The sequence below is a fragment of the Tenrec ecaudatus genome, chromosome 13 (assembly GCF_050624435.1).
Source record: "Tenrec ecaudatus isolate mTenEca1 chromosome 13, mTenEca1.hap1, whole genome shotgun sequence".
Classification (NCBI taxonomy): domain Eukaryota; kingdom Metazoa; phylum Chordata; class Mammalia; order Afrosoricida; family Tenrecidae; genus Tenrec; species Tenrec ecaudatus.
In genome coordinates, this window is record NC_134542.1 from 123,107,795 (window position 1) to 123,251,973 (window position 144,179).

Consider the following 144,179-nt stretch of genomic DNA (forward strand, 5'->3'; position numbering starts at 1 on the left):
TGTGATCATGAGGTGTCAAGGGGATCAGGTATCTGACATCAAAGTACACAAAAATAATATTGTGAATGAGGGGGAGTCTAGCGTGGGGACCCCAAGACCATCTGTAGACAACTGGACATCCCCTTATAGGTGGGTTAAGGGGAGGAGACAAGCCAGACAGGGTGCAGTGTAGCAATGATGAAACCTATAGCTTTCCTCTAGTTCTTCTTTTAAATTTTTAAATCATTTTGTTGGGGGCTCATAAAACTCATCACAATCCATATATGCATCCATTGAGTTAAGCACACTTATACATTTGTTGCCATCATCATTCTCAAAATGTTTGCTTTCCATTTCAGCTCATCATTTTCTCCCTCCCTCCCTGTTCCCCTTTCCCTCATGAAACCTTGATAATTTACAAATTATTATTTTGTTATAACATACACTGTACAACATCGCTCTTCGCCCACTTTTCTGTTGACTGTCCCCAGGGAAGGGGTTATATGTAGATCCTTTTAATCGGTTCCCACTATCTCCCCTACCTTCCCTTCATCCTCCTGGTATTGCTACTCTCAGCATTGGTTCTGAAGGGATCATCTGTTTAAAAATAAAAAACAAAAACAAAATACAGTTAGCCTAAGGTGCTTTACTGAATGAAGTCTCTATGGAATCATCACAACTGTCCACATACTCAAAAGCAGACAGATTGGATGTGGATTTCTTCTAAAGGGGCCAGATAATGCTGAGAGTCTTCACTTCTTTTTTTTTTTTTAACAGTTTATTAGGGGCTCATACAACTCTTATCACAATCCATGCATATACATACATCAATTGTATAAAGCACATCTGTACATTCTTTGCGCTAATCATTTTCTTTTTTTACATTTTATTAGGGGCTCATACAACTCATAACACAATTCACACATATACATACATCAATTGTATAAAGCACATCCGTACATTCTTTGCCCTAATCACTCCCAAAGCATTTGCTCTCCATTTAAGCCCTCTGTATCAGGTCCTCTTTTTTCCCCCTCCCTCCCTGCTCCCTCATGAGCCCTTGATAATCCACAGATTGTTATTTTGTCATATTTTGCCCTATCCAGAGTCTCCCTCCCCCCCCCCCTTCTCTGCCATCCATCTCCCAGGGAGGAGGTCTCATGTGAATCCTTGTAATCAGTTCCCTCTTTCCAACCCACTCACCCTCCACTCTCCCAGCATCGCCCCTCACACCCCTGGTCCTGAAGGTATCGTCCACCCTGAATTCCCTGTGCCTCCAGCTCCCGTATGCACCAGTGTACAACCTCTGCAAGGTAAAATTCGGATCATGGTAGTTGGGGGAAGGAAGAATCCAGGATCTGGGGAAAGCTGTGTTCTTCATCGGTACTACATCACACCCTGACTGACCCATCTCCTCTCCTAAACCCCTCTATGGGGGATCTCCAGTGGTCGACACTTGGGCTTCGGGTCTCCACTCTGCACTTCTCCCTTCATTCACTATGGTGTATACACACACTCACACACACACACACACACACACACATATATATATATATTCTTTTTTTTTTTACATGATGCCTTATACCTGGTCCCTTTGGCACCTCGTGATCGCACCAGCTGGTGTGCTTCTTCCATGTGGGCTTTATTGCTTCTGAGCTAGATGGCCGCTTGTTCACCTTCAAGCTTTTAAGACCACAGACACTATCTCTTTTGATAGCCGGGCACCATCAGCTTTCTTCACCACATTTGTTAATGCACCCGTTTGTGTTTGGCGATCGTATCATGGCAGTGTACAGCCAATGATATGATTTTTTGTTCTTTGATGCCTGATAACTGATCCCTTTGGGACCACGCGATCACACAGGTTGGTGTGTTCTTCCATGTGGACTTTGTTGCTTCTGAGCTAGATGGCCGCTTGTTTATCTTCAAGCTTTAAGACCCCAGCCACTATCTCTTTTGATAGCCGGGCACCATCAGCTTTCTTCACCACATTTACTTGTTCACCCACTTTGGCTTCAGCAGTTGTGTCGGGAGAGTGAGCATCATAGAGTTCCAATTTAATAAAAGAAAGTATTCATGCATTGAGGGAGTGCTTGAGTAGAGGTCCAAGGTCCTTCCGCCACCTTAATACTAAACCTATAAATATAGACATATAGATCTATTTCCCATCCTCATATATATATTTGCATGTACATGTCTTTGTTTAGACCTCCATAAATGCCCTTTGACTCCCAGCTCCTTCCTCCATCTTCCTTGACTTTCCTCCTGCCCCACTAGCATACTCCGTCCCCACCTGGGCTACAGTTATACCTCCTCTCTACGCAAACTTACCCTTGATCATTTCCCACCAGGTCTGCCACTCCCCCCTCACTACTATTTTGGGTCCCATGTTGTTCCCTTTTCCCTGTGTTTGTTAACACCACTTCCTTACCACCCTAGCCCACCCCCACCCCAAGTCCCCCCGGAACTGTTGGTCCCGTTGTTTTTCCTCCAGATAGTTCATCCAGCCTGTCCTATTCAGACAGACCTGTGGAAACACTAACATGCACGAAAACAAGACAGAGGAACACAAAGCAACAATATACAATCAGACAACAAGAAAAACCACTGACAAAGGACAAAACAGAACACTTCACAAGAGAAAAGCTTGTAGTTAGTTGAAGGATCGTTTGCTGGCCCTTAGGAGCATTTTCCAGTCCAGTCTGTTGGGGCATCACGCCCTGGCCCCAAAGTCCACTTTCAGCATTCCCTGGGGACCTTGCCACTCCATTCCCTTGCTGTACCGCTGCTCTCCCCCAGTACTTCGCCTCGGTGTGGTGGGATCAGGTCTGGTGCAATTCCCACACTGTGTCTCCGGTGCTGTCCCCTGTATCGCCCTTAGTCACTGAGTGGCATCATTTCTCATAGTGGGGCCAGCCATGTTGTTCTCTCTGTGGACTGGCTACTCTACTCAGGAACATCCTCCTCACGGCCTAGTGGGCCAGGCTGTGTTCCACTCTCTCCTCCTGCCCCTTCATCTGCTCCCGTGTGCTCTGATCAGATATGTCCATCTCCCAGAGCTGCAGAGTCAATGTAGTCCTTTGGAACAAATTCTTTTCGGGGGAGGGGCAGGAATCCACTTCATTTATGGTGCTGGGGCCAGCCTCCCAGACGTCTCCACTGGTTCCCTACTCCACGCCGGGATATTGCATTCACACCTTGCGGCACTGGGTTGAAGTCTGGTCCCACTTCCCCTGTGGAGATATAAATACCCTCTCCTTGGGTGGATTAGTACCCCATGCCCCCACTACCTTTTTCTTCCTTATATTCATCCTTTTGTTTTCCTTCCCCCCCCCTCCTTCACCATTGTCTACCATGTGCATCCCTGGTTTTGGTCTGGTCTCTGCCATACTACACAGTCTTCACCCCAAAAATGTTTGTATACAGTAGCTTTTTCCCCTATGCCACTTTTTCTTTTTTTAAAAAAAATTTTAATTCTTACCTCAGCGGGCTCATGTTGTACTTGTCCCTTTGTGACTGACTTACTTCGCTTAGCATGATTTCCTCCAGTTCTTCCCATGCCACTATGTGCATCATACATTCGTCACTGCTTTTTAGTGATGCGTAGTACTCCATTGTATGTATATACCACAGTTTTTTAATCCAATCGTCAGTTGATGGAAATTTCAGTTGCTTCCAACTCCTTGCAATTGTGAACTGTGCCGCAATGAACATTGGAGCACAGATGTCTGGTCTTGGTTTGTTTCTTGCCGCTTCTGGGTATATGCCCAGTAGGGGGATTGCTGGGTCATATGGTAACTCTATTTCCATCTGTTTTAGATATCGCCAGATTGATTTCCATAGTGGCTGTACATACTTACAGTCCCACCAGCAGTGGATGAGAGTTCCTCTCTCCCCACAGCCCCTCCAACACTTGTTGCTTTCTGATTTTTTGAATTGGGCTACCTTTGAGGGTGTCAGGTGGTACCTCATTGTTGTTTTAATTTGCATTTCTCTTATGGCTAAAGATTGGGAACATTTTCTCATATGTTTGTTGGCCATTCAGATTTCTGTCCCTGTAAAATTTCTGTTCAAGTCCTTTGCCCACCTTTCAAGTGGGCTATTGTTTTTTTTCTTTTTGGACTCTAGCAGAGTATTGTAAATTTTAGTAATAAGGCCTTTGTCTGATGTGTCATTGCTAAAGATGTTTTCCCAGTCTGTGGACTCTCTTATTACTCTCTGGGTGAATTCTTTTGATGTACACAGGTGTTTTATCTTCAGTATATCCCATTTGTCAATTTGTGTCTCCTCTGTGTTTGTGTCTTTCCCTATTTCTGACAGCCTGTGTATGTTGAACCATCCCTGCATCCCTGGTATGAATCCCACTTGGTCATGGTGAATTATTTGTTTTATATACTTTTGTATTCTGTTGGCTAGTATTTTGTTAAGGATTTGTGCATCAATGTTCATTAGGGTTATTGGTCTGTAGTTCTCGATTCTTGTGGGATCCTTGCCCGGTTTGGGTATCAGAGTTATACTAGCTTCATAGAAGGAGTTCGGGAGTTTGCCATCTTTTACTATGTTCTGGAAAAGTTTGTGTAGGATTGGTATTAGTTCTTCCCTGAATGCTTGGTAGCCATCTGGTCTAGGGGATTTTTTTGTTGGTAATCCCTTGATATCCTTTTCTATTTCTTCTATTGCTATGGGTCTGTTGAGATTCTTGATGTCCACCGAGGATAGTCTAGGGAGGGATTGTTTTTCCAGGAATTTGTCCATGGCTTCCAAATTGTTGAATTCATTGGAGTACAATCCTTCATAGTACTGTGTAACTATCCTTTTGATTTCATTAGGGTCTGTTGTAATGACCCCTCTTTTATCCATTATTCTTGCTATTGAGATTTGTTCCCTCCTTTCTTTGGTTAGGTTTGCCAATGGTCTATCGATTCTGGTTATCCTTTCAAAGAACCAACTTTTAGCGATATTAATTTTTCCATATTTTTCTTACTTTCCCTCTCCTGAATCTCAGCCCTGATTTTTAATAATTTCTTTTCTTTTGCTATTAGTAGGATTGTCCTGCTGACTCTGTAAATTTTGTGTCAGCGTATCCATCATGAGTCACTCTTCATTTCTTAGGTGTGCTTGTATTGCTATGAACCTTCCTCTGATGACTGCCTTTGCTGTGTCCCATAAGTTTTGGTACGTCGTGTGCTCATTTTCGTTGGTTTCTAGAAATTTCCTGATTTCATCTCTGATCTGCACCAGTATGCACTCCTTTTGCAGTAGAGAGTTATTCATCCTCCAATTATTTGCTCTTATTTTCTTTGTCTTCCTTTTGTTGATTTCCAGTCTTATGACACAGTGGTCAGAGAGAGAGGTCTGTATTATTTCAATGTGCTTAAATTTATGTAGATTTGCCTTATGCCCCAGCATATGGTCTATCTTCGAATATGTGCCATGGGGAGTTGAAAAGTATTTGAATGTTTTTATATTTGGATGAAAAGCTCTGTAAATATCTATCAGGTCAAACTGTCTAATTGTGGAGTTTAGCTCTCTAGTCTCCTTGTTGAGTTTCTTTCCCTGTGATCTATCTTTCTCAGTGAGTGGTGTGTTGAAGTCACGCACTATAATTGTCAAGTCTGTGATTTCTTTCTTAATCTTTTGGAGTGTTTGCTTGACATATTGAGCTGGTCACTCATTCGGAGAATATATGTTTACAATGCTTAGTGGTTCATTGTCTATGATTCCCTTGAGCATTATATAGTGTCCGTCCTTATCTCTTTTTATGGTTTGCACTTTGAGGTCAATTTTATCCGAGATTAGAATTGCAACCCCTGCTTTTTTTGTATTGCTGTTTGCTTGGTAGGTCCTTCTCCAGCCTTTGATTCTCAGTCTATTTTTTTCTGTAGCCTTGAGATGTGTCTCCTGTAGGCAACAAATTGATGGGTTGTGTTTTCTAAGCCATTCTGCTAGTCTCAGTCTTTTAATGCCTGAGTTCAGGCCATTGATATTCAGGGTTATTATCTCCATGTGTGGACTCTGTGATGCCATTTTATACCTTTTGTGTTGGGAATTTTCTTACTTTCCTTGCTCATTAGTGTGTGTTTTGTGTGTGTATCTTTCTTGACTTCTTTCCATCCTTAAGCCATTGCTATCTTGGGGTCTGTTTTCTTTGTTGTGCTCTGGGTGACGTTGTTCTATGTGTTGGTCTCTTTTTTGTGCTTGATGAGTGTTGTTCTTCTGCCCATACTGAGTCGGCAAGGATCTTTTGTAAGGCTGGGTTTGTTGTAATGTATTTTTTGAGTTTTCCTTCTCTGGGAAAACTTTTACTTCTCCATCGATCTTGATCGATAATTTGGCTGGGTAGAGTATTCTTGGATTTGCGTTGTTTTCCTTCAATTTTTGGAATATGTTACTCCACTCTCTCCTTTTTTTCATAGTTTCTGCTGATAGGTCTGTGCATATCCTTATTTGAAAACCTTTATATGTGATTGTTTGTTTTTCCCTAGCTGCCCTCATGATTTTCTCCTTTTCCTCAAAGTTGGATAGTTTATCTATTATGTTCCTTGGTGATTTCTTCTTGGGGCCCCATCGTGCTAGTGTTCTTTCAGCCTCCTGGATGGTTGCCTGGTTTTCATTCATTAGGCTGGGGAAGTTTTCCTCCAAGAATTCTCTCGCTACTGTTGCAGATGACTTCTTTGTTGTGTCTTCCTCCGGTAGGCCAATAATTCTAATGTTGTTCCTCTTCATAGCATCAGACATAGCTCTTAGGTTTTCTTCGGCTTCTCTGATGCTCTTATTAGATTTTTGTTCACGTTTATTAAAGTCTGCTTGGCTGTCCACCAAGACATTGATAAGGTTCTCTGATTCCTCCAATCGATTCTTAAGGAACATGATTCTGCTATTGTTTTTCGTTATCTCCTTGCTAAGCTCCTGTATTTCCCTTTGGTGTATGGCTATTATCTCCTCTATGGGTTCATCCTTTTTCTGTATTGTTTCCCTCATATCCTGCATGGCTTCAAGCATCATTCTGAGAGTTTCTTTGTATGGCATCTCAATGTCTGCTTCTTCTATGTATGTTGCTATGTTCAGGACATCTTCTGCCTTTGTCTTTTGATTCTACTGTTTTTTCGTTGAGGTCGTTGTTGGGGCTGATGGCTGTTTGCATTGAATTGTTTTAGAGGGACCAGGTGCCATTTTCTAGTCTCTCTCTGGAAGACTTATAGGAATGCTTCTTCGAACTGCCTACAGCTGATTTTGCTACGGGATTAACCTTCCACTTTATCTTCCTGTGGCTTCCCTATCAGGTGAGTGCCCCAGATGGCAGGTGGACTGCCTGCTCAAGTGTTGCAGAGGCTGGCCTGAAGTTCCTGCTATTGGTTTGAATATTGATAAGTTTTGGCTGAGCTGCCTTATGTCCCCAGGTATACAGGCAGGAACTCCCTGGTGAGAAGTCTGAGGAGTATCCCCTGGAGAGCAAGCAGGCCTTTCCCTAGCCTTGGACTGTCTATGCAGGGTGGAGCTCACCTAGCTGGGTGTGGCCCAGGCACAAATGTCCTTGGGCAATGGGAGTGCCCCGTAAGTCAGCAATGGAGTGTGAGAGAGCAAGGTAGGAATAAGAAGGACTGGAAAACGCTCCTAAGGGCCAGCAAATGATCCCTGACCTAACTACAAGCTTTTCTCTTGTGAACTGTTTTGTTCTGTTCTTTGTCAGTGGTTTGTTTTTGTTGTTTTGTTGTCTGGTTGTATACTGTTGCTTTGTTTTCCTCTGTCTAGTTTTCGTGCATGTTAGTGACTCCACAGGTCTGTCTGAATAGGACAGGCTGGATGAACTATCTGGAGGAAAAACAACGGGACCGACAGTTCTGGGGGGACTTGGGGTGGGGGGGTAGGGGGGGTAAGGAAGTGGTGTTAACAAACCCAGGGACAAGGGAAAAACATGGGACCCCAAATGGTAGAGAAGGGGGAGTGGCAGGCCTGGTGGGAAATGATCAAGGGTAAGGTTGCTTAGAGAAGAGGTATACTCTAGCCCAGGTGGCGATGAAGCATGGTAGTAGGGCAGGAGGAAAGTCAAGGGAGATGGAGGAAAGAGCTAGGAGTCAAAGGGCATTCATGGAGGTCTAGACAAAGACATGTACATGCAAATATATATAGTAGGATGGGGAAATAGATCTATGTGTCTATATTTATAGGTCAAGTATTAAGGTGGCGGACGGACCTTGGGCCTCTACTCAAACACTCCCTCAATGCATGAATACCTTCTTTTATTAAATTGGAACTCTATGATGCTCACTCTCCCGACACAACGGCTGGAGCCAAAGTGGGTGAACAAGTAAATGTGGTGAAGAAAGCTGATGGTGCCCGGCTATCAAAAGAGATAGTGACTGGGGTCTTAAAGGCTTGAAGATAAACAAGCGGCCATCTAGCTCAGAAGCAACAAAGTCCACATGGAAGAACACACCAGCCTGTGTGATCGAGTGGTCCCAAAGGGATCAGTTACCAGGCATCAAAGAACAAAAATCATATCATTGACTGCACACCTCCATGATAGGATCGATGAAGACAAATGGGTGCATAAGCAAATGTGGTGAAGAAAGCTGATGGTGCCCGACTATCAAAAGAGATAGTGTCTGGGTTCTTAAAGGCTTGAAGGTGAACAAGCAGCCATCTAGCTCAGAAGCAAATAAGCCCACATGGAAGAAGCACACTGGCCAGTGCGATCACGAGGTGCCCAAGGGACCAGGTATAAGGCATCATGCAAAAAAAAAAAGATATAAGTGTGTGTATGTATGTGTATATATGTATGTATGTGTATGTATATATATCATATTAAATGAAGGGGGAAGTGCAGAGTGGAGACCCAAGGCCCAAGTGTCGACCAATGGAGATCCCCTCATAGAGGGGTTTAGGAGAGGAGATGGGTTAATTAGGGTGTGAGGTAGTATCGATGAAGAACACAGCTTTCCCCCGGATCCTGGATGTTTCCTTCCCCCAACTACCATGATCCGAATTCTACCTTGCAGGGCTGGATAGAACAGAGGCTGTACACTGGTGCATATGAGGGTTGGAGGTACAGGGAATCCAGGGCGGATGATACCTTCAGGACCAAGGGTGTGAGGGACGATGCTGGGAGAGTGGAGGGTGAGTGGGTTGGAAAGGGGGAACTGATTACAAGGATCCACATGTGACCTCTTCCCTGGGAAAGGGAGAGCAGAGAAGGGGGGAAGGGAGACTCCGGATAGGGCAAGATATGACAAAACAACGATGTATAAATTACCAAGGGCATATGAGGGAGGGGGGAATGGGGAGGGAGGGGAAAAAAAAAAGAGGACCTGATGCAAGGGGCTTAAGTGGAGAGCAAATGCCTTGAGAATGATTGGGGCAGGGAATGTATGGATGTGCTTTATACAATTGATGTATGTATATGTATGGATTGTGGTAAGAGTTGTATGAGTCCCTAATAAAATGTAAAAGAAGAAAAGAGAAAAAAATGATTAGGGCAAAGACTGTACAGATGTGCTTTATACAATTGATGTATGTATATGTATGAACTGTGAAAAGAATTGTATGAGCCCCAATAAATTGTTAAAAAAAAATCTTACCATAGTGAATGAAGGGGGAAGTGCAGAGTGGAGACCCAAAGCCCATTTGTAGGCCACTGGAGACCCCCTCACAGAGGGGTCTAGGGGAGGAGATGAGTCAGTCAAGGTGCGATGTAGCACCAATGAAGAATACAGCTTTACCCCAGTTCCTAAATGCTTCCTCACCCCCAACTACCATGATCTGAATTCTATCTTGCAAGTCTGGATAGAGCAGAGGTTGTACATATAGGAGTTGGAGGCACAGGGAATCCAGGGTGGATGATACCTTCAGAACCAGGGGGTGAGGGGCGATACTAGGAGAGTAGAGGGTGAGTGGTTTGGAAAGGGGGAACCGATTACAAGGATCTACATGTGACCTCCTCCCTGGGAGATGGACAGCAGAGAAGGGGGTGAAGGGAGATACTGGATAGGGAAAGATATGACAAAATAATAATCTATAAATTATCAAGGGCTCATAAGGGAGAGGGGAGCGGGGAGGGAGGGGAACAAAAAGACGACCTGATGCAAAGGACTTAAGTGGAGAGTAAATGCTTTGAAAATGATTAGGGCAAAGAATGTACAGATGTCCTTTATACAATTGATGTATGTATACGTATGGATTGTGATCAGAGTTGTATGAGCCCCTAATAAAATGTTTAAAAAAAATTAAAAATTGAGACTAGACTGTGCAGGGGTATAGGGACGTGAGGGAAGGAAAAGCAACTATGTAGCTGTGTTCCAATCCCTGCCTGTGGACCTGCAAGGGCTTACTCCCTGCCCCAAGCCCCAGCGGCTGTCCACAGCTGAGCCCCAAGAAGAGTCGCAAGAAAGCTGCTGAGCAGCTCCCAGAGATATGCGGGGACAGAGAGCCGAGATGTTAACAGACGCCGCAGTGTAGCTGAACCTTGATCCCTGCCTGTGGAGCTGTGGGGGTTTGGGTTTAGTCCCTGTTCAGACCACGCGGCGCGGCAAGCTGTGGCTGTGCCTTGAAAAAGCCCCTGCGCAGCCCTCTAAGGCTGTGTGGGAATATAGAACAGAGATGCAAATAGAAGCAACAAAGTAGCTGTACCCCATCCCTGCCAGTGGAGCCACAAGGGTCCTGTCCCTGCCCTGAGGCAGGCAGGGGAAAACTGTGACTGTGCTGAGACCAAGCCCTGCTACAGGCTCCAAATGGTCCAGGCTCCGGTAGATACAGCGTCTGGTCTAGGGTCAAGCCCCAGCCGGCTTCCACTGAGGTAAGCCAAAAGTCCCCAACCCCTCAAAACCCCGTGGATCTGTGCCTACTTATCTTTATGATGCGCCTCCTGCGATCCAGCAAAGTTGAATTTCCCTCTAGGCAACTCCTGAGCTGGATTCTGCGGAGTCCCTCTGGTATGTGTCGCAATCTTCCTCTTTACCATATGAGTCTTCACTTCTTTATGCAACTTTTAGTGATTAAAATCTAGTTGTTAAACAAAGACCTCCAAAGGCTGGCCTAAGGCTTGAAAAATGCTATTCTGGATATTTACTGATGGGCAACAGATGTTTCCCATGGTTACCCTGAGTCCTGAGTTAATGTAAAATAGGTATAAATGACTTCTCAGAGTGTACATTTAAAATCAATAATATGAAATTTATATGCATTTTGATTTCAGACATGACATAACAGACATTCTATTTTGCAATATTATGGTCGCCTCACTGGGATACCTTCTAAATCAAAACTTCTTTCTTCCCATGACTTGAAGAGGCTGAATTGGCTGTACCACTGCATGGGGTGGGGGAGGAACCTTATATTTTGGGTGGCATTCATTTTACTAAAACTAATCTCAAATTTGGCAAAAGAAAAAGAAATTGGTTTCTGAGTATCGTCAAAGGTGAGAGCTTATTGCAGCATATTTCACACACCTGCTCTCCACCATCCCCTTCCCCGCAAAACAAAACAAAGAAAAAATTGTAGGGTGGGCACCAAGAGGGCTGGGCCATCATTGCCAGATAACAGAAAAAAGTCTTTAAGAGATGGCGAGTAATCTGTACCACTTTGAGCTGTAGTAGTAGGTCCTTGCCATCCATTCAAGACCTCTCCCAGGGCACTGCCTGATCCAGTTCCAACCAGAACTGGTGCTGCAGACTGAGTCACCACTGATGGTGCTGGTGACAGTCAGTGTCTGTGAAGGTCTCACCACCCGAGGGGCTGACTCTTGCAGCTGCAAATGGGACAGGCCACCTGGAGACAAAAACAAGTACATTAAATACTCCACCTGACTGTGAATATATTGTGACCCACTTCATCTTCCTGGCTCTGACCTTATGGGAGACCTAGCACCATGAGGAGGAGGAAGAAGGAGACAGACATTTCTGAAGTAAGGTCGCCGTGGCTAAGTAGGCTATGGATCTCCTGGTGGAGAAGTTGCATTAAACATTAAACCATGACTAATATTTGCCTGTGAGTGTCCCTGACTGGTATGAAATCTGAGGACCATGAACAGCTTGTGAGTCACAGCTACACAAGAAGGTTTCTCCAGAGCTGGTTCCTGAAGCCACTTGGAGACAGGCAGGTGGAAGAGCTAGAAGCAAAGGTGCTCACAGTCATGGTTGAGTTTGCAGCTTCCACCGATCCAAATGCCTGTAATCTTCAATTAACGAGAATTTCATTGTACTGTACTTTGTGGGTTGAATACATTCAAGGCCTCATTCACCCACTGATTTGCTCATTGCCAGATATGAGAGCCACACGCACACCAGGAAATCTTCTGCACTAAAGAACAATCGCTAAATCAATCATACAAACAAGCAAGCAAGCAAGTAAACACACAATCTCTTCCTCAAAACCTAAATCTACCGCCATTGGGTCAATTCAGACTCATTGAAAACCCCCGTGACTGAATACAACTGCTCTTTAGGGTTTCCAGGGCTTTTAATATTTATAGGCGCACATAACTTCATCTTTCTCCCAAGGATTGGCTGCTGGATTTGAAATCCTAGTGCTGTGGCTAGCAACTCAATACTTAGCCCACAGCACCACGAGGACTATTTATAGACCTGCCTCAGGGAACCTATATTACCAGCTAGTATGATCTTACTGTCCCTCACATGCCCATGGAAGTTGGACAATGAGTATGGAAGACTACAGGAAAATTGACGACCTGAAAATTATGCTTTTGGGAAAGGATATTTAAAAGCACCATTGAGTGCAAGAAGAACATATAGATCTGTCTTGGAGGAAGAACAGCCAGAATGTTTCCTGGAAGCAAGAGGAGTCAGAAGAAACACCATGTCACCTAGCAACAACAAAGATTAATATGCATTTAAAATTGTTAGTTTTTAAAAAATATTTGGCTGGTCGTGAACATATGTAAGGAAACCTTACCTCATCCACTCTGTATCCATGATGTTCTACTTCAGGCTTATTTTTGTTCCCCAAATGCAAAGGACATTTTAAAAATGTGATTTGAGGCTCTCAGAAAATGTTAGAAAAAGGAAAAACTTTGGTTTCAGACTTACATAGATATCAGTGTACACTGTAAGGAAAGAATAGCTTTATAATTTGTGGGTTTTATTAAAGATTTCTATGTTTTGTATCAATAATATTTTCTAACATTCGGGTATATCTACAAGGGGCCCTCAAAGAAGTGCCATACATACATGGAAAAGACCCGGTATCCTGTGCCTGTGCTGTTTGTGTCCCAGGATCCCCTGCCGGTCGGAATGCCCCTTCAGTCCAGGAATTCACTCTGAATTCCCCTCACTGTGTCTCCTGCACAGTAATTCACAGCATGTCTTCTGTGGTCATGGAGTTCAGCTGCAGGGAGAGCTGGTTCTTGGATGTGCCTGGGCTGATGACTACACGATGTTTGCCTGGTGGCATGTAATCTCTGTCCCACTTTGACTTGTAGTGGGTTCTTCTTGTCCCCTAGAGGCATTTCTTATGGAGATGCCTGATTCAATTCCAAGTAGCACTTGTGCTGGACACGGAGTCCCCAGTGATGGTGAAGATGAGAGTGAGAGTCTGTGAATGTCTCACCACCTGAGGGCCTGGCTCTTGTAGCGGCAGCTGGCACCGGACACTTGGAGTCTCAGAGAACAAACATTAAATGCCCCATCTGTCTTTGAATCTGCTGTGACCCACTGCATCTCCCTGACACTGACCTAGGTGAGTTACAGCACCATCAGAAGGAGAAAGAACAAGGAGGCACACGTTTTTGTATCAGAGTCTTCCTGACTCAGCAGGATCTGGAATCTGCTGATTGGGGTGGGGTGGTTGTCTCATTTAAATAAAAAAACCACACCACGCATTCGCCTTTGAGTGTTACTGGCTATTATAAAAGGTGGGGACTATGAACACCAGATTAATGGACAGGCCTCACAGCTCTACAAGGAAGTGTCACCTGAAACAAGTTGGATGCGGTCAGATGTCAGAGATTGGAGTGATGTGACCCATAGGCCTACATTGAATTTGGCAATCATAAAATTATCAGATTTCAGAGTAACTGTCTTATTTGACTGAAACACATGCATCCACTAATTCATGCTTTAATTTATTCACAGTTATATGAGGAAGGGGAAATAGATCTATCTATGTGCATATAATTTTAGGTTTAGTATTAAGGGAACAGATGGACATTGGGCCTCCACTCAAGTACTCACTCAATGCAAGAATACTTTGTTCTATTAAATTGACATTCCATGATGCTCACCTTCCTGACATGATTGCTGAAGACAAAGCGGTGCATAAGTAAATGTGGTGAAGAAAGCTGATGGAGCCCAGCTGTCAAAAAATATAATGTCTAGAATCTTAAAGGCTTGAAGGTAAAGAAGCGGCCATCTAGCGCAGAAGCAACAAAGCCCGCATGGAAGAACACACCAGCCTGTGCGATCACGAGGTGCCGAAGGGATTAGTTATCAGGAATCAATGAAAAAAAATCATATCATTGTGATAGAGGGGGAGTGTGGAGTGGGAACCTAAAGCTTATCTGTAGGTCACTGGACATCCCTTTCACAAGGGTTGCAGGGAGTAGATGAGCCAGTCAGGGTGCAGTGTAGCAACGATGAAACATAAAACTTTCCTCTAGTTCTTAAATGCTTCCTCTCTCCCCATCCCACATTCATGATCCCAATTCTACCTTAAAAATCTGGCTAGACCAGAGGATGTACACTGGTACATATAGGAACTGGAAACACAGGGAATTCAGGACAGATGATCCCTTAAGGGTCAGTGGTGAAAGTGTCGATACTGGGAGAGTGGAGGGAAGGTAGGGTAGAAAGGCGGAACCGATTACAAGGATCTACATATAACCTCCTCCCTGGGGACAGACAACAGAAAAGTGGGTGAAGAGAGATGCCAGACAGTGTAAGTAAGATATGACAAAATAATAAGTTATGAATTATCAAGGGTTCATGAGGGAGGGAGGAAGAGAGAAAAATGAGGCACTGATGCCAAGGGCTTAAGTGGAGAGCAACTATTTTGAGAAAAAGGGCAATGAATGCACAAATTTGTTTTACACCATTCATGTATGAGTGGATTGTGATAAGAGTTGTATGAGCCCCAATAAAATGATTAAAATATTTATTCATAGTAAGATCTAAGAGCTACGAATATTCCAGATATTCTTCAGCACTGAGGAAAAATCAGTAAATCAAGCAACAGTTAGCAAATGAACAATCTCTTCCACAAAAACCAAACCCACTGTGATTACATTTATTCTGACTCACATGAACCCTATAAGACTGATTAGAACTGCTTCTGGCTGTAAATATTTACAGGAATAGACCACCTCATCTTACTCAGAAGGAGCAGTTGGCTTGTTTGAATCCCTGACCTTGCGGTGAGCAACCCCATACTAATCCCACAGTACCACCATGTCTCTTTCTATCACTGTACCAAGAGCCCCACATGACAGGGTTTTTAAATGTCACTTTGAGAATCCAAGTCATAGTATTTTCAATACTGTTTTATGAATAGGTACTCTGCACTATGAATGAGAAGGGCCCATAGAAAATGGTGGTTTTTGACATATGGTGTTGAAAAAGGATGTTGAAAGTACCATAGGATGGGCTGACAAAACAAAAAGATGTGTTTTGAAGGAAGTATAGCCAGAGAGTTCCTTAGAATCAAGGACAGTGAGAATTCCTTTCAAGTACTTTAGATAACTTATTCTGATACCAGTCCCTTGAGAAAGCCATCATCCGTGATAAAGTGGGAGACCAATAAATAATAAGTCACATCATGAGATGAATTGACACAGTGGCTTTAACAAGAGCTCAACAATATTAATTGAGATTATGGTATAGAACTAGGCATTATTTAGCCCTGTTGTACACTGGATCACTGAGAACTGGAACTGATTCTGTGGTGCTTAACATCATGACAGATAAATAAAAACACATCTTCTCAGGGGGAATAGCAGTGCTGGGGGGGCAAAGGGTATATATATATATATATACCCTTTGCCCCCCCAGCACTGCTATTATATATATATATAATCTTTAAAATTCTTTACTTTGAAACAATTTTAAATTTATAGAAGTGTTACAGATTTATTTAAAAACACCAATTGTTACCAGTTTGCCTGTTTGACTTCTCCTTTTATAGATATTTAAAATTTTTCCTCTCACATAAGAGTGGGTGTATGTATTATATTCTCATATACATTTGTTGGGTGAATATATGCACATATTATTTTTTCTTGCTCAACTGTGAGTCAATTGATGTAAATATTTTTAAGACACATGGGCTTACATTGCATTCAAGAAATTGTACTTCTAGCAGGAGTGTTGGAAATTTGTATTTCTATGATTTTAATTTTACCAATGATTTTAATTAAAATTATAAATTAAAAAATCATTTTATTGGGGTTCATACAACTCTTAACACAATCCATACATACATCAATTGAGTAAAGTATCCTTATACATTCGTTGCCCTCATCATTCTCAAAATTCACCTTTCGTTTGGATTCCTGGAATCAGCTCATTTTCATTTTTTGAAAGGGTATATATTTTATGTGGGTAAACACCTGGCCAAAGAAATACATAGCAGCCTACATTGTCATTATAATTGTTCTTATGCTGAAGTTCACTGTATCTTGTATAATTATTTGGCAGCAAATATCTACATATTTATAGAACTTTAAACATCCAAAGTTATTTGGGTGCAGGTTGGTTGTTACAGACTCAGTGACCCTGCATGAGAAAGAACTGTAGGAACAGGATTTTCTTTTCTTTAAAAATGACTGGAGCCCCACTGGCTGCTCTGAAAAGCCATCTCTGCATTGTTCCCGGGTTCCGCGCTTTGCAGCCACCTCTGCCAAGCGCCTGCTCCGCCACCGAACTCGTCTTTCCTTGTCGTCCGAAGCACCAGATCACCAGCGTGAGTGTGCCCCAGCACGCCAGACGCGGCAGTGGACACCTGCGCCGAGATCACCACCAACGACTTAGAGGAGGAGGAGGAGGTTGTGGAGGAGTCGGAGAATGGAAGAGAGGCCCTCGCCTGCTAAGGAGTAAAATGGGGAACAGGAAGCTGACAATGAGGTAGAAGAAGAAGAGGAAGAAGGTGGGGAAGAGGAGAAAGGTGATGGTGAAGAGGAGGCTGAGGCAGCTACAGGCAAACGGGCAGCTGAAGATGCTGAGGATGACGATGTGGACACCAAGAAGCAGAGGACTGACGAGGATGACTAGACAGCAAACGGAAAAGTTCAACTTAAAACAGCAAAACAAAATCACCAAGGCCACCGTGGCCTAGTCACCCTCCACTTGCAGTCTCAGAATCTAAACACGGTCACCTTCAAGTAAGAGTCTCGCCTGGCCACCTCAGGCTCACCACCCCACCAAAACCACACCGTGAATTTGCAACAGGGGAGGCAAAAAGAACCTAAACTTCCCATGCCCTGCTTTTTTTCTAAAAAGTTCTTTAAAAAGGAAAATTTGTATTTTTTATTTACATTTTATATTTTTGTACATATTAGGGGTCAGCCATTTTGAAGGATCTCATATAATCAAACCAGCCTTTGGGGCGTTCTCTGTCCTACTTCTGACTTTACTTGTGGTATGACCATGTTCGTTATAATCTCAAAAGAGGAAAAAAAAACCTTGTGGGAAAAAAAAGCAGAAATGACAACAAAAAATGCAATCTTATTCCGAGCATTCCAGTAACCGTTTTTGTGTATGTACTTAGCTGTACTTTCAGTAGTTAGTTTGTATGAGATGGTTTAAAAGGCCAAAGATAAAGGTTTCTTCTTTTTTTATGAAGTTGCTGTTTATTTATTTATTTGCCTGTTTAACATATGTGTGAAGCAATATTGTCAAACAATAAACCTGAATTTTATTTTGCTGAGTTCTAACCAAAAAAAAGAGAGAGAGAGAGATAAAGACCAGAGAAGGTTTATCAGGTCCTTAACCAACTGAGTCACTGGGTGGTTTTGAACTTCCAACCTTCTGGCTATCATTTGAGCATTTAATTGCTGTACCACATAGTTTTGTACTCCAAGTTCACCTAAGTATGACATACATGAATCGGCCTTTACATTCTGCAAGAGAACATTTCCCTTCAGGTTGGCCAGTGTTAAAACATTATATAGAGTTCTTCAATGACTGCATTATTGCTAATTTTTTGCTCCCTGGGTATTTATTGTGTGGTGCTGCCCTATGCATTGTGTGATTTTAGTTTTAATGCTGGACACTAACTGTAGTGCCAAAAAACCTGCCAGAGTTATGTAAACGAATCGTGAGTCCACGAATGGCCAAATATCCTACAGGACGAATTTATGCATTTGAGTTACAGTGTTAGAGTCTAATAGTAAATACATCATGGGATGCCTAAAGGACTAGCAACTCTGTCTTGGAATAAGCACATCCTGGATGTTACTTGGAAGGATTCAAGTAAGATTTTATCTCACTGATTTTGGCATGTCATTAGGAGGTACCAGACCTGGGGAATGGTGTGTGCTTGGTAAAGTGGAATGTCAGTGAACAAGAGAGACTTTCTAAGGATAGATTGTCACAAAGGCTGCAATGATGAATCCAAACAGAGAAGTGATTGTGAGGATACTGCACTTCGGGCAATATTTCATCTGGTTGTACATAGGATCTCTGGGAGGTGGAGACAACTCGGTACCTAACAATATAAACATATACTATACATTCCAGGTCATTTGAAGTTAAAATTATTATATACATGTACATTGTGAGCACTCACTGGAATGAAAATATTTGACATACATCTGATGACTTGGGGAAAATTTGGGATTCACATGATAATTTCTCCTGCATTAATATTTTTATAAGGAGCCCCTTTGACATACTGATTATGCTTTGTGCTGAGATCTACATTGAGATCTACATGTCAGCAGTTTGAAGTTTCTAATGGCTAATTTTTTCAATTTCCATAAACCACATTATTTAATAACAAATAATTATTTTGATCTCCACAAATGCAAAGGTGGTTATAAAGTATAAAAACCAGGGTTATTGGGTAAAAGGGACTGCAGGACACAGGGTACTAGGAACTTCAGAAGCCAAGGGATTTGGGTGGAAACATTCATTCAGGCACACTAAGACACTGCTTGAGGTGGAATAGCCCTCATGCAGACCTAGGAAGTGTGATATCTAGGCAGTGAGTCCTTCTACTCACTCACAATCACCGACTCCTCAGAACTTTTCTGGAGTCTGGGGAGACTGTATGTAAAGACCCCACAAAGGATCAATGTTCAGCCTGGATTCTGGAGGGATCAAAGTATTAAAGATACTTGCTTGTGTTTGCATCACTTTTATCCCTATCATTCGTCTCCTGCAACCAAATCTCAGCCCCAGGGAGGATGGCAACTACAGTGAACAGTCCCTTCTGTATGACATATCCAGTTGGACAAATAGACCATTTGAAAGGGCTCTTCGATTCTGTTGCCCTCTCCCTCCCTTAGACAAAACTGCAGCCAGCACCAGACACCAAACCCTCAGGCTAAGAGTTTGTCACAAGTCCTGAAAGAGCTATCAATATCCTGAAAATCTAGCCTGCAGAAGAGAAGACATAGAATCAATAGCGACAGGTGAAAAAGATTTTAAAAAGCTACAGCTGAGTATAATTCAGACAACCGACATCAATGAAAACAAGAGAGCTTCTCACAGTGTAAAATTACTTTTACTTTTGTTCTATTGTAATTCAAACACTTTCACATATCTCATCTCCAAAGATAACTCCAGCAGTTGGTCATAATACAGCTCATTATAACTTTAATACAGCACAACTCAGAGATTGTGTGTTCTGGGTCTTTGAACTGATATGAGCCAATTCAGTTGTGGGCTGATGAAGTGAATGTGAAATTGACCTGTTTTTTTAAAAGCTTGAATGATCTGGAAGGCTAAATGGAATGCGGGAAAATATGGTTTAAATTCTTGGAATAGTGATTTGGGAACCTTTCAGGAACCTGTTTTATGACGCCAATTCACTTCCAACACTGTGGATGGTGACACATATTCAATGAAGCAAGTGCTTGGCTGCCAACTTTGAGCCGGCTCTATTATTTTACACTCAGCTTACCCAGACATTTCCTTGCAAACAGGCATTATTTTTTTTAAGCCAAATAAGTTTCTAATGGCTTAATTTTTCAATTTCCATAAACCACATTATCTAATAACAAATATATATTTTTTAATCTCCACAAATGAAAAGGTGGTTACAAATTATAAACACCAGGGTTATTGGGTAAAAGGGAGTGCAGGACACAGGGTACTAGGAACTTCAGAAGCCTAGGGATTTGGGTGGAAACACTGATTGAGATGCACTAAGATACCGCTTGAGATGGAATAGCCAACATGCAGACCAAGGAAGTGTGATAACTAGGCAGTGAGCCCTCCAACTCAGTCACAATGACCGACTACTCAGAACTGTTTTGGAGTCAGGGTAGACTGTATGTAAAGTCCCCAGAAAGGATCAGTGTCCAGGCTGGAGTCTGAAGGCATCAATATATTAAAGAAACTTGCTTGTGTTTACATCATTTTTATCCCTATCATTCTTCTCATGCAACCAAAATTCAGTCCCAGGGGGATGGTAATTACAGTAACCAGACTGTTCTGTCTGACTTCTACAGTAGGACACATAGAACATCTGAATAGACCCTTTGATTCTGTGCCCCTCTCCCTCCCATAGACAAAACTGCAGCCAGCACCAGACCTGAAACATGCAGATTAAGACTTTGTCAAAAGTCTAGAAAGAGCTTTCAATACCCTGAAAAACTAGCCTGCAGAGAAGAAGACACAGAATCAAAAGCTACAAGTGAAAGAAAAAAAAAAAGCTCCAGATGAGTGGAATTCAGACAACAGAGACCAATGAAAACACTAGAGCTTCTCACAGTGGTTCACGCTGGTTTACTGGTAGCCAGGTTGAAGTCACATTGACCTGAATCACTGTCTCCACCCAAATCCCTAGGCTTCTGAAATTCCTAGTACCCTGTGTACTGCAGTCCCTATTACCCAATAACCCTGCTGATTCTATCTTATAGCCACCTTCTCATTCATTGAGGCTTCTGATTCAGAGTGACTCTGCAGGACACAGAAGGAACTCTGGGATTTCCAAGGAAGCGGGTCTTTATGGGAGCAGCCAGCTTCATCTTTGTCCCGGGGAGTTGTCTGGTGCTTTTCTAACACCAAACTTGCAGTTAGCATCCAGATGTTAAACCCCTGCACCAATAGGTTTTCTGTTTGAGTTTTGTAATCATCCACTGCTATTAAATCTGTTCCGATATATAGTGAGCAAGTGGACAGAGCAGAACTGATCCCTAGAGTTTCTGTTTGGTGGAAAGCCTCACCTTGGTCCTGGTGGTTTCAAAGTGCTGACCATGCAGTTAGCAAGCACAACACACTCTACCCCCTGTGCTTCTCAGTGTGAGGGCTCAACTAAAAAATCATTGCTACTGATTCAGGTCTGAGGTTAGTGTCTCTATGGGTCACAGTAGAGCTGTCTCTGTGGGTTTCTGAGATTGCAGATCTTTGTGGAAATAGAAAGCATCCTCTTTTTCCATAGAAGCATCCGGTGGTTTGAACTGTTGACCTTACAGTTAGCAGCCTGTCATGTTATCCACTTTCACAAGTGTGCTGTGTGAGGACTCAAAACCAAACCAAACACACTACTTTCGAGTCCATGTTGACTCCTAGTGACCCTCTTGGATAGAGTAGAACGGCTCCTGTGGGGTGCTGAGGCTGTAACTCAATGAGTGTAGACATCCTCAACCATCTCCCAGGTGAGGGCTTGTGGAGGAAAAATATTACCTAAGGGGCTTAATGGAAGGGTGACTAGAGTCTGTCCCCTGAGGAGCAAGCCCTACTGGCCATCGAGGCAATGCTCATAAAATTCTTTCCTAGGTGGCAGCAGCAGCAGCAGCAGCAACCTGGTTGGTGGAGACCATCTATGTAATCTAGAGCCTGCATAGTGTCACAGCACTAACAGCAGAAAATGAAAAGCTTGAGTTACATTCCTTTCCCTTGGTTTCAATCCACATGAAAATAGTGAGTCATGCTTCAGGAGTGAGCAAAGAACTATAGGTGAGGTGAGACCTGGCCACTGGTCACGTCTCCATGAAGACAATGGTGTTGTTTTAAGCCCAGCAGTTGCCTGAATGTTGCCCCAAACATCTGAGCAGGGTGGATCCAGGTTGCATGTAGTCTTGCTGCCTAACCCAGATGAAAGTGCATCTCTAAAACACTCACTGCCATCGAGTTGAGGGTGACTTATAGTGCCACCATGGGACAGGGTATAATTGACCCTGTGTATGTTTTGGTGGCTGGAACACTTTTCTGGGAGTAGCAGAACTCTTCTTTCTCCTGAGAAAGGGGCCAATGGTATATATTTTTGACCATTTTGTTAGCAGCCCCGTTTTACACACATTCCTCCACCAGGCATCCTGAATTGTGTTAAAATAGGGGGAGTGAAAGTGGCAATCTAGCTGCGCGCACTCTTGGCGACCCCCTGTCTGTCATAGAACTCTGCTCCATTGGTTTCCCAGGGCTGAGAGTTTGGAAGTATAACACCAGGTCTTTCTTCTGAGTGACCTCTGGATGGATTCAAATAGCCAGTCTTTTGCTTAGTAGCCAAGCCCCTTCACTTTAAATAACCCATAGGTGTGATTAGTTATTTAATTGACTAACCACAAAGTGGAAGATGTGGGGAGAATTATCAATCACATTTTCCAAACAAGGAAACTGAGGCACACTAAGACACCGCTCGAGTTGGAAGAGCGTTCATGCAGAACTAGGAAGTTTAACATCTAGGCAGTGAGCCCTCCTACTCAGTGATAATCGCCGACTACTCAGAACTGTTTTGGAGTCAGGAGAGACTGTATGTAAAGACCCCACAAAGGATCAATGTTCAGCCTGGATTCTGGAGGGATCAAAGTATTAAAGATACTTGCTTGTGTTTACATCACTTTTATCTCTATCATTCGTCTCCTGCAACCAAATCTCAGTCCCAGGGAGGATGGCAACTACAGTGAACAGTCCGTTCTGTCTGACATCTCCAGTAACAAAAATAGACCATTTGAAAAGGCTCTTTGATTCTGTTGCCCTCTCCCTCCCTTAGACAAAACTGCAGCCAAAACCAGACCCCAAACCTGCAGGCAAAGAGTTTGTCACAAGTCCAGAAAGAGCTGACAATATCTAGAAAAACTAGCCTGCAGAAGAGAAGACATAGAATCAAAAGCGACAGGTGAAAAAAAAAAAAAGCTCAAGGTGAATGTAATTCAGACAACCGAGATCAATGAAAACAATAGAGCTTCTCACAGTGTAAAATTACTTTTACTTCCGTACTATTGTAATTCAAACAGTTTCACATATCTCACCTGTAAAGATAACTCCAGGAGATGGTCATAATGCAGCTCATCATTACTTTAATACAACACAACTAAGAGATTGTGTTTTCTGGGTCTTTGAACGGATATGAGCCAATTCAGTTGTGGGCTGATGAAATGAATGTGAAATTGACCTGTTTTTTAAAAGCTAGAATGATCTGGAAGGCTAAATGGAATGCGGGAAAATATGGTTTCAATCCTTGGAATAGTGATTTGGGAACCTTTCAGGAACCTGTTTTATAATGCAAATATACTTCCAACACAGTGGATAGTGACACACATTCAATGAAGCAAGTGCTTGGCTGCCAACTTTGAACCGGCTCTATTATTTTCCACTCAGCCTATCCAGACATTTCCTTGCAAACAGGCATTATTTTTTTTTTAGCCAAATAAGTTTCTAATGGCTTAATTTTTCAATTTCCATAAACCGCATTATTTAATAACAAATAATTTTTTTAATCTCCACAAATGAAAAGGTCGTTATAAAGTATAAACACAAGGGTTATTGGGTAAAAGGGAGTGCAGGACACAGGGTACTAGGAACTTCAGGTGCCTAGGGATTTTGGTGGAAACACTGATTCAGGCACACTAAGACACCGCTTGAGGTGGAATAGCCCTCATGCAGACCAAGGAAGTGTGATATCTAGGCAGTGAGCCCTCCAACTCAGTCACAATAACCGACTACTCAGAACTGTTTTGGAGTCAGGGGAGACTATATGTGAAGTCCCCAGAAAGGATCATTGTCCAGGCTGGAGTCTGGAGGCATCAATATATTAAAAATACTTGCTTGTGTTTGCATCACTTTTATCCCTATCGTTCTTCTAATGCAACCAAAAGTCAGTCCCAGTGGATGGCAACTACAGTAGCCAGATTGTTCTGTCTGACTTCTACAGTAGGACACATAGAACATCTGAATAGACCCTGTGATTCTGTGCCCCTCTCCCTCCCATAGACAAAACTGCAGCCAGCACCAGACCTGAAACATGCAGATTAAGACTTTGTCAAAAGTCTAGAAAGAGCTGTCAATACCCAGAAACACTATCCTACAGAACAGAAGACACAGAATCCAAAGCTAAAACTGAAGGAAAAAAAAAAAAGCTCCAGGTGAGTGGAATTCAGGCAACCGAGACCAATGAAAACACTAGAGCTTCTCACAGTGGTTCCCCCTGCATAACTGGTAGCCAGGTTGAAGTCACATTGGCCTGACTCAGTGTCTCCACCCAAATCCCCAGGCTTCTGAAATTCCTAGTACCCTGTGTCCTGCAGTCCCTATTACCCAATAACCCTGCTGATTCTACTTTATAGCCACCTTCTTGTTCTTTGAGACTTCTGATTCAGAGTGAATCTGCAGGACAGATTTGGAAACCCCACTCTTTATGGGAGCAGCCAGCTTCATCTTTGTCCTGGGGAGTTGTCTGGTGCTTTTCTAACACCAAACTTGCAGTTAGCATCCAGATGTTAAACCCCTGCACCAATAGGTTTTCTGTTTGAGTTTTATAATCATCCATTGCTATTAAATCTATTATTATATATAGTGAGTAAGTGGACAGGGCAGAACTGATCCCTAGAGTTTGTGTTTAGTGGAAAACCTCACCTTGGTCCTGCTGGTTTCAAAGTGCTGACCATGCAGTTAGCAAGCACAACACACTCTACCCCCTGTGCTCCTCAGTGTGATGGCCCAACTAAAAAATCACTGCTATCGATGGCCCAACTAAAAAATCACTGCTATTGAGGTTAGTATCTCTATGGGTCACAGTAGAGCTGTCTCTGTGGGTTTCTGAGATTGCAGATCTTTGTGGAAATAGAAAGCCTCCTCTTTTTCCATAGAAGCATCCGGTGGTTGAACTGTTGACCTTACAGTTAGCAGCCTGTCATGTTATCCACTTACACAAGTGTGCTGTGTAAGGACTCAAAACAAAACCAAACTCACTATCTTTGAGTCCATGTTGACTCCTAGTGACCCTCTTGGATAGAGTAGAACGGCTCCTGTGGGGTGCTGAGGCTGTAACTCAATGAGTGTAGACATCCTCAACCATCTCCCAGGTGAGGGCTTGTGGAGGAAAAATATTACCTAAGGGGCTTAATGGAAGGGTGACTAGAGTCTGTCCCCTGAGGAGCAAGCCCTACTGGCCATCGAGGCAATGCTCATAAAATTCTTTCCTAAGTGGCAGCAGCAGCAGCAGCAACCTGGTTGGTGGAGACCATCTATGTAATCTAGAGCCTGCATAGTGTCACAGCATTAACAGCAGAAAATGGAAAGCTTGAGTTACATTCCTTTCCCTTGGTTTCAATCCACATGAAAATAGTGAGTCATGCTTCAGGAGTGAGCAAAGAACTATAGGTGAGGTGAGAGCTAGCTACCTGGCCACTGGTCATGTCTCCATGAAGTCAGTGGTGTTCATTTGAGCCTAGCAGTTGCCTCAATGTTGTCCCAAACATCTGAGCAGGGTGGATCCAGGTTGCATGTAGTCTTTCTGCCTAACCCAGATGGAAGTGCATCTCTAAAACACTCCCTGCCATCGAGTTGAGGGTGACTTATAGTGCCACCATTGGACAGGGTAGAATTCCCTTGTGTATGTTTTTGTGGCTGGAATACTTTTATGGGAGTTGCAGACCTCTCCTTTCTCCTGAGATAGCGGCCAATGGTTATATATTTTTGACCATTTTGTTAGCAGCCTCATTTAAGACCCATTCCTCCACCAGGACTCCTGAATTGTGTTAAAATAGGGGGTAAAAGTGGCAATCTAGCTGCGCGCACTCTTGGCGACCCCCTCTCTGTCATAGAACACTGCTCCATTGGTTTCCCAGGGCTGAGAGTTTGGAAGTATAACACCAGGCCTTTCTTCTGAGTGACCTCTGGATGGATTCAAATAGCCAGTGTTTCAAAATTCCATCCATGTTTTTCAGAAATGCGTGGTATCCACTGTGTGTATTTACCAGAGGGTCTTTATCCAGATTCCTAATAATGGATATTTGGACAGTTTCCAGCCTCAACCAACATGGCAGAATCTCTTACAATAAAATGTCTTAGGACAACCTTCGCTGCTCTCAAAGCATTATCAATTTACTCTGTGTTGTTATGTAAAGTCAATCGTCCTTGAAATTTTACTCACCAATGCAATTTTCAGTTTTCTTACAAGGATTAATCCTTATCACCCATGATAACCATATGCCCACCCAGAAATAACACAATATAAACTCTGTGCAATAATAAGGAAATAAATAAACAAACAAAAATAAAACCAGTCACTCCAGTGTCCATAAACTTCTGATGTGACGTCTCCACTTTTAATTCTTCTTTGAGATCTTGCAGACCTTCCATAAAATACTGGATTCATCTAAAAGCCACAATTTTATATTGAGCATCCAAAGTTCCAGTGACATGGGATATCCCCTTGAATTTTTAAAATACATGATAATAGCTTTCAGTTCAAAATGCTTTTCCTCCACACCCTACAAAACACATACCTTACTTTTCTTTCTTTTTTTAAGGCTCTCTAAGGAAACTAAGACAACTGTATTGCTGAGACAACTTGTTTGCAACAATCCACCGATTCACCAAACATATGTACGTACATTTTACTTGGAATAAACCCTTGCATATAGGAACTGCTTTGCTCCCTAGCTCATTGGCTCCAACTGGATCCTAGGCTCTTCTTCCCACTGGGAAAATCAATAAATCAGTATGGGATCATTGTGCCTCTTCCACATCCCTAAATTTTGCTTTTGGGGAACATGCATGAGGGACCGCCTCAAACACCTTGAGTGAATACATGCTCTTTTCTTTTTGTCCCCTTGTTTACCCAACTGAAAATCTGGCAGCCTGTATACCTTGGTTGACTCTGTCTCCTGTGAGCCCAGCACTGCTTTCTCACTGAGTAATATCATTGGGTTATCTCACTGGGTTTCCCTCATACAGCAATACATGGTCGTGTCCTCAGACCTCAGACCATTCAGCTCCATGTAGGCTGTACTTTTGGATGTTTCCCTGGTCATGGTGACTCTGCCTTGGAACTTTGGTGGGTACCTTGTTCCTACTTTCCCATGCTAATACATAAATATATTTACATATGTACACATCTTTATCAAGACCTCTATAAATGCCTTTTAACCCCCAGCTCTTTCCTCTATTTCCTTTGACTTTCCTCCTGTCTCACTATCATGCGCACTCCCTACCAGTGTTTCAGCAATTCTTCTTGGTTACATTACCCTTGATCATGCCCTACTAGGCCTCCCACACCCTCCTCACCACTGATTTGGATCACTAGTTGTTCCCTTGTCCCTGGGTTTGTTAACATCACTACATTTCCCCCACCTCCTCCTCTACCATGTCCCCCCAGAACTGTCGGTCCTGTTGTTTTCTCCTCCAGATTGTTCATCCAGCCTATCTTATTTAGACAAACCTGAGGAGAAAATAACATGTACAAAAACAAGACAGAACAAAAGCAAGCAACAATATACAACAAAACAACAAACCAATGACAACAAAACAAAGCACAAGAAGAAAGAAAAGCTTGCAGCAATGAATGTACAAATGTGCTTTACACAATTGATGTATGTATAGATTGTGATAAGTGTTGTATGAGTCCCTAATAAAAAGGTTAAAGAAACCAAAAAATTAGGAGCTTTTCCCAGTCCAGTCTGTTGGGGCAACATTCCCTGACCCGTCTGCATTATTTCTCACTGAGCTACATGCCACACCCCTGTTCTGGTTCCAGAAGAGATCAGGCAAGATTTTGCATGATAGTATTGCTCCAACTCAAGTGAGCTCACCTCAACATGTTTAGTAACAAACATGGCCCAGTCCATATGGGCTTCATAAGGGTAAACATCACCTGCTCCCCATTATGACCCCATGAGTAGAAGAATATGGCATTGGTATTACAGGAAAACTTACTAGTACATTGCAATATGCAGGTGACTCAACCTTGCATGCTGAAAATGAGGAAGACTTGAAGCATGTGCTTATGAAGATCACGTATTGTGGGCTTAAGTATGGTTACCATTCACCGTAAAGAAGCCTAAAATCCCCACAACTAGTCCAATTGGTAACATCAGGACAAATGGAGAGAAGACTTAAGTAAAGAATTTTGACTTACTTTGATCCATATTCAATGCCCATGCAAGCAATGGTCAAGAACTCAAAAGATTAGTTCCAATAGGGAAATCTGCTGCACACTCCCTCTTTAGAGTATTGAAAAGCAGAGATGCTACTTTGAAGAATAAGGTACAAATGGCCAAAACCTTGGTATTTTCAGTTGTCTCATACACAAGTGAATGTTGGACATTGAATAAGGAAGACCGAAGAAGAACTGAGACATTTGAATTGTGTAAGAGGAAGTCTCACCATCATTGCCTTTAAGGAGCTCTCTGCCTGTACTTCTTAACTGCTCTTGGAATGACCCTGTCATAAGTCATGCAACTTCATATATATGACAATATAGGAATGGACCTGTGTTAGAAGAAACCAGCCTCTAACAACCGAAGGGTCAATAGGCCCAACGGTGTGGTTATAGTATAAGAAGATCATTGTAAATATGAAGATCGGAGAGAGAGTACAATAAAGGAGTCAGACACATTTTGTCCCATCCCGCGGGACATTCAACGTGAATCCTGGAGGAGAGAGTGGGAATTGGGGGGCTACAAGAGGCACAGAGAATGAGGACAAGACAATATCCTGATCAAGTCCTGTTTTAATGAACAAAGAGTCACAGCTTATAACGGCCAGCAAAGGGGGGAAGCCTCAGCCGCACATGCAAACTAGGCTACCTTGGCAACAGGCCAATCAGGGAGTTCAGGGGAGCGTGCCCTGCCCGTGAGTCAGTAAGGGCTTACAGTCTTCAATTAGGTACACAGAGGAGTGGCATGTACATGCAAATCAAGCATAGGGGAAGACGATCTTTTGCCCAATCAAGGGGATGCCGGGCATGGGTGCTTATCTAAAGAGCATCACCCCTTGTTTGCTCAAGCTTTACAGCTGCAGTGCTCTGTCACGTAGGCTGGGGTAGAAGAATGCCCAGAGTTCGGGCTAATAAATTCCAAGTAATGGCCAAGCCTCATGGCTCCAAGCAGGTCCTAATAAATTCCAAGCAATGGCCGGGCCTCATGGCTCCGGACAGCATTTCATGGTAGCATGCTCTCCTCAGCCCCTCTTGATGGTCCACGTGGAACTGGAAGATGAGAAGAGAGCATTTTATACTATCGTGGGATACTTACAGGTAGCCATAATACATGCATATTCCGTAGTACATATGTCACAAGGTGTATGGAAGCTATAGTAAGGTCCCTGAGCTCACAGTTGAGGAAAGCTAATACCTGCATCGGGGGAAAGGTATGATTGGGGCTCTGTGACAAGGTGGAAGGGATAACAACAGGATGTCTCCTGCTGTATGTAGGGAGATAAAATCAACCATGGGCTCACTCTAAGACAATATAGCTGTTAGGGGAGAATCTGTGGGAAAGATATTTAAAGCAGGATAATGTACTTGGATTTTATATCTAACTTAACCAAAGAGGTGGCTTTCCTACTGTGGAATAGTAGCTTTCCAGATTCCCAACATGCAAATAATTCCCTCCCTCTGCTGATGACAACCAGTGCAGCCCAAACTTACTGCTCTGCGAGAGGCACCCCAGTGCTAGAATCCCAAAATGTCTCCATTAAGTGATCAGAAAAGAACACAGACAAAAACCATGGAGTCTTTGCTGAGCTAGGTTTTCCCTGTGGGATTTTAACAGGTCATTTTGTGGACAGCAAGTATGTGTGAGTGGGCACTAGTAGATGTGTGTGATGGTTTTCTTGAACAGAACATCTCTGAGTTTTCAGGTGTGCAGTGTAAGGTGCAACTGTTGGAGTCTGGGGAAGACTTGAGGCAGCCTGTGGGGTCTCTAAGACACTCCTATGAAGCCTCTAGATTGACCTTCAGTAGGTATAGCATGGATTGAATCCAACAGGCTCCAGGGAAGAGCCCAGGTTGTTCTCAAACAGTAGTGGGGATGGTAGTACTTACATGTACTACACAAACTCCATAAAGGGTTGATTCACCACCTCCTAGTGACAACTCCAGGAACACAGAGTTTCTTCAGGTGGACAGCCTAAAAACCGAGGACACATCATGTATTATTGTTCAAGAGACATAGTGAAGGGAAGTCAGGATGAGTCCAGACACAAACCTCCCCTGCAGAAAGGAGATTGAGCTCCAGGGGTCCTCAAGACCCTGAAAGCACCATAACCCAGGGCCAGGTGGAAATGGCATTTCAGGACTAATTTCTTGTTGTATTTGGGAATATTTGTCAGTCCCTATTTTCCGCAGGAAAAGGATGGGTCTCAGATTTATTTTTTCAGTATTACTCTCCAAAACTATCCTGATAATATGATGGTTTATAACTTCGTTAGTTTTGTTTGTTTGTTTCCTTTAGTAGTTGTGAGTATTTATAAAAGAGTGGGACGAGAGAGACAACAGACCTTCTATTCTTAGGCTCAAATTGCATCCACAGAAATCACAGATAACTGATCACAGATTTCTACCCTGTGCCTCTTTGCTACTGGGGTATACATTTCCTCTTCTGTTTTGGGAAGACCTTGGGCAGCACGAGTTGCCCAGGACCCACTGACTATGGGGACACAGCCCTGTGCAGGCACAGATGAATGACAGGGAGAATTTCCTGTTGGAATTAGGGCTTCTACTCATAGCTCTCAGCATCGCCAGGAACAGTTTTTCTTTTTCTCTAAATTTTCTCCTCACTGTAGGCTTGCAAGAAGAAACTAATATTATCTGTTTGTAGTACAAATATCAAAAGTGACTGTGATCCTCATTGTCATCTACATAATCCAGTTTCTTTCTTGAAAATAGATTTAAGCAAAGAAAAGAAAAACAGATTACCATGGGAATTCTCACCCTATTCTCAAATATATTGAGTTCCTACTAAGTTCTTTCTGATCATCAACCACGAATATTTCCATCCTAAACAGATCTCATAGATATGAGAAAATGAAGATTAAGACTGGGGGATGAAAGAGGGAGAACTCCAAGAGTCAAGCCCTCATTATTTTAAAAATAATTTTAATTATAATTCCTATAAACCTGTTTAAACCCAATATTTCAGTATCTGGATTGCAATATATATATATAGAAAGAAAGATGTGGCTCCCCAAAGACCCCATTGTTATGGAATCTATTCCAAATCATAGCAGCCCTATAGAACAGAATAAAACCCCCCTTTAGGGCCCCCTTATTTAATGATGGAAATATAATGAAGTTGGGATCATTATATATTTTTATTTCATGTAACTTAGAGTGGTAGTTACATGATTTCCTGTCAACTTGTTAAATAGTTTATAGGGGTGAAGTCTAACCTGTCAATCAGGTTGCAGCTTGATGACCTCATTTAGAGATGCAACAAGAGATAAGTAGCTCACTAGAGGCCTGATACACTCTCTGCTTCCACTATCTGCTTCATCTTCCTGCAGACAAGCCTCAGGGAGATACACTGATGGAGTCAGAGCTTGGAGCTTGAGAAGTCACTGGGAGATCCACACCCATGCTGAGATTCTTCCACCGCCACTGCATCCACAAGAATTTCAACCCGCTGGCCTGTGATCTACCTTTGCATGTGTTGCATGTGTCTGAAGAAGAACTTATGAACTGGTATCGGACATATGGACTAATATCGGACTTATGGACATGATCTGGACAAGGCTGGGGTGTTTCCTTTAGATACAATTACTCTTTGCTCTATAAGTGTCTCTGGATTTGATTCTCTAGTCCACCTAGACTAACACATTTAGCTAGAAATTCTCTTTAGCAGTGACCCTGAGATAAACCCCTCTATCTTGTCTCACAGTGAATCCGGTGATACTGCCCAGGCACGAATTCTTGTTGGTACTGTAAGAACCTCTCCAAGGTTTCACTCGTGTGGTCCCATTTTAAAACCTTCAAGGCTGTCCAGGCATCTCTCATTCCTAAAGCATGTAACCTCTCTCTCCCCACTTCCCCAAGATGTGTTTCACAGTATATTATTACCCAAATGTCAACATCCCCCTGTTCTCCAAATGTTCCCTTTTGTGTCTCACAAAGTTAGGCAAAGATTAACACTCTTCTTAGCTTCTCTAAAGACCTTTCCGGAAGCAATGTTAACCCCTCAACACCCTCCACACCCCCACTCACCCACTGTCCTGCTACCAAACCAGCTGTGGTTTTGTCCTTATAAGCCCCACCTGAATATTGTTCGGGTCCTCGGGGAATTTTTGAGATAGATACGAGTCCTCCCAGTGGTCCTGGGTATAAAAAGGACTCCCAATTTGGACATCTGTGGCATTATAGTGGTTATTAATTTCTCCCAATATGCAACATTTTGGATGCCCAGTGAGGAAATCCTGTGTTGCTTGGAATATAGTCTCAGCCAGAAAGCTGTTCCCGGCAAGGAGAATACCAGGAAACGCCCAGGAGACGCTCATCCAAAATCTTTGTTTGGAGTCTACCTGGTTCAACTCCGATGTAAAGACCTATTTTCTTTCTGTTTTGGAACTAGTCAATCGGGACTTGGGAACAGGGGGAGGGTGATGGAGGACAACCTGCAGTCTTAACTCTCTAAGGTATACTCTTTAATGAGAGTTCCCTTGAAGAGTCTGGCTGTTATGATGTGGTTTTGGTGTTTTCTAATGGTCCCATCGTGATTGTCCTGTCTCCTTCCTTGTCCCGTTGTTGTTTTCCCTTGTATTGTTCTTAGCCCTTGGATTGGCAGTGGCTGCCCTGGTGGAGTGGACTCCTTTCCAGAACCTCCTGCTGGCTCTCCTTCATGTTTTGGGGTCACATTATTTTGGGTCCCATAGTGCTAGTCCTCTCAACCACTCAGTTGCTCCCACTCACGGCCTTTTTAAAACACTTCCTGAGGAGTCTGACATTCCCCTACCTTATGTTGAACCCTTGTAAGGAGGGATCACCCCATGGACTCCTTTGGAATCAAAAGACCAGGCTTTGTCTCCTCTACACACCCATAGTGGGCCTCTCACAATGTCCCCATTCTGCCCGGGACAGAGGACCCAAAAGAATAGGAAAAACCATCATCTGCCATTTTCAGATAAACCACAGGTTCTCATTAGTGTCTTAGAGTCTGTGTTCAACCCTGCTGTCCACTTGGGACGATGAATTTCAATTACTAATTGTCTTCTTTACAGTGGAAGAATGAAGTCGCATTTGTCAGGAATCTCAGAATGGAATTATAGGCCCCAATGGGGGTGGGGGTGAGGGTGGGATCTTAGCGAAAAATCAGGACCAACTGGAGGATGTATTTCCACAGAATAGAGCCAGATGGGACCCAAATACCTCAGAGGGCACCAATGCTCTGGACACTTGACACCGGTATCTGCTAGCAGGGTTTAATGAGCCACTAGATGCCCTACAGTTTTGTCTAAAGTTAGAAATGTTTTTTCAGTGTCTGCAGGAAACCCTGGCTACCCTTTTATAACGGCTCCGGGAGGTTTATGGTACTTACACTCCTATAGACCCCGAGGGCCCTGAATATAACAGAAGTATAACATTGGCCTTTGTTACTCAATCTGCACCAACTACCAAGAGAAATCTCCAAAAGTTAGATGGGTTTAAAAGAATGATTTTTCCCAGCTATTAGAAGTAGCCCAAGTCGTACAGTATAACATATGACAAAATAATAATAATTTATGAATTATGAAAGGTTTATGAGGTAGCGGGGAGTGGGAAGGGAGGGGGAAAATTATCAGCCAATATTAAGGGGTCAATAGAAGGCAAATGCTTTGAGAATGATGATGGCAACAAATGTACATATGTGCTTGACACAATGTATGTATGTATGGATTGTGATAAGAATTGTATGAGCCCCCAATAAAATGATTTAAAAGAAAAAAAAAAGAAGTGCCCAAAAGGTATTTTGTCAACAGAGATGACCCAAAGAGTAAAACCAGAACAAAGGCAGTTGTAGCAGCCTAACAAGAGAGACAAGCCTATCATGGTTGACACCCCATCAAAGGGGAGAAACGTTTATTGCCATGGGCAAAAACCATGGTGCCTATCATAAAAATGAAGGACTTTGGAGAAATGAACACCCTCAGAAAACAAAGAAAGTCTCCACCCATACATCCTGAGCTCTCCTTAGCTTAGAAGAAGATTGATGCGGTCAGGGCTCTTCTAAACTTAGGCCCTAGAAGCCCAGCTTAACCTTACAGGTGAGGGAAAATCTGTCAGATTTTAGCCAGCAATGGAGGTACATATTCAATTTTAACAAAAACAATGTTCAACGACAAGATTACCATCCAAGGGACTGCAAGAAACACTTCTACCTGCTCCTGGGCTACAAATAGGTCAGTCAACCTGGGGAACAACATAACTACTCTCTCCTTTATAAAACCCCCTGACTGGAGATGGAGGAAAGAGCTAGGATTCAAAGGGCATTTATGAAGGCCTAGACAAAGACATGTACATGCAAATATATGTAGGAGGATGGGGAAATAGATCTATGTGTCTATATTTATAGGTTAAGCATTAAGGTGGTGGAAGGACCTTGGGCCTCTACTCAAACACTCACTAAATGCATGAATACTTTCTTTTATTAAATTGGAACTCTATGATGCTCACTCTCCCGACACAACGGCTGGAGCCAAAGTGAGTGAACAAGTAAATGTGGTGAAGAAAGCTGATGGTGCCTGGCTATCAAAAGAGATAGTGACTGGGGTCTTAAAGGCTTGAAGATAAACAAGCGGCCATCTAGCTCAGAAGCAACAAAGTCCACATGGAAGAACACACCAGCCTGTGTGATCGAGTGGTCCCGAAGGAATCAGTTACCAGGCATCAAAGAACAAAAAATCATATCATTGACTGCACACCTCCATGACAGGATCGCTGAAGACAAATGGGTGCATAAGCAAATGTGGTGAAGAAAGCTGATGGTGCCCGGCTATCAAAAGAGATAGTGGCTGGGGTCTTAAAGGCTTGAAGGTGAACAAGCGGCCATCTAGCTTAGAAGCAAAGAAGCCCACGTGGAAGAAGCACACCGGCCAGTGCGATCACGAGGTGCCAAGGGACCAGGTGTAAGGCATCATGCAAAAAAAAAAAAAGAAGAAGTGTGTTTGTGTGTGTATGAATGTGTATATGTATATATATGTATATGTGTATATATATACCATATTAAATGAAGGGGGGAAGTGCAGAGTGGAGACCCAAGGCCCAAGTGTCGGCCAATGGAGATCCCCTCATAGAGGGGTTTAGGAGAGGAGATGGGTTAACTAGGGTGCGAGGTAGTAATGATGAAGAACACAGCTTTCCCCCAGATCCTGGATGCTTCTCCCCCCAACTACCATGATCCGAATTCTACCTTGCAGGGCTGGATAGGGCAGAGGCTGTACACTGGTACATATGAGGGCTGGAGACACAGGGAATCTAGGGTGGATGATACCTTCAGGACCAAGGGTGTGAGGGGCGATGCTGGGAGAGTGGAGGGTGAGTGGGTTGGAAAGGGGAAACTGATTACAAGGATCCACATGTGACCTCTTCCCTGGGAGAGGGACAGCAGAGAAGGGGGGGAGGGGAGACTCCGGATAGGGCAAGATATGACAAAATAACGATGTATAAATTACCATGGGCACATGAGGGAGGGGGGAGAGGGGAGGGAAGGGGAGAAAAAGAGGACCTGATGCAAAGGGCTTAAGTGGAGAGCAAATGCTTTGAGAATGATTGGGGCAGGGAATGTATGGATGTGCTTTATACAATTGATGTATGTATATGTATGGATTGTGATAAGAGTTCTGAGTCCCTAATAAAATGTAAAAAAAGAAAAGAGGAGAAAAAAATGATTAGGGAAAAGAATGTACAGATGTGCTTTATACAATTGATGTATGTATTTGTACGGACTGTGATAAGAGTTGTATGAGCCCCTAATAAATTGTTAAAAAAAAAAAAAGTAAATGTTCTGAAACTAAAAAAAAAAACAAACCCTGACTGTCCCTAGCCCCTCTTCCGGGGAGACAGCATCCAAAAACTCCATTATATAATATCCCTTGAAGGGTCACACCTCAAAATGTCCCTGCCTGTGGCCCTTGCATGCATCTTACTAACCTGTCCCCTGTCAGAAGAACATCTATTACAGGACAGCTTGCAGCAGCCAGAGACTGCCCCTGCCAGTGAGGAAATGGTGTACTTGCACCATCTGCAGGCAGCCTATTTAATTGTTTAGGCAGAAACAAATCCATCTTGATTAGCCAAGTACCACTTGCCCATTGGTGTGCAACTAATTGTCCAGATGCAGACCTAGAAAAACCTCTGCATGGAAGACACTGTTCAGATAATCTGACCAGACCTCACTGTTGTCCCCTTGAAGGTGCTAGATAAGGTATTGTACAACTACTGTGAAGCAGTTTTGTCCTCAATGGAACCAGGTATGCAGGTCATTTAGTCTGAGGCTTTCCCTCACAGGAGCTCTACTCAAAAAGCTGACATAGTTGCCCTAATAAGGGCTAGTAAAAAAGGACAGTGTGTTAGGCAGGGTTCTTTAGAGAAACAAAACCAGGAGACGTATGTGTGTGTATATACATACATATACATACATATATACAGATTTATACAGCACAATGAATATAACAGCTAATTAGCCCTCACAGCAGTACAGAAGGCTCAGATAAACTCACTTCCTTGGAACAGTTAATATACTAAAAGTCCTTCAACTCACAAGAGCTGCTGGTTCCAAGGTCAAGGAGGCGGTCAGCTGAGTCTTCCCTCAAACAATGCAGGCAGAATCCTCCCATAGGCAGCAAACAACAGGGTAGGCACCAACAGTCAGCAGCTGAGGAGTATAGGAAAACAGGCCCAGATGGGATATTGAACTTAAGCAAGACAAAAAGATCCACCAGCCTCAAGCTCAAGCAATGTACAAAACAGCAGTGTTGCAAAGCAGATCTCAAAGGAATTGCAATCCCTAGCAACATGATCCATGGGTTGGCTGTCCCTCAAGCACTCTAGCTTACAAGTTGTGGCAGAGAACTAGCTAAAGCAGATGAACACTGGTCAAATCACCAGAGAGCAAGAGAGCGAGGAGTGGGCCTTGCTGAAACATTTTTCTCTTTCTCCTCCAATCAAACTGCAACCCAATTAATCTGACATGGGTTTTTTAAAAATCATTTTATTGAGGGCTTATAAAGCTCTATCACAATCCATTTATCCATCCATTGTGTCAAGCACATTTGTACATTTGTTGCCTCATCACTTTCAAAACATTTTCTTTCTACTTGAGCCCTTGGTATCAGCTCTTCATTTTTTCCCTTCCCTTCCCTCCCCTCCCCATGAACCCTTGATAATTTATAAATTACCACATATAGTCGTGTATAAATAGAATTTTTCAGCATATTTTAATGCAGTCTTGTGGTAAAATTAGGTGCCACAGCTGATAATTGGGTCAGCTTATACTCGAGTATATACGGTATTCTTCTTCTTCTATATCTTACACTGACCAATGTCTCCCTTCACCCATTTTTCTGTTCTCCATACCCCTGGGAGGGGGTTATATGTAGAACATTGTGATCAATTCCCCCTTTCTCTCCCCACCTTCCCCTATCCTCCTGGTATCGCTACTCTCATTCTTGGTTCTGAGGGGTTTATCTGTCCTGGATTCCCTGTGTTTCCAGCTCTTATCTGTACCCTTGTACATCCTCTGGTCTAGCCAGATTTGTAAGGTAGGATTGGGGTCCTTGGCAGGAAACATTAAATAACTAGATGAAAGTTGAATGTTTCATCTGTGCTATCCTGCACCCTGATTGGCTCATCTCTTCCTTGTGACTCTTCTGTGAGGGCATGTCCAATTGTCTATAGGTGGTCTTTGTGTCTCCACTCCTCACTCTCCCTCATTCACATTGATATAACTTTTTGTTCTGGGTCTTTGATGTCTGATATCTCCTCCCTTTGACACATCATGATCACACAGGCTAGTGTGCTTCTTCCATGTGGACATTGTTCCTTCTCAGCTAGATGGCTGCTTGTTTACCTTCAAGCCTTTAAGACCCCAGACGCTATATCTTTTTATAGCTGGGCACCATCAGCTTTCTTCAGCACATTTGCTTATTGATCACCCATTTTCTCTGTCCTTATTTTCCAGAAATTCATATTTATCTGATGCTGAATTAGACTTTTCATATATATATTTTTCTATTTCTTGGAAGATTCTCTTTATTTCATTCCCAGTTCTTATAAACTATATATCTATATTGTCCTAATCCTTCTATCATTTTATAAATACTATCCATTTTAAAATTTCTAAATATATTAAGTAGAAGGGGTTTTGTTGTTGTTAGGTCTTTTCTTTTTTTTTCCTTAACATTTTATTAGGGACTCATACAATTCTTATCACAATCCATACATATATCAATAATATAATGCACATCTGTACATGCTTTGTCCTAATCATTTTCAAAGCATTTTCTCTCCACTCAAGCCCTTTGCGTCAGGGCCTCTTTTTTCCCCTCCCTCCCCGTTCCCCCTCCTTCATGAGCCCTTGATAATTTATAAATTATTATTTTGTCATATCTTGCCCTATCTGGCGTCTCCCTTCACCCCCTTTTCTGCTGTCCGTCCACCAGGGAGGAGGTCACATGTAGATCCTTGTAATTGGTTGCTTCTTTCCAACCCACTCACCCTCTACCCTCCCAGTATATCCCCTCACAGCCCTGGTCCTGAAGGTATCATCCAGTGCCTTCAGCTCCTACCTGCACCAGTGCACAACCTCTGCTCTATCCAGACTTGCAAGGTAGAATTCGGATCTTGGTAGTGTGTGTGTGTGGGGGGCGGGGGGGGGGGAAGCATTTAGGACCTGAAGGAAAGCTGTATTCTTCATCGGTGCTACATGATGCCCTTCACTGACCCATGGGGACAGCACTGGAGACACAGTGTCAGAATTGTGCCAGACCTGATGCCACCACACCGAGGCAAAGCACTGGGGGAGTGCAGCAGAACAGCAAGGGAATGGAGCAGCAAAGTCCCCAGGGAATGCTGAAAGTGGAATTGTGGCCAGGGCTTGGTGCCCCAACAGACGGGACTGGAAAATACTCCTAAAGGCTAACAAATGATCCTTGAACTAACTACAACCTTTTCTTTCATGAAGTGTTTTGCTTTGTTCTTTGTCAGTGGTTTGTTTTTGTTGTTTTGTTGTATACTATTGTTTTGTTTTCCTCTGTCTTGTTTTTGTGCATGTTATTATCTCCACAGGTCTGTCGAAATAAGACAGGCTGCATGAACTAACTATAGCAAAAACAACGGGACTGACAATTCTGGGGTTATTTGGGATACGGGGAGGTGGGGGTGGGTAAAGAAGTGGTGTTAACAAACCCAGGGACAAGGGAACAACATGAGATTCAAATTGGTGGTGAGGTGGGAGTGGCAGGCCTGGTAGGGAATGATCCAAGGTAAGGTAACGTAACGAAGAGGTATAGCTGTAACCCAGGTGGGGACTGAGCATGATAGTGGGGCCGGAGGAAAGTCAAGGGAAATAGAGGAAAGAGCTAGGAGGCAAAGGCCATTTATAGAGGTTTAGATAAAGACATGTACATGCAAATATATATATGGGGATAGGGAAATAGGTCTATGTGCCAATATTTATAGGTTTAGTACTAAGGTGGCGGAAGGACCTTGGGCCTCTACTCAAGCACTCCCTCAATGCATGAATACTTTCTTTTATTAAATTGGAACTCTGTGATGTTCACTCTCCCGACACAACGGCTGGATCCAAAGCGGGTGAACAAGTAAATGTGATGAAGAAAGCTGATGGTGCCAGGCTATCAAAAGAGATAGCATCTGGGGTCTTAAAAGGCTTGAAGATAAACAAGCGGCCATCTAGCTCAGAAGCAACAAAGCCCACATAGAAGAACACACCAGCCTGTGTGATCACGTGGTTCTGAAGGGATCAGTTATCAGGCATAAAAGAACAAAAATCATATCATTGGGTGCACAGCTCCATGATACGATCTCTGAGGACAAACGGGTGCATAAGCAAATGTGGCTAAGGAAGTTGATGGTGCCCAGCTATCAAATGAGATAGTGTCTGGAGTCTTATAGGCTTGAAGGTGAACAAGTGTCCATCGAGGTCAGAAACAACAAAGCCCATATGGAAGAAGCACACCAGCCTATGCGATCACGAGGCATAGAAAGGATCAGGTATCAGACATCATCACACACCAAAAAAAAATCTTACAATAGTGAATGAAAGGGGAAGCACAGAATGGAGACCCAAAGCCCATTTCTCGGCCACTGGAGATCCCCTCACAGAGGGATCTAGAGGAGGAGATGACTCAGACATGTTTTTTTTGTGTGTGTATGGCACAATAAACCTACCTACCACTGTCTACAACTTGTCAACCTGGCACCTGTATGTAATTCTTTAGCCGTATATAATTTGCAGACATTAATAGACTTACACCTAACATCATATATCTATCATAAATATTGAGATAATTAAGGTTTATTGTGTCAACCTGGCCAATAAACACATGTGGAATTAATTGAAGGGTGTAGAGATAAACGGCTCAGTGTGCCTTGCCTCTTGAGTTCTTGGGTCTCTTGCTTTCTGAAGGTCGGACCAGGGTGCAGCTGCCTTAGCTAGTTCCCTGCTTTAGCTGGCAAGGCTTACTTCCTGAAAGACATCCGTGAGGAGAAGCCACATGGACCTACCCCGATACAGTCCTGGGTGTTGGAGCAGCCACGCAGAGACCCCTATTAGTGCTGAGATGCTTACACGCTCACTGATTTCTGCTTTCCTCCTGCAGTCAGCGTCATTGCATGTGTTTTGTGAGATTGAGGAAGATTTTGTAGATTGGTGTCGGACATATGGGCTAATGTTGGACTTACAGGTTTGGACAGCACTGGGTTGGGATGTTTTCTTAATACACACTTACCCTTTATTTAAAACTCTCTTAAACATATGAGTTTCTGTGGATTTGTTTCTCTAGTTTACCCACTTACACACATATACATGAAAATACACTGAGCCCTTTGTACTGCTGTGTGGACTAATAAGTTGCTATATTCCTTAGTGCTGTATAAATCTATCTATATATATGGATTTTATATGTATATATAAAATCTTAAGTGGCCTGGCTTTGTTTCTCTAGAGAATCCTGCCTAACACAGTTGGTATCAGGTGTGGTTGTAGAGAAACAAAATCAAAAATTGGTTCTCCAGCCTGACTAGGCTTTATAGCACTGATATTGCTGTCTCTACCCTGAAAGGCATAGATAAGTCTGCCACTATCACTAGAGAGGGCGGTGCTAACCTATGGTGTGAAGTCGAAAAGCTAACATCAACAATAGCAGCACCAATAGACGGAGTGCTGATGAGAAGAGAGGCTCTGGGTTATTGTGTGTTTGATATTTTCCAGCAGTTTTGTCAGGATGGGAAGTATAGACAAGAGTGGAGGTGTGTGGAACCTGAGCCTATGGTATGACCTAGCCCAAGGGGACTGGGATTGTTTAGAATTTGTGATGGGTCCATTGTCTAAAGGCAAGGCGAACAATGGGTACCCTGTTAAGGACAAGTGAGGCAGTCCACATTGAATTGACCCAACCCAACCAGATGAAAAGGAGATATTTGAGACTATGAACTCGTGCATATTGCTGCTGACTGTATAGGCGGCCTGTCCTGATTTGACTTTGCTTATGGATGTGGATGTCACAGGGTCCCACTGAAATGAAGATGCTTCATATCAAAGAATATGGTTGTCTCCTCAGAGCACTGGGTTGATGTAAGTGGACAGCAGATATTGGATATCCAAAATAGGAGATAAAGGCTTACAAACTTTCATAGGTGGGGTAATATATTTATAGGATGATAGGATTGATGTGTGTTGCTTAATTGCAATTGTTAGGCATAGAATCTTGTGTTGTTCACTGATATAATATTATGTTTAAAGGAGGCTTTGGAGCATATTGAGTTGTATACTTTTTAGTTTCATCCTCTCAGGTACAGATATGAGATTATTGTTTTGTTAAGAATTATGTGTGGCTAAAGAGTTGTGTAAAAGTGTCAAGTTGAGAAGGTTGGTCTGTGGTAGCTACATAATCTGGTGTCAATTTACAAAGGGGTGGAATCTAGCTTGTCAATCAGGTCACAGGTTGATGAACTTATTCGGAGGTGACGCAGAGATAAATAGCTCATGGAGGCCAGATACAGACACACACTCTGTCTTGTGTTTTTAGTGACAAGACACATGGAGCCATTCTAGAGCCCTGGAGCTAGAGGAGCCACGTGGAGACCTATGCCAGATCTGAAATGCTTACTCCACCATTGAATCCACAAAACTTTCCACCAATGGCCTGTGATCTTCCTGCATTTGCCATCATTGCATGTGTTTCATGAGTCTGAAGAGGAATTTATAGACTGGTATCAGACTTCTAGGCTAATATCGGACTTATGAACTTGATCTGGATTGGGCTGGGATGTTTTCTCAATATTTAATTACTCTAGTATATAAAACTCTTTCTTACACACAACTATTTCTAAATTTGTTTCTCTATTTTACCTAGTCTAACACAAACAGTAAAACTGTTTAAAATGTACTCCTCCTAACTAACAGCCATCTGGCTGCCAAAAGCATTGGCTTCAGTACATTGCAAAGGGCTCCAAACAGGTGATTCCCCTGGACCCAAGGGAAACAAGCTGCTGACAAAGAGGCCCAGGGAACAGCGTCCAAACCAGTGGGGCTCCTATGGCCATGGTGACTCTCCCATCTCCAGTGCTTCCTCCCTCACCATTTTACACCCAGAAAGTGTTGCTTTTGCAGAACAATCAAAAGCCAAAAAGGAGTCCACAGGTGCTCAATGCTCGCTGACCGATGAGCAGATCTAGTTCCCAGAGGCTTTAGGCCACTCCTTGGTAAGAGTACCAGTCCACTCATGGAGGTCAGACTAAGTTAGCTGAGATGGTATTAAGTCCCATACCTCAACTAAATTGTTTCTCAATAACTTCCCAGGTGCCTAACGTGTGCTAAGTCAGTGGTTCTCAACCTGTGGGTTGCAACTCCTTTCACAGGGTCTCCTAAGACCATCAGAAAGCACGTATTTCTGATAGTCTTAGGAACAGAGACACTTCTCCTCTATCCGTCTTCAGGCGGATCCACCCACATGCAGATATGCCCACATACGAGTACCCGGCATGAAGACATCATCGCGCCAAACCCATCACATACAGCCCATACAAATACATGCGTATGTGACTGGGTTGGCACCATAATGTACTATGCAAACCAGTCACATGCGTAGAAGGCAGTTACTTTGTAGAGAGCAGCTACTGGGCAGAAAGCAGCTGCTGTGTTGAAAGCAGCTACTCTGGTAAAAGCAGCTGTGTTGAAAGCAACAGCACTGGAGGTAAAACAACACTTCATGAATTATAAATACTGGATAATGTAAAATAATGTACTGTAAAGCCATCAACTACTGCAAAAATAAAAATATCTGTACCATGGGAACTTAATCTGGATGCTGATTAGTCTTCTGATATTCCGTTGTGGTTAATATGAATACTACCCCCTTGTGTTAGTAACAGGTATGTAAAAATAACAACATAAAAATGGTAAATCATAGGAAATTTTAATGAACTATATTGACTGAATTATGCCATGTATTATCATTTGTATTATTAAAGCTATTATTATGCATTATTTTTATTAGCAAATCATTCCATGACAATAGATCATGTAGGGAAGAACGTTAAGAAAAGAAAATAGGAGAGAGGGGGAAGATGGCCGACAGGGACACCCGCATACTCTGAGAGCTCCTCCAAACAAAGCGGGATTGGCGACCAGGTTGCTGAATAGTAAGAGTCTGGTGAGTGAAATATCCCCCCTGGGACAGCACCCCAGTCCTACCCCACGTATTTGTCCGGAGCAGGGGTCTAGGTGAAAGAGGACCGGACTCGTGGGACGTCTCTGGCCACTAAGCTGCCGTGAGCTCACTGGCGACCGGCTTAGGCTCCATCCCCAAACCGGACGCCAGCCCAGAGCCGCTTGCCTGCCCTGCCTACTCCAGCGGCCCACTCCCCACTCCCTATCGCGGATCCCCACTGGGAGAGAAGCTTTCCTCTCCCGCGATTCCCCTCTCCCCGCAGGGCAGCGATCTGCCCTCGGGCCCACGTCCCTCCCTCCATTCATCCAAGCTCAGGGGAGCGGACCCGCGGGTTGTCCCCCACGGGGACCATCCACCCGCTCCGCTGCCGCGGACCTCTCCACCTGCCCTCCGTGCGCCGGCCTCCCACCCCCGCCCGCCCCCGCCAGCCCCTGGCAGCCTAGCACCAGCTCCACTCCTGGTGGGGACCCTGCGCTGAGCACTTCCCGCCAAAAGGAGCCATAGCCCAACCCGCGCCTGTCCCGGACCCTGAGCTTCCGCGGAGCGCCGCGCCCCGCGCTGCTGAGTCTGCCCACCAAGGGCCCCCCCTGCGCAAGGCACAAGAGTAGGTGCCCTCCCCAGGGTGCTGCGGGGACCCCGGCGGCGGCGACTCTGAGCCTGAGCAGAGGAAGGGCGCCATTGCCCCCTGCGGTTTCGCGCCAAGCCTCCTTTGCCGGCGCCATTACCCCCTGCGGTTTCGCGCCAAAAGGGCGGAGAGCGAACACCATTGTTCCCCGCAGTGTCCCGCAGCTGCCGGCACAGCTATCCAAGGGGCCTCCCCGCTCACAGCCCGGGCAGATCAAACACTCCACCTGCAGTGGAGCCTGGGTCTCGGCTTTGCAGTCCCTGAGGAACCGTCAGTGAGCTCCAGCCAGCTCTCACCACCTGGGGCCCTGTTGGGTCCCCAGTGCCAGCCCTAAGCCTGCCACAGCCCGCCCCAGCCACCCCAGGAGCCAGCACAGTGGCCTGAGCCTCCACACAATAAGGTTACTCCTGTCTCCCAGAAGCATGGGGCCTATTAAAGGATCAAGGAAAAATCAACAGACCACATCACTCCCAACAAAAAAATCAGAGAAACGAGGCACTTTAACAGACCTAACGTCACTCATAGAAGAAACAGATATAGATCAGCCACAAAAGGAAATCTTCAGAACTCTGCTTGCAGTAATACAGGAGCTAAGAGAAGCAAACCAAAATAAGGATGCAACGATAGAAGGGATGAAATGCACAATAGAGGGGATGAAGTCCACAATAGAGGGGATGAATACTATCCACCAAAAGGAACTGCAGAAACTAACAGAGGAGGTAGCAGAGGCCACACAAAAGGTCACAGAAGCTATATCTAGGCTTGAGGAGGCTGAGAACCGTATCAGTGAACTCGAGGACGCTCAAACCAAACGAAGCAAGCGAGAAAAACAATCAGATAGGAAAATTAAAGAAACAGAAGACAGCCTGAGATCAATGACAGATGCTATGAAGAGGAATAATATTCGAATAATCGGTCTACCGGAACACAACATAACACACAAATCGACCGCCAAGATAGCAAAGGAATTCCTGGAAGAAAATTTCCCAACCTAACAAAGGAGAATCCGACTCTCATACAGGAAGCAGAGAGGACGCCGGCTAAGCTAAACACCAAGAAGAACACGCCAAGGCATATAATTGTAAAATTATCCAACTTAGAGGAAAAAGAGAAAATTCTACGAGCATCAAGAGAAAGGAAGACAGTCACATACAAAGGAGCGCAGGTAAGGTTATGCTCAGACTTATCAACATAAACCATGAAGAGGAGGAGAGAATGGAGCAACATCTTCCAAAAACTGAAAGATGAAAATGCCTCCCCCAGAATCCTATACCCTGCCAAGTTATCCATTAAGATAGAGGGTAAGATAAGGGTCTTCCAGGACAAGGAAGAACTCAAAAAATATACTGCAAGTCACCCGACCCTGCAGAACATACTGGCTGACTCACTATGGCCAGAAGATCAAGCTCCAACTAGAACCACCAGGAGACCACCATATAGCCCATCTCCATCTAGAAGCCAACATGCCAGCAACACGTACCAGGACAACACGGTCTCAGATGGAAAAGAGGACAGGATAGAAACCCTCCACTCAAACGCAGTACACTGATATGAAGGAAGATAGGCAAAGACCCAAAACACAAAACAGAATATGGCAACCATGAAGCCAGAGATTGTAATAATCACTTTGAATACAAATGGGCTCAATTCATAGGTTAAAAGAAAGAGGCTGGAGGATTGGATTAGAAAACATAACCCATCAATCTGCTGCCTGCAAGAGACACACCTTAAGCAAGCAGACAAGCATATGCTGAGAATAAAGGGCTGGCAGAAAGTTTACCAAGCAAATGGTAACTCCAAGAAGGCAGGAGTGGCTATCTTAATCTCCGACAAAATGGATCTCAAGATCCAAAACATAAAAAGAGACAAAGAGGGACATTACATAATGCTCAAAGGCTCAGTAAACCAGGAAGCAATAAGCATACTGAATATTTACGCACCTAATAATGGTGCGGCAAATTTCGTCAAACAAACTATTAAAAAAATGACAGAAGAAATCACGGAAACAACAATAATAGTGGGGGACTTCAACACTCCACTATCAGAGAAAGACAGGTCACAGGGAAAGAAGCTCAGCAAAGAGGCCAGAGAGCTAAACAATGTAATTAGGCAACAGGGCCTGATAGACATCTATAGAGCCTTTCATCCAAAAGCAAAAGGTTTCACATTCTTCTCCAATCCACACGGATCTTTCTCAAGAATAGATCACATGCTGGGGCACAAGGCCAGCCTGAGTAAATTCAAACACATAGATATTATCCAGACGTCTTTCTCAGACCACCATGCCATAAAGCTGGAGATTAATAGAAGGGCACCCAGAAAAGCAAGGGCCACCAATTGGAGAATAAACAACGATCTCCTGCGACATGAATGGGTTAAGGTCCAGATCAGAGAGGATATCAGGAAATTTCTAGAAACTAATGAGAACGAGCATACAACATATCAAAACTTATGGGACACTGCAAAGGCAGTTATCAGAGGTAGCTTGATATCACTGAATGCATACATGAAAAAAGAAGAAAGGCGTATGACAGATATGTTAACACAAAACCTCCAACAACTAGAACAGAGTCAACAGAACTACCCCTCCAATAGCAAGAGAAAAGAAATAATAAAAATCAGGGCGGAGTTAAACCAGTGGGAAGACAAAAGAACAATGCAAAGGATTAACGCAACTAGAAGCTGGTTTTATGAACGAATTAATAAAATTGACACTCCCCTGGCAAAGCTTACCAAAGATAGAAAGGAACAATCATCAATAGCCAGGATGAGGGATGAATCGGGGGCAATAACAACAGACCCCAATGAGATAAAAAGGATAATCACAAAGTACTATGAAGGTTTGTATTCTAATGAATTCAGAAACCTGGAAGACATGGATAAATATTTAGAAAAACAATCTATCCCTAGATTATCTGAGACAGAGATCAAGAACCTCAACAAACCCATAGCGAAGGAAGAAATAGAGAGTGTCATCAAAAACCTACCAAGGAAAAAGGCCCCAGGGCCAGATGGCTACACAGCAGAATTTTACCAAACATTCAGGGAAGAGCTGACACCGATCCTCCACAAAGTATTCCAGAACATAGAAAAGAACGGCAAGCTCCCAAACTCATTTTACGAAGCCAGCATTACATTGATACCCAAACAGGGAAAAGACCCCACAAGTGTAGAGAATTATAGACCAATATCTCTAATGAACATAGATGCAAAAATCCTTAACAAAATATTGGCCAATAGAATACAAAGGAACATCAAACATATCATTCACCACGACCAAGTAGGATTCATCCCAGCGATGCAGGGATGGTTTAACATCCGAAAATCCATCAATATCATACACCACATCGAGAAGAAAAAGGATAAAAACCATATGATAATATCCATAGATGCAGAAAAAGCATTTGACAACATCCAGCATCCATTCCTAATCAAAACACTCATGAAGATAGGATTGGAAGGTAAGTTCCTCAAGCTCATACAAGCTATCTATGAAAGACCAACAGCCAACATCATAGTCAATGGAGAAAAGACAAGAACAATACCACTGAAAAAGGGTACAAGACAAGGATGCCCCCTGTCCCCTCTTCTATTCAATATCGTTTTGGAGGTCCTGGCTAACAACATAAGACAGCGGAAGGACATCAAAGGGATCCAGTTGGGAGAGGAGGAGGTGAAACTATCGTTATTTGCAGATGACATGATCTTATACATTGAAGACCCCCAAAACTCCACAGTTGGAATACTTACAGCAATAGAGGAATACGGAAGGGTAGCAGGATACAAGATCAATAAACAGAAGTCAGTAGGGTTTCTATACACATCGGACAGGGCCATGGAAGAGGCGATTAAGAGGGAAGTACCCTTCACAGTAGCCAAGAACAAACTGAAATACCTAGGAATATACTTAACAAAAAATACTAAAGACCTATATAAGCATAATTATAAAACCCTATTACAGGAAACCAAAAGTGACCTTCACAAATGGATGAAGCTCCCCTGCTCATGGTTAGGTAGGCTGAACATAGTAAAGATGACAGTTCTTCCTAAAGCACTCTACAAGTTCAATGCTATACCAATCCAATTACCATCAACCTTCTTCAAAGAATTGGAAAAACTGACCACCAACTTCATATGGAGAGGGAAGAAACCCAGAATTAGCAGAGAACTCCTCAAGAAGAAGGACACAATTGGAGGACTCGCCCTGCCTGATTTTAATGCCTACTACACAGCTACAGTGGTCAAAACAGCATGGTACTGGCACAATGATAGACACTCAGACCAGTGGAAAAGAATAGAAAGCCCAGGAGTAAAATCATCAGCATATAGACAACTGATCTTCGACAAGGGTCCCAAAAACGTCAAGTGGGAAGCAGATGCCCTCTTTAATAAGTGGTGCTGGAAACAATGGATATCCACATGTAGAAAGTTGAAACAAGACGCCTACCTCACCCCATGCACAAGAATACACTCAAGGTGGATCACAGATCTAGAAGTCAAACCCCAAACCATCAGGACCATTAAGGAGGGAATCGGGACTAATCTCAGAGCACTGGCCCAGGGAGCACATAGGCTCACTGCAACAGGGAAGGGGACACACACAGGTGATCTGGAAATCGACAAATGGGATCTAATAAGAATAAAACACCTGTGCACCTCGAAAGACTTTGCCAAGAGGGTGACAAGGCAACCCACAGACTGGGAGAAGATTTTTAGTAATGACACGTCAGACAAAGGGCTCATTACTAAAATCTACAACACCATCATGACCTGCAAAAAGAGGAAAACAGTTAACCCCCTAAGGAAGTGGGCAAAAGAAATGAGAAGAACTTTCACTAGAGAGGAGATCAATATGGCCAATAAATATATGAGAAAGTGCTCGAAGTCCCTTGCCATAAGAGAAATGCAAATCAAAACAACCATGAGATACCACCTAACACCCCTGAGGCTAGCCCAGATCAGTAAATCAGAGAGCAACAAGTGTTGGAGGGGCTGTGGTGAAATAGGAACCCTCCTCCACTGCTGGTGGTCGTGCAGATTTGTACAGACACTGTGGAAAGCAATCTGGCGATACCTAAAGAAAATGGAAATTGATCTACCCTACGACCCAGCCATCCCTCTACTGGGCATATACCCGGTTGAAGCAGCAAATAAAACACGACCAGTCATATGCGCTCCAATGTTTATTGCGGCACAATTCACAATAGCAAAGACTTGGAAACAGCCTAAGTTTCCATCGATAGACGAGTGGATTAGCAAACTTTGGCACATACACACAATGGAGTATTATGCAGCACTAAAAAGCACCGATGAGCACATGAAACACGTTATTTCATGGGAAGAGCTGGAAGGAATTATGCTAAGCGAGGTAAGTCAGTCCCAAAGGGACAGGTACAACATGAGTCCTCTGAGGTAAGTACAATCAGCATGACAGAAATGGGGCATTAATCCACCCAAGGGGAGGGTATGGCTTATATCTCCACAGGGAAAGTGGGACCAGACTTCAAACCAGTGCCGCAAGGTGTGAATGCAATATCCCGGCGTGGAGGACGGAACCGGTGGAGAGGTCTGGGAGGCAGGCCCCAGCACCATAAATTAAGTGGATTCCTGCCCCTCCCCCGAAAAGAACTTGTTCCAAAGGACGACATTGACCCTGCAGCTATGGGAGATGGACATATTTGATCAGAGCACACGGGAGCAGATGAAGGGGCAGGAGGAGAGAGTGGAGCACAGCCTGGCCCACCAAGCCGTGATGATGATGTTCCTGAGTAGAGCAGCCAGTCCACAGAGAGAACAACATGGCTGGCCCTACTATGAGACATGATGCCCCTCAGTGACTAAGGGCGATACAGGGGACAGCACCGGAGACACAGTGTGGGAATTGCACCTGACCTGATCCCACCACACCGAGGCAATGCACTGGGGGAATGCAGCGGAACAGCAAGGGAATGGAGTGGCAAGGTCCCCAGGGAATGCTGAAAGTGGACTTTGGGGCCAGGGTGTGGTGCCCCAACAGACTGGACTGGAAAACGCTCCTAAGGGCCAGCAAAGATCCCTGAACTAACTACAAGCTTTTCTCTTGTGAACTGTTTTGTTCTGTTCTTTTTCAGTGGTTTGTTTTGGTTGTTTTGTTGTCTGGTTGTATACTGTTGCTTTGTGTTCCTCTGTCTAGTTTTCGTGCATGTTAGTGACTCCACAGGTCTGTCTGAATAGGACAGGCTGGATGAACTATCTGGATGAAAAACAACGGGACCGACAGTTCCGGGGGGACTTGGGGTGGGGGGTAGGGGGGGGTAAGGAAGTGGTGTTAACAAACCCAGGGACAAGGGAAAAACATGGGACCCCAAAGGGTAGAGAAGGGGGAGTGGCAGGCCTGGTGGGAAATGATCAAGGGTAAGGTTGCTTAGAGAAGAGGTATACTCTAGCCCAGGTGGCAATGAAGCATGGTAGTAGGGCAGGAGGAAGGTCAAGGGAGATGGAGGAAAGAGCTAGGAGTCAAAGGGCATTCATGGAGGTCTAGACAAAGACATGTACATGCAAATATATATAGGAGGTTGGGGAAATAGATCTTTGTGTCTATATTTATAGGTCAAGTATTAAGGTGGCGGAAGGACCTTGGGCCTCTACTCAAACACTCCCTCTATGCATGAATACCTTCTTTTATTAAATTGGAACTCTATGATGCTCACTCTCCCGACACAACAGCTGGAGCCAAAATGGTTGAACAAGTAAATGTGGTGAAGAAAGCTGATGGTGCCCGGCTATCAAAAGAGATAGTGACTGGGGTCTTAAAGGCTTGAAGATAAACAAGCGGCCATCTAGCTCAGAAGCAACAAAGTCCACATGGAAGAACACACCAGCCTGTGGGATCGAGTGGTCCCAAAGGGATCAGTTACCAGGCATCAAAGAACAAAAAATCACATCATTGACTGCACACCTCCATGATAGGATCGCTGAAGACAAATGGGTGCACAAGCAAATGTGGTGAAGAAAGCTGATGGTGCCCGGCTATCAAAAGCGATAGTGTTTGGGGTCTTAAAGGCTTGAAGGTGAACAAGCGGCCATCTCACTCAGAAACAAATAAGCCCACATGGAAGAAGCACACCGGCCAGTGCGATCACGAGGTGCCCAAGGGACCAGATATAAGGCATCAGGCAAAAAAAAAAAAAAAAGATATAAGTGTGTGTATGTATGTGTATATATGTGTACATGTATATATGTATGCGTATATATATATTATATTAAATGAAGGGGGAAGTGCAGAGTGGAGACCCAAGGCCCAAGTGTCGGCCAATGGAGATCCCCTCATAGAGGGGCTTAGGAAAGGAGATGGGTTAATTAGGGTGTGAGGTAGTATCGATGAAGAACACAGCTTTCCCCCAGATCCTGGATGCTTCCTCCCCCCAACTACCATGATCCGAATTCTACCTTGCAGGGCTGGATAGGACAGAGGCTGTGCACTGGTACATATGAGGGTTGGAGATACAGGGAATCCAGGGTGGATGATAGCTCCAGGACCAAGGGCGTGAGGGACGATGCTGGGAGAGTGGAGGGTGAGTGGGTTGGAAAGGGGGAACTGATTACAAGGAGCCACATGTGACCTCTTCCCTGGGAGAGGGACAGCAGAGAAGGGGGGAAGGGAGACCCCGAATAGGGCAAGATATGACAAAATAACGAGGTATAAATTACCAAGGGCATATGAGGGAGGGGGGAAAAGGGAGGGAGGGGGGGAAAAAAAGAGGACCTGATGCAAGGGGCTTAAGTGGAGAGCAAATGCCTTGAGAATGATTGGGGCAGGGAATGTATGGGTGTGCTTTATACAATTGATGTATGTATACGTATGGATTGTGGTAAGAGTTGTTGGAGTTCCTAATAAAATGTAAATGAAGAAAAGAGGAGAAAAAAATGATTAGGGCAAAGACTGTACAGATGTGCTTTATACAATTGATGTATGTATATGTATGAACTGTGAAAATAATTGTATCAGCCCCAATAATTTGTTAAAAAATAAAAAATAATTAAAAAAAAAAAAGAAAAGAAAATATAGTGAGAATTCTGGACAGTATTGTTTGACCTCAATCATTACAACAGGAATTCAGAAACTGCAATGTGTTATTTGTTGTGAAGTTCTTTCAGCTGAGTGTATGAAGCCAAAAATCTAAACTGCCATTTTGATACCCAGCATCTGAGCTTTTCCAGCAAGGATACCGACTATTTTAGAAGCAAAGCTGTTGGACTCAATAAAGCCAGACTTGACACTGGTGGCAAGTACCACAAACAAAATGTGGCAGCCATTGAAGCTTCATATTTGGTGGCGCTCAGAATCGCCAGAGCTATGAAACCTCACACCATTGCTGAGGATTTACTTTTGCCAGCGACCAAAGACATTGTTTGCGTTATAACAGGAGACGAATTTGTTAAGAAATTGAGTGAAATTTCCTTATTTAACGACACTGTCTGCAGAAGAGCAGATGACATGTCTGCTGGAATTTTTGTTCAGGTAACCCAGGAAATTAAATCTGCCCCACTTCCATTATTAAGCATCCAGCTTGATGAGTCTCAGACTTTGAAAACTGTTCAGTTACTGCTTTACGTGAGGTGTATGAATGATGGTGACTTTAGAGATGAGTTTCTTTTCTGGAAACCTCTTGAAACGACAATTACTGCATGTGATGTATTTGACACAATTGGTTCATTTCTTAAAGAGCATAAGATCTTTTGGGAAAATGTTTGTGGTGTTTGCACAGATGGTGTTCCAGCTATGCTAGGATGTCGATATGGGTTTCAATGTTTGGTATGGAATGAGTCACCAAAAGTCATCAGAACTCACTGTATGACTCATCGCCAAATATTAGCAATGCTGCCACAAGAGTTACAGCAAGTAATGAAAAGCATCATAAGTTCTGTCAATTTTGTAAAGACGAGTACTTTAAACATTTGACTGTCTTTGCAACTGTGCAATGAGTTGGATGCGCCGAATAATGCTCTCCTATTTCATGCTGAATTGAGATGGTCGTAGAGAGGAAAAGTTTTAAAGCCTGTTTTTGAGCTTTGTAATGAACTCAAAACATTTTTTAATCAGAAAGCAAGACTGGAGTTTGTAAAACTTTTCAGTGATAAAAGTTTACAGTGGAGCATAGCTTATTAAGTTGACATCTTTACCATCTTGAATGAGTTGAATTGATCACTGCAAGGACCAAATGCAACATGCCTCAATTTATCTGAAGAGATCGAATCATTCCAAATGAAACTTCAGTTTTGGGGAAAACAAGTTGGATGAAAATAAAACTTATATGTTGCCTGTCTTATCTGCTGTCTTTGAAGAACTTGACATTGAACCAGACAAAAGGATTATGATGATAATTTCTGTGAAAGAACACTTGCACGGCTTGCAGACGAAATTTCATCGTACTTTCCAAATCTACCTGACACCCCATCTGCACTTGCCAGAAGCCCATTCACCGTCAAAGTTGAAGATGTTTCTGAGACTGCACAAGAGAGTTCATTGACCCTATTAACAGCAATGCAGCGAGAACTGATATAATGCCAGTTACAAAGTTCTGCATCAAGTGTTCACAGTCAGATCCTGTTCTGTCTGAGACTGTGTTGCACCTTCTTCCATTTCCAACAACATATCTTTGTGAAACAGGGTTTTCCAGCTTGTTGGTTATCAATGTTAAATATAGAAGTAGACTTGTGGAAGATGATCTTCATTGTGCTCTTGCAAAAACTGCTCTGAGAATTTCTGATCTGGTGAGAAAGAAGCTATCTCAACCTTGGCACTGACGTTGGCTTTTTGTGCATACTGTTGCAAAATGTAGCAATGTAGTTTACTGTTGTTATATTAAGACTGTCACCCATGGTACACCATTGCTTCAAGACAAAATTTCATTTATTTGTAATTATAAATATTTCACAATAAGATACTTACATATTATTCTGTGATTAATTACTATGCTTTAATTATGTTCAATTTATAACAATGAAAATACATCCTTAAAAAAAGAAAATACATCCTGCATATCAGACATTTACATTATGATAACAGTAGCAAAATTAATTATGAAATAACAACCAAAAAATTTTATGCCTTGGGGTCACCAGAACATGAGAAACCGTAGTGAAAGGTCACAGCATTAGGAAGGTTGAGAACCACTGTGCTAAGTGAATGCAAAATTCCAGTCAGCAGGACCCCCTGAAATCCAGATGTGAGGGCATACACCTGGAGAACATTGGGAATTACATGTTACTGAATTAAAACCCCCAGCTTCAGGATACACATATCTATTAGTATTTGTAGACAGCTTTTCAGGATGGGTTAAGGCTTTCCCCACTTATTCTGTTATTAAAATATTGTTGCATGAAGTCAACCCTGGTTTGGCTTGTGTCTGAGTCTGGGGTCAGAAAACGGGCAAACATTTACAGCCCAGGTATTTCAACTTGTATGTTAGAGGCACTCAGAATTGTTTGGAAACTGCACTGAACCTTTAGACCCCAGAGCTTGGGGAAGTCAAGAGAATGAATAGGACCTTACGTGTGGTCCTTAACAAGTTCAATCTGGAAACCCATGTGTCGCGCGCTCAGTCTCGCCAGCAAGAAGGACGCGCCACAACAGGATTCTTCCACAGGCGTTTAATGCGGGTTCGATTTGCAGATGCGGAAAAAGACCCCGAAGCCCCAAACTACTGCTGCTTATATGCGCTCTATGGGGACGTGCTGTGCATTGATTGGTGCGTTCGCCAGAACCCTTATTAGCACACTCCAGGGTGGAGTTATGACTACATCATCTAAGCAGTGCGCATGCTCTAAGTGGTTGTTTACCACTTAACTGGGCCACCGCCCTGACTGCCTGGCGCCATCTTGTAATGGCGGCGAGAGCTGCGGCTTCCCACATCTCCTCCTTTCTTATTTATTTTAGGCCTAATCCATCGATCCATCCCGGAGCCTCCAGCAGCCTCAGGAGATCAAGATGGATATAAGAACCCAAATCTGGTCACCCTGATGTGTGCAATGAGCAGAGCTCCGCATGGTGCAAGGGCTGGCCAAGATCCAATTTCTGTCACTCTTCCCAGTGCAATGGGGTCTTCCCCTTGGGGTGCGAGAGCTGACAACTTATGGGGGTTAGTTTTCTTTTAACAAAGAAAGCCAAAGATCATGGGAACCACCGCGCTCAATCGCTAAGAGCGCCTGCGAAATGATGACCTTGTCACGCCTTTGCTGAGCTTTAAGTTTGCAGAGCAACCATAGCAACAACACTCCTCCACAGCACATTATTGCAGCAAATGTAAACACCCCCACCCACTCCTTAAAGTAGGAAAATGCAGATGAAAGCCAAGAAGAAAAATTTTCAAGGGTAAGGGGTTCCACGCGTGTTCCATTCAATCGGACAACTTGATTCAGGAGGTCTTCTTGCAGCTGGTTCAACTCTTTGGTCCATTGTCCTGTGAGATACTGAGAAATATTAGCACTCAATGCACTAAAATTATCATATAACACTGGAGTGATGCAAAGCGCTGTGGTGGAAGAGACACGGCTTAATTGTACCATAGTGGTAAGCTGGTTGATTTGCTGCTGGAGTAAATCTGTTTTTTGATTTAATAATAAAATGCCAGAGGTCAGATGGGCATCCACACGCTGACATTGCAGTAACGCTTCAGCGCTGACATTGCAGTAACGCTTCAGCGGTTTGAGACACAATACTGTTCTTAATTCCCTGTGCTACCGGGGCCCATATCACCATTAGCGTCAATAGTAGCGCTGGATGGATCGCTGTCCTCTTCATTCTTTCTGCTCCCATGATCTTCATCCTCCTTCTTAATTAGTCTCACCAGTCTCTCTGGCACCCAGATGGGCTTTTCTTCTTCCTGTGGAAAAACACAAATTGCTCCCCTGGATCTGATTAATATGGGGTCCGGGCCATACCATTTGTTGTCTAGGACATTTTTCCACTTGGCCATTTCCTTTGGTGGCTTTGGCCATTGCCCGTGTCTGTCTGCAGCTGATTGGCCTTTCTCATCCAAATTTTAAAAATTTAGGGTGAAAAGGGTTAGAGATAAAGCCATTCTAGGGGTAGTGACCGTCACGGTCTCTATTCCCCCTTTTTGCTTTGATAAATATTGCTTTAGAGTGCGATGACATCGTTCCACAATTCCTTGCCCTTGGGGATTGTATGGCAAACCCGTGAAGTGCTTCACTTGCATTTGCAAGCAAAACTGTCGGAACTTGGTGGAAGTGTATGCAGGCCCATTATCTGTTTTTAACATGGTGGGCTTGCCCCATGCACTCCAGGCTTCTAAGCAGTGTTGAATTACTTGGCTGGATTTTTCCCCCGTTAGGGGTGTTGCATGTACAATGCCAGAACTGGTGTCCACTGACACATGCACGTACTGCAACTTTCCAAAAGCAGATACGTGGGTAACGTCCATTTGCCAGATGTCGAGAGGACGGACGCCTCGAGGGTTTACCCCGACCGAAGGTTTGGAAATAAATTCTGCACACTTGGCGCACTGCAACACAATAGCACGAGCCTCTGCGCGAGTAATTGGAAACTTAATGCGTAGGGTGGCAGCAGGCACATGATACAGCTCATGAAAGTCTTTAGCAAGTTCAAAGTGGGATTTAGTTAACACAGGGAAAGCTCTTGTAGCTTGATCAGCCAAATCATTACCTTTTACCATGGGTCCCGGGAGCAAGCTATGAGCACGTATATGCTGAATATAAAATGGGTGTTTTCGTTGCAAAATACATTTTCTAATTTGAGACAAGATGTCTGCTACCTTGCTGGATTGCTTAATGTAGCCAGCAATTTCCAGCTTAGACACCGCGTTGACTACATAATGGGAGTCAGATATGATGTTAATTGGCTCCGTGAATTTCTTAAAAACTTCTAAGACCACCTAACATTCTACTAATTGGGGTGCATCAGCTAAAAATTGTAATGTAGTCACTTTATCATTTATTACATAACATCCTTTGCCTGTTTTAGAGCCATCTATATAAATGTCTAAAGCTTCCTAAATGGGGTTGTTAACAGTGACACGGGGAAAAATTACTGGATGAGCAGTCACAAATTGCAACAAGGAATGTTTAGGATAATGGTTGTCTATTAGTCCATTAAAACTGCATTTAAAAATTGCCCACTCATCCGTAGTGGCGCACAGTGTAGAAACTTGCTCACTAGTATATGGGACAATGACGCTGCTAGGCTCTCTTCCAAAATGCATAATAGCTTGTATTGGGAAGGCTGTTTGATTGTTAACCCATCTTCCCTGACCTGTCAGCATTTCAAAATTCCATGCGGGTTGCCCCGCCACGGCATTTTCCCTAGCGTGAGCCATTAATAGGTCCTGCCACAAGGATTTCCACTCCAAATACTGTCCTGTTGTCAAGACTGCTTTTGTAACAAAAGTCCAATCAGCAGGTGTCATAGCATTGCCTGTAAGTCTCTCAATCAGGGACTGAGTATAATTTGCATTGACACCATAAGATCTTACTGCTTCAGCTAAGTCCTTCACGTGCTTATGCTCTAAAGGTATATGATAACGAGCATTATTCTGGTCCTCAAATACTGGGTACATTTGTTGTATTGCTCTGCGTGTACCGGGTGGGCAAAAGGAGTATCCACACCCTTTCTGCCTGTTCTCGCTATAAGGGGGTGGTGCGGACGGGCTCACAGCGGTTACTTGAAAAGCATTATACCGTCCCTCCTCGTAGCGAGCAGCTGCCTCCTCTAACTGTTCCTCTTCTTCCTCTGATAACTCAAGAAGCTCTAGTTCTCGCCATGGGTACAAGGGCTCCGAATGGCGGGCATGGCTCTTCTTCTGTTGATCAACTTCCTCTTTTAATTTTAACTGCGCAGCCTCCTCATTTTTAACAGCTTTGTGCTGCTTCCTACGAGCTCCTTGTTCTTCCTCCCGCTCTGTTTCTGACATGCTCTCCTGAACATCTTCTAAAGCCTGCTGCCCTTGGCGCAATGGCTGCTCACACTCTTTGTCCTCAATGCATGCTTTCACTAGCTTCCAAATGGGTCTAATCCCCGGCTTCAGCCGTCCGGCTTCAGCGGCTCGGTCTATGTCTCGCCCTAGCTTATTCTAGCTCGCGGATGTTAGCGAGCCTGTGGAAACAAACCATGGTGCTATCTCATCTATGTTTTTTACAAATTTACACAAAGTCTGTTCTGAAATTTTTTAATCCTCTCTTTCTCAATAGGGCATCGAGAGCTGTAACCATAGTCTTTATTGCCGCGTTCCCCATGTTGCCTGCTTATGTATACAAGGACTTAACACACGGGCGCTCACGGATTTATCTACACCCGATTTATGCGCGATAAAGAAAAGGCGGCTGGCTGTTCGCCGTTAAAACCGAAAGCGGAAGTATTCACACGCCGACACTCAAGCACCAGCAAGCGGCTTAACAATCATTCAGGCTCATGTCTCTCAGAACTTACCGTTTCTTCCCACGCCGTGCGGTTCTGAATCCTCCCTGATGACAGGGGGTCTCCGCTCATGCCGGAGGTGGTCGTTCCCGAGTTTCGGCACCACTTGTCGCGCGCTCAGTCTTGCCAGCAAGAAGGACGCACCACAACAGGATTCTTCCACAGGCGTTTAATGCGAGTTCGATTTGCAGATGCGGAAAAAGACCCCGAAGCCCCAAACTACTGCTGCTTATATGCGCTCTATGGGGACGTGCTGTGCATTGATTGGTGCGTTCGCCAGAACCCTTATTAGCATACTCCAGGGTGGAGTTATGACTACATCATCTAAGCAGTGCGCATGCTCTAAGTGGTTGTTTACCACTTAACTGGGCCACCACCCTGACTGCCTGGCGCCATCTTGTAATGGCGGCGAGAGCTGCGGCTTCCCACACCCATGGAAATTGGACAAATCTTCTGCCTGCCAACCCCCCCAGCCCCCGCTAAGCATGTTGATCCCCCTATAAGCAGGGATTCACCCTGAACGAAATAATGCTTAAAAGACCCCCTCCATTGCTCCCCAAACTTGAGGAAACTCAATGTGCACAGTACTTACAACCTGCTTAAGTCTTTATGGGCCCTACAAATGACTCAGCAGCAACTCCACAGGTCCCTGTGAAATACTGCTCTGCCATCAGACACCTTTCTGGTAAAATGGTTGACTTCTATAGGAGTTAGTCCTCACGGGAAGGGATCTTATACCGTCATCCTGACCACCCTCATGGCGATTAAGCTCAAAGGGCTCTCTGCCTGGATTCCCCACGCCTACAGCTCAACCACAAATTCCTCAAACCTAAGACTCTTGAGTTTCCTAATATTTACTTCCTATTTTTCTGCAATTGCCACAAGGCCCAAGCCCACTTTCTACCTTGGACTAGCCTCCCCCTTAGTGCCTCAGGTAAAAACCATTGCTTTTGCCATGTGGGAAACCCCCTTGACCATCAGAGATCTACAGGGTCAGTATGTCAGGACCAGACATCCAAATTCTCCTACTCAACTTATTGTAATTTTATCAAAATAATCACTTACAAAAGTATAGGTCTGTTTTACCATGCCCCTGACTACAGCTGGTTTGTCTGCTCCTTTGGATTAGTCACTTGTATCTCCTTTTATTAGTTTAACCTGTTTGAGCTGCCTGAGTTATGTACCCTAGTGAATATCTTATCCTGAATCTCAGTGTCTTAGGAAGAGCAAAGTAGGCGACTCCTAGCTTCGCCTAGATTCTCTTTAAAAATGTGGAAATGAGTTCCTTCAGTAAACCCACGACTAGGAGGGTTTGAAGTAGCTGGATCAGCTGTGACTGGAATAGGACACTTTATTTTAAATGACGTAAATTTCAGAGAACTATCACACAGTGTAAGTATAGTTATAGGTCTGTTAAAAAATTCCATAACCCAACTTTCAGAGCTAGTAGTGTCATTGGCAGAGGGGGCTCCCAAAGTGTATGGGGTTAAACCTCCTGTTCCTTAAAGAAGAGGGGCTTTCCGCTGATGTAGGTGAAAGATGCTGTTTTTATTTTATTTTAATAAATAATATCATTGTGGGCTCTTACAGCTCTTAAGACAATCCATACATGAATTATATCAAGCACATTTGTACATATGTTGCCAACCTCGTTTCCAAAACATTTTCTTTCTACTTGAACCCTTGGTATCAGCTTCTCCTCTTATCCTTCCACCCTTACCATCCGACCCTTGTGAACACTTGACAATTCATAATTATTTTTCATATTTTACACCATCTGCTGTCTCACTTCACCCATGTTCACGGTGTGCCTTCACGCATGTTTCTGTGGTTCAGCCTCCTGGGGGTGGGGTGTTATACGCTGATCATTGCAATCAGTTTCCCTGTTCTCCCTCCACCTTCCTCCCTCATGGTATCGCTACTCTCATTAATGGTCCTGACGGCTTTATCTGTCCTGGATTCTGTGTGTCTAGAGCTCTTATCTGTACAAGTGTACATGCTCTTGTCTAGCTAGATTTGTAAGACAGAACTAGGGTCATGATAGTGTGGGGAAGGAAGCGTTCACAGACTAGAGGAATGTTGTGTGTTTTGTCCACTATACTGCATCCTGGCTGGCACGCCCCTTCTGTGAGGGGTTGTCCAATATTCTGCAGATGGGCTTTGAGTCTCCACTCTGATGCCCCTCGTTCACATCAAAGTGGTTGTTTTGGGTCTTCTGACACCTGTTCTCATGAACACCATGTGATCACAGGGGTTGGTTTACTTCTTCCATGTAGGCTTTGTTGCTTCCATGCTAGATGGCCGCTTGTTTAACTTCAAGCCTTTAAGACCCCAGAAGCTATATCTTGTAAGAGCTATGCACCATCAGCTTTTTTCACAGTAGCTATGCACCCATTTTGTATTCAGTGATCATGCTGGGAAGATGAGCATCACAGAATGCTAGGTTATTAGAAAAATGTGTTCTTCAAGGAGGACTTTAATAGATGGCCAATGTCTGTCTGCTACCTTAATACGTAACCTATATATATATGTACATAGACCCATAATAACATTATATATTAATATATTTACATATGTACATGCCTATGGGTATACCTCTATAAATACCTTTTGCCTCCTAGTTCTTTCCTCTATTTCTTTTTACTTTCCCCCTGTCCCACTATCATGCTCGGCCTCCATTCAGCTCTCCATACTCCCTCTCGGCTACCTTGCACTTGATCGAACCCCACCAGCCATTTTATGCCCTCCTCACAATCGATTTTAGATCTCTTGTTGTTCACTTGCCCCTGGGTTTGTTGCCCCCCGACATCCCTTTCCCCCACCTACTCCTCTCTCCTGCTCCTAAGATCATCCATTGTCTTGTTTTCTCCTAGGTATTGCTTATCCTGATTAACTTATATAGATTCACATGAAAATTTTCAAGAGTGCTATTTTTATGCAAACAAGACTGCTACCATAAAGAAAAGCCTAGCCTTAGTCCAGAAAAATGTAGAACATCAGCAAGAATTAAAGGCAGGCAAACCTTATCCAGGGATAAATATCGCAGCCAACTAAATAGGAGGGGGGAAGACATGGGTAGAGGGGGAAGAGGGCACTAACCTACTGAAGGGGAGGGTATTGTTTATATTTTCACAGGAGATGGAAGGGGACCAGGCTTCAATCTGATGCACCAAGGTGTGAATACAACATACCAGCATATACCAGGGAACCAATAGAGAGGTCTGTGGGACCAGCCCCAATCCCAACTATGTGGAAACCCCCTTCAGAAGAATTCACTTCCAAGAACAGCACTGGAGCTTGTGGAGAGCAGTATTTCTGATGAGAGCACACAGGAGAAACAAAGAGGGATGGAGAAGGAGGGGAACACATCCTGGCCCAACCCTGAGGATGATATTCCTGCTGAGAGCAGACAATGCAAAGAGAGGACCATAGGGCCAGCCCCAACATGGGACCCGACATCCAACACTAAACCATAGTGCTATAGGGAACAACAGTGGAGACACGGTGCAGGAATTGTGTCTCCATCACACTGAGGCAAAACACTAAGAGCATGCCACAGAGCAGCAAGGAGAACAAATTGATGAAATGCCCTGGGAATACCAAAAATAGGCTTTGGAGACAGTGTGGCACCCCATCAGACTCGACTGGAAAACACTTGTAGAGACCTTGCACTATTTATAGGCTTTTCCATTTTTGTTAGTGGCTTTCTTTTTGTTGTTGTTATTTTGTTTTTATTTTGTTGTTGTTGCTGTTACTGTGTTGGTCTTGACTTCCTTTGTTGTTTTCCTTGGCTTTGTTTGGGTTTTGCACTTATCAATGTCTCTGCATGTCTATCTAGAGAAGATAGGCAGGATACACAATTCAGAGACGAAAAGAATAGGACCATGGTTCTGGGGGAGATATGGGAGAAGGGGAAGTGGGAGAAAGGAAGGGGGAGGGGAACCAACCCGGGGACAAGGGAACAAAACAAGTTAACTAAAATCAATGGAGAGAAGGGTACCGGATGCAGAGTGGGGCTTGATCAACGGCATTGTAGCAGCAACGAATTACTAAACCCGAAAGAAGGCTGAACATGATGGTGGGACAAGAGGAACGTAAAAGCTGTTAGGTAAACGGATGCGCGAAACAAGAAGAGACATACCAAACTCTCTGAGGACTGATTAAAAAGCAGGCTTTATTGGGGACAAGCGGACGGGTTCAACAACAACCTACAGTAAAGTGAAGCTGTGGAAGTGCGCCAAGGAAGTGCTTGAGGGGATTTTTTATACCCCCCACCCCTCCGGTTAAGCTTCTAGTTCGGTTTTTCTTGGTGGGGCATACGTGGGCGTATGCGACTGTTTGCTTCTTGTACCTGGTCCCTCTGTCCTGGTTCTAGGAACAATGAAATGGGCGGTCTGTGCTTTTAGAGGGTACAGTTGTTCACAGAACTAGCCCATTTCTAGGAAGCTCAGTCTGGGGGAAGGGTGTCCATGCTTTTACCAGACAAACGCAAATAGAGCAGTGGTTCTCATCCTTCCTAATGCTGCAACTCTTTAATACAGTTCTTCATGTGGTGGCCCCCCAAGTATAAAAGTATTCTGTTGTTACTATGTAACTGTAATTTTGCTACTGTTATGAATCAGACAACCCCTGTGAAAGGGTTTTTCAACCCCCAACGGGGTCGCAACCCACAGGTTGAGAACCTCTGAAATAGAGGAAAGAGGCAAAGGACATTTATAGAGGTCTCAATACAGGCATGTACACATGTATACATATTTATATATAACCAGAGAGGAATACATCTCTGTACTCACATCAACAGGTTAAGAATTAAGGTAGGAGATGGACACTGGGCCTCTCTCAAGTACTCCCTCAGGGCAAGAACACTTTTTTTTCCCTAATAACCTGCATTCCATGATGCTCACCTTCCCAATTGCTGAAGACAAAGCAGGTGCATAAGCAAATGAGATGAAGAAAGTTGATGGTGCCCAGCTGTCAAAAGATATAATGAAAGGCTTAAGTGGAGAGCAAATGTTTTGAGAATGATAAGGGCAATGAATGTACAAATGTGCTTTATACAATTGATATATGTATTGATTGTGATAAAAGTTGTCTGAACCCCTAATAAAATGATATATTTTTTAAAAGATGTAATGGCTGGGATCCTAAAGGCTTGAAGATAAAGAAGTGGCCATCTAGCTGAGAAACAATAAAACCCACATGGAAGAAGCACACCAGCTTATGTGATCATTAAATGTCGATAGGATCAGGAATCAGGCATCAAAGACCCAGAACTAAAAATCATATCACTCTGAATGAGGGGAAGTGCGGAGTGGAGACCTAAAGCCAATCTGTAGGCAACTGGACATCCTCTTAAAGAAGGGTCGCAGATAGGAGACCAACCACTCAGGGTGCAGTATAGCAAATGTGGTAAAACATACACCTTTCCTCTAGTTCTTTAATGCTTCTTCCCCCCCACTATCATGACCCAAATTCAACCTTATAAATCTGGCTGGACCAGAGATTGTACACTGATACAGATAAGAACTGGAAACACAGGGAATCCAGGACCGATAAACCCCTCAGGACCAATAATGAGAGTAGCAATACCAGGAGGGTAAGGGAAAGGTGAGAGGAGTAAGGTGAAACTCATTACAATGATCTACATATAACCCCCTCCCCCTTCCCCTTGGGGACAGACAACAGAAAAGAGGGTGAAGGGAGACATCAGTTAGTGTAAGAGATTAAAAAAAAAACAATTCATAAATTATCAAGGGTTTGTGAGGGATGGTGAGGGGGGCAGGGAAGGGAAAAATGAGGAGCTGATACCAAGGGCTCAAGTAGAAAGAAAATGTTTTGAAAATGATTAGGGTAACAAATGTACAAGTGTGCTTGACAAATGGATGTATGTATGGATTATGATAAGAGTTGTACGAGCCCCCAATAAAATGATTTTTTATTTAAAGAAAAAGGCAGGACAGGGATGGTATCATAAGCTGTTTTCTTGCTCACCATAGGTAACTACCCTAATAACAAGCTTAATAGGTCCTTGGGTTTTCTTACTACTTGCAGTAGTTGTTCATTCAGTCCCGTATAAGCACAGTTAAATTAATGGTCTTACATACTCAGCACACCCTTGGGAAAACCCAACTGGGCTCCATGATGCCCCCATACAATCAGTGATTTGATTTGGACCTAACACCAGTGGGGAATGTAAGAACCTCTCCCAAACTTGACTTGTGTGACCCCACTTTAGAATGTTAACATGCTTCCCAGACCTCTGTCATGCCTAAAGTATGTAACCTCCTTCTCTACCCATGTTTACCCAAGATGTACTTTGCAGTGAATTATTACTCGAATGTCAACATCGTCCTGTTCTCTGAATGTGCCCTTTGTCCCTTACCCCATAACACTTATTGTAGCCTTTGTAAACCACTTGCTAAAAGGAATGCAGAGCCCTCAACCCCTCCTGCTTGTCAAACTGGGTGTGGTTTTCCCCTTGTCCCTGGGTTTGTTAACACCCACCTCCTTTCCCTAGGCTACCTCTTTCCCATGTTTATCCACAGCCCAGCCCAGCCCGAATCATCAATCCTGTTGTTTTGTCCTCTGGATTGTTTATCCTGCCCATCCTATCTAGATAGACATGCAGAGATAATAAGGACAAAAACAAGAGAGGAAATCAAGGCAACAAAACCAAAAAACCCAACAACAAAAAAAGAAGATCCTATAAATAGTTCAAGGTCTTGTTTTAATTTTTTTTATTTTTTACTTTTAGGGGTGTTTTCTGGTCAAGTCTGATGGGGTGCCACACCCTGGCCCCATAGTCTACTTTTGGTATTTCCTAGGGACTTCATTGTTCTGCTCCCCTTGTTCAATTTATTGCATGCCCTAGTGTTTCACCTCAGTGTGATGGGATCAGATTGGGTACATTGCCTGCCCTGTGTGTCCTGTGTTGTTCCCCATAGTGCTATTTGTCACTGAAGGACATGGTGTCTTGTGGTGGGTCCTGCCCTATGGGCCTCTCTGCATTGGCTGCTCTGAGCAGGAATATCATCCTTGGGTTTTGGTGGTCCAGGATGCACTCCACTTTTTCTATCCCCCTTCGTTTGTTCCTCTGTGCTCCGATCAGACATGTCCTTCTCCCTGAGATGTATGTAGTAGCTTCAATGCTGTCCTCTGAAGTGAATTCTTGTGGTGGAAGGGGAGCTGTCAACATAGTTGGGATTGGGGCCAGCGCTCGGGAAAATTCTGAGAGACTTGTAGCCTCCCATTCACCACCAGCTAGAAAAAAGACTCCCAATTTGGGAAGAAATGGCATAGTGTTTATTAATTTCTCATGACACACAATACAATATGTCCAAAATATATAAGACAAGTATTGCCACCTTTTCCTCTAAGGAGCAATCTGGTCGTATTTCTCCCAAGATAGAACTGTTTGGTGGCTACAACCCACAGTGACACTATACACTACACACTATACACTACACAGAACAACCCGATTTCAGGGCATGCATAGATTACCAAGTCCAATGGAGGAGGCATATCCAGCAAAGACAAGATGATTTGGACTTGGTGAAATGACATCACTTATGAACATCAAAAAACTTTATCAGGAGAATGAATGAGAGCCTACAGACTGGGAAACAATTTTTACCAATTACGCATTGGACAAAGGGGCTAATTACAAAAAGATAATGGAGTTCTGAAACATATCAATAAGAAAATAACAGGAGCCCCTATCAAGAAATGAGAAAAAGATATGAACATGTAGGTCACTCAAAATGAAGTATAATTGATTAACAAAAACATGAAAAAATGCTTCTGATCATTAGCCTGCAGGGAGATTCAAATTGAAACCACAATGAGAGTAAGTTTTACACTCATAATGCCAGCCCAAATCAAAGAAACAGAAAACAGCAAATGCTGAAGAGTCTATGAGGGATTGGAACTCATATATACGGCTGGTGACTTGTAAATACATACATACACTGGAAAACAATATGGGAATACTTAAAAGTAACCAGAAACTGAAATTCTATTTGATCCAGCATTACTACAATAAGGCATCGTGGGTGGTGCCCGGCTATCAAAAGATATAGCATCTGGGGCCTTAAAGGTTTGAAGATAAACAAGCGGCCATCTAGCTCAGAAGCAACAAAGCCCACATGGAAGAACACGCCAGTTTGTGTGATCACTTGGTTCCGAAGGGATCACTTGTCAGGCATCAAAAACCAGAAAATCATATCATTGGTTACACACCTCCATGATATGATCACTGAGGACAAACGGGTGCCTACGCAAATGTGACGAAGAAAGCTGATGGCGCCCGGCTATCAAAAGAGCGTCTGGGGTCTTAAAGGCTTGAAGGTAAACAAGCGGCCATCTAGCTCAGAAGCAACAAAGCCCACATGGAAGAAGCACGCCAGCCTGAGTGATCACAATGTGTCGAAGGAAACAGGTATAAGGCATCATCAGAAAGAAAAAAAAAATCTTACCATAGTGAATGAAGGGGGAAGTGCAGAGTGGAGACCCAAAGCCCATTTGTTGGCCACTGGAGATCCCCCTTGCAGAGGGGTGTAGGAGAGGAGATGAGTCAGCCGGGGTGCGATGTAGCAGCAATGAAGAATACAGCTTTTCCCGAGTTCCTAAGTGCTTTCTCCTCTCCCCTCCCTACCCTCGCTCCCAACTATCATGATCCGAATTCTACCTTGCAAGTCTGGATAGAGCAGAGGATGTACACTGGTTCGGATAGGAGCTGGAGACTCAGGGAATCCAGGGCGGATGATACCTCTAGGACCAGGGGTGTGAATGGCGATACTGGAGGGTAGAGGTTGAGGGGGTTGGAAAGAGGGAATCGATTACAAGGATCTACATGTGACCTCCTCCCTGGGAGATGGACAATAGAAAACGGGGTGAAAGGAGACATGGGACAGGCCAAGATATGACAAAATAATAATTTATAAATTATCAAGGGCTCATGAGGGAGAGGGGAGCAGGGAGGGAGGGGAAAAAAGTGGACCTGATGCAAAGGGCTTACGTGGAGAGCAAATGTTTTGAGAATGATGAGGGCAATGAATATACAAATGTGCTTTGCATAATTGATGTATGTATGGATTGTGATTAGAGTTGTATGAATCCCTACCAAAATGATTTTAAAAAAGAAGGCATCATGGGTTTCATATAAAGGAAATACATATTTTTAAGCAACAATAACAAATTAAGAGACAAAGCTGAGTCAAAGAGGAATATTAAAAACTGAAATTGTCAGGGGAAGCCAGCCCCTAACACATCATTACGGGTCCGGTAGGCGCAATTGTACAGCTATAATAAGTAAAGATCATAGTAAAGTTATTGATTGCATGAGAGATAGAAGGATTGAAATAAATGGAGTCATATGCGTTTCATGGTAGCATGCTCACCTCTGCCCCACATGATGGTCCACATGGAGGGAGAGAGAGAGAGGGAGTTAATGCTAGCCCAGGCCTCTTATATTCTCTGGGGATGTGCAAGCCCCCTAATTACAGGTGAGGACATGTGTCACTGGAAGGGGCTGTCCTATGGGTAATACAGTAATGAGAGGGGGATGGTCTAGGGACATACAAGCAATAGGAAGGGAAGGGATTGGGGTTATACATGTGACAAGATGGGCAGATCCAGGCTTAACTTTGACCTATTCCCTAGATCTCCATAGGAACCATTATCAGTAGGATGTAAACCCCACCTACTGGAACCAAATAGATGTCTGCATGTGCCCATTGTCTTTTATAGCAGGCAGTGGGGCCCACTGCAGTCTGGCAACTGGCAGGATGGCTGTGAGCCTCCCCACACAAGTGCCCCCTTACTTTACATATAAAATTCAAAAGCCACATGGGCGACACGGTTATTTTCTATACATTAAAAGCCGTCAAGGCAAAACTTCATAATCCAATTAATATAACCAAAAATTCAGACTTAATAGAAATATTTTGAATCCAGGCACTGGGGATAAAGACCACTTATGCCCAACTGCTATTGGAGGAAGGTATAAGAGATTGGATATTGTGGTGGGAAGAAATAGGGCCAAATAGGAATGTCTGTTTCTATAGTCAAAGCTGCTGGCCACACAGCAACCAGCTATGTGCTTGTAAGAGACAACCTCAGAGCAGCACCATATAAATTGAGGAACAATCCTATAAGAATGTGATTTGGACTTACCTATAACTCACAAGGGTGGAGGTCCCCCTCCTACCACTAGAAACCTAGCCTCCCAGGCTCCTTTGCGAGACAATGAAGAATTCGTCCTTAAACACTCTCTTTCCAGTCTCTGCTCCTCATGGTGGTATTTGTCTTATGCTCAAACTTCAAAAGTGCCATAGAGGCCGTATGATTCTCCTTCATATGCCTTAGCTTTCTATAGAAGCAACACGTGATAGCCAGGACAAAAATTGTGATAATGAGCAGCACTGATAGGCTGGAACCCAGGCTATGAGAAATACTTTGAACCCAAGCACGAGGGTCCAATCCTTGCATGCCCTTCACTAATTGCTTAATTATATCAGAGCCAGGAGATGCCTCAAGCCTCTCTTTGAATGTATAGAAAATATCTTTTTTAAGCTGATCAATATCCAATGAAATGTTTCCCTTAAACACTTGCAAATGTTTCCTAATCAAATCCCAATCATGCAATGTCACATTATGTAGGTAAGGAGTTACAGAAATCAATTACATTCCAATCACATTATAGCATTGACAAGTCCAAAATCTGGATCTTTTAGCAAAAGTCTGCAGTAATAGTCCAGTCACTATTGTATAAAATGTTCAGTTATGATAAGAGTCCCAAAGTCTCTTAGGCAGCATCAGCAACGGAAGAAATATCTCAGCAGTCAGCAATCGCCATTCTCAGGAATCTTCCAGGTCTCCTTGATGTTTTGAATAACTTCAATAACAGCACAAGGGGTGAGGTCACACATCAGCTTCCCTGCTTTTTTCTGGGCCTTACTGGCTGAAGAGAAATCCACCTACCTCCTTTGCCTGTGAAAATATAAACAAATAGCCCCTCTCTTCGGGGTGTCATTAACCTGAAAAAGGAGTTATGATTAATATTGGGTGGCTTTTCCATCTCTTCCTTGTTCATCTTTCTTCAAATGTGGTTGTGTCCTTCTAAGGAGAGTCCATCAGCTTTATCTCTCCATCAGCTTTATTCTGCAAAAATATAAATGCACAGCCCTTTCTCCAGGTAAATGAACCTGGATCCCATACATGGTTTCCATCATCTTGGGACTTCTTAGGATCAATTTTCTCTGTAGAATTGAAAACGTGTTTATCTTCCCTAATTTTAATACAAGCTTTTAGTAAGAAGAAAATTTTTTTGGTTAAAATGACTAAATGAACTTTGTCACACAAGATTCCTCTTCTCGCCCTTCTGTTATAACAAATCAGATTTCAAAGCATTGCTGGCAATCTCAGTTAACTTGCTAGGTCTTGAACCAGTAAAACTACTAGTTAGATAGCCTCCAATGTTAAGTAAATTTTGGCTTCCAGCTCTCAGAGAATTAAGAGAGTTGACTATTTGGTAGAACTTCTTACCATACTTTGAAAGACTGAAAACATTCTTAATAAATTTGTTCAGCTGTTCTTGAAGTAACTTACCAAACAGATGGTTTTTCTCCAAGCTTACCAATAAGGTTATAGGCTCAATTAAGCAGTTTTGCCCTTCAGACTTCTCACACTGGATGATTTTACAAGCTTGCAATTGTCTCTCTTGGTTAACTTCACTCATTCTTATCAAGCTGGATTTAGGGGAAGTTAATGGGAGGGTCTTAGGCCCTCTTGATTGCTCTAATGAAATGACTCCTTATCCAAAGTTTAAAACCCTTTTCCCTTCAATCTCTAATTCCATGTGGGGGCGCTGGTGTTTCCCCACAACAGCATTCCAAAAGACCCCTTGATTTAAAGGGTGGTCAAACTTCTCAAGTACTCTTTCCTGATAGACATACATTTTTACTCTAGTTATGCAAGGAAGCAAAAATTGACTTAAGCCATCTTCTTTTATCAACCATGATATATCAGAATTCATCACTGCCTTAACTCTTTCATAATCTTGTCCAATAATTCCAGCAACAATCAGAACGCCTTGATAATTTACATTAGACGTTCCTAATAAACATCCCATAGTTCTTTTAGGTAGCGAACCCCAATTACTGCTCTTAATAAATTCTGATTCAATACAGCTCTTGACTTTACTTCACAACTTTGATCAACTCCAGTATCAACTTTAATTTCTTGAGTACTTAGGTTAAAACTTCTTGATAACAACTGTATTACTCTTTCAATAAGAGGCTCCTGTTCTCTAGAATCAGCAAACTGCTGTGAGGGTTTCTGAGCTTTCTCTTGGTTAATCAAGGTTATAGCAGCCAGAACAGGGACTGGGGTTCTGCAAGTTTGTCTAGGTCTGGTCTCCTGCTGTGAGATTGAGTGATGCCTGCAGTTTCTCTTGGAGATCTTTACAGGCAGACACCTTGCCTCCCATGTTCTGCTGGGTGGAGTCTGTATCAAGCTCCTTCCTCTATTACCTGTGCTCCAGTTCAAAGGGGCTCGGAGCACTCCCCGCTGCCCGTTTTTTGGCTTGGCGTTACTTCCAGGTAAATGTCCTCCGTTGCTAAACTTTGAATGACCACGCTCTGCCCAGTGGCTACTTCTCTCACGGCAGGGGCAGAGTCCAGTTCCCTCGGACTCTTTCCCTGGGTCTTTTCTGCTGTGAATCATCCTGTTCTTTTGCGATATCTGCCTGCAGTTTCTCTGGTAATGTCCTTCTGCTCCAAATGCAAAGCATCTCCCTTTAGTCTGGCGTAGCTGCCCAAAGCAGCGGCCATGAGGTTGGCTCTATGCTCATCTGTCCCTATTTCTTTGCAAAACCTGATAAAATCTAACAGCGTGCTTTGTCCCTTGTAAGGGCGTATGGCAGCCTGACACGATGTATTCGAGTTCTCCAACGCTAATGTAAGAATAAGATTATCCGCTGCCCCTTTGTCTGTTACATTCTTATGGACAGCATCCTGCAACCTGGATATAAAATCTGTATAAGGCTCATCATTCCTTTGCTTTACTGTCACGTAACTAGGCCGTCTGCTTCCTGATGGTATTAATCTCTCCCAGGCCTTAAGACAGACTTCTCGAACTTGAGCAAAAGTCTGCTCATCAAAGTTTAACTGTGCCTCAATTGTGATATAATTCTCATGTCCTAGCAGCTGATGAACCCCTATATCTATGGCATCTTCTGCATTTTTGCGTGCTCGTGCGAGGGCTGCCTCGTTCCATAGCATCAGATATTTCAAAGATTCTGAAGAGGAAAGGCACACTTTCACCAAAGCTTTCCAGTCTGCCAGGATCCAGTTTCCCATGTCTGCCATGCTCTTGACCATACCAATTACAAATGGTGAATCTGGACCATAACTAGATACTGCTTGTTTGAGATCTTTCAGTAGCTTAAAGGGAAAGGCAGTGTATCGCCTTTCTTGACTCCCTTCGGGGTGCTGCTCATCAGGCTCCCTGTCTATAATTCTAACAGGATAAGCCATTCTGAATTCTAAGCCTGCTTCTTGAGCCATACACTTCTCCACCCGTGGGAGCAAAGTTGTTTGCCTCTCACTTTCCCAGTCTCATTTGCTAGGTTAAATCTCTCTGTTTGCATTTCTTTGGATCTAATCTCTTCTCCTCCAGCACTGGCTTCCTTGGTAGTACTGTAATTCCCTGAGCTGTATTCTGGAGGGGCAGATGGTTCTACTCTGCTATCTCCTGATTCAAACTTCGTTTTCCCAGCTACACCTAAAATTTTATTATCTGCCTGAAGCTCATTCTGCCTGCTTCTCACCTGATTTAAGTCTGCTAGCTTAGAGGTTTCTCACTACTCTGCTGGTCTTCATCTTTTGCTCTCTCACCTTGCAGTGGCTCCAACACTGCTTTAATCTGCACCCACAGATCCCAGGTCTCCATGGGTATGCTCTGTCCTTCCTGTGAGCTTTTCTTAAGTTAATGGCTACCTTTTCCCAGATCTCCATATCAGAGGTTCCTGACTCCGGAAAAGGATTAAATTTCTTTACCAATTCAAGAAACTCTTTCATTCTTTACCACTACATTTTGTTTCTTCAAGAGGTGGCAAAGAGTGATACCATACTCTGTATTCTTGCTCTTTGCCTGACCCATATCTCACTCAGACTAAAAAACAAACTTAAAAAATAAACTCCAAAAATGTCCCGATTCACCCTCACTGTCCAATGAGGCCATACAATTGTTACACAGGATATAACTCAAAAGAGTTCTTTTCCTACAGGGCCCCAGGTAATGGGCACCATATGTCAGGAGAAGCCAGCCTCTAACACATCATTACGGGTCCGGTAGGCGCAATTGTACAGTGATAATAAGTAAAATCATAGTAAAGTTATTGAGAGCATGAGAGATAGAAGTATTGAAATAAATGGAGTCATACGCGTTTCATGGTAGCATGCTCACCTCTGCCCCGCATGATGGTCCACTTGGAGGGAGAGAGAGGGTGTTTATGCTAGCCCAGGCCTTTTATATTCCCTGGGGATGTGCAAGCCCCCTAATTACAGGTGAGGACATATGTCACTGGAAGGGGTTGTCCTATGGGTAATACAGTAATGAGAGGGGGGTGGTCTAGGGACATACAAGCAAGAGGAAGGGGAGGAATTGGGGTTATACATGTGACAAGATGGGCAGATCCTAGGTTTAGGATGGCGGCTTAACTTTGACCTATTCCCTAGATCTCCATAGGAAACATTATCAGTAGGGTGTAAACCCCACCTACTGGAACCAAATAGATGTCTGCAGGTGCCCATTGTCTTTTATAGCAGGCAGTGGGGCCCACTGCAGTCTGGCAACTGGCAGGATGGCTGTGAGCCTCCCCCCACATGAAATAAATTTAAAAGGTGTCATAAAGAAGCTCAAATGTTAAAAGGCTATATTTTAACTTAACTGCATCTGTAACAATCCACTTTCCAATGCATTCTGCATGACAGCGAGGCCATTCACATTCCTGGTCTCTGGTCAGAGTATCTCTCCACTTTTTTTTAAGACTAAAACTACATTAACATGGGTCAAAAGAAGGATCAAATGTAAAATCAGACTGGTCTTGATATCAACGTACACACACACATACAGGATGAATCTATCAGTCTTCCACAAACTCTGTATTCATGATTTCCCACAGGATACACACTGTGCATAAACCACAACCTGAGGTGCTTTCTCCCTGTCAGAGGAGACCTGTAGAGAAAACGTTTTAATTTTATTTTCTATGTTTATCTTTACTTTCTTGTGGATTGCGAAGGTTTATCGAGAAGATTAATGTTCATTCAACTATTCATACAATCTTGTTTCATTTCATTGACTGCAATACACACAAGCTCCTGTTACAATTACCTTTTCTTTCCAAACATTCTGATTTTTCCCTGGATAAATGTTGCCCTTTTAATCACAGAAGTTTGATTATTCTAAGGTAATTGTATCTCCCCAGGACTATTGCTCCTTGGATGGCTAGTCAATTATTTGGCTGGAAGTTTTCCAAGGGGTGAGTTCAGTCCCAGACCTGAAGGGAAGGGAGCCATCATCTCAGGACTTCCACAAGTCCACCCAGCCAGTAAGTCCAGTCTTCTTATTTTAATTTTTTTTGTGTGTGTGTTTATTATTTCACTTTTTGTCCCACTCTTCCCAAGACCTTCTAATGCTATCTTTTCCTAAGAACTGGGTACTGATAGCAAGGCACCATGTATTTCTTCTGGTTTTAGAGTTCAGAAGACTGGTACCCAGGATTCATTACAGCGTTGGACTAATAGTTTCCATGTGTCTTCAATGATCATCACTCTGGAAAGGGAGAAACAATTAGCTGCACCTCATGTGGTTTCAAATCCCCAGTCATGACTCTCAAAACCCAGATGTAGGACATTGACTTTGTGGGCTGTTTTGTCAGTGGTTCTTGGTGTTCCCTGAACCCCCAGGCCTCCTCCTCAGAGAGAGAAAAAGTTAACCCACTGATTGTTTTCTTTAGTTTAGATCAGAGAAAAGTTTAGGGACAGATTATGAAGTTGATGAAGGTGAAATATTCCCCATGTTGGACTTTTAACTTCTCTTCTGAACAGAGCTACACTGTCAGAGAGACGGTGACAAGGGCCAGGTTGACCATGAGTATTCAGAGAGTGACACACTCATCTTTGTCTTTGATCTGCACAGATTGTCTGACACTCTGAGTAAAGCTGACATTCACTGAGATTTGTTTCCACTCCTCAGGCAGCAGGAAGCACAGGGCAGACCTGGGCGCTAGGAGGCCTCTGAGAGGTCTACTTAAAAGGGCCTTTCAGGAGATCAGTTTCTTCAAAGTCTTCACTACGGAGACAGAGGTACGTTTTGTCCTGGACATAATTCCCACAGACAGTAAAGAAGGACATTCTGTGAGGCCCCACACTCCTTGGGCTGCAGCCTCACACCAGGTTTCAAACCACTCTCCCCCGAGAGTGGACTGAGAGATGCACTGAGTGGAGAGCCACAGTTCAATACAGTTCAATACTGCCCTGGGTTAAGATGTCAATGTGTGTGTGTGTGTGTGTGTGTGTGTGTGTGTGTGTGTGTGTGTTGAGTGATGTTAGTAGGATCAGGTTCTGTCTGTCCTAGCAGTTGCAAGACCCGCACCTTCCCCTGCCTTGGGTTTCCATTTTATAAGCCTGGAAGAGTCTGACATGGAGGGCAGGGTAGAAATATGCAAAGTGGGTGACATTCATTTTAGATCCACAGGCTACCTCTACAGGGGAAGCTCCCTCATCACCCAGCTAAGGACCTCAGTGTGATTCCTTTCCATCTGCCTTGCAAGATGGTCTCTGCCACCCTAGCTTTCCTCATTGCTCTTCTCCCAGGTCAGGATTGCCACAGGGTTTGAGATGAATGGGGGCATTTGTGTGTGGAGATGGAATCTCTGAACTCTGAATTCTATCTCCGCAGGTGTGTGTGCTCAGGTGCAGCTGGTGCAGTCTCAGGGAGAGGTGAAGGGTCCTGGGGAATCTTTGAGGATCTCCTGTAGGACATCTGGGTTCAGCTTTACTAGCTACTATTTGCACTGGATTAGGCAGACACCTGGAAAAGACTTGGAATTGATAGAAAATAATTGATCCTGAAAACACTCAAACCAAGTACAACTCATCCTTCCAAGAAAAAGTCACCATGTCCATAGACAATTCCATCAGCACCATGTCCCTGCAGTGGAGCAGCCTGAAGGACTCGGACACGACCATGTATTACTGTGCAAGGGACACAGTGAGAGAACCCCCTCCCTGAGAGGGGCAGAAACTCTCCGCCTGATGCAGCTGCAGAGCAGGAGTCTCAGAGGAAGCTCTCAGTTCAGCAGCAGAGGACACAGTGTCTGCTGTCTCCTAGAGAGTGAGAACATGAGATCATGTCACAGGTCACTGACATCACAGGGAGCCATTTCCCCACGTGGGGCCACTGATGCCTCTCACTGGGTTAGATTTCCCCGGGGCAGCCCTGTCTGTGACAGCCGAATAACAGCAGTGCTGTAGAGCAGATGAGGTAAGGCTTCTTAATGAAATTCCCAGAGTTCAGCCCCTGCTGCCCTTGAAGAATGAGCAGGTGCCTTTCTTATAGAAAAGAAACCCTCAGCTCAAATTTCCTGGCTTTTTTCTCACCAAGGCCATTCCCAGTATTATTAGAACTTCTTCCTGATATGTAGCCATAATCACCACATGTGTATATTATTTTCCTTTCTAACTTTATCCATCTGCCTGCATTCAACTTGATTTGGAAACAGCTTTATAAAATGTGCGGGGAGGCCAGATGCTCAGACATTCTCCCAGAGAGTGATCTTTTGCCAGAATATATGGCAGGCCCCACTCCCTGCTGTTAAAGACAATGGATGCCTGCAGCCATCTATTTGGTTCAAGAAGGTGGGGTTTACAGCCTACTGATAATGGTTCCTATGGAGATCTAGAGAATAGGTCAAAGTTAAGCCTCCATCCTAAACCTAGGATCTGCCCATCTTGTCACATGTATAACCCCAATCCCTCCCCCTTCCTATTGCTTGTATGTCCCTAGACCACCCCCCTCTCATTACTGTATTACCCATAGGGCAGTCCCTTCCAGTGACGTATGTCCTCACCTGTAGTTAGGGGGCTTGCACGTCCTCAGAGAATATAAAAGGCCTGGGCTAGCATTAAATCTCTCTCGGTCCCTCCAAGTGGACCATCATGCGGGGCAGAGGTGAGCATGCTACCATGAATCATGACTGACTCCATTTATTTCAATACCTCTATTCTATCTCTCATGCTCTCTATAACTTAGCTATGATCTTTACTTATTATTGCTGTGCAATTGTGCCTACCGGACCTGTAATGATGTGTAAGGTACTGGCTTTCCCTGACAATAAAACTCTCCTGGTGGAGCGGTGGTGCTGTGGCATTAGCAAACTGCTCATGGATCCCAGACCTTATTTATACCAGTGAGTTCCACTCATAGGAAAATACTTGGTAGAGATTCCTGTTTAAAAATGACCTCACCATATATGTATGGATTGTGGTAAGAGTTGTATGAGCCCCTAATAAAATGTAAAAGAAAAAAAAGAAGGAAGAGGGGGAAGATGGCCGACAGGGACACCCGCATACTCTGAGAGCTCCTCCAAACAAAGCGGGATTGGCGACCAGGTAGCTGAATAGTAAGAGTCTGGTGAGTGAAATATCCCCCTGGGACAGCACCCCAGTCCTACCCCACGTATTTGTCCGGAGCAGGGGTCTAGGTGAAAGAGGACCGGACTAGTGGGACATCTCTGGCCACTAAGCTGCCGTGAGCTCACTGGCGACTGGCTTAGGCTCCATCCCCAAACCCGACGCCAGCCCAGAAACGCTTGCCTGCCCTGCCTACTCCAGCGGCCCACTCCCCACTCCCTATCGCGGATCCCCACTGGGAGAGGAGCTTTCCTCTCCCGCAGTTCCCCTCTCCCCACAGGGCAGCGATCTGCCCTCGGGCCCACGTCCCTCCCTCCATTCATCCAAGCTCAGGGGAGCGGACCCGCGGGTTGTCTGGCGACCCCCACGGGGGACCATCCACCCGCACCGCTGCCGCGGACCTCTCCACCTGCCTTCCGTGCGCTGGCCTCCCACCCCTGCCCGCCCCCGCCAGCCCCTGGCAGCCTAGCGCCAGCTCCACTCCTGGCGGGGACCCTGCGCTGAGCACTTCCCGCCAACAGGAGCCATAGCCCAACCCGCGCCTGTCCCGGACCCTGAGCTTCCGCGGAGCGCCGCGCCCCGCGCTGCTGAGTCTGCCCACCAAGGGCCCCCCCCTGCGCAAGGCACAAGAGTAGGTGCCCTCCCCAGGGTGCTGCGGGGACCCCGGCGGCCGCGACTCTGAGCCTGAGCGGAGGAAGGGCGCCATTACCCCCTGCGGTTTCGCGCCAAAAGGGCGGAGAGCGAACACCATTGTTCCCTGCAGTGTCCAGCAGCTGCCTGCGCAGCTATCCAAGGGGCCTCCCCGCGCCCGCTCACAGCCCGGGCAGATCAAACACTCCACCTGCAGTGGAGCCTGGGTCTCGGCTTTGCAGTCCCTGAGGAGCCGTCAGTGAGCTCCAGCCAGCTCTCACCACCTGGGGCCCTGTTGGGTCCCCAGTGCCAGCCCTTAGCCTGCCGCAGCCCGCCCCAGCCACCCCAGGAGACGGCACAGTGGCCTGAGCCTCCACACAATAAGGTTACTCCTGTCTCCCAGAAGCATGGGGCCTATTAAAGGATCAAGGAAAAATCAACAGACCACATCACTCCCAACAAAAAAATCAGAAAAACGAGGCACTTTAACAGACCTAACGTCACTCATAGAAGAAACAGATATAGATCAGCCACAAAAGGAAATCTTCAGAACTCTGCTTGTAGTAATACAGGAGCTAAGAGAAGCAAACCAAAATAAGGATGCAACGATAGAAGGGATGAAATGCACAATAGAGGGGATGAAGTCCACAATAGAGGGGATGAATACTATCCACCAAAAGGAACTGCAGAAACTAACAGAGGAGGTAGCAGAGGCCACACAAAAGGTCACAGAAGCTATATCTAGGCTTGAGGAGGCTGAGAACCGTATCAGTGAACTCGAGGACGCTCAAACCAAACGAAGCAAGCGAGAAAAACAATCAGATAGGAAAATTAAAGAAACAGAAGACAGCCTGAGATCAATGACAGATGCTATGAAGAGGAATAATATTCGAATAATCGGTCTACCGGAACACAACATAACACACAAATCGACCGCCAAGATAGCAAAGGAATTCCTGGAAGAAAATTTCCCAACCTAACAAAGGAGAATCCGACTCTCATACAGGAAGCAGAGAGGACGCCGGCTAAGCTAAACACCAAGAAGAACACGCCAAGGCATATAATTGTAAAATTATCCAACTTAGAGGAAAAAGAGAAAATTCTACGAGCATCAAGAGAAAGGAAGACAGTCACATACAAAGGAGCGCAGGTAAGGTTATGCTCAGACTTATCAACATAAACCATGAAGAGGAGGAGAGAATGGAGCAACATCTTCCAAAAACTGAAAGATGAAAATGCCTCCCCCAGAATCCTATACCCTGCCAAGTTATCCATTAAGATAGAGGGTAAGATAAGGGTCTTCCAGGACAAGGAAGAACTCAAAAAATATACTGCAAGTCACCCGACCCTGCAGAACATACTGGCTGACTCACTATGGCCAGAAGATCAAGCTCCAACTAGAACCACCAGGAGACCACCATATAGCCCATCTCCATCTAGAAGCCAACATGCCAGCAACACGTACCAGGACAACACGGTCTCAGATGGAAAAGAGGACAGGATAGAAACCCTCCACTCAAACGCAGTACACTGATATGAAGGAAGATAGGCAAAGACCCAAAACACAAAACAGAATATGGCAACCATGAAGCCAGAGATTGTAATAATCACTTTGAATACAAATGGGCTCAATTCATAGGTTAAAAGAAAGAGGCTGGAGGATTGGATTAGAAAACATAACCCATCAATCTGCTGCCTGCAAGAGACACACCTTAAGCAAGCAGACAAGCATATGCTGAGAATAAAGGGCTGGCAGAAAGTTTACCAAGCAAATGGTAACTCCAAGAAGGCAGGAGTGGCTATCTTAATCTCCGACAAAATGGATCTCAAGATCCAAAACATAAAAAGAGACAAAGAGGGACATTACATAATGCTCAAAGGCTCAGTAAACCAGGAAGCAATAAGCATACTGAATATTTACGCACCTAATAATGGTGCGGCAAATTTCGTCAAACAAACTATTAAAAAAATGACAGAAGAAATCACGGAAACAACAATAATAGTGGGGGACTTCAACACTCCACTATCAGAGAAAGACAGGTCACAGGGAAAGAAGCTCAGCAAAGAGGCCAGAGAGCTAAACAATGTAATTAGGCAACAGGGCCTGATAGACATCTATAGAGCCTTTCATCCAAAAGCAAAAGGTTTCACATTCTTCTCCAATCCACAAGGATCTTTCTCAAGAATAGATCACATGCTGGGGCACAAGGCCAGCCTGAGTAAATTCAAACACATAGATATTATCCAGACGTCTTTCTCAGACCACCATGCCATAAAGCTGGAGATTAATAGGAGGGCACCCAGAAAAGCAAGGGCCACCAATTGGAGAATAAACAACGATCTCCTGCGACATGAATGGGTTAAGGTCCAGATCAGAGAGGATATCAGGAAATTTCTAGAAACTAATGAGAACGAGCATACAACATATCAAAACTTATGGGACACTGCAAAGGCAGTTATCAGAGGTAGCTTGATATCACTGAATGCATACATGAAAAAAGAAGAAAGGCGTATGACAGATATGTTAACACAAAACCTCCAACAACTAGAACAGAGTCAACAGAACTACCCCTCCAATAGCAAGAGAAAAGAAATAATAAAAATCAGGGCGGAGTTAAACCAGTGGGAAGACAAAAGAACAATGCAAAGGATTAACGCAACTAGAAGCTGGTTTTATGAACGAATTAATAAAATTGACACTCCCCTGGCAAAGCTTACCAAAGATAGAAAGGAACAATCATCAACAGCCAGGATGAGGGATGAATCGGGGGCAATAACAACAGACCCCAATGAGATAAAAAGGATAATCACAAAGTACTATGAAGGTTTGTATTCTAATGAATTCAGAAACCTGGAAGACATGGATAAATATTTAGAAAAACAATCTATCCCTAGATTATCTGAGACAGATATCAAGAACCTCAACAAACCCATAGCGAAGGAAGAAATAGAGAGTGTCATCAAAAACCTACCAAGGAAAAAGGCCCCAGGGCCAGATGGCTACACAGCAGAATTTTACCAAACATTCAGGGAAGAGCTGACACCGATCCTCCACAAAGTATTCCATAACATAGAAAAGAACGGTAAGCTCCCAAACTCATTTTACGAAGCCAGCATTACTTTGATACCCAAACAGGGAAAAGACCCCACAGGTGTAGAGAATTATAGACCAATATCTCTAATGAACATAGATGCAAAAATCCTTAACAAAATATTGGCCAATAGAATACAAAGGAACATCAAACATATCATTCACCACGACCAAGTAGGATTCATCCCAGCGATGCAGGGATGGTTTAACATCCGAAAATCCATCAATATCATACACCACATCGAGAAGAAAAAGGATAAAAACCATATGATAATATCCATAGATGCAGAAAAAGCATTTGACAACATCCAGCATCCATTCCTAATCAAAACACTCATGAAGATAGGATTGGAAGGTAAGTTCCTCAAGCTCATACAAGCTATCTATGAAAGACCAACAGCCAACATCATAGTCAATGGAGAAAAGACAAGAACAATACCACTAAAAAAGGGTACAAGACAAGGATGCCCCCTGTCCCCTCTTCTATTCAATATCGTTTTGGAGGTTCTGGCTAACAACATAAGACAGCGGAAGGACATCAAAGGGATCCAGTTGGGAGAGGAGGAGGTGAAACTATCGTTATTTGCAGATGACATGATCCTATACATTGAAGACCCCCAAAACTCCACAGTTGGAATACTTACAGCAATAGAGGAATACGAAAGAGTAGTAGGATACAAGATCAATAAACAGAAGTTGGTAGGGTTTCTATACACATCGGACAGGGCCATGGAAGAGGCGATTAAGAGGGAAGTACCCTTCACAGTAGCCAAGAACAAACTGAAATACCTAGGAATATACTTAACAAAAAATACTAAAGACCTATATAAGCATAATTATAAAACCCTATTACAGGAAACCAAAAGTGACCTTCACAAATGGATGAAGCTCCCCTGCTCATGGTTAGGTAGGCTGAACATAGTAAAGATGACAGTTCTTCCTAAAGCACTCTACAAGTTCAATGCTATACCAATCCAATTACCATCAACCTTCTTCAAAGAATTGGAAAAACTGACCACCAACTTCATATGGAGAGGGAAGAAACCCAGAATTAGCAGAGAAGTACTCAAGAAGAAGGACACAATTGGAGGACTCGCCCTACCTGATTTTAATGCCTACTACACAGCTACAGTGGTCAAAACAGCATGGTACTGGCACAATGATAGACACTCAGACCAGTGGGAAAGAATAGAAAGCCCAGGAGTAAAATCATCAGCATGTAGACAACTGATCTTCGACAAGGGTCCCAAAAACGTCAAGTGGGAAGCAGATGCCCTCTTTAATAAGTGGTGCTGGAAACAATGGATGTCCACATGTAGAAAGTTGAAACAAGACGTCTACCTCACCCCATGCACAAGAATACACTCAAGGTGGATCACAGATCTAGAAGTCAAACCCCAAACCATCAGGACCATTAAGGAGGGAATCGGGACTAATCTCAGAGCACTGGCCCAGGGAGCACATAGGCTCACTGCAACAGGGAAGGGGACACTCACAGGTGATCTGGAAATCGACAAATGGGATCTAATAAGAATAAAACACCTGTGCACCTCGAAAGACTTTGCCAAGAGGGTGACAAGGCAACCCACAGACTGGGAGAAGATTTTTAGTAATGACACGTCAGACAAAGGGCTCATTACTAAAATCTACAACACCATCATGACCTGCAAAAAGAGGAAAACAGTTAACCCCCTAAGGAAGTGGGCAAAAGAAATGAGAAGAACTTTCACTAGAGAGGAGATCAATATGGCCAATAAATATATGAGAAAGTGCTCGAAGTCCCTTGCCATAAGAGAAATGCAAATCAAAACAACCATGAGAAACCACCTAACACCCCTGAGGCTAGCCCAGATCAGTAAATCAGAGAGCAACAAGTGTTGGAGGGGCTGTGGTGAAATAGGAACCCTCCTCCACTGCTGGTGGTCGTGCAGATTTGTACAGACACTGTGGAAAGCAATCTGGCGATACCTAAAGAAAATGGAAATTGATCTACCTTACGACCCAGCCATCCCTCTACTGGGCATATACCCGGTTGAAGCAGCAAATAAAACACGACCAGTCATATGCGCTCCAATGTTTATTGCGGCACAATTCACAATAGCAAAGACTTGGAAACAGCCTAAGTTTCCATCGATAGACGAGTGCATTAACAAACTTTGGCACATACACACAATGGAGTATTATGCAGCACTAAAAAGCACCGATGAGCACATGAAACACGTTATTTCATGGGAAGAGCTGGAAGGAATTATGTTAAGCGAGGTAAGCCAGACCCAAAGGGACAGGTACAACATGAGTCCCCTGAGGTAAGTACAATCAGCATGACAGAAATGGGGCATTAATCCATCCAAGGGGAGGGTATGGTTTATATCTCCACAGGGAAAGTGGGACCAGACTTCAACCCAGTGTCGCAAGGTGTGAATGCAATATCCCGGCGTGGAGGACGGAACCGGTGGAGAGGTCTGGGAGGCTGGCCCCAGCACCATAAATTAAGTGGATTCCTGCCCCTCCCCCGAAAAGAACTTGTTCCAAAGGACGACATTGACCCTGCAGCTATGGGAGATGGACATATTTGATCAGAGCACACGGGAGCAGATGAAGGGGCAGGAGGAGAGGGTGGAGCACAGCCTGGCCCACCAGGCCGTGATGATGATGTTCCTGAGTAGAGCAGCCAGTCCACAGAGAGAACAACATGGCTGGCCCTACTATGAGACATGATGCCCCTCAGTGACTAAGGGCGATACAGGGGACAGCACCGGAGACACAGTGTGGGAATTGCACCTGACCTGATCCCACCACACCGAGGCAAATCACTGGGGGAGTGCAGCGGAACAGCAAGGGAATGGAGTGGCAAGGTCCCCAGGGAATGCTGAAAGTGGACTTTGGGGCCAGGGCATGGTGCCCCAACAGACTGGACTGGAAAACGCTCCTAAGGGCCAGCAAAGATCCCTGAACTAACTACAAGCTTTTCTCTTGTGAACTGTTTTGTTCTGTTCTTTTTCAGTGGTTTGTTTTGGTTGTTTTGTTGTCTGGTTGTATACTGTTGCTTTGTGTTCCTCTGTCTAGTTTTCGTGCATGTTAGTGACTCCACAGGTCTGTCTGAATAGGACAGGCTGGATGAACTATCTGGATGAAAAACAACGGGACCGACAGTTCCGGGGGGACTTAGGGTGGGGGGTAGGGGGGGTAAGGAAGTGGTGTTAACAAACCCAGGGACAAGGGAAAAACATGGGACCCCAAAGGGTAGAGAATGGGGAGTGGCAGGCCTGATGGGAAATGATCAAGGGTAAGGTTGCTTAGAGAAGAGGTATACTCTAGCCCAGGTGGCGATGAAGCATGGTAGTAGGGCAGGAGGAAGGTCAAGGGAGATGGAGGAAAGAGCTAGGAGTCAAAGGGCATTCATGGAGGTCTAGACAAAGACATGGACATGCAAATATATATAGGAGGTTGGGGAAATAGATCTTTGTGTCGATATTTATAGGTCAAGTATTAAGGTGGCGGAAGGACCTTGGGCCTCTACTCAAACACTCCCTCTATGCATGAATACCTTCTTTTATTAAATTGGAACTCTATGATGCTCACTCTGCCGACACAACGGCTGGAGCCAAAGTGGGTGAACAAGTAAATGTGGTGAAGAAAGCTGATGGTGCCCGGCTATCAAAAGAGATAGTGACTGGGGTCTTAAAGGCTTGAAGATAAACAAGCGGCCATCTAGCTCAGAAGCAACAAAGTCCACATGGAAGAACACACCAGCCTGTGTGATCGAGTGGTCCCAAATGGATCAGTTACCAGGCATCAAAGAACAAAAAATCATATCATTGACTGCACACCTCCATGATAGGATCGATGAAGACAAATGGGTGCACAAGCAAATGTGGTGAAGAAAGCTGATGGTGCCCGGCTATCAAAAGAGATAGTGTCCGGGGTCTTAAAGGCTTGAAGGTGAACAAGCGGCCATCTCGCTCAGAAACAAATAAGCCCACATGGAAGAAGCACACCGGCCAGTGCGATCACGAGGTGCCCAAGGGTCCAGATATAAGGCATCATGCAAAAAAAAAAAAAAGATATAAGTGTGTGTATGTATGTGTATATATGTGTATATGTATATATGTATGTGTATATATATATTATATTAAATGAAGGGGGAAGTGCAGAGTGGAGACCCAAGGCCCAAGTGTCGGCCAATGGAGATCCACTCATAGAGGGGCCTAGGAGAAGAGATGGGTTAATTAGGGTGTGAGGTAGTATCGATGAAGAACACAGCTTTCCCGCAGATCCTGGATGCTTCCTCCCCCCAACTACCATGATCCGAATTCTACCTTGCAGGGCTGGATAGGACAGAGGCTGTACACTGGTACATATGAGGGTTGGAGGTACAGGGAATCCAGGGTGGATGATACCTTCAGGACCAAGGGCGTGAGGGACGATGCTGGGAGAGTGGAGGGTGAGTGGGTTGGAAAGGGGGAACTGATTACAAGGATCCACATGTGACCTCTTCCCTGGGAGAGGGACAGCAGAGAAGGGGGGAAGGGAGACCCCGAATAGGGCAAGATATGACAAAATAACGAGGTATAAATTACCAAGGGCCTATGAGGGAGGGGGGAAAGGGGAGGGAGGGGGGGAAAAAAAGAGGACCTGATGCAAGGGGCTTAAGTGGAGAGCAAATGCCTTGAGAATGATTGGGGCAGGGAATGTATGGGTGTGCTTTATACAATTGATGTATGTATATGTATGGATTGTGGTAAGAGTTGTTGGAGTCCCTAATAAAATGTAAAAGAAGAAAAGAGAAAAAAATGATTATGGCAAAGACTGTACAGATGTGCTTTATACAATTGATGTATGTATATGTATGAACTGTGAAAAGAATTGTATCAGCCCCAATAAATTGTTAAAAAAAAGTTTTTTAAATGAAAAATAAATAAAATGAATTGTGTAAGAAAAAAAAAAGAAAAAAAAGAAAATGATTAGGGCAATGAATGTACAGATGTGCTTTATATAATTGATGTATGTATATGAATGGATTGTGATAAGAGTTGTATGAGCCCCTAATAAAATGTTAAAAAAAAATGACCTCACCAGGAGGAGACTCTGGAGCCTGCTGAGCCAGGATGTACTTGGTTCAGAAATGTTTACCTCCTTCTTCCCCCTCTTTCTCCTGAAGATGCTGGTCCTACCATGGGTCAGTGTCAGAGAGAGGTATTTTGGTTTGATTAGACTCAGGCAGCACCCAGGGAGAGGCCATGGTATACAGGGATCTCCTACTTTTGGTCACTGTGGTGCTGACCTTGACCCTTCCAAGAAACATTTCTACCTACCCACGACCTCTGTGAGCACTGAGGACACATCTGTGTATTACAGTGCAGGTGGACACAGACAGGGCAGTCAGTGTGGCCCTCACAGCACAGCTCTGGGGCTGGACTGCATGGGCATTCCGACCAGCAAGGGGCATTCAAGACAAACAAGTCCAGGATGCAAGAGCAGGTGCATTGCTGAGCACAGGTGGGGCTTTAAGCTGTGTCTTGAGTTGGTTTTGTTCCCACAGCTCTCAAATAAATCCAGGGGAAACTCTGTTTACAATCGCAGGAGTGTACTAGTGTCTCCTAAATTGTAACAAGAAATGCTCACTGACATCAAGTTGACTTTCGACCCAAAGTGACCTTATAGGATAGGCTAAAACTACCTCTGTAAAAGGTATTTGCATAGAAGTGGTTGGTCTTCAAATCCAGAAGTACATGTGGTAGCCAACTAAAAAGTAGAGGTGGTGAGGAAAGGGGGAAAAAGAAATGTGTGGTAGGGGAATAGGGCACTGACTCACCCAAGGGGAGGGTCTCCACAGGGAAAGAGGGGCCAGACATAAATCCAGTGTTCTTGGATGTGAAGTCACCATGCCGGCATGGAGTGGGGAGCCAGTGGAGGGGCCTAAGGGCTCTGTCTCAATACCCACTACATGGACAACTGCCCCTCCCTCACAGAAGAATTTACTTTAGAGGATGGCACTAAAGCTGCAGCTAAGGAAGAGGGACATGTCTGATCAGAGCACATGGGAGCAAATGAATGGGGAGGAAGAGAGAGTGGAACACATCTTGGTCCACCAGACCTGGAGGACAATATCCCTGCTCCGAACAGCCAATACACAGAGTGAACCATATGGCTGGCACCACTATGAGACACGACATCCCTCGTGGATGTCTGGATCTCTGGGGGACAACACTGGAGACTCAGTGTCGGGATTGGCCCGGACTGACCCCACAACACCGAGGCCAAACATTAAAGGCGTGTGACAGAGCAATGGGGGGAGCAGAACAGGGAGCTCCTGAGGGGGTGCAAAGGATAGATTTTGGGGCCAGAGCTTGGCACCTCATTGGACTTGATTAGAGGACAAGCCTACAGGTCAAAAATCAGACCTTGATCTATTTATAGGTTTTTCTTTCATTTAAAAGTTTTTTTCTTTTTTAAAAATTAGTTTATTCTTTTATGAGTTGTTGGTTTTCTTTTTTTTTTTTTGGTCATCATTGTGTTTTCTTTTGTCGTTTAGTGTTGCCATGCCTTGTTTTTTGGGTGCATATTATTAGCTCTGCAGATCTATCTAGATAAGATAGGCTGAATGAATAGTCTGGAGGAGAAAACAATGGGACCAATGGTTCCAAGGGGACATGGGAGAGGGGGAGGAGGGGATAAGAAGGTGGTGTTGACCAACCCAGGGACAAGGGAGCATCAGTGATCCAAAATTAGGGCGAGGAGGGTGTGAGAGACCTGGTAAGGGGAATGTAACCAAGAGAAATTACTGAAACCCAAATGAAGGCTGAGCATGATAGTGGGACAAGAGGAAAGTAAAAGGAAATAGAGACAAGAACTAGGAGACAACAGGTATTTATAGAGGTCTAAATACAGGCATATACATGTGTAAATATATTTATATAGGATGGTGGGGAAATAGATCTATGTGCATATATTTATAGGTTTGGTATTAAGGCAACAGAAGGACACTGGACCTCCACTGAAGTACTTACTCAATGCAAGAACACTTTGTTCTATTAAATTGGCATTCCTGATGCACACCTTCCCGACATGATCGCTGAAGACAAATGTGTGCAAAAGCAAATGTGGTGGAAAAAGCTGATGGTGCCCTGCTACCAAAAGATATAGTGCCTGAGATCTTAACGGCTTGAAGGTAAACAAGCAGCCATCTAGTGCAAAAGCATCAAAGCCCACATGGAAGAAGCACACCAGCCTGTGTAACCACAAGGTGTAGAAGGAACCAGATATTAGACGTCAAAGAATAAAAAATCATATGAGTGGGTGCTCACCTTCTTGATGTGATCACTGAAGACAAATGTGAGCATAAGCAAATGTGGTGAAGAAAGCTTATGGTGCCCAGCTATTAAAATATATAGCGTCTGGGGTATTAAAAGTTTGAAGATAAACAAGTGGTCATCTAGCTCAGAAGCAACAAAGCCCACATGGAAGAAAGCACACCAGCCTGTGTGACCATGCGGTATTGAAGGGATCAGGTATCAGGCATCAAAGAACAAAAAATCATATCATTGTAAATGAGGATGAGTGCAGAGTTGGAGACCCAAAGCCCATCTGAAGGGAACTTGACATCCCCTTACTTAACGGTCGCGGCGAGGAGATGAACCACTCAGTGTGCAATGTAGCGATGATGAAACATACAACTTTCCTCTAGTTCTTAAGTGCTTCTTCCCTCCTACTATCATGATCCCAATTCTACCTTACAAATCTGGCTAGACCAGAGAATGTACACTGGTACAGATAGGAACTGGAAACAGGGAATCCAGGGCAGATGACCCCTTCAGGGTGGGAGTGCCAATACCTGGAGGGTAGAGGGAAGGTGGGGTAGAAAGAGGGAACTGATAACAAGGATCTAAATATAACCTCTTCCCTGGAGGATGGATAACAGAAGTGGGTGAAGGGAGATGTCAGACAGTGTAAGATATGACAAAATAATAATTTACAACTTACCAAGCGTTCACGAGGGAATGGGGAGTGGGGAGAGAGGGTGGAAAATGAGGACCTGATATTAAGGGCTCAAGTAGAAAGCAAATGTTTTGAGAATGATGATGGCAGCAAATGTACTTGACACAATGGATGTATGGATGGCTTGTGATAAGAATTGTACGACCCCCAATAAAATGATTAATAATAATAAAAAGAAGACATGGCAGGTCTTTCAAAATTCTCTCATGTGATCTGCAAGGTTTTTGGTTGGTTGTTTTTTTTTTTACTTAGTTTCAACTTAGGTTAAAATTATCGAACATATGATATTTTTTATACCAATAAATCTGAAGTTCCCATAGAGTAACATCATAATAATCTGTGAAATAGGCCCCATGAGACAGAGATAAAAAGAGGTATGGTGATGTTGAAAGCTAAATATTAGGCTTCTAACTACAAGGCCAGTGGTTCAAACCCAATATCCTCTCCTCAGGGACTGTACTATTGTGTCTTAATTTCAAACAGAGATAAATAATACTGTAAAAGACCTAAAAGTTGGTGCCTCTGGCTGAAAACCTGCCACAAAGGAAAATACAAATATAGTCCACAAAATAAGTGATATTAAAGTGGCAAGCTTATGCCCTGTCATTAGTGGAAAATGTGAGTCCAGGGATTGAGTGTAGTGTGTGGGGTGGTCAGGCAGTCCCACTGGGTTCCTCACCAGAGTCATTGTATGTTATTCACTGCACAGCATGGTGTCTATTAACAACTTTCCATCCTCTGCTGTCTGAAAATGAATGACTTTCTAAATTTCTAGTATTGTGATGAAGGTAAAACAAATTTATTTTGTTTTTAAGTTGACAGTTAATTCGAGAGCTGTGACTATTTCTCAGAAAGTGAACTTTTGCATAAATGCTATCTGTTTCTGAAAGCTAGTGCAACTTTATATCACAAGTAGAGAATATTTAAGAAGAAAATATATTTTATTCAAGGGAACAACAAGTGATCCAAATCCTGCATTGTTTTTTTCCTATCAGGGCTGGATAGGGCAGAGGTTGTACACTGGTGCATATGAGGGCTGGAGGCACAGGGAATCCAGGGTGGATGATACCTTCAGGACCAAGGGTGTGAGGGGCGATGCTGGGAGAGCGTAGGGAGAGTGGGTTGGAAAGGGGGAACTGATTACAGGGATCCGCTTGTGATCTCCTCCCTGGGAGAGGGACGACAGAGAAGGGCGGGGAAGGGAGACTCCGGATAGAGCAAGATATGACAAAATAATGATGTATGGATTACGGGGGGCACATGGGGAAGGGGGAGCGGGGAGGGAGGGGGGAAAAAAAGAGGACCTGATGCAAAGGGCTTAAGTGGAGAGCAAATGCTTTGAGAATGATTGGGGCGGGGAATGTATGGATGTGCTTTATACAATTGATGTATGTATATGTATGGAATGTGATAAGAGTTGTATGAGTCCCTAATAAAATGTAAAAAAAGAAAAGGGAAAAGAAAGAAAGAAAAGAAAATGATTAGGGCAAAGAATGTACAGATGTGCTTTATACAATTGATGTATGTATATGTATGGACTGTGATAGGAGTTGTATGAGCCCCTAATAAAACGTTTAAAAAAAACTCTTCAATTTTTCATAGAAGCTCTAGTTTGATCTTTGGAAGGAGGAACAGGAAAGGAAATCATATGTACATTTATTGACCATTGATGTCAACCAATTACTTCTAAATTGCTAAAAAAAAAAAAAAAGACAGACAGAAAACAGTAAATGACAAGAGATTTACCATTTCTGGGAAAAGTTATTTGCAATAACTAATCTTTTGTGGCAAGATTATATTCATTGTGAATATAATATAATAGCTAAGGAGAATCTGACTACAGCATAAGAACAATTATGAACATTGGACACTCTATTTGAGATTATTCCCCAACCTGCTAAATGTTGTGTCACAATATAAATTCCACAGCCTGTCCAAGGAACTTCCCCTTGGATATGAGATGTTGCCACAGATGTTGGAGTGCCTCATTTATTGCCCATAATTATTCTGAATTTTCCTTCCTGATAACCTGTCTCTGTTGAACCCTTTTGTCTCAGAAAAATATTCCATTACACCAAATGAGTATTAGTTTTGATTAAACCTGGCCAGGAAAACATGTCCACAAAAGACATCCCCAACCTTCACGTCACAGATCACGTGGATCCAAAGGACTTTGTTGAAGGAACCAAAAGTCATAAAGACATCACCAGAATAAATAAGTAGACGCTTGGAATCAAGAAGCACAAAGAGCCATATCTTGTTAAGAACCATAGCCCCATCCTAATGCAGCCCTATGAAATCAGTTTCACATCCATAATCCTATATATTTACTTATAGGTATACTTATCTAAAACTGTAAAATTGGCACACCATTCTTTTTCAGGAGATTACCTTGGGGAATCTTCTGGCTCAGTCCATGCTTGATCCAAGGAAATTGTACCCCTTTCACTTTCATGTAGCCTCTGTCTTTGTTCTCATCAAGAGTCCTTTGGTAACATATTATCTATTTCCTTTTGCTGAGTGTTTTTTTCTAAGTAAAAGTAGAGTCACTATCAGTCAGAAGCAACTTGACGAACGTGTTTGGTGTTGGTGTTATTACAAGGATGATGAGGGGTTTATTCTTTCTCTTTTGAATTTCTGAGAAGCCTGGGAAGTTCTCTATTATATTCCTAGGACTTTGAAGATGCAGAGCACCCCATCAATTTCCAGGTAGAATATCAAATCTAGCGAAAAACATTACTTTTTGGACAGGGTTCTCTAGGACCCACAGCCCTTGTCCATAAGCCAGGGAATTCCTGTGGATATTTTTCTGCCTAGTGGTTACTTCTCTGTAGTATGTCAAGATGCCAAAAATGGGTTGACATGATTGGGTTTCCATGACTTGTCATCAGTGATTATTTTCCCTCTTCCTAGTTGTCCAAGATTTGGGCCCAGGCATGATGATTCCCTCACAGATCCTCTCCCTAAGCTCCACTGTGTCTGATGACTCCATGTTTCCAGAGCTGGAACTGCCAAAGCTACAGAAGAGGTTGGAGTAGTTGTGAGCAATATATTTTAGTAGAAGAAACCCCACCCATCTCTAAGGAACTGATGCTCAGGCTCCAGAAGAATATCCACCAAGCAGGTCTCCCTGCAGCTGAGCACAATGACCCTGAGGGCACAGCTGTCCATTACTGTGAGAGGAACAGTGAGAGGACTCAGTGCGATCACAAGCACAATGTCCCTGCCATAATGACAATGGTCTGCTTGGGTTTTAGTAAACACAGGGACATGACTTTTGGGGCCAGAACAATGGGGGAGGCCTGGAAGCAAGGACCTGGGGTTTCTGTTCCCTCCAAAATATTTGCTCAAATAATGCCCTCTTCCTTCATGTTCATAACAAACCCCACAGATATTGAAATACTCATTCATTTGTAGATTTTATGCATGCACAAAATTGTAAAATTTCATGTATACCTGCTTTATATACAAATGCCATTTATATCATTGATAGCTATGAAGTAGATTTAAGGATTTCTATACCCTGGATGGCTGTATTGGGCTGAATGAAAATGAAAGCACAACATAACAAAATGTGGGATTCAGCTGAAGAGCCCTTCGCGGACTATTTTTAGTATCAAATATCTGTATAATGTAGGAATAACACTCTGATATTAATGACCTCAGTTTCCACATAATGGAACTAGAAAAGGGTGTGTATGCCATATTATAGGCAGATCAGGAGAGTGGGCAGGAACTAATAAATACAGAAACTCAAATAAATGAACTAGAAGGATCACAATTGGTAGACCAATTAAAGTCAAGCTGACTCTTTGAGAAGATGAAGGAAAGTGAGAAGCAGCCAGGTTTCCTGATCATGACAAAAGGAGGAGGCCTGGAAGCTGTCAGGTCAGAATCCAGAGGAGACACCATTCTACAGGTTTGCTGGACATATTTTATGAAGAACTTCATGCCCACAGTTTTAAAATACTGGAATGGACAAATTCCTTGGAAGGCAAGAAAACCAGTAATGTTTCCACACAAGAAACAGGTAATAGAGTCGTCCACTCTCATCATGTCTATCCAAATCTTAAGGGGAATGAGAGAGGATGCATTGTGAGTTTTCATACCACAAAGATAGTTGTGTCTGTAATATAAAGTTTATAAATTGAAAGCTACATTTTATTTAAAAAATGATAATATATAACAATTAAAGCAGTACTTGATAAAGAACCTGGATAAGAACCTGTTTTCTGCTAAGAGTGCTTGTGTTTCTCTGAGTCTGAGGTAGAACTCTGGTCCATGTTCTCTACTCATCTGCTTCTAAATAGCCGGGGACATGCAAATGCAGCTCTCTGCCTGTTGATAAACCAACCACGGCCCCTGATGTGAGAGATCTCAGAGGACAGTTCCAGTCGCTGAAGTTTCTGCTGTTTCCATTTGTGCTCACGAGTTAGTCCACAGGACATATCATGGATTTTACACCAACATTGACTTTCATTTTGGCCATTTTACATGCTAATCATTGCAGATGCCAATGTGTGTGTGTTTATGAGTGTATTTGTTTGTGTGTTGTCTAATCATGGTGCCTCTGTATTTGCAGGTGTCCAGTGTGAGGTAAAGCTATTGGAGTCTGGAGGCGATCTGAGACTTTCCTGTGCACCATATGGATTCACCTTCAGTAGCTATCACATGAACAGGATCCGATAGGACCCAGGGAAGGGCCTGCAGTGGGTTGCATACATTAGTACTTCTGGTAGTAGTACACTTCACACAGATTCTGTAAAGGGCCGATTGACGATCTCCAGAGACAATGCCAAGAACATGCTGTATATGCAGATGAACAGCCTGAAAGCTGAGGACATGGTCATGTACCGCTGTGCAAGAGACACAGTGATGGGAATTCAGTGAAAACCCAGACACAAACCTCCCCTGCAGGGTGGACATTGGTCTCCCGGGGTCACTCAGGACCCCCAGAGCACAGGACTCAGACCCAGGGGCAGGTGTAGATGGTTTCAGTTCGGAGGATTCTCCTTCTTCTTGCAGTTACCCAAGGAAATTCTATTTTTATTTTATGATTATGTATACTTCCCTGATATCACATAGTTAAAAATTTGTATCTTAAAAGTAGGTAACATTCTCACATGCAGAAAAAACACCTGTCTATTATGGAGGGGAAGAACCCTGCCAGGTGTCCCAAGCATCAGAGTTCTGATGAAGTTCAAGAACAGATTTTACATAAAGATGCAGGCAAATGAAGTGCCTAGAAAGGTCTAATTGTGAAGTGTGCACTCATACCTGAACGGTTGCTGGTTTGAACTACCTAGTGATGTCTTGGAACTGATGATCTGCTCTTTTTTGTTGTTGGGTGCCAATGAATTGCCTCCAGCCTATTGCGATCCTTTGCACAACCGAACCAAACATTGCACGGTCCTGTGCCAGCCTCAAAATTATTCCCATGTCTGAGCCCATTGATGGAGCCACTGGGTCAATCAGTCTCTTTGAGAGCCTTCTTCTTTTTCACCACCCCATAGCTTTATCGAACATGATGTCCTTTTCCAGGGCCTGGTCCTGACAATATGTCCAAAATTTGTAAGACAAAGTCTTGCCTTCTTGCTTCTAAGGAGAACTCTGGACTTACTTCTTTCAAAACAGATCTGTTTGTCCTTTTAGAAGCCCAGGGCAAGTAAAACAGCCTTCCCAAGCACCACAATTCAAATACATTTATTTAAATAGATCGCCATGTCATCAGCTGTAACATAACTCAGATTTCAATAAACATGACTGTCGAAGGGGTCTCTGGTGACATGTACTCAAGACACCATGGTGGGATAAAAACACCCACCCCTTCATATTGTAATGACACCTTTCCATCTCTTTAATGGAGCCTGGACCATCCCAGCTCACAGAAAAGCTGATTGAAGAACATCTAAAGAACTCACAAGTGAAGGACAAGGTCTGTGATTCTCACTAGATCTGGATCAACATCCACATCTGCAGCTGGGACAGCAGACCACAGGACGAGGGAGAATCCAGTGAACTATTGATAGGATGAGGCATTTCCAGACCTTCACGTCAGAATCCCTGAGCTATTGCATCTGTGTCCTGCCACCAAGAAGAACATGACACAAATATGTTCAATGCTCTTGTAAATAAAGTCCAACATCCCCATAAATATTACACTGACTTATAGAGAGCATGCATATAAATAAATGTGTTATGAGGCTTCATCTGATGAAGTAAGTGGAGATGTGTGTCAGTGGCACCTTTGTAATAGAGGTGAGACTAGGCTCCTCTGAGAGGAGAATGTTGACTGTACCATCATGAGAACACAAGCTTCCAACTGTGTTTTCCACTCACCAAGCCTGGGGACCTCTTCATCTAGCCCAGCGTTCATGCTAAAAGAACTAATTAAAGATGTTGAAAAACCCAAAGGGCAGGGTAGCTTTAGGAATAAAGTCCATGATGCTCAACTTACAGGCTTCCAGACTTACAAAACATCCATTATTTCCCTTTCTCCATTATATCATGGTAAACTGATTATATATTCCAAAGTTTGAGGATCAATTGAAATCTAGAATTCACACTGAATTCCCAACTTTGAGGATCATTAAAATCTATAAATCACACTGAATTGAAAATGAGCCCAATTCAAGGTTTTCTGTATATCAGAATGACTTTGAGTGAGTCACTAACATGGACAAACATCACTTCACTTAAAACAACTGTACTGCTGTACATATTTAAAACTTACTATGGAGTACGAAGTATTCTTATCACTATAAAGCAATTGAAGTTTTAGAAGGTTGCCATTACTAAGTTATGGTGAAAACTGTTCACCCCTGTTCCTGCATTTTCTTGGCACACGGTTGGATATCTACAACAACATCTTGGACCTGAAGACTCTCCTGGAAGGAAAGATGTGAGGAACATAAACTCTCCTAGACAAACAAATGATGACAACTTGTAGATACAATTTAGTTAAAATTTTCGTCAAATGGATTTTGTGTAAGTAGTGTTGTTGTCCTGGCTTCTTGGGTCGTTTTCAATGGATTTTGGACAGATAGAGGTAAACAAAAAAAAGTAAGATTGCATTAAGGGAAATTATATGAATGATTTGGGGCAGTAGAGTCCCTTCTGAATAATGTCAGAAGGGGTAAGAGCACTGAGCAGAGATGAACTTTCTACACCGGGAGGCAGAAGAAGCTATAGTGGCTGTCTGCTCCTATGTAAAACCTTGGAAAACCAAAGGGCAATTCAAGTGTGCTCTCTAGGGACACCATAAGTCAAAATCAACTCCATGGCAGTGGTTGATTTTAGGGGCTGAGCCAGGAGGACAATTACACTGAAAAATATCTGAACATTCAACACTTATGGTTATGTGTCACTGAATCCTGAGACTGGCTGAGATCATACCAAATAAATTAAAAATATTGCTCTGTCCCTACTTCCAGTGAAATATTGAGGATTTGGTTTACTCTACTGAGCTCCAGTCTGAAAAGACAGACATTGGGACAAACAGAAGTGACACCACGTATTTATTTTCCAGAGACTATGCTGACTTGAATCAATTGTATAACCACCTTCTGGATCCAGAGAAAAGATTCTCTGACAACCAAGAATTACAAGAAACACCTGTGTTAGCTGGGATCAATGTTGAAGCCATATCTAGGCTTATTGCTTCATCATATATTGAACATCCAGTGTTTTTGGCACCTCAAGTTGACTCACACACTCCTATGTGAATCAAAGGGTCAGAGGTCAACCTCATCCTGCTCTTAGATATTACTGCCCTTGAAGGACCCACACTCTTGATTTTAGACTGGACCCCAGAGAGTATCATATTGAAGGAATTGAACTCTGAGTCAATCCCTGAGATTAACCCTTCCCAAGCAGATCATACTTCTTGCATCAAGAGGCAGCATCAAGAGAAGGTGGAAAGGGTACACAGTCACTGTACCAAAAAGAGCTCGTCTGTATTCCACCATTTCAGGGGCAGCACACGAGCTCGAACCAGTGATGCTGACGGAAGAAGTTGAAACTGCACTGTATGCATCAGCCAAAAACAAGGCTCCAGGGATCGGTGACATGCCCGTTGAAATGTTTCAGAAGAAGCACTGGAAGGACTCATCTAACCAGACCAGGAAATGTGGAAGATGACTACTTGGCAAATGGACCGGAAGAGATATATAGAGGTACCCATGTCAAAGAAAGGGGATCCAGTAGAATGCTCAAACTATAGAACAATATCATTGATATCATACACAAGTATACTTTTATGTAAGATCAAAGAACACTGGTTGCAGCAGTACATTGACAGAGAACTGCCAGAATTTCATGCTGGATTCAGAAGAGGATTTGGAACAAGCAATATCATTTCTGATACCAGATGGATCTTTTTTCCCCCATTTTATTAGGGACTCATACAACTCTTATCATAATCCATACATACATCAATTGTATAAAGCACATCTATACATTCTTTGCCCTCATCATTTTCAAAGTATTTGATCTCCACTTAAGCCATTTGCATCAAGTCCTCTTTTCCCCCTCCCTCCCCACACTTCCCTCATTCATGAGCCCTTGATAATTTATAAATTATGATTTTGTCATATCTTGCCCTGTCTGGCGTCTCCCTTCACCCCTTTTCTGTTGTCCATCCCCCAGGGAGGAAGACACATGTAGATCCTTGTAATCGGTTCCCTCTTTCCAACCCACACAACCTCTACCCCCCCACCCCCAGCATCGCCCCTCACACCCCTGGTCCTGAAGGTATCATCTGCCCTGGATTCCCTGTGCCTCCAGCTCCTATCTGCACCAATGTACATCCTCTGCTCTATCCAGACTTGCAAGGTAGAATTCGGATTATGGTAGTTAGGAGGGAGGAAGCATTTAGGAACTGGAGGAAAGCTGTATTCTTCATCGGTGCTACATCGCACCCTGACTGACTCATCTCCTCCCCTAAACCCCTCTGTGAGGGGATCTCCAGTGGCCAACAAATGGGCTTTGGGTCTCCACTCTGCACTGTCCCCTTCATTCACTATATTAAAAAAAATTTTTTCTGATGATGCCTTATACCTGATCCCTTTGACACCTAGTGATGGCACAGGCTGTTGTGCTTCTTCCATGTGGGCTTTGTTGCTTCTGAGTTAGATGGCCTCTTGTTCACCTTCAAGCCTTTAAGACCGCAGATGCTATCTCTTTTCATAGCCTGGCACCATCAGCTTTCTTCACCACATTTGCTTGTTTACCCGCTTTGGCTTCAGCGGTTGTGTCAGGAGGGTTAGCATCATAGAATGTCAATTTAATAGAAGAAAGTATTCATGCATTGAGGGAGTGCTTGAGCAGAGACCCAAGTTCCTTCCGCCACCTTAATACTATACCTATAAATATAGGCACATAGATCTAATTCCCTATCCTCATATATATATTTGCATATATACATGTCTTTTTCTAGACCTCTATAAATACCCTTTGCCTCCTAGCTCTTTCCTCTATTTCCCTTGACTTTCCTCTTGCCCCACTATCATGCTCAGTCCCCACCTGGGTTACAGCTATACCTCTTCGTTACATTACCTTATCCTGGATCATTCCCTACCAGGCCTGCCACTCCCACCTCACCACCAATTTGGATCCCTTGTTGCTCCCTTGTCCCTGGGTTTGTTAACACCACTTCCTTACCCCCAACCTCCCCCTATCCCAAGTCCCCCCGGAACTGTCGGTCCCATTGTTTTTCCTCCAGATAGTTCATCCAGCCTATCTTATTTAGACAGACCTGTGGAGATAATAACATGCACAAAAACAAGACAGAGGAAAACAAAGCAACAGTATACAACAAAGCAATAACAACAAACCACTGACAAAGAACAAAACAAAACACATCAAGAAAGAAAAGCTTGTAGTTAGTTCAAGGATCATTTGTTGACCTTTAGGAGTGTTTTCCAGTCCAGTCTGTTGGGGCACCACGTCCTGGCCCCAAAGTCCACTTTCAGCATTCCCTGGGGACCTTGCTGCTCCATTCCCTTGCTCTTCCGCTGCATTTCCCCAGTGCTTTGCCTCGGTGTGGTGGGATCAGGTCAGGCGCAATTCCCACACTGCGTCTCCGGTGCTGCCAGATGGATCTTGGTTCAAAGCAGAGAATATCAGAAAGATGTTTGCTTATATTTCATTGACCATGTCAAGGTCTTTGACTGCGTGTACCAGAATAAACGTCGGATAACCTTGAGAAGAATGGGACTTGCAGAGCATTTCTTTGTGCTCATGGGGAACTTTCACGTGGCTCTAGAGGCTGCTGGATGAAAAGAACAAGGAGATAATGCATGGCTTACAGTCAGGAAAGGGTGGGTCAGGTGTGTATCTTCTCACCATACTTGTTCAATCTCTATGCTGAGCAAATCATCAGAGATGTCCGCTTACATGAAGTGTGTGCCTCAGGATTGGAGAGAGGATTATTAACAACCCGCGGTACACAGATGACACAAACTTACCTGATGAAAGTGAGGAGTGATTGAAGTACTTGCTGATGAAGAGCAAGGATTTCAGTCTTCAGTATGGATTACAACTCATTATAAAGAACACCAAATGCTCACTACTGGAGCAATAGGTAACATCATGATAAGCGTGAAAAGGTTGAAGTTGTCTTACTTGTATCCACAATCAATGCTCATTGAAGCAACAGTCAAGAGATCAAAACATGGATTGCAGACTGCTGCACAAGACCACTTTAGAGTATCGAAGACCAAGGATGTTCCCTTGAGGACTAATGTGTTCCTGACACAAGCCATGACACTCTCCATTGCATCATATGCTTGTGAAAGTTGGACATTGAGTAAGGAATAATGAAGATGAATCAATGCATTTGAATTGTGGTGCTGGAGAAGAATATTGTAAATACCATGGGATACTTAAAGACAAACAGATCTGTATTGAAAAACGTATGGCCAGAGTGCTCCACAGAGGCAAGGACAGCAGACTGTGTCTTACACACTCTGGGTATATTGTCAGCAGAGACCAGTCCTGGAAAAAAGTCATTGTTTTGAGAAGTTGAGGGCTGGGAGAAAAAGGAAGGCTCTTGACAAGAATGATTGACACAGGGCCTCTATCAATGGGCTCTGGCATGGGAGTAATTGTGAGGATGGCACAGGGCTGTGCAGTATTGTATTCAGTTGTGCATAGAATCCCTATGGGCCGGAGGTAATTCAATGGCACCTAAGGACAACAAGAAGCATATCATGAGTCCTGCAACCTAAAGCATGGCTGGGTGGGTTCAAACTACCATCCTTTCAGACATGAGTGCACACTTCAAAATTAGCCCTAAAGGGACTTCATTTGCCCTGAGTTTTATTGCAAAATCTAATCTTGAGCTTTTTCAGAACTCTGATGCTGGGGAGGCCTGGCAGGGTCTTTTCCCCTCCATAAGGGACAGATGCTTTGTTTACATGTGAGAATGTTTCCTACTTTTACAATACAACTTTTGAATTATGAGATATCAGGGGTAGGTACATAAGCGTGAAATAAAAAAAGAGAGATTCCCTAGGAAACTGCAAGATGGGCAGAATCTTCTAACTGAAACTGTCTGCACCTGCCTCTGGGTGTGATCCTGTCCACTGCGTGCATTAGAGACATGCTTCCTCCCTGCAGGGGAGCTTTGTGTCTGGGCTCTCACTGTTGGTACCTCACTGGGCATCTTGCACAGTAATACACGGCCATGTCCTCGGCTTTCAGGCTGTCCATCTGAAGATGGAGCGTGTTCTTGGTGTTGTCTCTGGAGATGGTGAATCTGCCCTTTCCGGAATCTGTGTAGTGTGTGCCACCACCATCATACCTTATGATTACCACCCACTGCAGGCCCTTCCCTGGACCCTGGTGGATCCAGATCATGTAATAGTCACTGAAAGTGAATCCAGAGGCTTGCTTCACAGAATAGTCTCAAAGACTGCCCCCTCCACAGGTTTTCTCAGATTGCCCCAGACTCCACCAGATGCACCTCAAACTAGACACCTGCAAACACAGAGGCACCGTGATTAGATGACACACACGCAACCAATTGTACTCACAATTACACACACACACACAGCAGGGTCTGCAATGATAACCATGTAAATTGGTTAAAATGAAAACCAAAGTTGGTGCAAAATTCATTTTGTGTATTTGTATCATTGATAACTATGACATGCATTTAAGGATTTTTATATCCTGGATGGCTGTATTAAACTGGAAAGCGCAACAGAACAAACTGTAGGATTCAACTGAAGAGAACCTTGTGAGCTATTTGGAGCAACAAATGCCTGTATAATATAGAAATAAGACTCTGAAATTAACTACCTGCATTCCATCTAATGGAACTAGAGAAAGGTTGGAGTGTCATAGCATAAGTTAACAGGGCAGAAGACGGGGTGCTTAACTAATAAATATAACAACTCAAATAAGTGAAATAGAAGAAACGCTCTAAGGAAGCTAATTAAATGAGAACTGGCCCTTTTAGAAGATGAACTCAAGTGATAAATACCCAGTTTTCCTGATCATGACAGAACAAGGAGGGCCCGAATCTCCCAGATCAGAAACCAGACAGGAGACACCATTCCATGTGTTTTCTGGACATATTTTATGAACAACTTCATGCCCACAGTTTAAAACCATCATTAAATGTGAAAATTCCTTGGAGAGAACAAAACAATCCTAGTATTGTACCCACACAAGAAACAGATAATAGAGTCATCCTCTATCATCATGTGTATCCCTCTTAAGAGTGACAAGAGAGGATTCATTTGGAGCTCTCACACCACACAGGTTATTGGGTATATAATATAAAGTTTATAAATTCAAAAGTAAATTATAAATTTAAAATTTTGATTATAACAATTAAAGCAATGTTTGATAAAGAACCTGTTTGAGCTTTGTTTTCCTTTGAGAGTGCTTGTGTTTCTCTAAAGGAGAACGCTTGCCCATATTCTCTACTCATCTGCTTCTAAATATCAGGGGACATGCAAATGCAGCTCTCTGCCTGTTGATAAACCGGCCACAGCCCCTGATGTGGGAGATCTCAGAGGACAGTCCAGTCTCTGGGGTCTCGGCTATTTCCATTTTGTGCCCAGGAGCTAATCCAGAGGACACATAATGAATTTTGCACCAACCTCGGCTTTTATTTTGGCCTTTTCACATGGTAATTGCTGTAGACCTTGCTGTGTGTATAATTCTGAGTGCATTTGTCTGTGTGTCATCTAATCACATTGCCTATATGTTTGCAGGTGTCCAGTGTGAGGTTAAGCTGGTGGAGTCTGGGGGAGATCTGATAAAGCCTGGGGAGTCTCTGAGACTCTCCGGTGCAGCCTCTGGATTCACCTTCAGTGACTATGGCATGCACTGGGTCCGCCAGGCTCCATGGAGGGCCTGCAGTAGGTGGCAGCAACAAGCTGTGATGGCAGTAGTGCATACTACACAGATGTTGTAAAGGGCTAATTCGCCATCTCCAGAGACAACTCCAAGAACACACTCCATCTTCAAATGGACAGCCTGAAAGCTGAGGACATGGCCATGTATTACTGTGCAAGTGACACAGTTAAGGGAAGTCAGCGAGAACCCAGGCACAACCTCCCCTGCAGGGAGGAGACTGTCTCCAGGGGGAGCTCAGGACCCACAGAGGGCAGTACTCAGACCCAGGAGCAGGTGCAGCTGGAGCTTCAAGGCTGGTTTCCTGTGGTGATGTGGGGATTCTTCTAAATCTCAGTTTCCTTAAGGAATCTCTCCCTAATTTAAAAATAATAATTCTGTGCCTACTCCTGATATCCGTGAATTCAAAAGTTATATTGTAACAGGAGAATATAGTCTGTTATACAGCAACAAACAGCCTGTCCCTTAAGGATAGGAAAGGATTCTGTCAGGAGTCCCTGAATGAGAGTTCTCATGACGCTCAGATAAATACTCTCCAATCAGACTCAGGGGAAATGGGGGTCTGGGTAAAGGAAACTATTAAGTGTTGAACTCTTGACTGAAAATTTATCAGCATATTTTCCATCACACTTTGTGAAGTATACGGACAATCATTTAGTCAAAATCTAGGTTGTCAGCCTATTTTTTATTGAATTGCTTTTCCAAATGATCCATTTGGGTGGGGGTGGGCGGTGGTTGTACTAACCATGGTGGCCTGGTATTTTTTTTTCTTTTCTGGAATTCCATCTGCAAACACACGAGTTCACCAATTTGATTGTATTATCTAGGTGCTAATATGTTTTGCCTGCCTGTCCTTCAGAACTTTCAGCCCACGATGACCAAGACAAAAACTAACTTATCTGTGCAAATTCAGGATTCAGTGAGGTCTCTAGGGCCAAATGAGATCATTTAGTTCTTCATGTCAGATGTATCTTCAATTTCCAATCCTACAGAATGTCAGCCCACTCTTTCTGGTTTCACCTGGATGGTCCGCATTTGTCCTGTTAATTATGTCCCCCTACTTCTGGTGACTTTGCTACTAATTTATTGTAGGATATCAGCAAAGTTCCCATTATTAAGGGACACACACCTTAGGTGAGAAATTTCAGGAATACTTTATTATAAGATTTGGTATAAAATGTAAGATTAGGTGTGAATAACATTATTAATGATGACTTTGAGGGAAAAGGAAGAAAAAAAGGGGGAAGAAGGGGAGGAGGAACTGGTAGCAATGATGAATATGTAATCCAACTGAAGGGAACAAAAACAGAATTGTAGGTGAATGGATTTATTGGATAGTGTAGAATGTGGCAATAATAATAATAATAATAATAATAATAATAATATATTAACAGTCCATGGGGGTGATAGGATGGGGGAGGAAGGGTACAAAGGGTAACTGATATCAGAGAGTTCAAGAAGAAAGAAAATGCACTAAAAATGATGATGGCAGCAATTGTACAATTATGCTTGATCTTAAGGAAGTATGGATTGTAATAATATGTCAGAGCTCCTAATAAAAGTTAAAAAAATAAATAAATGTCTTCTGGTGTCAAAGTTAAATTGCTTTAGCATGACATGTATTCTTTACACAGTAGAATGACTTGAATAGACACAGGAGTGTAGTTGAAAAGCTCTTCCTTTTTAGTAACTCAGAAAGCCATTCCCATTTAGAACACACAGTGAATTGGAGCCACTTTTGCCTGAATTCACTGAGCTTGTGAGAGTTAGCTGATCTTCAAACTTTTGAATATCTAATAATTTTACCATAATCTTATGCAGAAGAGAAAATGTATATCGGTTGTTTAAAATGTCCTTGGATTTGTTATGAGTGTCTTATAAATACATGTCTCTGAGAGTAGAGGAACACTGCCTTTATTCGTAGTCATTCCCAATCCTAAGCTGCATCTACCTCTCAATCATCTTCCTCCTCACTTTCTGTAGCCTGGAAACTCTGGTCCTGGTGAGTGGAGAAGTCATGGACAGGACTGAGTTCTCTGAGGAAACAGCCAACATTCTCATCCCAGATGAACCCCTTTTTAACTTTATTACAAAGAGACCACTCACATGCTAATCTCCACAGAGTCCATCACATAGAGTCTCATAATATATGTTTAATTTGGGACTTACTCACTCTTGATAGTACACCTGAGAATAGTGGACCTTGTTCCCAAGAATATTTAGGTTTCTTCCTCTTCTTGGGGGAAGCTCTCAGAGGTGAGAAGCTCAGGGATTGAAACATGAAGGTTTGGGAGTGCTCTATCTGCGCACCTGGCTCACTGTCTCCAGGTGCTGCTGCAGGGCTTGAACCAGGCTTGTAAAACTCACAGATGTGCCTCACCTCTCCTGCCTCTAGATTCTCTTAAATCAGCTGTGGGTCAGTATACTCTGGAGTAGTGAGAGCACACACTATATCCCTACCCCGAAGTCTTGAGTACACATCCCAAATGACCCTTTCACAGTCAAATTCATTGAAAGCTGAGCTCCATTTCTGCACAGGCTATTGCCATTCATCCCTGTGACAGGAGGCGGGAAGAAGTCAGCATGATTCCAGGACTCCAGGTAAAGAAAGCGGTCTGAGGTACACTCTGCTCCATGATCTTTTCTGCACATTCTCTGTTTTCCTTAAACATAGCTTACATTGTTATCTAGTAGAGTTCTTTATTTTTCTGTCTCCAAAATTAAATCCCCACTTTGTGATTTTCTTAGGTCGTTTTCATTGTGACCTTGTTCATCATACTATTTATGACCACTTGATGACATTTTCCTTTAGGTTTTTTAACATAGTCATCAAATTTAGAGTTTCCTATTTAACTTTATGGTCCCCAACACTGTGTCAAGTGTGAATCTCATGTTGATGTGTATCAATTACGTCCTTTTTCTTACTCTTTTGTATTATCCATTACTTTTTGTGGATAGATGGGCATGTTCAATATGATCATACCTATCTGCATATTGTGTTATGTAAGATGTTCTACCTTAGGAATAATTGATTATGACCTAACTCCTGCTAGACTTTTATTGTCAATATTTGTGAATATATAGTTAGGGCTCCATTTGTAATTAACTATATGCAATGTCCATCACAGATAAATTAGTTTTTACTAAAAATACCAAAGGTATCAGAGACCTCTATAAAACATCTTTTTAAAATTCTATGTTTGGTGGGAAATGATCAAGGGTAAGGTTGCTTAGAGAAGAGGTATACTCTAGCCCAGGTGGCGACGAAGCATGGTAGTAGGGCAGGAGGAAAGTCAAGGGAGATGGAGGAAAGAGCTAGGAGTCAAAGGGCATTCATGGAGGTCTAGACAAAGACATGTACATGCAAATATATATAGGAGGATGGGGAAATAGATCTATGTGTCTATATTTATAGGTCAAGTATTAAGGTGGCGGAAGGACCTTGGGTCTCTACTCAAACACTCCCTCAATGCATGAATACCTTCTTTTATTAAATTGGAACTCTATGATGCTCACTCTCCCGACACAACGGCTGGAGCCAAAGTGGGTGAACAAGTAAATGTGGTGAAGAAAGCTGATGGTGCCCGGCTATCAAAAGAGATAGTGACTGGGGTCTTAAAGGCTTGAAGATAAACAAGCGGCCATCTAGCTCAGAAGCAACAAAGTCCACATGGAAGAACACACCAGCCGGTGTGATCGAGTGGTCCCAAAGGGATCAGTTACCAGGCATCAAAGAACAAAAAATCATATCATTGACTGCACACCTCCATGATAGGATAGCTGAAGACAAATGGGTGCATAAGCAAATGTGGTGAAGAAAGCTGATGGTGCCCGGCTATCAAAAGAGATAGTGACTGGGGTCTTAAAGGCTTGAAGGTGAACAAGCAGCCATCTAGCTCAGCAGCAAATAAGCCCACATGGAAGAAGCACACCGGCCAGTGCGATCACGAGGTGCCAAGGGACCAGGTATAAGGCATCATACAAAAAAAAGATATAAGTGTGTGTATGTATGTGTATATATGTGTATATGTATATATGTATATATATACCATATTAAATGAAGGGGGAAGTGCAGAGTGGAGACCCAAGGCGCAAGTGTCAGCCACTGGAGATCCCCTCCTAGAGGGGTTTAGGAGAGGAGATGGGTTAATTAGGGTGTGATGTAGTACCGATGAAGAACACAGCTTTCCCCCAGATCCTGGATGCTTCCTCCCCCCAACTACCATGATCCGAACTCTACCTTGCAGGGCTGGATAGGACAGAGGCTGTACACTGGTACATATGAGGGCTGGAGGCACAGGGAATCCAGGGTGGATGATACCTTCAGGACCAAGGGTGTGAGGGACGATGCTGGGAGAGTGGAGGGTGAGTGGGTTGGAAAGGGGGAACTGATTACAAGGATCCACATGTGACCTCTTCCCTGGGAGAGGGCCAGCAGAGAAGGGGGGAAGGGAGACTCCGGATAGGGCAAGATATGACAAAATAACGATGTATAAATTACCAAGGGCACATGAGGGAGCGGGGAAAGGGGAGGGAGGGGAAAAAAAAGAGGACCTGATGCAAGGGGCTTAAGTGGAGAGCAAATGCCTTGAGAATGATTGGGGCAGGGAATGTATGGATGTGCTTTATACAATTGATGTATGTATATGTATGGATGGTGATAAGAGTTGTATGAGTCCCTAATAAAATGTAAAAAAAGAAAAGAGAAAAAAATGCAAAGACTGTACAGATGTGCTTTATACAATTGATGTATATATATGTATGAACTGTGATAAGAATTGTATGAGCCCCAATAAATTGCTTTAAAAAAATTCTATGTTTGGTTTTCTCTTCACTTGTACTTGCCCTGGAGAGAATCTTGATTTTAACTTCCCTGATGCACCCTGCTGTTCTTTTTACTTGATGATGGTCCTTGTGGTGGCAGGGTTTAGAGAAATTTCTCTCATCTTTTGACTGAGTCTCATTCCTAGGCAGGCATCCTGAACCTGGAACTGAGATACCGTTTTCTAACTGTTCCTTTCCTCCTGAAAAGGTTCTGGCCTAGAAGCTCCGTCTGGCCTTTCGCAGGGGACAGAATACGTTCTCTTTCAAGTTGTTCATTCCCTTGCATCAGAAGGTTCTCACCAGTACCTTCAGCTACAAGTTTTTATGTTCTTCCTCTTCACATTAAAGATTTTGTGCCTAAAAGAGCAAAGAGAGTTGGTTCTGGACACGATTTTAGACTTGTTCAGTTATATGTAGATTTTTATGAATTTATACCTAGACTTTCAGTTTTTGTGTTTGTGCTGCTTAGAGTCAGGAGCAGTGATTACCCTCGTCCTACCCTAGCCACTCAAGGGAAGAGAAGGAAATCTAGTTTTATTATCCACATCTTAAGAGAATGCTCTGCTATAAAACAAGTATTATGTTAAGTCTGTGCTCCTGGGAAATCCTATTCACTTTAATACAAGACACTTCAAACAAGTGATGAAATATTTCACGCTAATCTTTATAGCGTTTAAATGTCATCCAAGGCATCTACTCCAGCAAAGGTAAGACGTTGGTCTTTTTCCTTCCTAATGGCAACTCTCTCTACCTCAGAATATGATGTTTGTTGTTGTTGTCTTTAATGCTCCTAAGCTTACCATTGTTTTGAAGAAAATTTACCGAATGGTCAGTTTGTTATTGTGATTTGTGATAATAAGAATGTGAATGCCCTTTTTTCTCCTCTCTTTTCGTTTTTCAACCAGAATAGTGCCTTTCATTATAAAAACACCCTGAATTTTTTTAAAAAATCACCCTGGATGTCCATAAATAAATTTAGTATACTTGTGTATTGCTCTAAGCTGTTGAACATTAAAATCAATTCATGAGAGGTAGATATAAACTTATAGGTCTATCCCTACATAAATAAGTTAAGTCAAATAAGCTAAGCAAATGAGTGTACATACTGTATGAAATCATTTATATAATAAAGAACTTATGGTATATGACACATATGAACAGGTTTATGTTCTGTGTATCATGATCAGATAACAGGAAATCATTCCCAAATATTATTCTCATCAGATCCTTCTTGGACATTCACTTATGTGGATTCTATACATGTCTAAAAACACTGGAGAAACTACAAAGCTCATCATGACATAGATAGACCTAGAGATCCTTATACTGAGTGAAAGGGGTCAATCTCAAAAGGGCAAATATTGTATGACATCAGTATCAGCAAAAACACAAAGGCAGAGCCTGACACCTGGTCTCAGATTATGTAATCATTTGATAGGGTGTCCTAGGCAATGTTCTAAAATGACTCTAATTCGTACGTGCTGTTTATCACTTGATTACTTGTGCATCTTAAAAGAAATAGCACTTCTTTAGAGGAGGCTCTACCCCAGACGGGGACATTTTGTCACTTAGCAGGAAATGTGAAAGACCGATTAAATCTTGCTATTCAGCAAACTCTCAAGTTACCCCAATTTAATAGTCTCCTACAATGGTATTATTAAAGGAACTGAACTATTCCCTTGCACTTAAAGCCGAGACAACCTGGTATGGAAAGCACAGATGACAGCTATGCCAAAACTTTGTGCTTCAGCATGTGGTCTAAAGATTTCAAATGGTAGCGCCAAGATCAGAGGAGGGAATGATCTTAGAGGTTCAATTCTGTGGATATCTCTCTGCTGTTCTTGGCTTTGGACTCTACAGACAACCCCCACCCGCTCCAACCCCTTATCCCCCATCAGCAAAAAAAAAGGGGGGGGGGAGAAAAACCCTTCACTTGATGATTCAGCACTCTCAAGTGCATTCCAGGGTTTATCGTATTTGAATATTGTTTGTTTGGAGATGAGGCTTTGCTAAAGGGAAGAGTGATTATTCCAATCTTCTGACTTTGCATCCTTCTTAGGGGGCATTTTGAGCCTATTTCTGGAGTGTGGCCTTACACGCTTCAATGTTTCTCCCTCAGGGGCAATTATGGACCTGGGTGAAATATCTGACCCTCTTCTAATATATCGCTTCTCTCTCTCTCTCTCTCTCTCTCTCTCAATATAATAATTTTATTTGGGGCCCATACAATTCGCCTTGCAATCCATACATGCATCCTTTATGTCAAGCACATATGTACATTTGTTACCATCATTCTCAAAACATTTGCCTTCTACTTGAGCCCTTAATATCAGCTCCATATTTCCCCCCTCCCTTCCCACTTGCCCCTCCCTCCCCACTTCCCCCTCCCTCATTAGCCTTTCATAATGCATAAATTAATATTATTTTGTCATATCTTACACTGTCTGATATCTCCCCTCACCCCTTCTCTCTTGTCTATCCCCCAGGGAGGAGGTTGTACATAGATTCTTGTCATCGGTTTCCTCTTTCCACCCCACATTCCCTCCACCCTCCTGGCATCACCACTGTCACCACTGGTCCTGAAGGGGTCATCTGTCCTGGATTCCCTGTGTTTCTCTTTATATTTTTAACCCTCATCTGTTTCCCCCTCAGCTGCAGTATGTAACCACGTGTGGCTATAACTTCCTCTTTTGGTGTCATTCACTTGTACACTTAGGCGTTTCTATATTGTGGATGTGAGGGGTTATGTTCTGCTAAAATTCTTATGGTTATGTCTGTTCCTCATGATCTTTATGAGGTTTCACCAGTAAACTTGTATAATAAGAATCATTTATATTTTGCAGATATTATCATTCCCAACTACTTCCCCCAGGACACTTATATCTAACCCTCAGATCTCTTTATAATAGATCAGCATTTCTCAAACTGTGGGTTGCAAGCTCTCTGGGGATCAAAAGACTCTTTCACAGGGATTGCCCAATTAATAACAGTAGTAAAATTACTGTTATGAAGTAACAATGAAAATAATATTATGGTTGGGGAGTCAACACTGCATGAGGAATTGTATTAAAGGGTGGCAGCACTAGGAAGGTAAAGAACCACTGTAATAGATGGATCAACAGGAGAGCACATTACTCTGCTGTTGAAAACCGGCCTAGCCCAACCCTTAAACCCTAGGAGATGGGGCACAGGCATGGGTTGCCCATGTCTCCCCATTGAGTGAACAGCTATGATTATACACAAGTCACAATGGAATTTGCTGGCCTGAGATGCCCTAGTTGCAATTTTTAAAAGGAAAAGAAGATGACGCACAAAAGAGATAAACAATACATATGTGTGATTGTTTCCTGGCCAGGATGTCTTTGTCTTTGCCGAGGTCCAGGGCAAAGTGCACCTGGTAGAGTCTCGGGGAGACTTGAGGCAGACCAGGGCATCTCTCAGACTCTCTAGTCCACTCTGCATTCACCATGGATTGCATTGGCCAGCTCCAGGGAAGGGCCTGCAGTGGGCGCTCAGTTACTGGTAATAATGTTCTGTGAAGAAGGACAGGCATTTTGGAGAGGAGTGCGGAGTGGGGTAGATGCCCTGGTGACCACCTTTCAACAAAGTATATCCTGTCCACTCACTGGGACACAGGACATAGAGGAGCCCAAGGCAGGGCAGGGGCACTGAGGAGCTGGAGAGAGAGAATGCTGAGCTCAGATAGCCCTGCCTTTCCTTTGACCTTTCCCACACACCTCTTAGGCCAAGTGCTCCATCATTACAGTCTACCATGCATATGAGTTCAAACAAAGAGTTACCCTACCATGGGCTCAGCAGGTAGAGGGGAGCTTGGTTTCTGTTTGTTTATCATAACAGGACTCCTTCACATGCAAATCATTCTGCAGGCACTAGGGTACAATTCACCGTTGGGCTGGGAAAGCTATCATTTCTCTTCTGCCAGGGCTGTAGGTCCCTTGGGAAACAGAGCTATGGTCTAAAGATGCTATTGCTGTGTGTTCTCTTGTGCCTGGTGACAGGTCCCCAAGGTGAGAGATTCAGATACCTGACCCTGGTCTCTGGGGATGGATGTGACTGCAAGTGACTGAAGGAGACAAATGATGTTTATTTACAGGAGTCCTGCCTGTGGTGCAGCTTCAGGAGTCAGCTCCTGAACTGGTGAAACCCTCCCAGAAGCTGTCCCTAACCTACTCTGTCTCTGGTTTCTCCATCACAAGCAGTGGTCATCTCTGGAGCTGGATCCGCCAGACCTCGGGGAAGCGGCTACACTGGCTAGGACGCACATGGTCTGATGCTGGTACAGTTTATAACCTGTCTTCCAAAACTGACTATCACCAGAGACACATCAAAGAATCAGTTGTCCCTGCAGCTGAGCTCCGTGACTGCTAAGGGCACGGCCGTGTATTACTGTGCAGGGAGCACAGTGAGGGGAAGTCAGTGTGAGCCCAGACACAAACCTTCCCTGCAGGGGAGACACTGGGCAGCAGGCGGCACATAGACCCATAGAGCATAGGGACCCAGCCCTAGACAGGCACAGATGGATGACTGGGAGGATTTCCTGTTGGAATTAGGGCTTCCTCTCATACTTCTCAGCATCCCTAGGGACAGATTTTCTTTTTCTCTAAATTTTTTCCTCACTGCAAGCTTGAAAGGAGAAATTATCATTCTCTGTTTGCAGCACAAATATTGAAAGTGACTGATCCTTCATTGTCATCCTACATGATCAATTTTCCTTCTCGACGAAAAGATTATCCTGGACATTCTCATCCTATCTCTTACTCAAAATCTCTTGAAGGGTCAGGTCTCTGGGGATGTTTCCTGGCAAAGTTCCCTGTGCACTGTGGGTAATGATGAACTGATTTTCTCTATGACTGAGAAAATATTTGTTGTGAATTCTGTGACTAAACTTGTGAAATGACCTTAGCTATTCTTGCTACTCATTCTCTCCCTTTCTGCAGACACAAGAGGCCTAGGCATAAAGAATCCCCTGACACTGGTCACAGGTGAACTAGAATGACTTTTCTGCTTAAAGGAATAATTTTTTTTACATTTTATTAGGGGCTCATGCATATACATACATCAATTGTATAAAGCACATCCATACATTCTTTGCCCTAGTCATTTTCAATGCATTTGTTCTCCACTTAAGCCTTTTGCATCAGGTCCTCTTTTTTTTCCGCTCCCTCCCCGCTCCCCCCAAGGGAATCATTTTTGAGGTTATTGTTTGGAGTCATATTAAAATGAACATTTATTGGAAGAAAACTTTGATTAAAAGAATATTAAATGTGTCACAAGAGGAGGAAAATGCAGACTCAGATCTCAGAATGCTCTTTAGAATTGAGAGCAGTGAGACTTCTCACATATTTTGAGCATGTGATCAGGGGAGCCAGGTCCTAGAGAAGGACATCCTGTTTGTCAGAGTGTCAACAAAATAGAGGAAAACGCTCAGTTAGATGCACAGACAGTGGCTGCAAACATGGCCTCAAACTCAGGAGCAAGTGAGGATGGTTCAGGACTTGGCAGTTTATGTTTGTCCTGTTGTACACAGAGCCATTGTGAGTACATCTGATTCAAAAGAACCCAGCACCATCCCTGATGGAGTGAGGTACAGAACATTTAGATTAATTCTGGTTAGCCAAGTAATTAGCTAAAATAACAATATATGATAGATTTTTATATTCAGAAAGTGATAAATTAATTAATGTTTAAAATTCAATACGTATACCATTCCTTATTAAGTTTATCTGTATGGCTATCAAAGAATTAGAAAAACAAAGTTAAGACATTCCTATAGAACCTTACAAAGCAAAAATCCAAACTAATTGCCACCATCAATTCTGACTCATAACAGCCCTGTTGGACAGGGTGAAACTGGACCTGTGGGATTCTAAGCATAGAGCCTCATCTTTCTCGTGGAGCAACTAGTGGTTTGGAATTGCTGACCCTGCAGTTCACTGTCTGATGAGGAAACACTACCAGGGGCTCTGTGAAAGCTGACAGTTATTCTAAATAACCATTAGCAAATGTTGAATTATTTTTTGATAAGAAAGGAAAAGAATTTTAACTTGTCCCAGACATTAGAAACTTTTCCAGAAGATGACATTGAAAAAAAAAATTTTTTTAATGCTACCGTCAAGTTGATTCTGACTCAGCCACCCTATAAGACAAGAAAAAGATTCCTTACAAATATGCTTCATTTTTGCCTGCTGTATCATTTTCAAGGAGCCCTGGTCTGTGGTGGCTACATGTTGGGCTGCTAACTGCAAGGTCAGGAGGTCAAAACCACCCCCTACTCCTTGGGAGGAAGATGAGGCTTTCTATTCCAGTTACTGTTAAAGTCAATCCCCAAGGACAATGGTACCAAGTTGGAATTGACTCCATAGCAGTGTGTTTGGTTTTTGGTTTTACATCACTTTTCAAACCTTTTGGTTGTATCAGGCAGGCCTCATGAGTCCACTGTACAATTCAGGAAGTCTAATTTTGAAAAGTATGCATCGCCCTCTCTCAACATTCCTGTGACTGATCTGAGGGGCTTTCACAAAATTCATAGAAAATTTTCCACTGTTTTTTAACTCCATTTTCTATATCCCGGCAGTACCTAGACAGCTGGGTGTTATCATTTAATAAAAAAAAACAATTCTAGATAGTATTACTTGAATATTAAATACTTGCTGCTAGGTATAATAAAAGGAGCCCTCGTGGCACTATTGGGTATACCTTGAACTACTAACCTTAAGGTCAGAGGTTCAAACTCACCAGCTGCTCCATGAAAGAAAGATGAGGGCCTCTGCTCCTGTAATGATCTTCAACCTCAGAAAATATATATGGTAGTTATGAGCCAAAGTCTATGGATGGCAGTGGCTTTGGGTGTCAGCATGTAATAAAGTTAACCGACCCTGAAGAATGGTGGTTCAAGTTCACCTGAGGTTCCTCCAGAAAGGCCTTTCAATCTGAAAACCCAATAATTGGAAAAGCCGGAGCTTAACTTTATGCTGGCACAAACATGCATGATCACAGGAGTCAGAATGGGCTGCACCTGGTTGTGTGTAGTGAAGTCATTAAATGCTTTGAAATAAAAAAAATACTATATACAAATGAAGATGTTTGGGGCTTCCACTGTCATCCATAACTTCCTGTCATCCATTACGCAATGCAGTCCCTCCTCCTCATACTTTTCAGGTCCCTTTGGGAAGTCATTCACTAGACCTTGAGCACCTCTGGATGAGTGTGAATCACCTGTTACTTGGTGAGCAGAGTAGAGTTTGCTCCTTCACCAAGGAACTCCATATAGATCAATGGAGTAAATTTTAAGGTAAAAATTACATGTTTATACAGTGGAGGAAAACTTATTTTATAGAAGAGAGTTAAATCTGTTCAGTGAAGGAGCCCTTAAATAAATGATTCTGTAAGAATTCAATTTCCACACATAGAAGGATGAATCCATGTATCAGACCACAGGACCCCGCCCAACTACACACAGATATACAACTAAAAAATATTCAAAGGTGTAAGCATGGACAATGGAGTCATTTTTATGTAACTGTAAGGGTGTGATATTGAAATGTATATTTTAATGAGAAATAACCATATGACAGCAGAAGCAAGATACGTAAATGACAAAGTAGATCAATGTTTGCCTTACCACAAACCTGATTTGTGATCCAATCCCAGAAGCACAAGTTCAGATTAAAATATGTCATTATGGCTAAAAGTGGCTGTCAAATCTACCAGTTGGTTCAGTTAAATTCAAAGCAGGAAAATTAACTCAGAAGGTTATGGTGACTAAATTTTGTTAGTAAATCGTTAATCTTTGAATGCTTTTTTTTTCAACCTAAGGAAATAGAATATGGAACTAATCTATAAATGTATAAGAAAATGGAAATATGGAATGATGGAAACATGTCTGGAGAGTAGAATGGAGGAATTGTTCCCCATCAGGACATTGTACCTGCCTATTATTTTAGGTGTGATGAGTTGTCCTCTGATAATTTCATATGAAAACCTCACAATTTTCACCGTATAGCACTGAAGCAGCCTACTTTCCCCTCTAAAAACTCAAGGACATGGGCAAAGAACATGAGGTGAGTCTCTGAGGGATGCACAACTAAATTTCTAATAATTTCATTTGTGGTTTTACACCTATAAAGTTGAGATGGTAATGGTGCCTCTACCCACATTTTTCTGTTTATTCAAAACTGCAATAAATTGGTGCTTTCTCTTGGTTTAGTATATTAAAAGTATACTTATTTTATCCAGAATGCAATGTACTTCCAATAGCACATCCAAAAATCATCACTGCCATTGGGTTCTTTCATTCTCAAAGTGACACGAGGACAGAGTAGCACTGCCGCTCTTGGTTTTCGAGGCTGTAATTCTTAATGGGAGTGGAAAGACTCATCTTCCTCCCAATGAACCAATGGTGGTTCAAACTGCTGACTTTGTAATTAGCAGCCCCACTCATCATAAACAACACCCCTAAGACTCCCCATGACACTTAGAACATTCTCATCTGCTGTTGTGATAACCTTCTCAGAAGTCATGCACCCTCACTTTCTGGTGTCAACCCCTCTATCTGATGATAAAACCACCCCGCCCCACCCTGCAGCTCTGGAAAAGGTGCCCCAACTCTGGAATTCCTAGGTGTCCAACTTCATCGATCAGGACTGAACACAAATCACCTTCGAGTCTGTGCTGAGCTGGTTTCCTTGTTGCTAAGTGAAGAAGTGATTTTACAGAGAATAAGCATGTGTGAATGGGTATGAAGAAGAGGCACAAGGGATGTGTGTGATGGCTTTGCTGACTGGAATGTCTCTGTGTTGTAGGTGTCCAGTGTGAGATGCAACTGGTGGAGGCTGGGAGCTTGAGGCAAACTATTGGGAGGCAAAACTGTGTACTTCTTGGATGAGTAGGACAGGATCATCACTTCCTTTGACTGAGGCAGGGCCCTGTGGAAGGGTGCTGACAGCTCAAGGAGCTGACGCAACAAATGGTCTGTCCTTTACCTAAGATAGAGTTGACAGTTCCCCTCCTGTTCCCTGTAAAACCACTGAAGCACGATGATCTGCAGATCAGCTATGCTTCCTGTTCCCAAGTTCACAATCCTCCTTGACTTGCCATGAAATTCCTTATGCCTTGCCTGTATAAATAAACTGCACTTGCTGGGAAGTCTCCTTCCTCATCAGGGAAAAGGCTCCACCGGGGCCTCAGCTTCTTTTATCAGGTCTCCTATCTTTCACTGGGAGCTCTTACAAAAATCATACCAACCCATAGTTGAACTCCTTGATATATTACCTCAATGCCCTCCTTGAAGCCACATAACCATAACAGGCTTTGATCTTTTGGGTAGGGGTTCCAACTTGGAAGAACTGATCCAGGAAGTTTCCCCCATGGCACCAAGCCCATGCTTACAGTAAACAGAACTCAATGGAATTTGAGATAGAACTGTGGGGAGCAACAAATCATGGGTTGCAGCTCACGGTGGAACTGTATTTGCATAGATTCCTCATACCTACAGCATCCAGAGTGATGTGTCACTGGAAAAATGGATGACGTTACTATTGCAATCGCCATATACCCCAGGGGAATAATTGATAATAATTTCCTTTTCTGTTTTGATGGGCATCCCCACCCCCTGCCATTCGCTTGCTTATTTTTCATTGTTTGTTCCTTGTTTTTGCAAGTTGGTTTGTCACTGTTGTTTCAGTAGTTGGTCTTCTGAGCTTTTGAATTTGTCAAAATATGACCACGAAAATAAACCTGATACATGTATATCCCAGGGACAAGCAGCTGGATTATGGGCCCCCACTAAACTGTAGTCCCAATCCAAGAAGAGTTAGTTCTAATAACATGGCCCTGCTTGATAATCATCATGAAATGATCGCTGAAGATAAGGGTGTTACAGCAAAAATGTGGTTAAGAAAGCAGATGGTTCCTGCTATTAATCAGCATAATGCCTAAGGTCTTAAAGACTTGTTTTCAAACAAGCAGTCATCTAAGTGAGGAGTCAACTAAGTCCACATGAAAAAAGCACACCAGCTTGTGTGCTCCAAAGACAATTAACAAAATTCAAACATGACAAAGTGAAAAGTATATGAGCCAAAATTGTGAACACCCGGTTTGCCATGGAGGACAGTAGGAGGACAAAACTCATCTGCAGAGTGTCTAGCCTGATTAAACTGCTGGCAGATCTCAATGAGATTTTTCTAGGTATGAATATTAAATGCTTGTTCGATAACAAAAATTTCTTTCCTGGCTTTTAAAATATTCTTACTGACTGTATTCTTATCATTTTCTTACCAACTATATGTATTTTTATCTCTATAATATTATTAGTTTATCTTTAACATTTTTCTGTTTATATTGCTTCTGATAGGTTTTACAGTTTCCTAAGCACAGAAGGAGTAGAGGCATAGAGGTAAGAACTAACTATAGGGGAGGTAGGGGTTGGGGTGGAAGTTAGGGAGGGTAAGGGGGTTGAGGGAGCAAACAATGCATGTGGGACAGGGGAGGGAGCACTCTTTAGAAGTGATGATGATTACTCAACTCATTTTAAAAGTGATTTACCCATGGGGGCTGGAGTAAGTGTTCTAAAATTGAATGGGGTGATGAGCGTACAACCCTTCTTGTTATTATTGACCTATTGAATTGTGTGATATGTGGATTAAATGCCTATAACACTGTTAAAATTGTTTTAAATAAATAAAACTGTAAAAACAAATTCACAGTTGATCATATCCTGGAGTTAACAGACAAAAACTTAAAATATCGATAATAAGTTTTGTTAAATATAATAAATGCAAAGTTGAGGGACAAAGGATAGGTGATTTTTCCTTCAGGAGAAAGGACCCAAATATTTTGTAGGTTTAATATGAGGAGACTCCAATAGATGAAATGGCACATTTCTCATTTACAGAGCTCCCTCATGTATCCAAAAGTTAAGTTTAAGTGATGATGACAACCTTTTGTGCCAAGTTGAGACCAAACAAAATAAAATCAGGACCTTGGGGTCAAGACTTCCGGGTATGCACTCTTGACCCCAAACTTTCATCCTAATCATTCCCTATTGGCAAATGCCAACACTATATGGGCACATGTAGACTTACACTGGTTCCAAGAAAGTAAAACTTACTTCAAACATGGTAGGAAACTGAGCTGTACATGGCTAAGTACTATGAGATCCACTGGCTCCAATATCAATGCCTTCAGGAATTGTGATTTCTAGGAGTAGTAGTCACATCCTTTCATGGAAAACCATATGGGAAAACCATATGTGTCATTGTTTCTGACCAGGCTGGTAGTGGTGCCATTGACGAATCACAAAACACTGAATATAGTTCTATTTAAGATTTCTCTAGATAATTTTGTCACCTCAATATGTATGGGGTTCTCTTGTGTAGTGACTCACTTACCAAATGCCCTCTCTCGCTATCACTTACAAGATAAGTATTTAGCATTCCTCTTGAAAGGAGCCTCTGCTCTTCCTTCAGAAACAACATTAAAATCCTCCTGAGGGGATCAGAAAATGCCACAGGCCCTTAAAAACAAATCGACATCTTCTTGTGTTATAAATATACATAGCATATGACAGCAATATCTCTCTTAAGGATTTATGCATATAAGTGAATATATGTTCACAAAAAAGTGATACAGTTTTCAATATCACCTTTATTAAAATGTTAGAAAATATTAGAGAAATCATACTAAAATTCCTATATATTAGTGAAGTAGTAAAATATTTCTATATAAAAAAGGAAAAATCAAATGTATGTTGTATGTATAGAAATCATCAGATCAGAAAATCGAGTGGAAATTAAGGAATGTAGTACACTGATTCCTTAGGCTTCTCTACACTGTTGCTCTCATGCATAGTGAAGTTTGTTACCACATCCCTGACATTCATAAATCTTCCCCCACAGTGACTTATTTTATGTTTAGGGAGATGTGAGGAGTAACTAAATTAATTCTCACATTCCTTACATTCAAAAGTCCTCTCTCCATGAATTCTCATATGTTGATTGAGGTGTGAGCGTCGAGTAAACATTCTGTCACATACTTTACATTCATACGACATCTCTCCACTATGAATTCTCATATGTTTGGTGAGGTGTGAGGACTGAGTAAAAGTTCTCTCACATTTCTTACATTCATAAGGTCTCTCTCCACTGTGAATTCTCATATGTTGAGTGAGGTGTGAGGAATGAATGAAGGCTTTTCCACATTCCTTACATTCACAAGGTCTCTCTCCACTGTGAATTCTCATATGTTCCGTGAGGTGTGAGGACTGAATAAAAGTTCTTTCACATACCTTACATTCATAAGGTCTCTCGCCACTGTGAATTCTCATATGTTCAGTGAGGTGTGAGGATTGAGTAAAGGCTTTTCTACATTCCTTACATTCATAAAACTTATGTCCACTGGAGTGTCCCAAATCATCCATGACTATTGAAGACTCTAAAGATTTTACTGCATTCTTTATATTCATAGAGTGTATTTCCTGTTAGAAATTCTTCTGACATGTGCATAATGTTGTTTCCACGTATACTAAATTGGTCAGCATGAAATTGAGTGTGAAAGCACTTATTATGTTGTAGTGAAGAAAGATTCTTGAATGATTTTCCATACTGAAAACATTCGGTGGTATAAAAGTATCTTGGTCTTTTTAATGTAGGAGTAATTTAAATTTTCCAGAGGATCTCCTCAACAGTATTTTCCTCATATGTTCCCCACGATGTCACTGGCAAATATTTCCTGTTAAAAACAAGCAGTTAAAAATAAGTTTTTTTCGTCATTATATCATTACCATAGATAGTAAACATACTGTTCCCACGCCTTGATAAATGAATATGATAAATGAAAATCTCTGATTTGGATATAATAACAATTGTCAATGGGTTAATAAAATATAGAGCAATTATATAACAGTGTAAAGAAGATTTTGTTTCCAATATTCAAAAATATAATTCACATGGATTAAAAATATAGAGTGTCAGTAATGTTAACATCTATTATTACAGATAGGCACACAAATATCTAGATATACAAAAATTATTTGTATTCTATTGAGGTAAATATGGACAGGTTGAATAAATTGAGTGCTATTTCTTGAGCCATTATTGGCTTAATGGAATTCATATATATATATATATATACATATATATATATGACACAGACCTATATATAAATATCGTGTAGTATGCATATGTTAATACATTACATTAAAATACAATTATACATATAAGTATAATATATAATTGTATCCTATTATTTATAGCGACCCTATAAGGTAGAATATAAATATTACTTTTATAAGAACATAGAGTATAATATTTACCATAGGGTGTGGCAAATGTGTGTTTTAAACCACTGTCCTTGAAGTTAACCAAATGTTTAACACAATGCACTGACAGTATTATATTTTTTGTGTCAACATTTACATAACATGCAATTCATCTCCAGATATATGTGTTGGGCATTACAATGATTGTAGAACATTCCATTATTTAATGATCTTTTTGATGCCCAACTATATGTATTCAAAATTCCCTTTGCTTGTGTCAATTCTGGTTCGTATCAATCCTATAGGACCATGTAGAAATGTCCCTGTAGTTTTTCTGAGACTATATCTGCTTTATGAAGTAGCTTATGGTTTAGAGCTGATAATCTGGGGGCTAGCAGGTCAATGAGTAACCACTATGCCAAGTGCATAAGAGATGGTGCTGTAGAAACAAACAAAGTTGTTTACGGAAATAAGATGAGGTTCTCTACTTCGATAAAGATTAGCATCCTTAAAAAAAATCCTATGCAGATTCCACTCTGAACTACTTTGTCACTGTGATTTCCAATGGACAAAACAACAGGGGTTGGATCTGTGTAGATAGTGTGTTAATTGTGCACAGATGGTTGTTTCATATATCATATATAATAGCTGAACTTTACATATTATAATATATGTAAAGATATGTTATTATTATATGATAAATCAGTTTTGCTCATAGTGACTTATCTGTAAGGATTAAAGAGATTACCAAAACCTTACTTCCCCAGAGTCACTGAGTAGTTCTGAGTTGTCACAGTGGTGTTATTAACTGAGTGTTTAAGGATCGGTACTTAAAATGCTAAATTATTTGCATCAATAGGTTTCCTCATAACATGTACTTATATAAAATAATATGCCTTCAAACTCTGTCCTGGAGCATTGCGCTTTCTCTCAAGTACATTATACTCAGCTCAAAAGCGGGTTCCCGTTGTTATCCTGTTTTATTTGACCATGGAACTCACAGATTTTTTGTAATACAGAGGCACTGGTATTATTTTTCAAGAATTTTACCATTACATTTTCATTGGGTACATTTTCTTAATCATTAACATTTGAGAAGCAGAACCAATTATGGAAGTTGTAGTACACAATGCAAAACAAAAAAAGGAAAAACATTAATCTCAGAAAAGAGGTAGCAACGAAATAAGAAATATTTTGTTACATGATGTTGTTTCCAAGGCTTTAGCAATGATCAGAGCAATGTCAAGTAAATTAATCCTTGAAGACCAACAGCAAATATAGCTTACAATTAGAATATAAAATTTAAAAAGAGGGAGGCATTACAGATGAAAAGGGGGATTTCCCCCCTTCATGAACATAGGCGCTGTTTTCATGTCTAAAAGTGACAAACAAGGACAGGCATTTGTGCAGAATTTTCCTCTTAGTCAAAAGAGACTTGTTCTAACTGATTAATCAAATACAATTTCTGCCATTAAGAGCTGGTCAATGCTTTCTCTTTTTTTAATAATTAATTTACTTTATTGGGGGCTACACATACAGCCATTGTGTCAAGCACTTTTGTAGATTTGTTTCCCTTATCATTCTCAAAACATTTGCTTTCTACTTGAACCTTTGGTATCAGCTCCTCATTTTCCCCTCTACTCCCCTCTCCCCCATGAACCCTTGAAAATTTATAAATTTTTATTATATCATCTCTTACACTGTCTAAGGTTTCACTTTACCCACTTCCCTACTGTCCATCCCCAAAGGAGGAGGTTATATGTAGATCCTTGTAATCTATTCTCCCTTTCTCCCTCACATTCCCTCCACCTTCCCGGTATCTCCACTCTCACTACTGGTCCTGAGGAGGTCATCTGTCCTGGATTTCCTGTGTTTTTAGTTCTTATCTGTAGCAGTGTACATCCTCTGGTCCAGCCGGATTTCTAAGGTAGAATTAGGATCATGATAGTAGAGGGGAGGAAGCATTCAAGAAGTAGAGGAAAATTGTAGATTTCATCATTGCTACACTGTACCCTGACTGTCTTGTCTCCTCCCCATGACCCTTCTGCAAGGGGTGTCCAATTTCCCATAGATAGGCCCTTGGTCGCCGCTCTGCACTCCCCCTCATTCCAAATGCTATGATTTTTGGTCTTGATGCCTGATAACTGATCCTTTCGATGCCTTGTGATCTCACAAGCTGGTGTGCTTCTTCCATGTGGGCTTTGTTGTTTCTCAGCTAGATGGCTGCTTGTTTATCTTCAAGGCTATAAGACCCCATATGCAATTTCTTTTGATAGCTGAGCACCATCAGCTTTCTTCACCACATTTGCTTATGTACCCGTTGTCTTCAGTGATCGTGCTAGGATGATGAGCATCTCAGGCTGCTGAATTGTTAGAACAAAGTGTTCTTGTGTTGAGGGAATACTTGAGTAGGGGCCCACTGTCCATCTGTTTCCTTAATACTAAACTTATAAATATATGTAAATAGATATATTTCCCCCTCTTCATATATAAATATAATTACATCTATATATTTCTGTATTTAGATCTCTGTAAATGCCCTTTTCTTCCTAGTTCTTTCCTCTATTTTTGCACGTTCCTCTTGTCCCATTAATATGTTCAGCCTTCATTTGCATTTCAGGAATTCATCTCGGTTACATTGTCCTTGATAAAGCCCTGTCAGACTTCCTTGATACAGTCCTGTCCTTGATACACCCTCCTTGCCACTGATTTTGGATCACTTGTTGTTCCCTTGTACTTGGGTTTGTTACCACCCACTTCCTTCCCCCTCCTTCCATGGCCCGCACAACTGTCATCCCATTGTTCTCTCTTCAGGCTTGTTTATCCCACATACCCCTTCCAGGTAGACATGACAGAAACACTTGCACAAAATTTACAGCAACTAGAACAGAGTTAACAAGCCAATCCAACTAATAGCAAAAGAAAAGAAATAATAAAAATTAGATCTGTGATTCAGGAGAGGGAAAATTAGAAAGCTATGGGGAAAAAAACAATGCTTCTAAAAGTTGGTTCTTTGAAAGGATAAATCAAATCGACAAATCTCTTATGACTTTGACCAAAGAAAGGAGTCTGGTGAGTGAAATATCCCCCATGGAAAGCACCCCACCCCAACCCCACACATTTATCCTGAGTCCGGGCCTTGGGTCACTAGGTTGCCGACACACTAGCTGAGACTAGCTAAAGCCCCACTCCATCCCCAGACCCCACTCCATCCCCTGACCGGGACCGTACCCAGGTTCGCTTGGCTGCTCTGATGATACACGCGCAGTGGTGGCGGGACCCCCTACAGCAGCTGCCCACTCATGGGACCCACTAGGAGAGAAGCTTCCCTTTCCCACGGTTCCCCTCTACCCATGTGGCAGCGATCTGCCCTTAGACCAGCTCCCCTCCCTCCACTCACCCAAGGCCCTGGTAACTGACCTGCAGGCCACCGGGAGCTGTGTGGGTAATCCCGACGGGGGACAATCCACCCCCATTGCTGCCTGGGAACTCTCCACCACCACCCCATTTGCCCAGCCACCTGCCCTCGTCAGCTTAGCTCCCACTCCACTTCCCGCCCAGGAACCTGGGCTGCACAATTCCTGGTGGTGGCAGCCTGTAGTCAGAGACCATCCCGCTTCTATCCCCGACTGTGTGTTTCCGCTGCCTGGGCCACTTCAGACTGGTCTGCGTGACCGAGGAGCCCTGCGCCTGCGGCTCGTGGCACTAAACCTGCCTTCCGTGGGGCGCCTCTTCCAGCGCTAACAGCCCCGGGTGAAACTGTGGGTGCTCCTGCCTACTGGGAAGGTGAGAGACAGGGCTGTGCACTCCGGCCGGAGCGGCTTTGCTCTCCCCAATGAGCTGCGGAGTTTCCAGCGGCTGGCGGCTCCAAGCTCAGAGCCTGCCGCGGCATATTCCTCCCAGGGTGGAGGGCAGGCGCCAGTGCCCACTGTTCCCCAGCAGAGCCGCTGCTGTCAGATACCGCTCAGACCACGTCCCTGAGGTGCCTGTATTGCTCACAGGGCCGGCGGTCAAGGGAAAAGCCTTCCTGGGAGTCTAGGCCGTGGCTTTGTGTCCCCTGCCAGAGCCGTCTGTGCACTAGGTCAGGCTCACACCAATGTGGTGCCCTGCAGGGTCCCAAGTGCCAGCTTCTAAGCCTGCCTCAGCCCTTCCCAGCCAGCATAGGAGGGCGCTGCAGCCTGTGCCTCCCTCAGCACCCCTTATGGCCCCAGCGTTTTCCAGCTGGTGGAGGAGGCTCGCCCCTGTAGAGTTTCTACCGCCTGAGTAGCCTCTCCCCACAGGCTCAACTCTACAGGCCTGCAGGGACCTGGGTTGGCTTGTTGATTTGACGGGCATTTCCCCCCCCCACATAGCCCGGCTCTGGAGCCCAGATCAGCACCACGTCCCGTGGTAGCAAGGCCTGGCCCACCCCCGCCTTCAATTAGGCATCACTAGAACTTGGAGGGAAAACTAGGGGGAAATATTTAAATATATATATTTTTTATCTCGTGCTGGTTTTTCTCATTTCATTCTTTTATTTTCTGAGTTTTCTTTTCTTTTCTTCTTTCTTGCTCCTTTTTCATTATTGCTATTCTCTTCTGCCCCTTTTCTATATGTTTTCCTTCTACCTCTTATTTTCTCCTTCCACTTCCACTATTATCATGTCTTTTCTCTCCTGTTTTAGAACTTCTGCTTTTTCTCTCTCCATTTTTTCTTTTTCCATCCAAAAATTTTTTAAATTATTTTTTAATTTTTAACTTTAAAAATTTTTCTTTTTTATTACGAAACAAAAAAAGGCTGCTAAGGTTACCCTGACAGACCAGGTCAAATCAGCCTGGGGGCACTCACTGATGCTCCAGCCCCCATTCCAGTCGCTGAAACATCTGACCACTGCAGGTCACTAATCCTTCAGGGAACTCTGCCAACACAGCAGTCTGACCCACCCTTATAGTAGGTCATAGGCAGTCACCTGAAAGAATCCTTAACAGTAACACAGATAAGGTTCCCCTGGCTTCCCAGAAACCTGGGGCCTATGAAAGGATCAAGGAAACATCAACAGACAACATCGCTCCCAACAAAAATACAGAGAGGCAAAACATAGTACCAGAGCTAACGTCTCTCATAGAAGAAACAGAGACAGGTCTGCCACAGAAGGAAATCTTCAGAAGTCTGCTCACAGTAATACAGGAGCTGAGGGAAGTAATCCAGAATAAGGATGCAATGATAGAGATGAAGTCCATAGTAGATGGGATGAAGTCCACAATAGAGGGGATGAAGCCCACCCACCAAAGGGAACTTCAGGAGCTAAAGGAGGAGGTAGCAGAAGCCACACACAAGGTCACAGAATTTACTATTAGGCTTGAGGAGGCAGAGAACTGTATCAGTGATTTCCAGGACACTCAAACAAACCTAAGCAAGCGAGAAAGACTGTCAGATATGAAAATTAAAGAAACAGAAGATAGCCTGAGATCAATGACAGATGCTATTAAGAGGAATAATATTCAAATAATTGGTCTACCACAGCACAACACAATACACAAGTCGACAGCCAAGATAGCAATGGAATTTCTATAAGAAAAATTTCCCACCCTAACAAGGGAGAAATAGGCACTCATACAGGAAGATGAAAGGACGCCAGCTACACTGGACCCCAAGAAGAACACGCCAAGATATATAATAGTAAAAATATTCAACTTAGAAGGAAAAGAGAAAATTTTACAAGCAGCAAGAGAAAGGAAAACAGTCACATACAAGGGAGTGCAGGTAAGAATATGCTCAGACCTATCAGCAGATACCATGAAAAGGAGGACAGAATGGAGAAAGACCTTCCAAAAGCTGAAAGAAAAAAAATGCCTCCCCCAGAATCCTGTACCTTGCCAAGTTATCCATTAAGATAGATGGTGAGATAAGGGTCTCTTAGGACAAGGAAAAACTCAAAGTATATGCTTCAAGACACCTGACCCTGAGGATTCACTATGGCCAGAGGATCGACCTCCACCAAGAACAAACAGGAGACAACCATATATCCCATCTCCATCGAGAAGCCAACATGGCAGCAACAATTACCAGGATAACAGTGTCTCAGGTGGAAAAGAAGACAATATATAAACTCTCCACTCAAACATGACACACTGATATGAAGTGAGATAGGTGAAGACCCAAAACACAAAACAGGTTATGACAACTATGAATCCACAGATGGTGATAACAACTCTGAATTCCAAGAAACTCAATTCATGCATTAAAAGCAAAATGCTGGAGGACTGGACTGGCTCAGAAAACATAATCTATGAATCTATTGCCCACAACAGACACAGCTTAAGTGCACAGACAAGAACATGCTAAGAATAAAGGGTTGGCAGAAAGTTTACCAATCAAATTGCAATTCAAAAGAGTCAGGAGTGGCTATCTTAATCTCCAACATATAGACCTCAAGATCCAAACCATAAAAAGAGACAAAAAGGGACACTACATAATGCTCAAAGGCTCAGTAAACCAAGAAGCACTTAGCATATTGAATATTTATGCTCCTAATAATGGTGTGGCGAATTACATCAAACAAACTATTAAAAGATGGAAAAAGAGATCACGGACTCACCAATCATAGAAGATGACGTTAACACTCTGCTATCAGAGAAAGGCAGATCACTGGGAAAGAAGCTCATCAAAGAGGCCAGAGAGCTAAACAATGTAATTGGGCAACAGTCCCTAATAGACATTTATAGAGCTTTCCATCCAAATGCAAAGTATTTCACATTCTTCTCAAGTCCAGATGGATCTTTTTCTAGAATAAACCACATGCTGGGACACAAGTCCAGCTTGAGTAAATTCAAACACATAGATATTACACAGGCATCTTTCTCAGATCACCATGCCATAAAGGTGGATATTAATAAGAGGATGTCTAGAAAAGCAAGGGCAACCAATTGGAGGATGAACAACGATCTCCTGTGACATGAATGGGTACAGGCCCAGATTAGAGAGGATATTAGGATGTTTCTAGAAACTAATGAAAGCAAGAATACAACATATCAAAACTGATGGGACACTGCAAAGGCAGTTATCAGAGGTATCTTGATATCATTAAATGCACATATGAAAAAAAGAAGAGAGGCGTATGACAGATACATTAACACAAAACCTGCAACTAGAACAGTGTCAGCAGACCAACCCCTCCAATAGCAAGAGAAAAGAAATACCAAAAATCAGGGAAGAGTCCAATCAGTGGGAAGACAAGAGAACAATGCAAAAGATAAATGCAGCTAAAAGCTGTTTCTATGAAAGAATTAATGCAATTGACAGTCCTCTGGTAAAGCTTACCAAGGATAGAAAGGAGCAAACATCAATAGCCAGTTGAGGGATGAATCAGGGGCAATAACAACAGACCCCAATTAGATTAAAAGGATAATCACAAAGTACTATGAAGGTCTGTATTCTAATGAATTCAGAAACACGAAAGACATGGATAAATATTTGTAAAAACAGGCTCTCCTTAGATTATCTCAGACAGAGACCAAGAATCTCAACAAGCCCATAGCGAAAGAAGAAATAGAGAGGGTCATCAAAAACCTACCAACAAAAAAAAAAAAAAAAGCTCCAGGGCCCGATGGCTTCACAGCAGAATTCTACCAAGCATTCAGGGAAGAGTTGACACCGATCATCCACAAAGTATTCCATAACATAAATGAGAATGGCAAACTCCTAAACTCATTTTATGAAGCCAGAATTACTTTGATACCCAAACAGGGCAAACACCCCACAGGTATAGAAATTACAGACCAATATCTCTAATGAACATGGATGCAAAAATCCTTAACAAAATATTGGCCAATAGAATACACAAGTATATAAAGCATGTCATCAACCACGACCAGGTAGGATTGATCCCAGGGATCAATAACATCCAATAACATCCAAAAATCCATCAATATTATGCACCACATTGAAAAGAAATAGAATAGAAACCATATGAAAATATTTGACAACATCCAAAACCCATTCCTAATTAAGACACTCATGAAGATAACATTGGAAGGTAAGTTTCTCCAGCTGATTCAAGCTATATATTAAATGCCAACAGCCACTATCATAGTCAATGGAGAAAAGACAAAAACAATCTCACTGAAAAGGGGTACAAGATAAGGATGCTCCCTGTTCCCACTTCTGTTCAATATCGTTTTGGAGTTCTGGCTAACAAAATAAGACAGCCAAAGTACATCAAAGGGATCCAAATGGGAGAGGAGGAGGTGAAACTATCGCTATTTGAAGACGACATGATCTTGTCCATTTAAATCCCCGAAGCTCCACAGCTGGAGTACTTCCAGCAATTGAGGAATATGGAAGAGTGGCAGGACACAAGATCAATAAACAGAAGTTAGTAAGTTTACTATGCACATCGGACAGGACCATGGAAGAGGGGATTAAGAAGGAAGTACCCTTCACAGTAGCTACGAACAAACTGCAATGCCTAGGAATATAACAAAAAATACTGAAGACCTATACAGGGAAAACTATAAGACCCTACTACAGGAAACCAAAAGTGACCTCCACAAATGGAAGAACACCCCCTGCTCGTGGATTGGTGTGGGAAGCCACAGCTCTCGCCACCATTACAAGATGGCGCCGGGCAGTCAGGGCGGTGGCCCAGTTAAGTGGTAAACAACCACTTAGAGCATGCGCACTGCTTAGATGACGTAGTCATAACTCCACCTTGGAGTATGCTAATAAGGGTTCTGGCGAACGCACCAATCAATGCACAGCACGACCCCATAGAGCGCATATAAGCAGCAGTAGTTTGGGGCTTCGGGGTCTTTTTCCGCATCTGCAAATCGAACCCGCATTAAACGCCTGTGGAAGAATCCTGTTGTGGTGCGTCCTTCTTGCTGGTGAGACTGAGCGCGTGACAAGTGGTGCCGAAACCCGGGAACAACCACCTCCGGCAAGAGCGGAGACCCCCTGTCATCAGGGAGGACTCAGAACCGCACGGCGTGGGAAGAAACGGAAGAAGAAAACCCCATCTGGGTGCCAGAGAGACTGGTGAGACTAATTAAGAAGGAGGATGAAGATCGTGGGAGCAGAAAGAATGAAGAGGACAGCGATCCATCCAGTGCTACTATTGACGCTAATGATGATATGGGCCCCGGTAGCACAGGGAATTAAGAACAGTATTGTGTCTCAAACCGCTGAAGCGTTACTGCAATGTCAGCGTGTGGATGCCCATCTGACCTCTGGCATTTTATTATTAATTCAAAAAACAGATTTGCTCCAGCAGCAAATCAAACAGCTTACCACTATGGTACAATTAAGCTGTGTCTCTTCCACCACAGCGCTTTGCATCACTCCAGTGTTATATGATAATTTTAGTGCATTGAGTGCTAATATTTCTCAGTATCTCACAGGACAATGGACCAAAGAGTTGAACCAGCTGCAAGAAGACCTCCTGAATCAAGTTGTCCGATTGAATGGAACACGCGTGGAACTCCTTACCCTTGAAAATTTTTCTTCTTGGCTTTCATCTGCATTTTCCTACTTTAAGGAGTGGGTGGGGGTGTTTACATTTGCTGCAATAATGTGCTGTGGAGGAGTGTTGTTGCTATGGTTGCTCTGCAAACTTAAAGCTCAGCAAAGGCGTGACAAGGTCATCATTGCACAGGCGCTCTTAGCGATTGAGCGCGGTGGTTCCCATGATCTTTGGCTTTCTTTGTTAAAAGAAAACTAACCCCCATAAGTTGTCAGCTCTCGCACCCCAAGGGGAAGACCCCATTGCACTGGGAAGAGTGACAGAAATTGGATCTTGGCCAGCCCTTGCACCATGCGGAGCTCTGCTCATTGCACGCATCAGGGTGACCAGATTTGGGTTCTTATATCCATCTTGATCTCCTGGGGCTGCTGGAGGCTCCGGGATGGATCGATGGATTAGGCCTAAAATAAATAAGAAAGGAGGAGATGTGGGAAGCCGCAGCTCTCGCCGCCATTACAAGATGGCGCCGGGCAGTCAGGGCGGTGGCCCAGTTAAGTGGTAAACAACCACTGAGAGCATGCGCACTGCTTAGATGACGTAGTCATAACTCCACCCTGGAGTATGCTAATAAGGGTTCTGGCGAATGCACCAATCAATGCACAGCACGTCCCCATAGAGCGCATATAAGCGGCAGTAGTTTGGGGCTTCGGGGTCTTTTTCCGCATCTGCAAATCGAACCCGCAGTAAACGCCTGTGGAAGAATCCTGTTGTGGCACGTCCTTCTTGCTGGCGAGACTGAGCACGCGACAGATTGGAAGACTTAACTTAGTAAAAAATAATAATCCTACCTAAAACACTGTACAAATTCAAATACCATTAACCTTCTTCAAAGAATTGGAAAAGCTGACCACCAATTTCATATGGAGAGGGAAGTAACCCAGAATTAGCAGAGAGCTCCTCAAGAAGAAGGACACAGTTGGACAACTCGCCTTACCCAATTGTAATGCCTATTACACAGCTATAGTGGTCAAGACAGCATGATACTGGCACAACAACAGACATTCAGACCAGTGGAAAAGACTAGAAAGCCCAAAAATAAAACCATTAGCATATAGACAACTGATCTTCGACAAGGGTCCCAAAAATATCAAGTGGGAAGCAGATGCCCTATTTAACAAGTGGTGCTGGAAACAATGGATATCCTCACGTGGAAAGATGAAACAAGACATTTACCTCAGCCCATGTGCAAGAATAGACTCAAGGTGGATCACAGACCTAGAAATTAAACCCCAAACTATCAGGACCATCAAGGAGGGAATTGGGACTAACCTCAGAGCACTGGCCCAGGGAACTATAGGCTCTCTGAAATAGGGAAGGGTATACCCACAGGTGAACTAGAAATTGACAAATGAGATTTAATAAGAATAAAGCACCTGTGCACCTGGAAAGACTTCACCAAGAGGGTGACAAGACAGCCCACAGACTGGGAGAGGATTTTTAGTAATGACACATCGGACAAAGGGCTCATTCCTAAAATCTACAACACCATCATGACCTGCAAAAAGAGGAAAACAGTTAACCCCCTAAGGAAGTGGGCAAAAGAACTTTCACTAGGGAGGAAACCCATATGGCCAATAAGCATATGAGAAAGTGTTCCAGGTTGTTAGCCATAAGAAAAATGCAAATCAAAATAACCATGAGATACCACCTAACACCCCTGAGGCTAGCCCAAATCAGCAAATCAGAGAGCAACTAGTGTTGGAGGGGCTGTGTTGAATTAGGAACCCTCCTCCACTGCTGGTGATCATGTAGATTTGTACAGCCATTGTGGAAAGCAATCTGAAGACACTTAAATAAAATGGAAATTGATCTACCATATGATGCAGTCATCCCTCTACTGGGCATATACCCGGTGGAAGCAACGAATAAAACACGACCAGCCATCGACACTCCAATGTTTATTGCAGCACAATTCACAATCGCCAAGACTTGAAAACAGCCTTAGTTTTCATCAATAGATGAGTGGATTAGTAAACTCTGGCACATACACGCAATAGAGTTCTATGCAGCACTGAAAAGCATGGACAATCCATGAAACATGTCGTTCCATGGGAAGAGCCAGAGGGAATCATGGTAAGCAATGTAAGCCAAGCTCAAAAGGACAGGTACAACATGAGTTCCCTGAGGTAAGTACAATCAGCACACCAGGAACAGAAGAATAAATACTTATCTCGCAATAAATGGGTGGAAGCATAGATAGTTGGAGGGAGGGCATATGAGAGTCTATCATAAGGAAGAGGAAGGGGCAGCATGTGGAGGGAGAAGCAGGGTGGGGAGAAACAGTTGATGCCACGGGGGGGAACAAGACACTAACCCACACAGGGGGAGAGTATTGGTTGTGTCCCCACAGAACTGGAATGTGCATACTAACCCCACCATGACTCACCAAACCAGGAGGGCAATGTAACTCTCAAGGAGGAATCCACAAAGAGACTGGACCATATGCTGGTCCTAACCAGAATTAGCCCAACCCCCACCATCGAAGAGAGTACCACAGAAAAATGAAAATAGGTCATCTGGTGTGGGAAAGGAACTGACCTACCACACCCAGAAGGAAGCTGAAGCAAAGGAAGGAGGAAGAACGGAGCGGAGCACACCTGGGCCCACCAAGCTCAGAGGACGATAGCTCGGCTCGGACGGCCCAATATACACAGAGGACCATATAGCTGGCCCCAGGGTGAGATGTGACATCCTGCACTGACCCATGACCCTACACGGGACAGCACTGGAGACACAATGTGGGATGTGCGACTGAGCTGACACCACCATACTGAGGAAAAACACTGGGGGCATTCAACGGAGCAGTGGGGGAAGCAGAGGAAGGAGATCCCGAGGGAGTATAAAGGATGGATTTTGGGACCAGGACATGGCACCCCATCAGACTCGTCCAGAAAACACTCCTAAAGGTCAACAAACAGACCTTGAACTACTAACAGGTCTTTTTTTCCCTGTCTTTGTAGGAGGCATCCGCTGATCAAGGTGTTTACTAATGGGTGACTATTTAGTCCCCTGTACCGCTGTGTCTTTGCAGACAAAAGCATTGCAAAATGACTGTTATTTGTGACTTTGCTGCTAAAAACATTGAGAGATAACTCAGTTATTTATGATCTCTTTAAGGCTCTCTTGAATCTTGCATATCCGTGTGATTGTCTTAGAATTTAGTGCTTTTATTATTCTAAGGTTAAGAAACTGTGACTAGTTAAGTAACATTTGCATAGATAAGAGTTTAGGAATGTTTAAATTCTTTGATGTTTGTTTTGTAACCAATTCCCTTGTGTGAGAGGAGTATAAAAACCAAGCTTCAAATATACTCGAGACTTTAGTCCATCAGATTGAAGTCCTCCCAATCCCATGCTTTATATATATCTCTTTCTTTTCCTTTCATCCGCACGCCTCATTTCAAACCCAGTTCGATGCGGGATAGGTGGCCTAATCCCTGCATGTCTTTTTGTTTTTGTTTTTTTTCTCTTCTTTTCAATTTTGTATGTCAGTGGCTTTTTTGTCGGTTAGCTTCTCGGTGTTGCTGCTGTCGTTGCCATGTTCTTATGTGCCACTTTGGTGCTGTCAAAGTCATCCCCAATTTTATGCACATATTAATATATCTGCAGGTCCACCTAGATAACATAGGCTGGACAAACAATGTGAGAAGAAAACTATGGAACCAACGGTCCCGGAGGGACATGAGAGTGTGTGAGGTAGGGGAAAGGAGGAGGTGTTGGCCAACACAGGGACAAGGGAACAATGAGTGGTTCAAAACCAGTTGAAGGGAGGAGATGGGAAGACTGGTAGGGAGTGACCAAGGGAAAGGTAACTGAGAGGAATTACTGAAACAAGAATGAAGGTTGAACATGGTAGTGGGACAGGAGGAAAGCATACAGAAAAAGAGGAAAGGAGGAGGAGGCAAAGGTCATACATAGAAGCCTAAATATAGACATATACATATGTAAATATATTTATGGTTATGGGGGAACTAGACCTATGTGCATATATTTATAGGTTTAGTAGAAGGGTAGCAGGTGGACATTGGACCTACTCACTCTCATTCCTTAGTAAAAGAGCACCTTGCTCAGCTAAATGGTCATTTTATGATACCCACCTTCCCAACATGATCGCTGAAGACAGACGTGTGCATAAGCAAACGTGGTGAAGAAAGCTGATGGTGCCCGACTATCAAAAGATATAGCATCTGGGGTCTTAAAGGCTTAAAGGCAAACAAGCAGCCATCTAGCTCAGAAGCAACAAAGCCCACAGAGAAGAAGCACACAACCCTGTGTGAACACGAGGTGTTGAAGGGATCAGGTAGCAGACACCAACGAACAAAAACTATCATTGTGTTATCACCTTCCTCACATAAACGCTGAAGACAAATGTGTGCATAAGCAAGTGTGGTGAAGAAGGCTGATGGTGCCTGGCTATCGAGAGATATAGCATCTGGAGTCTTAAAGACTTGAAAGTAAACAAGCGACCATCTAGCCCAGAAGCAACAAAGCCCACATGGAAGAAGCACACCAACATGTATGATCATGAAGGGCCAAGGGGACCAGGTTTCAAGCAACAAAGATGGGGGTGAGGCAGGGAAATCATATCATCATGCATGAGGGGAGTGTGTGATGGGGACCCAACGCCCATCTCTAGACAACTGGACATCCCTTGCAGAAGGGTAGTGAGCAGAAAATAAGTCACTCAGAGTTCACTGTAGTAACAATGATACTCACAATCTTCCTCTAGTTCTTAAAAGCTTCCTCCTCCAACTATTATGATCCCAATTCTACCTTGCAAAACTGGTTAGACCAGAGGCTGCACAGCGGTACAGCTGGGATCTGGAAATACAGGGAATCTAGGACAGATGAACCCCCTCCCCCCACCCCCAAGACCAGCGGTGAAAGTGGCGATTCCGGAAGGAAAGTGGGTGTAGAATGGGAGAACCGATCACAAGGATCTACGTATAACCTCCTCACTGGGGGATGGGCAACAGAAAAGTGGGTGAAGGGAGATGCCGGGCAGTGTAAGATAAGATAAAATAATAATTTATAAATTATTAAGGGTTCATTAGGGAGGGGGGAGCGGAGCGGGAGGGTGGGGGAGGGAAAAAAGAAAAATGAGGAGTTGATTCCAGGAACCCAAGCGGAAAGCGAATTTTGAGAATGATGAAGGAAAGGAATATATAAGTGTGCTTTACCCAATTGATGTATGTATGGATTTTGGCAAGAGTTGTATGAGCCCCAATAAAATGATTTTTTAAAAAAGAATTGAGAACTACAGACCAATTTCCCTAACTAATATTGATGCAAAAATCCTTAACAAAATACTAGCCAACAGAATACAAAAGTATATAAAACAAATAATACACCATGACCAAGTGGGATTCATACCAGGGATGCAGGGATCATTCACATCTTCAACAGAAAGACCATTAGTACTATTCACCACATTGAAATGAAAAAGTTTAAGAAACACATGATAATATCGATAGATGCAGAAAAAGCATTCGACAACATCCAACACCAACTCATGTTTAAGACACTCAAGAAGATAGGAACGGAAGGAAAATTCCTCAATATAATACAAACTATATATGAAAAATCAACAGCCAGTATGGTAGTCAATGGCGAAAATGCAAGTTCAATTCTTCTGAAAAAGGGGACTAGATAGGGATGTCACTTGTCCCCATTCCTATTTAACATCATACTGGAGGTCCTAGCTAACAATATAAGGCAAAGAAAGGACATCAAAGGTATTTGTCTGGGGAAGGAAGAAGTGAAACTATCGTTATTCGAAGATGGTCAATGTTTTCTTGACACAGTGGCCGTGAATGAATGCTCTGTACTCTCCCCTGGAATTTCTCTTACTGCTGAGAAAACAAAACAGTTCTTATCAACATGGTGCCCATGATGGATAAAGGAAAGTCAAATTAACATTTCCATGAAACTGATACAATAGATTGATTTTCAAGATATCTGCAGATGAGCAGGTTTGAATTATTTGCAAAATAAACTCTTTTTTTTGCCTCAAACGTTTAAATCAGCACACTAAAGCCCTGGTTGCTTAGATGGTACTCACTGTGTTGCTAACTGCAACATCAGCCGTTTGATACTACTACCCTGCTCTGTTGGGGAAAGATGAGGATTTGAGTATCTTTTAACAACAGGGTCTCTTCTTCTGGCATGTGAGATAGTTAGTTTATTGTGCTAGCCTGGCCAGTAAACACAAGTGGGATTAATTGAAGGGCTGAGAGATAAATGGCTTGGTCTCTCGCTCTTTGATCTCGCTCTTTGATCATCAGACCAGTGTGCACTGCCTTGCTTGTTCTGTGCCTCAGATTACAGGCTACACTATCTGTGGGACACCTAGCCTGTGTACTGTGTCGCTGTAAATTGACATCCCTTTAAGACCACATGATTGAAATTTACATCTCTTGAGCTTGGGCCCGACTGTTGGTGGTCTGGCTGACAGTTGCTGACCTGCCTTGCTGTTTGCTGCCTGTGCTGGGATAGCCTAGCTCTCTCTACAGAGGACTACCTCGCGGCCCTCAAGACTTGAAGGACTGTGAGTGTCTCACAACTTTCTCTCGGGAGTGAGTTGCACTGAGCCATTTGTACTGCTTTATAATTTAACTGTTCATTTCTTGTATTATATATCTATCTGTATGTAATTTTAAAAGATCATTTCTTGTGTTATCTATCTACCTATCTTTATAAATATATATAATTATTAATAATCTGGTTTGTCTCTCTAGAGAACCCTTTCTAACACACACTGTAACATATAATGCTACATTAAGATTCATATATTTGTCAATGGTTTCTATTCCAGAAGTGAAACACCTGGTCGTTAGTAATAGTTTGCTCAATTTGGAAGTTTTGCAGATATCTATTCACCATGGACAATACTGCTAGTAATTGACATACTTAGTGGGTAGCTTTAAGAATAAGAATAACAACATGGAAGTTTTCGTGGTGTGACACACTGACAGATTAGTGGAAGACTGTAATACGTAGATATTTGTGATCATGAAAACATAGTATATAATTGCTCAGAGAGAACATTAACTTAATTGTCTCATTTAACCAGGTATTCCCTTAGGGCAGTTACTGGTACAACAGTATGTATTTGGTAAATAACAAATTAATTTGGAATAATGAAGCTGTTCATACCTACTACAGCTAGGTTTGTGAAGGTCTCCACCATCACCTCTCTGTAGAGCTGTTTCTGAGAAACATCCAGTAGTTCCCATTCTTCTGTGGTAAAATCCACAGCCACATCTTCAACAGTCACTGAATCCTAAAAGAGTCAGCACAATCTGTTTTATCTGAGGACTAAGCATTCCAATATGTGTGAAAAGAACGATGAGGCTTATACTCCTGAGGAACTTTTATTTCAAAGGAATTTGACACATGACTGTATGCTCTATTAGATCTACCTTAGGGTTTAACTATTATTCTCATTCTCTAACCATCAACATTCACTTCTCCAAAGATTTCATCTCTCTCATGCCATAGATTTATCAATAGGAGGAAACTTCAAATTTTTTTTCCAAAACCTTATATAGTCTTTAATTCCATTTTCTACTCACTGCGTGAACCCTCCACAAGTTTACAAAATAGTATTCTCACCCCTTCCCATTGGACTATTCAAGTCCAGTCTGTGTCCTAACAGGAGAGTTTCCAGGAATCAGAAATGCTCTACTTTGAACACCATAGTCCATATAATACGTCGTATAAACACTGTATTCCACACCATATCTCCTGGGGTGAGATTGCAAACACCCTGCATATCAACAAAATATTTTTCAAAAAAAATTTAAGTGAATCTTGAAATATCAATTAAAAAATACTGCAAGATTGGCAGCTTTCGGTTCTCTTGTTTTTGCTTGTTTTTCCTTTCTCTCATCAGCCATTTCAGGAAGTAGCATATGATTACAAACTGAAGGAATGGAACATATTATTCAAATGTGCAGTGAAATATTAGGGATAAACAAGGTATCAGTAATTGGATAGCACTTAATGTTTAAACAAACACATGGAATGCTGGAAACGATTTGTGCTCACAAATTTGGAAAACAAGTACTTGTCCAAAGAGTGGTGGATATCGAAACTGATGTGCATTCCAGAAAAAATGAATATTTAAACAGAACATGCACATTTTCAGACATTATTATTATGACACAAATGTAAAATTCTGCTGAAAATAATTCAAAAACAGTTGAATTTCTGGATCAGAAATTGAAGGTTGATTGAGAAGAACTTCTGATATTGGTGATATCAGATGGTTCTTGTATAAGATTCAGTAAGATAATACAATAAAAATATTGATCTGTCTAATTGTATTTATGGTATCATTATAGTAGGAAAAAAGGGACAGCTATTCAAACAGAAAATGGGAGGTTGTGTGATTTAAAATCAAGAAAGATGCTGTATATATATATATATATATATATATATATATATATATATACATCAATAATATATATTACAATAATCTGAAAAACTAGACATATCAAAAACAAGGTATCAGGATGGGAGATAATCCCCTTAATAACCTGTGATGTACAAAGACAGATCTTTCTTGTTGAAATTGAAAAGAATGTGAAGAAATTACTAATGAACATCAAACACTGTAGCCTTGACTGTTGATTACAACACGGTAGAAACAAAACCAAAATCTTCACAACTGAATCAATAAGCAACACCTTAATAGAGCATAATTTGAAATAAAGACATATATTTATTTGGCTCTGTAATCATTATCCTTGGAAACAGCTGTCGAGAAATCAAAACACATGCTTTATTGGGCACATCTTTTGCAAAGGACCTACTAAAAGTGTTGAACTCAAAGACGTCTCTATGTGACTCAGTGAACTTGGCTCAAACCATGATATTGTCATCAACCCATATGCATTTTTAAAGTGTCAATAAGAACATGTACATTAATTCACTTGAATTTGTGGTGACCTCAGGTAGAATACTCAAATTTATCTTGGAAGAAAGATTAATGGAAGCACATTGGGCCCTGACTACTAGGTCCAGGTCAGCAGTTTGAAACTTCCAGGCACTTTGTGGGAGAAAGAAGAGGCTTTCTGTTCTTATACACAGTTCCAGGGTAAGAAACCCACGGGGTCCGCTCTACCCTGTCCTTTAAGGCTGCTATGAGTTGCAATCGCTTTCATGGCCGTGAGTTTGTCAGTGGTGTTTGTGTTGTTAGAAGAAGTACAGGCCGGATGCTATTAGAAAGCAACGATGGTTCTCAGTCCCTGCTGCCACCTGGTTCATCTTCTTCTCCGCTCTGCCACCACCTGTCTCTCCGGTCTCCATGGAAGAAGAAATCACCACGTTGGTCAACGACAATGGGTCTGGCATGAGCAAGGCTGGCTTTGCCGGTGATATCGTCCCCCACCCAGCTTGAAGTACCTGATTGAGCACGACATTGTCACCACCTGGGACAACACGGAGAAGACCTGGCTCCACACCATCTACAATGGGCCTGCATGTCGCCGTGAAGGAGCGCACCACGCTGCTGACCGAGGCTCCCCTGAACTCTCAAGCCAACCGAGAGAAGATGACCCACATCACGTTTGAGACCTTCAACACCCCGACCTTGGACGTGGCCATCCAGGCCATGCTGTTCTTGCCTGCCTCTGGTCACACCCTGGGCAGTGGCATGGACTCCATGGACAGTGTCACGCTCACCGGGTCCATCTATGAGGACTACACCCTGCCCCACACCATTTTGTGCCTGGACCTGAAAGGCTTGACCTACAACGTCATTAAGATGCTGACTGAGCGGGGCTACAGCTTCACCACAGCAGCCGAGTGGGAGATCGTGGGTGACATCAAGGAGAAGCTCTGCTACATCACCCTGACTTTGAGCAGGAGATGGCCACCATCTCCTCCTCATCCCTGGAGAAGATCTGGGATCTGCCCGTCGGCAGATCATCACCTTCAGCAACGAGCTCTTCCGCTGTTCTGAAGGCTCTTCCAGCCCTCCGTCCTACCGGCATCCATGGGACCACCTTCAACTCCATCATGAAGTGTGTTGTGGACATCCGGAAGGACCTGCACGCCAACATGGTGCTATCCAGTGGGACCACCATGTACCCTGGCATTGCAGACTGCATCCAGATCACAGCGCTGGCTCCCAGAACCACAAAGATCAAGATCGTTGCACCTCCTGAATGCAAGTCCTCCGTGTGGATCAGTGGCTCCATCCTGGCCTCGCTGACCACTTTCCAGCAAATGTGGATCAGCAAGCAGGAGTACGATGAGTCGGGCCCCTCCACCGTCCACCGCAAGGCTTCCAGACAGACTGGCTTCAGGTGCTTCCACCTACTGCCTGAGCTCGATGACTGCGCAGGTCGGTCCCTCACGCTGGCTCGTGACACTGGAAGGAGCCTTGGAAAGAATTGTCCTGGAAGCCCTCTCTGGCGGCTGCAGGGATCGTCCGACTTGTTGCTGATCTCAACCTTGTAGTCACATTAACGGTCTCCCTGGTCTGTGTTCACTTCCCTGTACATCCTTTGATTTCCACCTTAGCTCGTTCAACCAGGGTGCAGGAGCACTCTCTCCAGGGTGCCCACGGGAAGAGCTGTCAACTCCAGGATCACCGGGAGGCCATCAGGGGACCTCAAGCAGCCAGTCCTTGCTGTGTGCTGCCTGCAGGGTGGAAGAATCTGAGCCTTGGGACCAGTGTCCTTTCTTTAGCTGATGTTGTCTGCTGGAGCCCCGAAGGCTGTTACTTGTCTTGCATTGGAAGACGGTTTGCATCTAAACTTGTACATTAGTTATCCTTTTAATTTATGCAGGGTTTTGGGTAGGCAATTCTTAACTTTTTGAGACGACCCAACAAATTTTGGTTTTCTACTGTTATGTACGAAAACTAGGCCCCAGCAACATGGCGTTGTGTAAGAAGAAACAGAAGTGCTACACTGCAAAAAAAATAAAAGGCAATGATAGTGAGATATCATCCCCATACATGGGACATGTTATAGGAATAGAATTGTCCAGAAGAAAGAACATGATTAGTTAAAAAAGAAAAGAAAATAGACACCTTCAGTGGCAGTATTTTAACAACAGCACGATAATGAGGTAAACAATGTTAGGCCTTGTGAAAACAGTGCAAAACTGGCAAGATTTCCTTCTGGAGTACAGAGGGTCATTGTCAGTGAGGAGTGCTTCTACAGGACTTACCATCACCATCAGTAAAAATAATGATTAGATAATTATCACATATGGACCAACAGGACATATTGTGACCAGAAATATTTGATGAGGCCATTAGTGGACTAAGTCCTAAAGAATGTAAGAGCTCTAGCTACCATTTTTAGTACTTTATAGAAAATATTTCACTGCCTGAAGGGAATAATGAAAACAGTAGTGAGGAATCAATGGTGACTCTGGCCGACCTAATAATTCATGTTCTCTGGTCGAGCTTCATATCCAGACTCTGCTCAGGAAGTTCTGTTGCCCATCATAATGAACCAAGGCCCAAACTGGGATGTTGCGGCCTTCTTCAACCAGCCCCAAGTCTTTTAAGGAAGATCATCACAATAATCCAGTTCTTGAAACCACATACATGTTTGATAGCTTCATAAAGCTCAGTTCTTTGTCCCCTGCCTCTGTCCGGTCATCACATTATGGAGAACCCAACAATTCCTATTTAATTCCATTCTGTATAATGCAATTAACCTAGGTCTCTGCAGTACTCACCATCTTGTAACTCGAGCTTCTTGAAGTCAATTCAATGCACTTTGTAAATACAAGAAGCAGAGTCACCAGGATGTTTGGTATCAGGTGGATGAATTTGGTTCACACACAAGTCATAAGCCGAAATCATTCCTTGTGATGCATAAATGGCAAGACAATAGTCCCAGGTCTCTGGCTCCCTAGACTTGACTATATTTCTGTGTAGCAAATCTGTGATCTGAAATAGAAAAAGTGATAGTGTTGAGTTAGGCATAACAGGCCTTGACTTGCATTCCTTTCCCTAACTAGTGACCATCCTGCCTCCTGGGCTCAAGAACATGCTCTAAACTGAGGATGTCTGCATTAAAAACAGAGGCCACTCTATCTTTACAGAGCGCATTCTTCTATTACTCAGGTATCCTTCGTTGTCATTCATGTCACAGAAGGGGCTATCTCCAGGTCTCAGAGGATGAATGGATTCCAAATCTTCCCAAATTGAAAACCAGGGATGACTGTAAAGATGTGGGAGTTCAATGCATAGGGTGAGGGTTGCCCTATGTTCTTAAAGGTCAGTTTCTAAGAGGAACCCACACACTTGAATTTGCTGCCAACTTAGGTGAGTTTCCAGGCAGAATGTATGTTTTCAGTCAAAGACAATGGACTCGTGTGTCAGTGATGTTTACTTTGGGGCCGTAAGAATTCTTGTGCTTAAAAATAATTAAGAGAATTATGATATGTGACTGATGCCTTTGTTGATGTGGTCATTTCCCGTGAGCTTTTCCACTGATAATTACTCCTTCCCAATGATGCTTTATTTTCATTATCTCCATCCCAATATCTGATTTTAACACTAGCATAGTTTCCCTAATATTTTAAATATCATTTAGCTAAAAAGTCACAAATTAATTATATCTATTTTAAGTAGCAATCACACCCCTGTTCCTGTTTATATCCTCCCTACTACCTCACCCAGCTAATTTCTATTATTTTGTTTCTTGGACTCAATGTAAATATTTGTAGCACTTCTCTTGTACATGATTTAAAGTTCAGTGATTCATCTTTTGTATATTATTTTTAGTTTTAATTATTTTGTTAATATCATTATTTACTTTTAATTCACGTCCTCTAGATGCAATATTTATTGTTAGAATAAAGTGGAAGTTTCTAAGACATGCATAATCTCAAGCCCCATAGGAGAAAAATATCATCTTTTCACCAGACATCTAATTGAAGAAGGAATATTTTATGAAGAATGTTTATCAGTGCACACTCCACCACATTCCTCAACCCTCAACATGGCTGCATGAAATGATCAATCTGAATGATGCTCATCAATGCCACTCCAACCGATGCTGAACTTTGATCACAGTTTATCCTGCCCCGATGGCCCTCCATCTTTTGGGTACTGTGCAATATCTATTACATGTGAAGAAACGCCCAGGGTTGTGAGAGCCCATTTATGAACCCATCTTGATATGCACATCGCAGTGTGGTAACGAGTGATACTTGTTTATGAAGTGGGCAAGACAGAGAGGGACACACGTAGAACATCCTTAAAGGTGCCTTCAACAAGGCAGAGGCATTGTTAACAAACGCAGAGCGATGCTTACTTTCTACTCTGTGGTTAAGGATGTCCAATGTCAAAGCCTTTCTGAAAGACTGCACCCTACAGTCAAGGGAGGGCAAGGGGGAGTTAGATGGGAGATGCCATGAGCCAAGGTGGGAGCAGAAGCGTAAAGTACATGGCTTTGATCAAGGAAAGAGATGGCTTATCAACCATTATGCCATCTTGATTAGAGCCTGGGTTACAAGCTTTCCAAGTAATGCTGACAGATTGCAAACAACACAAACTGTGGGGGAGTGGTTCTA